Consider the following 144,179-nt stretch of genomic DNA (forward strand, 5'->3'; position numbering starts at 1 on the left):
TTAGCTGCATAGTGCAGGGGTTTGGGTGAGATGTAGTCACAGCAGAAAGGTGCAGAGTCAGTCGTGCAACTGGGAGCGGCAGCTACCACTCACTCCCTGTTATCTTTGTTAAGCACCTGGAGAACAAAAGAGATGATTATACAGTAATCAAGCCAGCAGTCTTTGCAGGTTAGTCATTTTCGGTGACAGCAGTAGGAATATCGCTGTTGTGCTACTGATTCCATGGCGAAGTCGCTGCCAATTGTGACAGGGCTACTCTCTGCTGCTCTCCTATAACTTTTGGCAGCTAAGGCCAGTCTCACATCAGGTGATGACAAATCTAGGCCCTGGGCAGCAGGAGCCTCGCAGAGTTGCAGCCATCTTGCTTGCTGGCTTCCTACCGCCTCTCTAACTCATGTCTTTGATCAAGTCAGGCAAGCTTTTCTGTTTCTACAACTCTTAAATGTCATTGCATTGCAGCAGTTAATGTATGTGTCAATGTAAACCTTGTACATTTTTAGCGAAGAAGGCGCTGTAACTCTCTTGTACTAGAGGGAGTTTGGTTTTGTTAGAGGTTTGGTCTGTTGTTAAATTGCCTTTACATTTAGATGCCAGAATGGAGAGTTTTCCCACAATGAGGCATCGGATAATCCAGGTTAAATCTGATAGGTGCTCTCTGTTCTAGGCAAAGACAGCTTCTCACAGTGGACATAGAAGGATCCAAGGGCGAGATTTCGAAGGGGCACACGCAATCCTCAGAGAAGCAGTGCTTAATTTGAACAGGGGATTTCCGGTGCTCTCCACCTGCACTTAATTGTCAATTCAGCACTCATGATAGTTTTGCACATGGTGGAGCTGCTCTTCTAATTTAGAGATGAGCAGAGCAATGGTTGTTTATGAATACAATATACATTAAAAATAAATTATACCTGGCTCCCCAGCCATTCCTTTAGCTTTGGGCACCTGGAAAAGTCTGTGCTGTCGCACTTGTAGGTGAGAGAGATGGTTAGTTTTGGTACCGCCATTGGCAGCGAATACAAGGGCAATGGGTGGTGCAAGCTGCAATAGTCTCCTGGTCAGAGCACTGACACTTATTATTTTACAAATTAAGCACTGTAGAGAAGTCAATCAATCAATCAATTCACTTTATTCGTTTTTTGTATAAAACCATAGAAGTCAAATAAACAGAATATACGGAAAAGTCTATCATAATGCCAAATATTCTGAAGAGAAGTCAATTCTCCTTGATGTCTTTTACAAAGAGGGATGCATGGTCTGAGTCCACTAGGCCGTCTCAAGCAGCGATCATCAGTCCTAAATGTTTCTCACAAGTAGAATTCCGAGGACTGGTTGATATACAGCAGTCAGAAAACTTAAAATCTGAAACTGCAGATTTATTTTGTGAAAGACAATGTTCCAATGTCCCTGTGTTCACAAGTAGGAAACAGACTACAATTCTGGGCTCTGAGATCACAATCGACTGCTCAAAAGAAAAAAACTCAAAAGGAAAGTTTTGTAATTTCAATGGTGCTTGTTTTCAGCAGTTGTCTCTCTCTGATTCTTGGTCAGTGCTGAGAGCTGCTAGTTATAGAGCTTCAAAAAGCTTTGCAGACTATCTTCTATCAATATCCCATGATCTGACATAATCTTCACACGATCTTCAGTAGAGGGGTTGGTATCTCAACACAATGCCAATCACTTCCTCTTAAGGGTGTTACAGGCAGAGCCGGACTGGGACCCGAAACTGGCCCTGGCAAACTGCTCGACCGGCTCCAGAGGGGGTGGGGGAGGCGGGTGGTGGGGTTCGGACGAACTGTTTGCTAGGTATGCTTTCGGCCTATTTTGTTACAGAGTGCCGATATTGCACCTATGCGCCCCAGAGGCTCAAAACCAGCCGCCACCCTGGCAGACCACTGGGGAAATGCCCGGTACCCACTATGGCCAGTCCGGCCCTGGTTACAGGACTTCAGGGTGCTGAGGCTTACCACACCCATTCAGGAGTAACTAGTCCAGGCAGCGTTGTTTGCTTTGCATTTTGTGACCTGTAGTCCCGTTTATCCCATTTAAATATTCTGAACCACAATTCACAGCATGCAAATCAAAAACCTGGACTTCATGAGCTATTGATGCATGGACCTTGGAAACATGAAGGTTCTGGTACTAAAATTCCAAGGGGCATATTCTCAAGAACGTGTGATAACCATCGCAAAAGTAATTTAATGCAACTACCAACATCGCAGTCTATTGCGGGAAAATTACGATGTGTTAACAAAGCATTCTCAACACCGCTGCCCCATGCAATAGTCTCCAGATAACGCATCAACTGACTGTGTTAAAATCAACGATACGCCGCAAAAATGCAAAACACAAATGCAAAAAAGCTGCGATTAGGCCAACCGCGATACAAAAATCAGTGAAAACCAGCTACAGGCCTGCAATTCACAATCGTCAGGCAGGAAAAATCACCATACCAGTAGTAAAAAAATGACAAACAAATACCAAACAACAGCGAAGCACACTGGATGTTGCCGGAGCAAGTACAGAGGAGAAACAGCACCCCACAAGCCCCCCGGAGGACCTGCCTGGAACCTTGGGGTCAGGGAAGGCCAAGGAGAAGAAGAGTAGGAAGAAGTGGTCAGTCCGCAGGAAAACAGGATCCTGATAACTGATGTGGTAGAACACCATCAATAACTGTTTTTCACCTCCACTGTGTCATTGGCAACCAAAAATTGACTATGGCAGTCCATCATGGACAAGGTGAATGTAGTGGGAGTGCTGATGAGGACAATGGAATAGGTCAAGGGGCGCTGGAATGACGTCAAGTGCAAAACCAAGCTGAAACTCGCTAACAACCGAAAGGAAGCAATGCAGACTAGAAGAGGTGGCGCCACAGGAGGAGCTGGACGAGAGGGAGGAAATGGTGTCCACAGTCATCAGTGGGGAGACGGTGGCTGGAGTCGGGGGACTAGACACTGCTCAACATGACCGGACACAACAGCAACAGGGTGAGTAATGACCAGGTACTAGGGGGGCGGGGGGATGGGCACAATGGCACACATGCACAATTGAGCTGAGCACATCTGAGGACAAACCATGCCCCAGCCCCCAACTCCCACCAAGAGAGCAATGTACCAAAGTATGCAACATCTCAGCACTGTATAAGCACAGAAGTCAAAGGCACACCGCATGAAAGGAATAAGGGGCAGCAAAATCAGAGCTGCAGAGGCAACTCTCCCAAAATGCAGCACACACACATACCATGCAGAGAACATCAACACTGACAACAATGTGGCACAAACCGCAACACGTCCACAACAGAACACAGGACACAACACAACTGGTGCCGACTGCGTGTAGACACTGGCCAATCACAATTGGCATTGCAGGGAAATGTGAGTTGACAATGTACAAGTACAAACACACACAGGTCTGTTGTCGAAATCTCCACTATCCCCCATCAAATAGGCAGCTCCTCACAAACAGCCCCGATGTACACAGTCATGCCGTCTGTATGTAATCACGGACAATGCAACAACACATTGTTAAACTGCATCTCCCCTTCACATTGCAGAGGGAGAATCAACACCTCCTGCAGAGCAGCCCAACCCTCTCTGATGACCAAGAGGACCACCACAGCTTCGACTCTGACGTACTCCAAGAGTTCTAGTAGCGGTCGGTGGTGGGAGTGTTGCCGGGTGGTGACGTGGGGTGGGGGAGGGGCAGAGTGGGGGTAGTAAACTACGGAATATGGCCAAATACAGGTAAGTAAACATATAAATAAATAAAATGAATTTTGTTGCGTGCACTGCATTGCCAAATGCGATGCAGTGCGCGCACCAAATTATTTAAATTTATTTATATGTTTACTTACCTGTATTTGGCCGGATTCCCTAGTTTACTACCCCCCACCCCACGTCACCGCCTGGCAGTACTCCCACCATCAACCGCTACTGAAGAGTTCATTGATAGCCTCCACAGCCCACCTCCAGGAGCAGGGCAGCACAGCTGCAACAAGGACACCCTACCCCTTGCACAGACCACACATCAGGCAGCACCCACTATCACAGCTTCCTCCCAGGACCCCCACGAAGTACACATGGCCTTCCAATGCCGTGTGTTGGGATGCCAGGAGCAGCTGGCTAAACAAGTGCGTGTTGGCTTTGACAGCATGGCCGACAAACTAGATGCCATACGTGGGTGTCTAAGTCCCGTTAGAGACCACCCACATTCCCTAAAGGACACCCACAGTCCACTCCATGCTCTCCATTGGACCATGGCTGACATCGCTGGAGCCCTGACTAAGAGAACAGAACAACTGTCCAGTCAGAGTGGCTCTAGCGATGTCATCCAGGAGTTGGGAAACATGCGAAGGTTAATGGAGACCATGGAGCGGGCCAATGGGGAAAGAGCGGCTGCCATGACTGCACACCAGCGAGTGGTAGCTGGGTTCCTCAATAACCTCAAAATGATCCTCATGGCATTACAGCCACAAGGCCTGGCTCAGATGCATGCTAATGCTCCCACTACATCCACATCTCCGCCCCCTGAAGTGTCAGTGCCACACAGTGCGGCAGAAATTCTACCTACGGCCCCTGAGGTGTCAAGGCCACACAGTGCTGGAGAAATGCAGCACCACCCACATGTGAGGCACATGGAACAGCAGAGGATGAAGATGCGGAAGAAACCGCCTTTGTGGTAAGAAGGAGGCAGTAGCATTCATCACCGCTAATGGCCGGCCTCTGCTTGGTTCTGCCCTCTGCATCATCACCTTCCACTGTCCCCGATGCACCCTGTGACAGTCACCTTGGACCTCGACATGGACTGCCATATACTGTGTGATCGCCAATGACACAACACTCAGACTGCGGACTGAACACTTCATCTTCCTTTGGACTTGTCATTCACTGAAGGACCCTGGCTGGCCCTCCATGGCCCAACATTTTAAAGTGGGGTTTGCATGGCCCTGTACTGCTCCAGATGCAACACACCACTGAATGTGAATTAAACATTGGGGATCACACATTTGTGTTGTGTCTATGGTCTTACAAGTGTGGTATCATAGATGAATGTAGGGTCAGTGAATCCCTCTTACGTCCATGTGGCTGATGTCATTGTACTTGGGTCACAGGGTGACACATTGCCGAATGTTGTTCGAGTGGTGCCGACGCAACAACAGCGACACACGCATTTGTTCCTTCTCCAGCCCCGTACGGAACAATGCCCAGAGCCCCGGGGTCATTGTTCAAACCCTTACTCTGGACTGGTATACGCCAGGCCAGCCCACAACGCTTACGCACACAGGGGGGATGACAACGCTACATGTGCCAGGACTTCCCTGTAGTGATCTGCTGACCAGATGTCTAGTTGTCAGCATGCCACAGGCACTCCTTCATGGCTGGTTTACAACCACACCACACCCATCCAGCACACATGTCACAGGACATGTGACCCTGCCAATAAAAAGGGTTGGGCGCACGTGCTCAATGCCATTTCCAACCTGTCTCGGGGTGTATCCATGCGGTGTGCATGTAGGTATGGGGGCCTGCTGCATCACATTTCGCCTCCCAGGAGGTGACATGATGGTGTCTGCACCATGATACCCAATCGTAGAGGGTCCATGACTTGCGGGGCACAGACTTGGTGGCACCGGATACACTGCGGCCGGCACAGGCACACCACCACGGGACGGTGACTTTCGGTGCACTGAGGTAGGGGCACCTTAAGTGCTGAGCGGGTGTGCAGCCTGCTATGATGCCAGGTCTCGGCGGCCTGGACGGCTCAGGTTTTGTGTGCCCTGTTGGACCGCAGTGTAGGCCTGTGCTAGCGGACAGCGGGAGCCTACACCCAGGTGGTGTCACCTACAGGATCACAAAGTTAGTGGCACCTTTTAGGCTGAGCGGGTGTGTGGCCAGCGATGATGCCAGGTGCACTGGTATGTCCTCTGCCATGGTGAAATGAAGACCCTGAATCAAAAGTGAGACCTGGTGGCCTGCGGAGCGGGGCTATATGATGTGGAGGGTGCCATGTCCGCGGGCCCCAGGCTTGTGACTTGCAGCGGTATGTGGTGGGCCCTCTTTTCTACACTCCGGTGGCGGAAGGGGAGCAGTAAGGCCTGGGTGCACAGGGCGACCTGCACCGCTGGGTGGTAGGAGGGGCCTGGGGTGCAGCTGCCTGGGTGCGCAAGGGCGGGCATGCACCGCTGGGTGTCGGGAGGGGCAAGGGTGCAGCTGCCTGGGTGCGCAGGGGCGGGCATGTACCGCTGGGTGTCGGGAGGGGCTGGGGTGCAGCTGCCTGGGTGGGCAGGGGTGGACAGGCGATGATGTCATGTGCAATTGTATGTACTGTGCCATTCATGTATCTGGACTCTGTTTCAGATGACGGGTCTGTCTCAGATGTGGGACCTGGTGAACTGCACTACATACCGGCACGTGGTTGGAGACACACCGGTGGTAGCAGGTGAGCAGTGTGGCACTCTCTCTCCCTGTCCCTCTCTTCTTTTCTCTGTGTCCCTCTATCCAACTATTTTTCTCTCCCCCACTCTGTCTGTCTATCTCTCTCTTCCCTATCTGTCCGTCTATCTCTCTCCCTACTCTCTGTCTATCTTTTTCTCCTGCTCTCTCTCTCTGTATCTCCCTCTCTCCTTCGCTCTCTCTCTCTGTCCCTTGATGTGCGCAGGACACACCTTCTCATCATGATTTTTGTCTTGCCGGCTGTGACCTACGGATTGTCCCAAGGGGAGCCGCAATGTGTCTTCATTTCTGTTGTGTGTTTAGTTGAATACATTTTCATTTGTTGATTCGAAGGTGAATGTGTGATGCTCATTATTGTGACGACACATGTATGTCACCAGATGTTATTGTGCGACATCAGGCGGATTATTTGGTACATGATTCCGTGTAGTTGATGTGGCATGTCTTTGGCTGAGGGGAGTACAGGGCGGGGTGTCCTGGGGTCGGTTGCGGTGGGTGTTGTGATCCTGTTGGGGCTCCAAGCTGCATGATATGTGGCTCTATGGCATCTGTTGCCCTTCAGGTGTGGCTCTGGGCTGGGCTCCCTTTTGTGGTACAGGCTGTGGTCCAACTTTACACCAGGTCAGAGCAGGTGTTAGTTTCCTGCTGCTAACGCACCTTATCACATGTTTTGTGGTTGTATCGCCGATCTGGCTGGTCGTTGAGAATGTTGCCGAGTGGTGTTGCGGGGGTCATCTGTGGCGATATTTTGTGTGGCTGCTATCACAGGTAAACTGATGCTATGGGCTGTTGGCACCAGCTTGTGAATGGGGTGATAAGTTTATCGCGACTTTGGCTGTGATAAAGTACCGTTAACTCAGCGATAACTCCTTGAGAATATGCCTCCTAGAGTATCAGCTCTGTGTTCGTGCTCCATCTATTACAATGGAATGTTGTGACGCACAGGTTTCAGAACAAATTTCAGCAGTGACCAGATGATTCCCTTCTTAAAGTCAACAAAGTACGTGCCTTTTCATTTCAGTGTAGCTTTCTGTTGGAAACCCCTTCCAGGCAGGTGAGCTGCACCATGCCTGTCGGCCAGGTACCATTCACAGTCCAACCCTACTTAAGGCTGACATACCTGCGATTATAATGCACCCCTACCTTTGTTTTCCGCTACATCACTAGCAAATAAGAAAACTTTGAGAAAGTTGTTTCTTGACAATCCACATAAAAGCTTGACACATTTAAATCAGCCATTCCTCTACCTCTCAAAGAAAAGGGAAAAGTAAGAAGGTGTGATTTCATCTGATGGAGGCACACAGTGGCAGCTGGTGATCTTTTAAACCAGTGTGAGCTAATACCTGGCCGGATTTCCATTGAGTAACTAACCTTTATTTCTTCTAGGAAGGTAGGTGGGGGATTTCCCCCAACAACATTTTTTTTAAAGTGATGAAACAGCGCACTCTACAGCAGAGTTTTCACAAAATGTTTCCAAACAACAAGCTTTAAGATGATACTCAGGCCCAGTGCCAAAAGCTGGAAACAATTTGCATTTTTAAACACAGTTTTGAAATCTATAAAAAACATGTGTGATTCAGGCAGTATAGAAAGTGCTGATTCACACGGTCTATCATTGACCATAACATTCATCTACACTTCTATAATTCACTTTTCATGTTTCCTTCATGCTCAATTCAAAATCACATGGTATGACTGAGTATGTCCTTTAAAGTTGGAGGGGAGGGCAGTACACAATACCCAAATCTTGCAATGTCAGGCAGTATGGTGCCACGCAGCAGTTCTGTCTCTCAGGCACGAATCAATGCCAGCACGTTATTCGGCCAATCGACAGCAAAGGCAACACCATGGATGCAGGGACGTAATACAAGCCCCTGCAATGTTCCTTCCTGCGCACAAACAATCCTACCTGCAATGCAATATGGTGCAAGGCTGCCACAGCATTGGTGCATAGCCACCACTGATGAGTCAGAGCAGACAGAGAGCAGGAATGCACCATATCTTAATTGATATGATATATTCCTGCCATCTGAGGCCCTGGCAGGTATGAATGGTGGGGCAGTGGGGCTGAGTAGGTTGGGGATTTCGACAGACAACTACGAGAGAAAATTAATTATTTATTGCATTTTCACTTATGGTCAACTGTTGAAATCCCCGCACCTGCCCCCACCACCCCACCACTCTTACCTGCACGGGCCGCGGCTGATTCCTGCCCTCTCCGTTTGATGCAGTGCACTGCAGCATGTTATCTTACTGTGTTATGCTGCATCATATATTAGTAAATCTGCACCCAGCTTTGCAGCTATCCACAAACAGAGTTTCAAATTCTGCTCCAAACTAACTCCAAGCAAAACTGAATGTAATCTCTTCACCACATCCAGGATGCACACCCAGGCTAAAGAATGGCTATGCATTATACATTGAAAAACCTCACCTCCTGTCTCACTAACAGCACTAGGTCACAGTGCATTTTCATAGTCAGCACGTGGCCATGCAACAGAGCGAAGGCATCCAAAAATGTTATTGACTAATCCCCATACTCGTAAACCTCCACTGGCTCCCAGTGCTTTTCCACATTCTCTTTTCAGGCCAGCTGTATCATCTACAAGGCTGTCAAAAAGAGCACTCTGCCCTGCCTGTCTGCAAAGGTAAATAAAATTCCACAAAACCCACAACGTCATTCTCAGCAGACAGGTGACCAGAATATTAAAGGAAAATAAGACAACGTACAGGATGCTTTTTTATTATGCTCCAAGAATCGGAATAGCCATCCCAATAGAATCTCAAAAGGTACCCTTCATCCTTAACATCAGAAAAAACATCTTAAACCAACATATAAAACATCAAATTGTAAATTGACTGTCCCCACATCTGCCCTTTTTAGGTCGAAGACTACCAGCCAGCACAGCTGTCTGGTCATGAAAAAACTTCTTGTGGGAATGCATTTCGCCCATTGCTTACCATTTGCTTTGTGGTTTCTGACTTACATTATATGGCTTTCTATTTGCTATGTATATTTGTTTTAGGCTCAGTCATGTCTTCGTCTCTCTTGTGGAGCAAAGCGTGTGCACCATCACTCCTTGTATTCTTACACAAGACCTCCTCTCTGTAAACAGGCCTTTACATTTTGTTCTTATCTTGTCGTTTTGCTGTTCATTCAAAGACTGTGGTCAAATGTCAGCCTCTGTCTTCGAGGGATCTTGGTGTTAAGTTTTCTTTCTCTGACTTCAAAGTGAGAGGATTCATGTGACATCTTGCCGGGTACTGGTTAAAAAAGTTTTTTCGAGCACACAACAACATTTAAATATCTTTAAATTAATTCTACAACTATTTCAGAATATATCACAATTAGGAAAGCACACATTAAGGAAATTATTTTGTAATTTGGAAGTGTGGTGGACACCAATTTTTTATTATTATCAAGATAAATCAGTTCACTAGGTGATGCCATTTCCACACATGATCACATGTGTGGGGTATGGTTTTATCTGTAAAACTGTGTTTACAAATGTAATGGTCATTTCAATTGAAAATGTTTTGTCTGTAATTTCTGTGTGCTTCTACACCATGCATACACCACACTGTGCCACTCCACTCTACACCACTGTACTCCATTCTATGCTCCTCTACTTTATGCCACTACCCACTATTCCCCTCCACTCTACGCCACTCTACTCTTTTCCCCATCACTCTATGACACTCTATGCTACTCTACGCCACTCTATGACAATCTATGGTACTCTGCGATACTCAACTCCACTCTATGAAACTCTACACCAGTCTACAACACTTCACTCCAGTCTGCAACACTGCACTCTACACCACTCCACTCTATGGTACTCCCCAGTTTGACACTCTACTCTTATTGTATGACACTCAATGCTACTTTATTCTACTTTATGTCACTCAACGCTACGCCACAACATTCCACTCTAATCCAATCTTTATGGAGCCAAATTCAAAGTAATTTTATTACATTTTCAGAGTCTTTATTCAAATCACATATAATACACAGTTTATCTTCTCCCTGATCTGTGATTTTTCTACCATCCTACATCACAAAGAACACCCTGCAAATATATGTTTTCAAACGCACTCTGTAGTCATTTCCAAGGGATGCGAGCTGATGTCATCGTGTTGTATATGAACTGAATGTGGTGAGTGAAGTGAAAGTATTTAATTAATGTTGAAGAGCCCCCTATAAAGCTAGTCTGACAACACCAAGCAGGAATGTTCCCTCCCACATCCTCATGCATCCTGGACAGGCTTCAGCACCCATCATTTGGACCAAACACAGAAAAAGGGAGGAAGCCTCACTGTCATCCAAAAATCCTGCTGGCCCTGCACCTTAGGCAAGCAAGTAACACTCCACTGCATGGAGCTGCTGGCATACGATGTCTCACTTTTAGCATCTCAGACAGCTGCATTCCATCTCATCTACAGGACTCCGGAGCAGAATAAGAATTTCATTAATGAATTCCAGATCTAATCGGCATCTGGTTGCATCTGATATCCACATATATATAGCCCTCTTGTGTTACTTCAACCGCAAAGACAACACAAAAAAAAACACAAGAGACACCCTTCTCAGCTTCATCGACACACTCTGCGTAGTACAGTACGTTACACAATCGGCACACTCCAAACAGAACATCCTCAGCTTTGTCTTCTCAAATTCACAATGATCAAATGCAGACCAAACATACCCCAAGAAAGGACTCTTCATAGACAATATAATGCTTGAATTTATCTCTGAACCTACCAACTCCACATTCAATGTCATCACCCTTCTACACAACTTTAACACTTTTATTGAAAACTATAGGAACTTTCATGCCCCATTTTAAATATGCAAATGCAAGCCAAAGTCTTTAGCACCTTGATACTCTAAATACCTTACTGATAATAAACCATTGATCCACAGATAGGAAAGAAAAAGGAAAGAAAACAGAACTCCCAATGACCCCTTATTACTGGTCTCTCTACACAACAGGCCGACAGCTCATCGCATCATGTGAAGGAAAGTATTATACCAACACCATCACAGAAGCCACCAACAGCGGCCGAACAATTTTCAAGATATTCAAGCACTGCATCAACCCCTTCACAAGCCACCTAGTCTTTACTCCACCGAAAAGTGCAATGCTGTCAATTTAATCAGCTGTAAAAAAAAATACAGAAGAATTGACAGCACTTCAGCAACAGCAAGTCTGCTTCATCTCTTACACCCACCCTTCCCCCATGAAATTCTGGAAGGCTGTACATCAAAACCCTATTTCTTACAGATCTCACTGACATATTCAACTCTCCCAAAGACACTTCTCATGACGATGATATCTTACAGTTGACTTTGATGCAGGAGAAACTTTTTTAATTTCCTCACACAACCTCAGCTAATACAGACTTCAATACCACAGAGTTTGGCCCATATAAAATCTACATAACTAATTATCAATCCAAATCACCTTACTCCTCTGATGGATCTTTTGATTGAGCTAATAGGGACTCAGAAAATCAGAGATGGATGGCCACTTCTTCATTAGGACCTGGAATAAAGAAGTGCCTTCCTAACAACATAGTACACACAAATATTCTAAACACTAAGAAATGACATACGCATGAACAGTTATAACAAGCAAAATTTAATCTAGGCTTCAAGTTGAATGGTGAAAGCACAAAAATACTTTATTTTCAGGTAAATGGGTTATCGTTTTGAATACAGGAAAAATCACAATACATCACAGTTCAGAGCAAAATACATCTCAAATAATATCTGATGAATGAGAGAGAGAACATAATGCAATAACAGATTGCAATCAAGAATCATACAAACCAAAGAATCGGTTGCAAATTATCAGGAACAGGGTACATAGGGTGAGCCCAGGAAGATGCTTGTGCACAGCGTGCAATTGTCGGAGTCATTCAACCCTTCAGTCTAAAGGTTTGTCCTGCTCAACTTTACCAGCTTGCAAAGCTCAGGGGAAAAAATAGGAGAGTTCAGTTCAAGGAAATCAGAGTTCAGACCGACAGCATGTCAGGCCTATAGGAAAGTTTGCAATACAGTCGGCCACAGTCCTTTTCCCACAGGGCAGTTATACTTCCAATCGTTATTAGTTCCTTCCCACAAAAGTAGGTTTTGCGCAGTTTGCATGATTTACATTGGTCAGAGTCTATGGTCTATCCATGGGGCCATCATTACCTTATCATAATGATCCGGAAATTATACATAATGCCATTGTCCAATGTTAATTTTTTCCTAAAAGTTCAATTTCATTCCTCCTCTGAACTAAGAAGTTTCCTTTGTATCTTATCATGTCCGTTCCTAAGCACTCTCTTCTGAGCTTGCAACAAGGTCACCACAATTTTGTGGTAGCAGAGAAGGTGTCCTTTATTCGAAAATCAGAGAAAAAACTTCAGCAAAAGTTCTCACAGTGGGCAGTAGTCATGCCTGCATATTCTAGTCTTACTTAAAGGAAATGATGAAAAATGCATTTTAAAGCCTACATGAAAGCCTGCTAAAACATTATTATTTACTGAAAGATATCAAACATTTAATTGAATGAAGATGATTCTATTTCTCTTGCGATTTTACTGTTCATTGAAACTAACATGCAAACACCATTCTATCTTCAATTAAGCATTAACTCATTTGCAATATCTTTAAAGATGGCATTTTCTCTCGATATTTGAAATTGCAGGTTTTCATGAGAGTGCTGCTACGTGAGCAGAAATCATTTTATTAGTCTTAAACTTAAGTTAATCCATTTTATCTACTAAAATGAGCACTTGTATTAGCATTTTCATAATCATATTGGTTAAAGGCTACATCATTACGCCATTTATAGGTTTTCTTAGCCCATTATTGATCTTGAATTGCATTAACATTATTAGTTTCTCTATCTCTCATGGATAATCTCGATCTGGTTTGCGACCGTACTGTAGTGCTTTTAAAATGTAGGATGAACTCTCATGTGGTTTACGAGTCACACTCTTAGCCATGTTTCTTAAGTAAGTATTAGTATCACAATATCAATGAGCTGGAATTAATTGAGGCAGATCATACTAAGATAATTACACTCTATCCACTTCACCAAGCCTCTCTCTCTGTGAATGCCTCTCCCCCCTACTCAACATTGTCAAAGCTTCTCACTCCAGGCAACTTCCCAGACGATCTCAAGACAGGCTAGATTCTCCCCTTTTAAAGAAACCTAAAGTAAACCTGATGACCACAATAACTATCGACCCATCACTCACCTACCATTCATCAGCAACACCATTGAAAAAGAAGTCTATGTTAAATTCCAATATCACATTATTGCTAACCTTCTCCTGCATAACTACTAATCTGGCCTCAGTTTACGCTGCAGCATGCTGATCATTACCTTACACAGTATAGGAGTAGCTCTCCTGACTATGGATAAAGATGACCTCTGCCTTCTGATATTGTTGGACTTCTCAGTTGTCTTTGACACAGTCGACCAACCCACCCTCATACATATCCTGGAGTCTTAAAGTGGATTCACTTGCATGTCCTTCACTGGTTCTCCTCCTATCTGTCCAACTAAAACTAGTCTGTTCAAATGGGAAACTCCAGATCCCAAAAGATCTTGACCACCAGTGGTGTTCCCAAGTGTTTCATACTGTCCTGTGTCATCTTCAACTTCCACATTTAACTGTTTGGTGTTTTACTCACGAATAGTGAAAAATTGCAAAAAACACAGTTGATGGACAGAATGTAGAACAATGTCATACATTCACCCCAGTACAAGGATCTGGGCCTAAATCCATCATTTGTTTGCACTCCACACCACCCTGGGTTAGACACTGGCTATATGCAAATCAGCTCTGACCCTGTGCCTCATGGGAACAGTCCAGTCCGAACTACCAAGCCATGTCTTTCCCAGACCGGAATCAAGCATCCAAGGACCGGTTCCTGGCTATCAGCCTTCATCAGCCTGGATAGCTTGACTCCAGTGGTGTGGAGAGCCTGGGACTCACGTCTGAGTATACCCAGCACACTCGGGGTGAAAATTGCAAAAAACACAGTTGATGGACAGAATGTAGAACAATGTCATACATTCACCCCAGTACAAGGATCTGGGCCTAAATCCTTCATTTGTTTGCACTCCACACCACCCTGGGTTAGACACTGGCTATATGCAAATCAGCTCTGACCCTGTGCCTCATGGGAACAGTCCAGTCCGAACTACCAAGCCATGTCTTTCCCAGACGGGATTCAAGCATCTAAGGACCGGTGGAGTGCAAAAAAAACGATGGATTTAGGCCCAGATCCTTGTACTGGGGTGAATGTATGACATTGTTCTACATTCTGTCCATCAACTGTGTTTTTTGCAATTTTCACTACGAGTGTGCTGGGTATGCTCAGACGTGAGTCCCAGGCTCTCCACACCACTGGAGTCAAGCTATCCAGGCTGATGAAGGCTGATAGCCAGAAACCGGTCCTTGGATGCTTGATTCCGGTCTGGGAAAGACATGGCTTGGTAGTTCGGACTGGACTGTTCCCATGTGGCACAGGGTCAGAGCTGATTTGCATATAGCCAGTGTCTAACCCAGGGTGGTGTGGAGTGCAAAAAAATGATGGATTTAGGCCCAGATCCTTGTACTGGGGTGAATGTATGACATTGTTCTACATTCTGTCCATCAACTGTGTTTTTTGCAATTTTCACCCCGAGTGTGCTGGGTATGCTCAGACGTGAGTCCCAGGCTCTCCACACCACTGGAGTCAAGCTATCCAGGCTGATGAAGGCTGATAGCCAGAAACCGGTCCTTGGATGCTTGATTCCGGTCTGGGAAAGACATGGCTTGGTAGTTCGGACTGGACTGTTCCCATGAGGCACAGGGTCAGAGCTGATTTGCATATAGCCAGTGTCTAACCCAGGGTGGTGTGGAGTGCAAAAAAACGATGGATTTAGGCCCAGATCCTTGTACTGGGGATTTATGTATGACATTGTTCTACATTCTGTCCATCAACTGTGTTTTTTGCAATTTTCACCCCGAGTGTGCTGGGTATGCTCAGATGTGAGTCCCAGGCTCTCCACACCACCGGAGTCAAGCTCTCCAGGCTGATGAAGGCTGATAGCCAGAAACCGGTCCTTGGATGCTTGATTCCGGTCTGGGAAAGACATGGCTTGGTAGTTCGGACTGGACTGTTCCCATGAGGCACAGGGTCAGAGCTGATTTGCATATAGCCAGTGTCTAACCCAGGGTGGTGTGCAGTGCAAAAAAACGATGGATTTAGGCCCAGATCCTTGTACTGGGGTGAATGTATGACATTGTTCTACATTCTGTCCATCAACTGTGTTTTTTGCAATTTTCACCCCGAGTGTGCTGGGTATGCTCAGACGTGAGTCCCAGGCTCTCCACACCACTGGAGTCAAGCTATCCAGGCTGATGAAGGCTGATAGCCAGAAAACGGTCCTTGGATGCTTGATTCCGGTCTGGGAAAGACATGGCTTGGTAGTTCGGACTGGACTGTTCCCATGAGGCACAGGGTCAGAGCTGATTTGCATATAGCCAGTGTCTAACCCAGGGTGGTGTGGAGTGCAAAAAAACGATGGATTTAGGCCCAGATCCTTGTACTGGGGTGAATGTATGACATTGTTCTACATTCTGTCCATCAACTGTGTTTTTTGCAATTACTCACAAATAGTGGCATCACAACTCACCAATATGCTTATAAAACACCACTCTCCTTGAAGATCTTCTTTGCTACAGGAATTCAACACCTCAAATACTGCCTGCACATCATCCAGACCTGGATGCCAGTGCAGACCTGAAGCTCCACTCATCTAAGACAGAATTATTGTTATTTGCTAAGATCAATAAAAAAGATACACTACAATTATGGATCAATTACATGAACTTTGGTGGTTTTGAACCTCAACTTTCACTAAATGCCAAGTCAATAGGATTCACCTGGGACATCAACATCGCCCTCTAGGAGTACACTGCCTAAAACGCAAAGACCACACGGTATCAGCTCTCTCTTCTAAAGTGAAACAATTAATTTCAGAAAGCAGCTTCAGAACTGCTGATCAATCCGTCATACTCTTTCATCTGGATGTTAATAATGCCCTACTCTATGGAACTCCAGACTGCATGGTGACATCCTTTAGGGACATCCTACATGCTGCAGCATGTCCCATCCAGGGCCTGAAGAAATATAATAGCATCATTCCCATCCTGACTCTACTTGCAGGCCCACATCATGTTCGAAACCAGCCGAATCATTTACAAAGCCATCAGAACATGCATTCGGCTATTCTTGCAGAGAAGCTCAGCATCTATGGTGTTTTTCAGCATACCCATAGGCAGGACACCATCAGACCAGATTAAGAAGTGTACAAAAAGACCAAGGCATTAGGAATTTTCCATAAATGCACCCATACTCTGTAACAGCATTTTAAATAAAGTCAATGTTCTTCTTTAAATGCAATATGTTTTCCTTATAAGAAACTGGGGTACATTTAAAAAGAAAAACGTTGTTATGTTTGAGAGTTGGAAGTGGTTCCATGGACCACTGCCTATCCTCCGTCAAACTTTTTATTAGCATACATAATGGAAATTTGTGAATGAATTGCCACCCCCTTTACGGTGTCGGTAACTTTTCAATGTGTTGTGACTGCATTTTGGTCGCAAAACATTGATGCATATCATAACAAATCACTATTGAGAAATTACACCCTAAACATACCTATTATTCCAAGCAGCAATTTGTTGTGGGTTTCTAATCACATTTTGCGATTTGGTAAGCTGCTAACGAATCCCAAAATTAGTTTAGGGGCACCTGCATCAAGCATTATTAGCTTTGTAAACAGGCCGATTCTGTTTGCAAATGCAAAAAATGCTTTTTAGATACAACAAACCCTAATTTGCAATTCAGTAACCTGTTACCAAATCGCAGAATGGGTTTGCGATTAGGTATTTGGAAGGGGTGTGTTTAGGGCATCCCTTCCAAATACCGAATCGTAACAGTACGCATGAATGCTTTGTGAGCGTGAATGCGGTCACAAAACATTTGCATATTACCACCTACCACAAGTAGGTGGTATCCCATTTGCAAAAGGGAAGGGGTCCCCAAGGGACCCCTCCCCTGGACCCCTTCCCTTTGTGAATAATTGTAAAAGCATGTTTAGGAGCAGGTAATGGTCCCACAGACTTTTTGTAAAGCATCTTGTTTTCCTTTAAGGGAAACAGTCTGCTTGTGGAGAAGTGTGGCTCACTGGTTGGAAGCGGCAGACCCTGAAGCAGAGGTCGGGTCGGGACCAGGGTTCAATTCCCGATGCGACAGGGTCTTGGGTCAATATCCGCGGACTCGATAATACTCGCCTAGGTACCTACTCTAACAATGGGTCCCACTCTGCAACTCTGGGCAATAGCTTGCTTAATCTCCACAAGGGCCCTATCAGTGCTGGGGATGCCTGGCTTCACCTTGGGGGTGCCCAGGAGGGACCATCTCACAGGGAAAGCCAGGACGGGTTCCCCAGTGGTATACAGCGCCAGGATGCCCCGAGTGATGGGGTAACAGTGCGCTTCACAAGTATACTTACATTTACATAAAAAAAGATTGCTTTATTTAAAATCAATCATGGACATGGTGGTCTGCTGACCGCAGCAGGCCACCATCCCCGTGATTTTTGCAATTCCTAGGGAGCCACAAATTGTGATCTATCTAATTAACATTAATGAAGTAGAGCAATTTGCGACCCCCTACGAATCGCTATCTGAAACTGAGTTTCATGCATTGTAAATTGCGATTATCTAATTGCGATTATCTGGAATTGGTTATTAGGAATTCGCAATTTACAATTTTGAGGTATGCAGTCCAAAGTTCATAAGAAAATTAAATAGCCTTTGCGACCGCAAAATGGTTTTAGACAAAATGTTGCTTTTTCTGTATTTTCTTAATCATAGGATCCGAAGTTAACTTTAAAGGAAGAATTCCCCCTTTTCTACTTCCAATTTGGAGATGAGCAACAATTAATTTGGTATGCTTTGTCTCAAATAGTGTGTTTATTTGGTTGTTTTTGTTTCGACTCAATGCACCGTGTCTAATTAAAATCAATTACTTATCGATGTTTATTAAATAGGTTGCCTGCCCCTACCCCGTCCTGATGAAGACCCCGAAGCAAGGGTACAACTAACTCCTGCGATAATTAGAGGGTTGAAACGTCGACAACTGTTTTTTATTTATCAGCTTCACCCCATCATTTATAACATTCAATGTGTTATGTGGAGTATGATCTTGATTAAGTAATGTATTGAACCTATGGTTGTTTGTTTGTTTATATTTAAATTGACATACAAGTGTAGTTGCGCCATTTGGTTTTTTTTATTGTCACTATCCCCTATCCACACCATCCTCACCTTATCACTTCCCTTACCCCCTGGGGCACTTTACAGCCTATGATTGTTCATCATAAGATATGACAACTAACATATACCTACATTGTGAATAAATACAGTGCAGGCTTATCAAGTGCTTCTTTATTTATATTAATTTGTTTGAATTTATTGTTGTTTGCTGGGACCCCTTTCTCTCAGTACTGTTATTACCCAGGTCCGAGTGACTATGGTTGGGTGAACCCTTTTGCTATACTCCGCTTTTTCTGTAATGACTGCGAATATTTAGGGGTTAGAGTCTGAAATCTACTTAAACACTGCATGATGTTTTGTTTTAGCACAAAAGAGCTATCCTGAGGAAAATATGGAATTACATTCTCACAACCAGTGGGGTAAAAATGAAGCCGGAGCACCAATGCAAGCAAAGAAAATGCCCCCTCCCTCCTATTCTCGTTCAGGTAGTGCGAACCAATGGTCCCCCTAAAACCCTTATGTCCCCTTGCGCATTTATGTTTGCTATGTCCCTGTCACCCAGCGCCCAATAAAGTTATTTTCAAAATGTCTCTTTCTTGGGAAATCACAAATGCCTTTGTGAGTCTATATCGAAGTGTATTACTGCTAGGGCTGACAAACCCACACCCGGGTCTACGGTACACTTCCATTTCTTGTTTGCTCAGTCTCCAGAAACGGTAGCTGTGAAGGACCTTGCTTTGCCCTGGTCTGCAATCACTCCTATGGGCCTGCCATGAATTTCATGATGTGTCCCAGTTTCTCCAAGGTTATGTCCTTTCAGAACAGCAGGGTATTTCCAATCCAATGAACTACTGAAACGGTGAGCGACTTCGCAGTGATTACACCGTCGAAACAAAGCATTTATGCATTGAGTAAGGCATTAGGTTTCTCGCAAGACTAACTATCTCTCCCAGGCCTACCATACTCTCTGACTGCATAGTTAAAATGAGCAAACACGATATGAGCACCGAAAATAAAAAATAAAAACTGCCTTGTTCGGCAACTATCTTTTCATGCAGACATCTGGTTGGTCCTGGCAGTGCTGGCTTCGCATCCCAAGGAAGGAAGAAAAGCACGCTGAGTAATTCAGTAATGCACGATTGACATATAGGACATACCTTTACCATGCTTATAGGGCATTCTGCTTTTTCAGCTGAAAGGCGAGTTTACTGGATGTTATCTAACCTAGGTGTGCCTCATATTATCCTGGATGATCATTTTGCCACATTGGTGTCCTACATAGACTGCTGATAGATTATGGCTCAGATTTACAAACACTTTGCGTTGACTTTGCATTATTTTATCAAACGCAAACCCGACTTAAAGTGTTGGGGCCTCATTTATGAGACCCTGCGTCACTTTTACGGCGCCAGTGCGTCCACCTTTTGCACCAAATTTACATAGTGACGCATCTAGGTAGATTCGTCACTTTGTAAACCCCTGCAATACATTATACCTACGCCAGGTATAATGTATGCAGGGGGTCATCCTGACGCAAGAAAGGGTCATAGAAGTGACGCAGTGAAATCTATAAGATTTTACTGCGCCACTTCTAGGACACAAATGCGTCAATTTCTTACACCTGCCTCACAGCAGGCGTAAGACTGACACAGGCCCTTTCACATGGGGCTTGCCCCATGTGAAAGGACACATTGCTGGAGTTTCGTCACTTTTGTGACACACTCCAGCAATGTGTCACTTTTGCGCCATACAGATGCGTCAGAAATACTGACCTATCTGTAACTCCTTGCGCCATGATGCATCATACTGTAAATATGACGCCTCATTGGTGTTGCAAGGAGGGCGCAGTGAAAAGTGACCCATCGCTGTTTTCACGCAGCGATGCATCACTTTTCATAAATGAGGCCCTTGGTATTTTACAATCCAATGCTGCAAAACGCAACTTGCGTTGGATTTTAGCCAAAAGTTGCGCAATTCGGTGTCTTGCGTTACTTTGCGCCAAAGGGGCGTTCCACAGGTGGTGAATGCATTTTCCCAAGGGTTTCGATGCGCATCCCTCTCTACTAGGCACTGTTGACAGACATCGCACCAAATCTTGCACCTCCTTGAGGCAGGTGTAACGAGGAGAAATATTTTAATTTCTCCTGTTATTCCCTCTTTGTATGCGTGCTGCATTCTTTAGCAAACACACAAAGTGGATATTGCCTTAAAGCATAGCTTTTGTACCTGAAGGGACCCCTTACTGTACAAAAATGATGCTTATCACAACACAGACACCCCTGCACTGTGGTGCAAGGGTGTCTGCATTGGAGCATGGTAACCAAAAGTGTGCATGTACAGGGATAGAGCAGAATGGCGCCACATCGTGGTGAATATAACTGCTCTATCCTGTTCACTCCACGCAGCACAGCAACTATGTTTGCCGCCTGTTTGGCATGATTTCTTTGGCATATCTTGGCCTATATGGATGAGCTCAGCAATATCATCTTCTTTTAAGAACTTGTTGATTGGTCAACAGCCCAGTACTGGTATCTCCATCCAGTGGCTAACATCACAGGGCAGCTTACATGCTGCAAACCTACCTTCCTTGTAGGGCCATTAAGACATAATGGGGTTACCCCAAAGCCCGTAGAACCTGCCCACAGTTAAGCACAAACAACAAAATGGTCCAAGGGTTGGAAAAGTTATATTATATAAGAGAAGCAAATACTCGCAAAACACACACTATTATTAATTATATGCTGAACCCTATGGGGAATAGAAAGGAGAGAACAGAAGAAATACAACATCAGAGCCAAGGAATATGCAATATAATGTCTATATTAAAGTTTTTGTAGGATACACGTAAAATTTAGAGCATATCTATGATCGCTCCATCAGGTGGAAAAGTGCAGAGAAAAGGGTATCCGCGCAAAGTTACAAGTCATGAATATTTAGGAATAAAAATATGGAATATGAATTGCAGTGCATGCAAGCAACTGCATACAGCCTGTCTTAGCTGAAGATCGGTATCCTACTCAATATCCTTCTGGGTAATCCTTTAATCAATCAAATTCCTCTTTGGGGACAGTGGTTCAGTCCAGGTATAGATAAAAATGTTGTCAATGTATGACCCAGAAAATACACAGTCACTCAAAACCTTTAATGTGGGTCTTCAGCAGGACAGATAAGTGGGACAATCTACATCGGGATACTATCAGTTAAAAATGTGTCTGGTGAGGTCACATAAAACGTACTGCTTTCCTAACATGCAAAAACTCATCTGGAGTAACATAGGTCCTTGTCTCTCAAATGGGCGAGCAAACATATATGGATAAAGGCATGTGGGCTCCTCATCTAGCACTCATGCTTCATATAAGTTCTGCAATGTGGAAAAAATCCTCTTGTAAAACCAATTGTGCAACAAAATCACTTATAAGGAAATGCTAAATATGCATTGGTACTCATCCAGTGAAAATAGATAGTTCCATGGGTCTGGCATACAAAAAATGAGACATTGCCTCATTAATGTAGATCGGGATGGAAAATAAAATAAATCTAATGTAGACTAAGTCAAGGAAACAAACAGCGTTATTGCATTAAAACGGTTCATATGCACAAACAAGGCACAATGTAGAGTACTCACCAAGTTTTGTTTAATAATTCAAGAGTAAAGGCTGGGAGAGCCCTTTGAATTGTATGCAGAATGGGCTGTGAACAATTATGAATAATAAGATGTTACAATCATGCCCATTTCGTAACACTGTAAAAGATTCTAGTGACAGAAAATCATTGGGGCTGCATCGCTCGCTTCTTACCACTTTTCGCTACAATGTATCTCGTTCTCGTTCTGAGTCGCACAGAACAGCGAGGTGGCCCATAATGGGAAGCTCCTCAGCGAACGTGCAAGCTTGCAGATGCCGTGGTCTTTCCAAAATAGAGGATCTCAGTGTGATAGTCTAGCTGAAAATGTGGCTGAGGCACTAGAGTCTGTGTGCTATAGACAAAAGGCATTTACTCATTCAGGAGTTAGTATGGAGTCAGACAGAATCAATGTAGCACAATAACCCAAAAACGGGGGATTTGAATGTGTGCTTAGAGTAAAAAAGCCCCTCATGCAAAAATAACAATGTTGGGCCGGTTTATAGAACTGCCACAGTCTTGACCTGTAGTGCCCATTTTTTCATTTCTGTACTCTTATTACATGTTAATAGGAGTCTGCAAGCATGCATGTTCACGCTGCCGAGCTTCCCATTATCTTCTCTAGACATAGCATTTGGTAGTGCATAGCGGGGGACCTGGCCTGGCCTTTGGGCTGGTCTGTTCCCATGATGAGCAGGGTCAACACAGATTTGTATATTGCTGGGTCCAAACTGGTGTGGCATAGTGAGCAAAAAAACAATGGATAAAGCCCAGGGGCCTTATTTATGAAGGCCTTGCGCCACATGTGCGTCACTTTTTCCCATGTTAAAAGTGACGCACCGGCAGCGCAAGGCCTTCATAAATAAGGCCCCAGATCTCTTGACTGGGGGTGAGTGGTTGAAAAGTTTCTGTACTCTGTCCATCATCTTGTTGTGTTTACTATGTTTGCCTTAGGTGGCAGAGGCTATGCCCAGCCATGGGTCCCTTGCTTGCTGTGCCACTGGATTCAAGTTAGCCTGGATAATATAGGATGATACCCTGAAACCGGTCTCAGGATCAGTGGCTGCTGAAATCTCCTGAGGGTGGAGGTTTGGGCAAACAAAAGAAAAAAGAAAAACACTTACTGATCGTGAGAGATGAAGTCCTTCTCACTCTGGCATCTTCTGCTGGGACTGCAATGCAGGCCCCAGCAAACTGTAAATGTAAATGTAAATTGATACTTGTATAGCGCACTACTCACCCGCAAGGGTCTCAAGGCGCTTGTACGAGTACCGCTGTGGAACCGGTCCTGGCTTTCCCTGTGAGGCGTCCACTCCTGGGCACCCCCAGGGTGAAGGCCAGGCATCCTTAGCGTTGTGGGGGCCGTTGTGGAGATTAAGCAAGCTATTGCCCAGAGTTGCAGAGTGGGACTCTATGATTAGAATAGGCACTGAGGCAAAAATTATCAGGTCAGTGGAATTTTAAGCCCAAGACCCGCCAAGGCGGGGAATTGAACCCTGGTCCCGGGCTAGACCTCTGCATCAGGGTCTGCCGCTCTAACCATTGAGCCACACTTCTCCACAAACTCCCTTGGTCAATTCAGGCCTACTCACGTGCTGTTAACCAGCATGTGAGCCATGACCTGATTGGTGGTAGCAGCCTCTCTTGCCCCTCCCGAGGGTACTGAATGCCTGCACTTGCTCTCAACCTAGCTGTTTTAAGACAGCTGGGTTGAGAGGTTTAGGGTGCACATGTGCTGCTGGCCATCTCAAGATGGTCAGCCAAAGAGACTTGCACACTTTAAACAAGAGCAAATGCAGCCCTCTGCTCACCACTCCTTCCTACTGTCACTCAACAGGTCCCACCCTGTCCTGATACTCAGTTCAGCACAGGACGATAAAAAATAAAATGGTAACCAATTTCCATTTTATTTTTTATCTCTTGGGCTTTGGGGGCACGTTAAGTGGGGCAACACTCCTCCGCTCCAATGGAGAAGCCACCGCTGCCCAGGATACTCTTGTTTCCATTCCAGGAAGGTCCTGGCAGTTCAGGCTGACATGGTCCTGCGACAAGCAGGGTCGAGACTGATTTACATATGGCTGGGTCCAAACTGGAATGGCATAGGGAATAAAAGAACAGTGGATTAAATCCACCTCGGGAATAATACATATTAAAAAACCCAAGTGCTTTATTCTGGTCAAGATCCCCTGGCAGGTGTGGTAGTTATGTCAGAGGCAATATATTTGGGAATTAAAATTACTCCTATGGTGGAGGAGATCCCAGCCCTGAATATTCTTCCAGTGATGGAGAAGGTTAACAATACTCTGGAACGTTTGGATCATCTTCATCTCTCCCTGTATGGTAGATGCAATGTTTTAAAAATGCTTGTTCTTCCAAAATTTTTGTATATATTCAGAACGATTCTTCTGGAATTCTCTAATTCAGTGTTTTTAAAATTGGAGAGACTCTGTTCAAGATTTGTGTGGGGTTATCGGAGAACACAAAGGGCTCATAAGAAAATGATCCTGCCAAGAAATCGTGGTGGCTGGGATGTTCCACACTTTATAATGTATTATTGGGCTGCCATGATGCAAATTATGGGGCCATTGATCTTGGGGAATAAAGCTCCTATTCTTTTATGCAATCTGCCGTTGATCTATGAGCTTATTATGGGTGAGGAAGCTAATGGTTGCCTAGTGACTATTGTAGAACCATCATATTACAAAAAAACAAGATTTAGGATTTTGAGGGCTGCCCATAGAGTGTGGGAGCAAATTAAACGGTTATGTCATATCTCAAAATTGAATTTCTATACTTTATTTAAGGCCTCTGGGCTGCTTCCGTTGATTTTTAGGGACCATGTTATTTTCAAATGGGATAGAAAAGGAATATCTTGTTTAGGGGATTTGTTGGATCAAGGGGATCTGATGGTATTTTCAGAACTTAGAGAAAAGTTCGCCCTAGACAAGCAAGAATTTTTCAAATATTTACAAATTCGGAGTTTTATGGCAAAACTTGGCACAAATATGGGAGTGCAATTCGGCAAAAGCGAGCTGATCGAGAAAATGAGGAAGAAGACCCCAATCAGGCAATATTATCAACAATTGGTTGCAGCCCTTCCAGATGATTTGGACAACTGTCAATTGAAATGGGAGCAAAAACTTGGTGTGGTGGGCCTTAATATAAATAGGTCGTTGGAACTCGCTAATAGTGTTCTAATGACAGGTAGGCTTCGCAGTCAGCATTACATGGCTCTATGGGACTTATAGTCCCCTAGGAAAGTGTCTCGGTGGGGAAAAACAGGTGGAGATAAGTGCAGTCGGTGTGGGTTGTTTGCGGCTGACTCAATCCATATGTTTTTCTCTTGTCCAAGATTGGGGGGCCTCTTTCAGGAGTTGGAGGGCTTTTTAAATATTATGTTTCAAAAACAGATAACTATTACGGGTGAACTTGTGATTATGGGGGAGGGTCTGGAGTCATCGCCCATTATAACAAATAATGCCGAAATCGCACTCTTGTTTATTATGCATGTATCACTTGAGAGTGGATTAGCTCTGAGCCTCCAACGTTCTTGAATTGGAGAGCTAGATTGCTAGCTATGTATAATTTTGAAGAGTCAATAAACAAAATTAAAGGGAGAAGGAAGAGAAGATTGGGTGCAAAAATGTGGGCGCCCATCCGAGTCTGGCTGCTGGGAGGGCCGGGCGGGCCAAGTGGGGTTGAGTAAGATAAATATAATTTAAAGGTTCAAAGGATGGATTTAGGGCTAATTGGGAGCGGATGTATTTTATTTTTCTACTTTAATTGCCTATCATTTGCTTGATACGTCTGTCTTTTCCCTTTGTTCGTTCTTATAATTCTCTCTTCCTTTCTTTTTTTTGTCAGGTTTAAAGTGTATCATAATCATGCTGAATTGTTTGTCCATTTTCTTATGTTCCTGGGGGACATACAAAAAATGGGGTTAAAACAATAAAAATATTATTTAAAAAAAAAGGATTAAATCCACCTCTCTTGACTGGGGGTGAGTGGTTGAAAAGTTTCAGCACTCTGTCCATCAACTTGTGTTTGCTATATCTGCCCTAAGGGGCCAAGGGTATGCCAGACATGGCTCCTTTGCTTGCTGTGCCACTGGATTCAAGCTAGCCTGGATGATATGGGGTGATATACCGAAATTCACCCCGGGATGCTTGTTTATGGTCCAGGAGGACCTGGCTTGGCAGTTCGGGCTGGACTTTTCCCAAGAGGAGCACGGTAAAGACTGATTTGCATATGGATGAGTCTAAAATGGGGTGGCATAATGAGCAAATGAAAGATGGATCAAACCCATATCTCTTGACTGGGGGCAAGTGGGTGACAAGTTTCAGCACTCTGTCCATCATCTTGTTGTGTTTGCATAGTGGGTGAACCTCCAACACTTGGCCATCAGCTAGACTTGATGCCTACACTCTTCATGGGAGGCCAGCTACCTCTGCACAGGTACTTCGACATTGCACAGTGTGGGATAACCAGAGGGGGTTAGACTCTATATCTAATCCGAGCAGCCATTCCCCTGCTTCTGAAGCCTTTCACTGTGCACAGCAGAGATTGGGCACAAGGACCATCCCCCTTGCTTCCAATGGCCTTTGCTGCTGGGCAGCTGGGAATGGTAACATGGACTTGACTGGATACAGACCCCATTCTCAACCTGCTGCTTGCAGCCACCCCCTAAGTGTGGCTATTGGCCAGGTGCAGCTGTACTACACTAAATACATTTTCATTTTTTTAGGATCCTTGACTTCCGTGCTGGATTCATGAAACCTGAAACCCCAGGAGAGTCTGCAAGGCCCAATGAGGGTCCAGGATTCACTAATCACAATACATTGTTTTTATATTGCAAGGATGGGTTCATTTAGGAACCCCCTCATATGGGTATTGGGCCCAGGATAGGGGTATCCTACCCTCTTATGGTTTTTTCTTTTACTTTTTCCCAACACGGTGCTCGATGCCCTGTGTTGTGTAATAGCAAAAGCAAAAAGACGTTTTTCAGTGAAGGCCAGTAAGTCAGAACATGGGAGATTTGGAAATCTACAGCTGGATTTGTGAACTTTCAACGAGCAACAGGAGAAAAAACTCCCTAGTCCAATGGTATGCCTTTTATTTTTTCTTTGGACTTGCCCACCCGTATTGGAACCGCAATTGGTCCATGAATCGACAGCCCAGATAGCTCTAAATATCTCAAAACGTTAAGCTTGTCATGCCCAGACCAAAACACTTTTTACATGCTAATTTCTCGGAAACTACCAAACGGATTTGCACTAAACAAAGGAAAGGAATTTTCTTTTAATTTTTTTATTTATTTTATTACCATTACTAAACATTACAATGTGTTTACTTACGATATGCAGTGTAGTTTCCTTCTTGTTTCATCAGTCGCCACACACAGTTGCTGGTCTAGCCACAACAACTACCTGAGCATTAGTTGTACATCCCACTTAGTGCATATCCAGATTCAAGTGACTATATTTGTTGTCTTTCATCTCCAGTGCACCTTGAATAGGTGAGTCAACACATCTGAAGTCTTGTGTCCCTCCATAGACCCTCCTCCAGCCCCACAAGCAAATTATGATGTCCTTATATCATGAGTTAACAGATATGATTGCAGAGGGTCCCAAATATTCATGGGACTATTAGTTTGTGGAATTGTGGAATAGAAAAGTTCTAATTGTTCATTCCATGAAATTGTGTACTTTAGTCGCTTATTTACAGTGAGAGCACGCTCCGCACCCCAGACACAGGCCACCCACCTCTTAGTGAGCAGCAGGGCCACATAAGTTAACCACCTTATGCTTTGAGGTATGTGTATCATACACCCCAAAAAGTCCAGCTTTGGGGATGGTGCCATGGCCCCCATTTCATGTCTGAAATTACTTGAAACACTTTAACCCAGTGGTCATAAATTATTAGACAGAACCAGGCCATGTTCATGAAATCTGCATCTGGTGTATTGCATCATGCACAGTGGTAATTAGCCTACAGTTTGTTTTTAAACAGCCTAATTGATGTGCGATAGGTTCACATGTGCAAATACTTAGGGCCCGATTCACAAAGGGCCTCCGCACTCATGGCAGAGGTCTTGCAGTCGAGGTGTAGGCCCAGAAATCATGGCTGGTCCTCTGCATTACAGCTTTTCATTACGGAGGTCCCACCACAAGTTAGGGCCCCCCACTACAACTGTGGGGCGTCTGCCACAAGTGCAAGCTCCTTTGTGAATCGGGCACCTAGGTGTGTAACTGACGTTTTGGGAAAGGTCCCCTATTTGGCTACAGTTGTATATCCACTCTGTCTGGTATTTCTCTTCTATCTATTTCCCACTGTGTCTTAGCATGGGGCTCTATAACTGGGTTCTTAGCTTGTATGTATTTTGAGTGTATTTGGTATTTAGTAGGTGCGTGTATCACCCGTAGGTCTTGCAGTGCCAGAGGAATACTCAGGGGCCTGTAAGAGATGATTCATTAAAGCCGGAAGAGACAGGTTTTCAGTAGTTTACGAAATCTTTTGTGGTTTTGTTCAGCGCGAAGATGAAGGGGAAGGGAGTTCCAGGTTTTGGAGAAAGCTCTGCCTCCATTTCTGACTGTTCGCTTGCTTCATGGAGTAGATTTAGTTATTAAGTGTTAGTTGGGATAGTTGTAAGCAATGTTAGTGACTTCAATGTGGCCTATTCTTTAGGGAACGTTGAGTACTTACCCCTAAATAGCATCATAAGGCAACAATACGTTGATGTGTCAAGGGCAAGAAAGCCCTAGCATTATGCTATGGTTGTGTACTTAAAAAAATTATTGTTCAGGATAATTTCACCTATCGTACTGATCCCCCAGTAACACAATGTCTGGAGCTCTGATTTCTAATTAGTCAGTAGTATTATAGGATAATGTGTCAGGGGTTGTTCTGGTGTGTATAGTCTGGGAAAACCTAGTCTTTTATGCAACCCATCTCATGTCAGTTGTGTGCTGGCTACTGAGTTGATTTCCATTCAACTTTGTTGGGGCACCTTTACAATCACTTTACCCAGTGGCCCTGGGTGTGCTATGTCATGTTCTACCACCAAATGTGTCCTTTGGGGAGGGGGTCACAGCCAGTAATGGGCTATAATAGTGAAGTTCAAAATCTGGTTCTGCTAGCCTCCCTTGATCATAAGGTAATGTCAGTGTTTCCCATTGGTCTCAGAGTTCTTTACCTGCCAAGGCTAAGGTTTCAAAGGTTTCCATTAAAACTGAACTACTAGTAAAGGAGGTGGATTAGGCATTCTTTAAAGGGATAATTGGAATTTTACTGCCTTCTCACTAGACTCAATAGACAAAATGTATTTACTAGGATTCCGGTTGAAGGGTCACATGGGGAACATGGCTGCAGGGATTTTAGGCTATAGACCACCTAATACTTCAAACTCCCCCCTTCTGAATATCATTGCTAATATGACAATTACACACACCAAACTTTTTCTCCTAGGATACTTTAACCTTTGGGCAGAAGGAGATATATCCCCGGCTTACAAGGAACTGGTCAATTCCTGTGAAACTATTGGTCTCCAGCAACAGGTACAAGGCCTGACACACATAGGAGGGCATACCCTTGACCTCATCTTTTCCCCGGAAGGTCTAATATCAGTTAGGGAAGTTACCCCTCTGTGTTGGACTGATCTTTCATTGATTACCTTTCATCTACATGTGGGAAAGGAGGGATTTTTAAAAGACCAATTAAGCACTCTGTAGAAACTAGAGCATGGCACAACATTTCTACAAATAAATCTAAATCCATTTTTAATTGTGCACATTATTTTCCTTTAGACTCTAGAAGAGAATTGCCATAGGTTTGAAAGTGTGATCTTAAAAACACTAGATGGAGTTTAACAACTCAAAAACCTCGCAAAAGTACTTCTGCCCCCTGGTACAATGCAACCCTGAAGGAGGCCAAACTAAACTGTAGGCAATGGAAAGGAAATGGCGGCACCACTACCTAAATGAAGATAAAATCAGCCTAAATATCATGCTGAATGGCTAAAAAAATAAATTCAAGAAAGTAAAAGCCAACTATTACTGTGAGCAAATTACTGCTGCCCCCAATCAAGCAAATTTTTTTGGGGAAATGCTAAAAGATCTCATAAACCCTCCTCATTTTAGGCAAGAAAATACATTGTCACAACAAATATGTGACGACTTGTCAGAGTTCTTTGAAAATAAAATGAAGATGATTCTAGAAGACATTGATAAATCTAATAAATTAAATATCTTTCATCCTAACACTAACAGTTCACACTGATTTGCCATGTCACATCTATCAGACCCCCCATAGCGGCCATGGATCCTATCTCTACAGAAGCTTTAAATCATTGTACAGATCTATTAAGTCAGGATCACCTCTCGACCTCCTTCCCCCAAAACAATAAATAAGATGGGAAGATGAATTGTCAGGACCCCTCTTACAACTTTGTATCCAATCCCTTGAAACTGAGGTGGTGCCAAAATGCTGGAAAAGGGCTATAGTTAAGAGGCTGTTGAAGAAGGCTTCAGCTGACCATACAGCCTTGGGCAACTACAGTCCAATCTCCCTTCTCTCTTTCCCATTCAAAATAATATAATGACATGTTAGTAAAAATTTGTCTCAATATCTGGAAGACCACTCATGGCTTGAAGAAGAGCAATTTGGCTTCCCACTTGGTCATAGAACATAGACCACGTTGATGTCTGCCACTGATTAAATAAGCAGGTTGATAGACTGTGGACAACCAGTAGAACTGGTCCTCCTTGACTTATCAGCTGCGTTTGACATGGTCAACCAATACACTCCACTGACTAGATTATCGTCAGTGGGTATATGAGGCCCGATGTTAAACTGACTAAAGTCTAACCTTGATGACCGTTGTCAGGCTGTATCCATGCCCCGGTTTCTCTCTAAACCTTGAACCATTCAAAGGGGTGTTCCTCCGGGCTCTTCCCTAAGCCCAATTCTGTTTAATGTCTTCATTAAACCACTAATCTCCTTTATTAAGTCCCACAAGATTAAGCTTACTAATTATGTAGACAACACCCAATTGATTATATCATTAAATAAAAATGAGGCTAACTGATATTGCAATTTCCAGGTCTGCATTTTAGACATATTTAGCTGGAGGAATGCAAACTCCCTTAAGATGAACAGAAGCAAAACAGAGTTCCTCTGCTGCCCCTCTAGTAAAATCCCAATATCCATACCCCCCAATCTTTGGCCTCTATCAACAGAAACCCCACGTGGTAACTCAACTGTGGTCTGGAACCTAGGAGTAATGCTAGATGAGGACCTTTCTATGGAAAAGCGTGCAAATGGAGTTGCGGGGACCTGCTTCACTATGATTCAAGCTCTAAGGAAACTGTACCCAATGTTAAACATCAAAGCTAGAAACTTGATTTCCAGAGGCATCATACTAAGTAGGCTGGACTACTGTAACACCCTCCTTTTATGAGCTCCTAGCTATTTTTAAGGAAACTGGAATGCATTCTGATAGTCACAGCGAAACAAACGCTAAACAGACCTCGGAACTCCTCAGCCTCATTAAACAGAGGATTACTTTTAAATCACTCTGAATTGTCTTTAAGGCTTTACATAATAAAGAACCAAAACCTTTATAAGCCAGACTAATATAATATATTCCTGGCAGGTTTCTTCGATCGGCTAGGCTCAACTATGTCCAAGAACAGAGTTTCAATAAAGTCCGACAGGGAGGATGCTCTTTTATGGTGAAAGCGGCTCAGTTATGGAATAAACTGCTAGTCTCAGTAAGATCTCAAACTAACTTGTTTAAGTTCAGGAAATCCCTTAAAACCTGGTTCCTCTGTGGAAGCAGATTTTTTAAGACCCACTGGTGCAGGGTCACCCTTCGTCCACTGGTTTCAAACAAGTAAGGAGGAATCAACACTGGAGTGTAGCACCACTAAATATCATTTATTAGCAACCATGAATGGGGCCTCATCCGGTAAGCACCATAGAGATACTCAAGGACGAAGCACCCTGAATGATGGTTAAGAGGGTTTTTATAGCAAAAGATCACAAACAAGGGAAGCCCAGAGGTAAATAGGGCTTTAGGAAAAACACACACATTAGGTAACAGTAAGAATCGACAGCCTTGGTGCTTTGTGCAATCATCGCATCCTAAGGCTGAACAACAAGATTTTCTGTTTGGGTAAACTTTACTTGAGGCTTTACCATTGTCTGAAAAACCCAGAGCAGACGCCAACTGCTCTTTTGTGCTGACTCCAGATGTATACATAGCCTACAATACCCTAATCTAGATTCTTTACCAATGTGTATGCAGGTGCAGTGTCAAGGATAGAGCCAGGGCTGAAAGTAGGGCAGGGGTTAAAATGGATGATGCATAACTCAATCAAAAAACGAGAGAATCAGATTTTAAATTTCAACAGTCCTTCCTTTTCAGCCTGTGTTGAATCCATTTCAAAGGCACATATATTAACCTTGTTTATCAATATTCATAAGTTCATTAATTTCAAGTTGCATCATCATTTCTCGATTCAATTCATGAACATTATTCGGGGAGGTTTAAAAGTGGCTATACAAGCTGTACATATTGTATGGGCACATTGAATGCAGCAACAGCAAGTGAGGAAGATAACTCCTAGGGTTACTATTCCCATTAATAATTAACAGCCCCAAGTAGAAATAATTTCCCATAACCACTCAGACCAAGTCCATGTTCCTTTGTCTTGAGGTATTTCCACAGCTATTTTATGCAATTTGGAAATGGTGGGGCGTAGTCAGGGAGGAACATATAGCAGCTACTCCCGATAATGCGACATGCTCCACCACGATCAGCTAAGACTACATCCAACACCATCCTGTTTTGTAAAGTTACAATTCTCATAATTTGTTATTTCCTAGAGCTATGTTTGATTAGTTACTGCTTCTACTACTCGAGTTAGGCGTTGGATTTTCCTACTATTTAGGGCTGCACCAACAAAGAAAAAGAATCCCAAATTAAGGTGAACATATTGCTGTAATGCAGTATCAGTTTGATCTACTTCATCACTAGTCATAGTTCTTCTGAATCGGTTCAAGAAAACGTCATTAAACAATTTTTGGTCTTTGTGATCAGATGCAGGTGCTAAGAACATGGGAGAAAGCATTAAGGACACATCACATATTTCAGACCATCCAATTGGAAGATGGTATTAACCTTTGTTTCCACAAATTAAGTAAGTGTGATGAGAAGATAGAAAACTGCTTATGTTCATTCCAGTAATATTCAATACTGTAGTACAGTCATTTTTTCCCACAGGAATACTGCCAACACTGCTTACACAGAGATTTGCTCGGGCTCTTTTAACAGCGAAGACAGGAGGTCCTTTACCTTTGACTGTTCGAGTGTTAGGAAAAACATATCTTGTGGAGGAATTTCTTCTGTGATACTCCTCCATTTCCCATACAGTTCCTTTGGCGTGTCGGAGGCCTTCATCATCGGGGTAATAGACCTGATTTAGCTGTGTATTAAGTCTTCCTACATCCGGTGGAGCAATATTATCAACAGCAGAGGCCCACAAAAGTGCGAACCAGGCTCCACAAGAGCCATTATGTGAAAATGGTAGGGAATGAGAGGCATTCCTCCCTTCTTCTGATGGGCTGGCAACATTCTACATACCCAGCAGTTAGTAGTATTTGTAGCATTATGAGTATGATGTAACATGTGTATGAAAGTGTTATTGAGGTATGATATTCAATGTTTCTTTCATGGTACGCAAGGGTGACGTAATAATGATCTGTGGGGACAGGGGTAGTAGTGGGCAACAAGTTTTGAGACGGGATTACTTTCTCCATTATCCAAAAAGCTGCTGCCAATATTATCAATAATATGATCAGAGTCACCATACACAGAGTCTTGTCATTGCTTTGCAACTTACCCCCAGATGCATCAAGCACCCACTCTGCGAATTCTAAATAGCGAAAAATACTGATTCGCTAACTAGAATTCACAGAATGGGTTGCATCATCAAAATCGCTAATAAAGTGCGAATCGCAATCGCCGTATGGGAATTCCCCAAAATCGCAATTAAATTTCAGAATCGGCTGTTTCCCAACCCCAAATTGCAATTTTGCAAATACCGAAATCGCAAATAGCGATCTCGCAGATTGCGAGATCGCAAAAATGGGAAGTCGCATTTTGAGCACAATGATGATATCACAACCAGGAAGTAGGCAGCTCCATGACTCATTTGGAACACAGAGCTGGATAGAGGAGGAGGCACAGCACTGAGCTCCAGGAGACACACCCTGCAGTCCGAAGACAGGACACACATTGAAACCACAATGTCCCAGGATGCAGCAGGATCTAGTGAAACTGGCAGGAAGAGGAAAATCAAGTTCTCCGAACAAGAGCTGGAGTACTTGATTGAGGGAGTCAGCAGGGACCATGACAAGCTTTTTGGAAAGCTTTCCAGGAAGGTGCCCCAGGCTGACAAAAGGCGCATCTGGCTGCGCATCAGGGCAAAAGTCAACGCCATAGGATTGACACAGCGGTCAATCGATGACCTAAAGAAGATGTGGTACGATCTCAGAGGCCATGCCAAGGAGCGCATCGCGGAGAGGCTGGGGGAGAGAATGGCCGCGGGAGGAGGAGAATCCACAGTTCCCGCAAACACACCACTGGAGGACTTGGTTGAGGAAACCATCAACCCTGCAGCCTGCGTGGGGGTCACTCAGCTGGACACCATGCAACTGCGACCCCGTCCCCTAACGATGCCCATGCCCCCAGAGCTAGCCATTTGGTGACCCCAGTAATGCAGTCCCTGCTCATCTGAAACACCCAATTGCATTGTGGGAACTGTAGTGTGACAATGTGCTCTGATAGCCACACACAGCCAGAACAGACAAGTGAAACATACCCCGAAAGCCAGTCAGGGAATGCAAGCCTGCATGCATGTTTCTACATCCCAGGTGCCAGAATCATATCATTAATCATGCACTCATTCACATCACAGGTGCTGCAGATGCTGAGACCTCAGATAGCGAGGCACTCCATATCGCTGAGACTCCAGATGAGAAGGAGGGAGAGAGCCATCCTGCCCCAGCACCAGGACCGTCACATGCACCTGCACCAGTACCTTCCAAAATGCACAGGGCCACCCCTGCAGCCACAGCAGGAGTTAAACCACCCCAGGCGTCACGCATGGCAGTGGATCAGACCCCACCACCACCCAGGAGGCAGACACGCTGCACAGTCATTGTGCGGTCCCATGCAAGCAGCCGGTTGAGGCAGCAGAGAAACTTGGCCACTCGACCAGACAGGGAGCAGCAGGCCCAAAATCTAGGCCTAGGAATGGAAGCCCGGATGCTAGCTGTGCATCGCAAGCAGGCACAGCACATGGCAGCCATGCAGCTGCAGCTGTACAAAACTGCATGCAATATCAATCAGCTGACAGAAAGTGTGCAGGAGCTAACGGCTGCAGTAAAAGAAAACAACCAACTTATGGTGGCGCAGCAGGACATCACCCGCCGACGACTGACCCGGCTATCTGCATATACCCGGTCGAACCACCTGATTGAGAACGCAACATCACAACTGTCGTGCAGGTCATTGGCCATGCAGCTACAAATGGTACAATGCTGCCAAGATGTAGCAAGGGCCTTGAAGCAGGTTACCACTGCAATTGAAAGTCAACAAGTGTGCGGCCATGGCCATGCAAGGGGGGGTGATGATGCCAGTGAGGGCACATCAAGCCTGAGCAGAATGTCTGTGCAGGTGCTACCAGAAAGGTGCCAAGTGCCAGGCCTAGTGCTGCATCATGGCCGGACAATGTGGAATTGGCGAAGCGACAAGGTGCGTCCGGCAGGAGGCGCCTGAGACTGACTGAACATTACCAGCAGTGCCATGGTGATGTAACCACACACGCCTGCTCTGGATACAAGAGCCTGTATGACGCAATACATTTTTAATATTTTTTGTTAATTTAAAGCACATCTAGAGCTTGTTGAACATAAAAATAAGAATTTATTTTGAACACAAATCTTCCTCATGTCATTAATTCATGTGGAATGCATGAGTGCAGTGTTGTGTGAGGGGTATGGGTGCACTAGAAAAAGTTCAATGTGATGTTGTTATGGCGCCTGTGTCCTTCAGCAGGATTCTCCCCGCGTGCATGATGCACATGTGCAGGTGGCAGGTTGTCCCCCTCCCACTCACTACCAGACACCTCCATGGGTGTCCTCCGCTTGATGGCAATATTGTGGAGTATGGCACACACGGCCATGATGCGGCAGCAGACCTCAGGCTGGTATTTGAGGGCCCGCCAGTCTTGTGGAGGATGTGGAATCGACTCTTTAACATGCAAATGTCCCCTCAAAGACATTTCTCGTGTGTATGTGTGCAGCTTTGTAACGCCGTTCTTGTGGTGTAGCAGGGTTGAGGTATGGGGTGAGGAGGTATTCACGGAGGCCTAAGGCGCTGTCACCTGAAGGATAGGAGCATAGGGTCAGTGCCTGTTATGCGCAGCTACATGATCCTGATATACTGTATGTGGGCATGTGTACTTACCTACGAGATGTCCTTCCCCAAAGTCACCCCTGGCCAAGCGGGTGTGTATGCCGCTATGCCGGAAGATAAACGAATCATGCGTGCTCCCTGGGTATTATGCCACAATGTCTGTAATGATGGTCTTCGCATTGCAGACCATCTGGATGTTGAGGGAGTGGTATAACTTGCGGTTCCGGTACATGTATTCGGTCTCAGCAGGTGGACAGATGTGAATGTGGTGCAGTCAATGCAGCCAATTACATGGGGGAAATGGGCGGTGTCATAGAAGTCCAGTTTAGTTTGCGTTAAGTCCTGTTGGGTTGTTTGGGAAGGTGATGTAGTGATGGATCCGGCTCAGCATGGTGTCGAGGAAACTTTGTAGGCAGCGTGACAGGGTACTCTGTGATATGCCCCCTGCAACTGCGACTATCCCCTGGAACCTGCCGGAGGCCAGGAGGTGCAGGCAGCACAGGACCTCGATATGGGTGGGCACGGCATTGGTCCTCCGTGTTGGGTGCTGCATCAGGGGGTCAAGGTTTCTGATGAGCTTCTTTATCATAGCCCCATTGAGCCTGTATTTGAAGTAGATCTCTTCAGTCTGGCCCAGGAGTGTAATCCTGGATCCTGCGTCGGTTCTGGGCTGCAGCCTGGAGCCTCAGCCGCCTTGCCACGAGGTAGAGACCTGGCATTGTGACTTTCCTCATGCTCCTACTGAGTCTCCTTAAGTGTGTTTGGTTTACCCTACACCTGTGTCTTGTTTGCAAATTTATTTTTGCAATTGGACTTCATGGTTACCACCTGGTTTTGCTTCTCCTTAAATTGCGACTCCTTTTTTGAAAATTTGGGTATTTTCGCACATTGCGATTTATGCTAAATTTGAATTGCGATTTGATTTGCGAATTCACAATATATTTGCAAGTTCGCAATATATTTGTGATTTTTCAATAATTTTCGCAGAACATGTGGGTAATCGCTGTTAAGGAATCGCTATTTGGGTTGACAAATGGATTTGCGATTGTTTGTTTTGCGAATTCGCTCTTTACTGAATTTGTAGTTGATGAATTGTGGGAGCGGAAATCGCAATCGCAAACGCTGATTCGCAGCTATTGCGATCGCTATTTCGCTTGATAAATCTATGCCTTAGATCCCAATTTCTGCATTTCTCCTTCTCGGTATCAATACAACCACAGGTCGGAGAGAGACCCAGGCACAACTGAACATGTATCACAACTCAAATTGAACCTAGTTCAGTCGATCCTGTGATCCTACTGTGTCACAGCCGAACCTTCCCATTAATTGAAACTGGTCCTCCGGTATCTCTATCTACGCCTTCTCTCCCTTGGTCGTAAATTGTACCTGGTTGCCGAAGGCTTAGTATTATCAGGAAACAAAGTGTCTTTATTCAGAGGAGCAACACTCTTCTGAGTTTGTAGGATGTCTTTCAGATCGTTTCTGCCTTCTAGTTGGAGAATGGTCGCCGGGATTCATTTGCAATGAGCAGCATTGATCCAATTGCATCTGTTGGTGACACGGAAGGCAGTTCAGGTTGCCAACAGAACTTGCTCTGCGTTCTTCCATCGAGGTTCCCGATTCTTAGAACATTGCAAAATTCTTGATTAGAACAAATTCTCCTGGTTGGAGACCATGAGCCGGATCCTCTGATTTGTTTGGTATAGCTTCATGCACCTGCTGGTAAATCAGAGGCAATTTTTCAGTCACATTTTTCACATTTGGCCTTGGGGGTCCACATACATTCATAGGCCTGCCAAAAACTATTTCATAGGGAGAAAGTCCAATTCTACTATGTGGGATGGAATGAACAGATAATGCTAGAGGCAGCATGTCCGGCCAATTAAGGCCCGTTGTTGGTTGTATCTTTGCCAGTTTTAACTTTAATGTGGCATTGCACCTCTCTACTAGACCTGCTGCCTGGGGATAATTAGCAGCATGAAACTTTTGTCTTACCCTTAAACCCTTCAGTAGGTATTTGGCCAGTAAAATGGGGGCCATTGTCAATCCATAGGACTCTACAAAACGGGGAAGAACTCCTTTAGCAGAATTTTAGCTGTTGTCAAGGCTGTGTTGTCTTTGGTTGGATAAGCCTTCACCCACTTACTAAAGGAACAAACCACTACTAATATATACTTTAAATTTTTAACAGTGCTCTAACTGAATATAATCCATTTGAAGTGCTTCGAAGGGTACCTGGGGTGGAGAAAATCCACCAGTATGGGTTAATACTCCCTTCCCGGGATTGTGCTGTAGACATATCATGCAATGTTTAACCAAATACTCTGCTGTTTTCCGAATTTGCTGATTATCTCAAACCTGTTCTAGTTGGGAGATGGTGTTTTTGGTACTAATGTGAGCAGTCCTCTGCTAAATCGCTTCTTATGCGCTGTCAAATCCTCCTCCCTTTTGGGGCCTCACCTCTGCCTTGGGAAAGGCTGAGTCTCCTGTAACCGGATGCTCCCCCTGGCTGCCAGAAGACATGCTGCAGCTGCTGACCAGGAGTGACCGGAGCCTGGGGGTTAGGCTCCTCCTCCACTGTCTGAAAATCTCCAGCTCTGTCTCCGCAGACCTTCCCTGGTGGCGTCTCTAACACGGCGGTCTGCAACCCGTCTCTCTCCCGTCTCACGACTCTCTTCTTCACACACCTGGTGTCACCTGGCATCACACACCACACACTTCTTCTTGTCAGTGGCTGTGACTGCAGCACCACACCTCGGTTGATCCATGCAACTCTACGGTTCCTCTCTCCACCGACTGCTGCTACTGCCACTTTCCGCTTCTACGTCAAACAGTAGGAACCTTTCATTGAATCCAAGTTTGCCGAGTTTTAAGTCAAATAAAGTTCCATGGCAGAGATTTACTAATTTTCCTCACAAAGCAGTACAACTTCCATATTTGCTGTGCTGGGCTGCATGAGGGGAGAAACATGGCACAGACCATGTCTACTGATATTTGGGGCAGCTATTGATTGATCTATATTCAATTGAGGCTTTTATCTGACTTGCCTCCTGCTAACTTTAATATGCGCACGTGTGGGCACCCTGAAGGCATAGAAAACCTATACATGTATGGCAGGTACTCTCACACTAAAATGGGGAGGACGAACCTTGATAGGTATAAGTTTCGCCATCAGGGAGACTGAAGAGAATTATAATTGGGAAACAACTACTAAAAGTCTGACAAAGGATATGCTCAGTGTGTTCTTCAGCCAGTCAGGGCAAAGGAGGTCTAACTTGCAGCAATACATTGCTTAGATTTTACAAAATTAGAAAAAGATATAGTTTTTCTACTTTTCACATAGTCCTTTGTTTCGATACCTTCCATCAAATGAACAGTGCATCCTAAAAAATTATTCTGTTGCAACTTAATGATATGCACTAGTATTACATAATTGATTCTGCAGATTACGTTACCTAGAAAAACACACACATATTTGATATCGCTTGACCCAAAAGATGTAGAGCAACCTTCCTTTGGTTAATGTTTAGGGGTTTATGTCCATTTGAGAAATGCAACAAAATACTGAACAATTTAACAACAACAAAATGTTAATGTTTTAAGTCTTTTCATTATATCCTCTGGCTGCAATGAGTTATTGATTAAGCGTGGGCAGATAACTCCGCTCCATCAGCGAAGTTTGTGGGTTTGTAAAACTCTGCACTCCGCTTGGAGTGCAAAGTTTTCCAAAACTCTGCATCGCAGCAGAGAGGATTAAGAGACTTACCATTTTCCTCCAGACGGTGTCCTGACTCCTGCCTGCTCTGCTCCTGCAGCTCTCTCCACTTGCCAACCGCAGCTTGGCTGCGCCGGTGTTCAATTCCAGGATGAATGAATGAAAACTTTATTGTATAGTTAATTAAAACCATTACAAAAAATACAAATATGATAATATGCTAAAATACAGAAAATTTACACTAATGTGAGAGTAATAAAATTTAAAAATGGAGGTAGAAGCAGATGTCTTTCAGGGGTAAAGAATAGCAGTTCCAAGTTCAAGATGTTGCCAATGTTCTTTGCTTTTTCTCAAAATATTCAATAAATTTGATTGACCTACAAATGAATTGCGGGTCTGTTGTGCATAATGTTTGTATAATCGCGGACCTGCAGGTACGTATTCCATACTGCTTGAACTTGGCTTTCCTGTATAAGAGCCGGGCAGATGCAAATCAGGTGGATAAAGTCTTGGTTTGCTGCACCGCATAGCCCGCAACATTCACTTTCTTGGAACTTCCACTTAGGACGCTCGGCATTAGTTGGCAGACTCCCCAACCTTATATTAAGGTATTTGCGTTTGATATAGGGCAAAAAGGCCAGGTGCAGGAAGTGCGCCGGCACTAGTTTTTTGTATGATTGGATAGTCATCCAGGCTTGTGACCGCAGACTGAAAGCTATATAGTAGTCCAACAATGAGTGTTTAATGGCTGCCTTCCTGACCACCTGTTTGAATGAAGGTACTTGGAGCTTGGATTCCCAAAGTCCAGCCAGATTTGTTGATTCTATTGACATTTTAAGGTACTTGGCATAGTTTGAGTTTGGACATTTGATGATGGTTTCCCACATAGCACGATAGGTCATGATCTCTTGGTGCATTCAGACATTGTACCAGAATTTTATAGTCTCATACTTCCTCAGCAGCACTTGAGATTTCAGGCCAAATTCCAGTCTTACCTGGACCGGGGATGCTTTACTTGGTAGCGCGAAGACACGCTTATAAATTTTCATTTGCACTTTATCCAAAAGTTGTGCGCTCTTGCCATGGTGCAATACACTCCCCTAAACTATAGTTGGAATTAGTTTAGCTTTCATTATTGTTAACAGTAGTGAGACCAGAGGACCTTTGAGTTCGGTTGCTAAGCTCATAAAGGCGTGCGTTAGGGCCGTGCCCTTCTTTTCCATGCTGTTGAATTGTTCCTGGAAATTAAGATGCTAATCCAGCAGTATCCCGAGATACTTGTAACTTCCAACCGCTTCCAATTTGACATTGTCTATTGTAAAGGTTGGCAGTGGTTTATGGCATCGGGTTATGACCATGGTTTTTGTTTTTGCGCTATTTATTTCTATCATGTTCTGTTTTGTGTAGCGGGTCAGCTCCTGTAGTAGCCGATGCAGGCCTATTCGAGTCTGACTTAACAGGACCACATCATCGGCATAGGATAGGTGTGTTACACGAAGCGTGCCCAGCCGAGGAGGATGGGCGTTGATCAGATCAAGGCTTGCTGTTAAGTCGGCCATGAATAAATTGAAGAGGTGGGGAGCCAACAGACAACCTTGCTTCAACCCATCAAAGGTGTGTATATTCCTGGTTAGCCTTTGCCCATTATTGATTTTTACCTGCATCCAGGTGTTACTATACAGGTCGATGATCGGCATTAGGATTGACTCCGGCAAACCCTGCTTTTTCGATTTGGCCCGTAGCAAATTCCTATTAACATGGTCGAAGGCCGCTTTAAAGTCGACAAAACAGGTATATAGTTCCCGGTGGTTAAGTAGACTGCTTTCGCCAATCAGGCACAGCCCCATTGCATTAGCCATTGTACCAGTTCCACGACAAAACCCTGTCTGATTTAGCAGGATCTTGCTGTTCTTGTCCGACCACTGTAATAGATCAGCTAGCACCAAGGATGCATAGTATTTTGCCTCTGCATCAATCAGGGCAATTAAGCGGTAATTTGTTGGATTTTTGCGATCTCCGCCTTTATAGATGGGGTTGCTGATGGCACCCCTCCAACTTTCCGGGACCTGACCAGAGTTGTTAAATGTCCGGAATTGGAGGTTAAATTTGCATGCCCAGAATTCGGGGTCCTCTTTATAGATCGCCTGCGGGATGCCATTTGGCCCTGGAGCACTCTCTTGCTTTCCTTTCTTAATTATAGAACATATTCGGTGATCGTCAGCTGACCACATTGATTGGTCCAAGCCCTCCACGCAATTGGGCGTGACACTGGGACTGGAAAAAGGTTTACTTTCCTTGACCTTATGTCTTGTGGTTTCGGGTACCGTTGTAGTCATCATGGCCTGGGCTCCACTGGCTTTACCGCGAATGTGTCGACTATATGTTGGACCCAGACGTTTTCCGGGACACATGTCATGCTTATGGGTTGTGCTGCTCTGTTGATTGAGTTGAGTTGCATCCAGAACGCCCTGGAGTCTGCTTTTTTAGTATTAAGCATCAATTTGGCCCAGAAGTCATTGTATTTGTTCCTTTTTTCCATCCATACTAACTTTTAGTATTATTTCCTAATCAACCGAACTTCTTGCCAGGTGCTTTGCTTTGTCCTTGAGCCTTGTATCCATCTTGTGAGCTTTTGAAGATGCTTCTTCATAGCTAGAGAAGTTATTGAAAATTTGGTTTTGGTCGTGGGACTGCTCTGCCTCCTGGCCTTGCTGCTTGATTTTGGCAATCTTTCCAGGAAGTTAGCCCAGGTTTCTGAACAAAGATCATTCTCTGCCATAACCATTTGTAATAAGTTCTTGGCGCCCAACGCTATTTGGGGTAGTGTTTTGCTTGTCCACTTAAGCCACTTCAGGTTGATGGTTGATAATTCCAGGATGAACTGCAGTGCATATGGCGTACTGCATGAATGCATGTCTGGGGTCAGGCATGCCTTCACGCAGTATGCCATGCGCACTGCAGTTCTTCCTTGAATTGAACACCAGAGCAGATGAGGAGCGGTAGGCGAGTGGAGTGAGCCACAGCAGCAGGAGCAAAGCAGGCAGGAGTCAGAACACCATCTGAAGGAGAACGGGAAGTCTATTACTCTGTGTCTACTATGCAGGATGGAGGGGGTGAGCGTTTTAGTGGGAGGGTGGTTTGCGACAGTGAGGGAGGAAGGGCAGGGAGGTGGGGGTCAGTAGGTTAGCTGGGGGGATGCAGGTCTGAGAGGGGAACGGAGGGGTGAGTTACAATGCCAGCCATGGCACTCTGTGAAATGTCATCAAATTTTGTAGTAACTCTGTGAAATTCCACAGAGTGCTACTATGCCAGCTCCGCCCACCCTTAATATTGATACAGGGTTTGCACCAATATATCTCCCTGAATTTGTCCAACATAACAAATAGTTTGTGTGGATACACAAAGAGACTAAAGTGGTACATGTATTTAAACAATGGATGCAGAGCCAGTTTTCAGTCAGAGAGTGAAAGGTAATGGTTCACGAGGTCTTTGGAGGCAATAAGCTGGGTTGCTCCCTCTCCACCCCTAGGAAAAACAATCACTTATGCTAATAAATATTGACATAATAACACTTTATTGCCACTCCAATGTGCCACATTACTGCCAGATCGGTTCCATGTACATTTATTAACAATTACGTAGCCCTATTCTATCTTTTTTTGTATTTGTTGAAGTAGAAATCATTTTTTTACCTTAAAGCTGTAAATAACAAAACATTGGCAAAAATAAACTGGCAAATGGTTGCTTATATAAAGATGCAAATGATGGTTTACAAACAATGCAGATATAGATAAATACAGACTAATACATAGGAACAATATTTAAATGAGTTTGAACTTACAATATATGGAACATTAGCTGCTTTTGGGCATCACTGCAGTGCAGAAGTTAGGGCCTAATTTGAATGCTGGCAGAGAGGAAACTCCATCAAAACAGTGACAGTGTTCCCTTGCCACCAACATAGTGGTCCACATGCTTCATTTAAATAGAGGCAGACCATAAGTTTAATCGAAGTAAACCTCTCCAATGACCTTGTGGACTAAGGGCTGTCAGAGGCAGTCCTCTAATGTAGATAGGCAAAATTAATGGTTAGTTTTCACTGACCGTCACCACCAGTAAAACTCTGAAGGGAAGGGGCAGTAAAAACTGCTAAATGCTCCTCTCAAGGACTACTTACATGATGAGGGGAGCATTTTCTTATTTTTTTTTCAAAAAGAGAATCCTGCTATGAAGTACCAACCATATTTGAGGTGTAATGTCATCACAAAAGCAAATAAAGTATTCTTGAGGTTTAGACAATGGTACCTTCTTTTCATAAAATTTGATGGTACCTGGAATCAACCAGGTCACAGATAGCAGGTCTAGTCCTCTTCTGATCTCCGTCCACAGGTCCAGAAAGTGCTCTAAGGAAGGCACTGTACAGTTCACCAACCTGTGGCTGCGTGCACCCTAAGACACTCCTAGTCCCGCTCTTACCAATGGAGTAGAGATTCTCAGGCCCTAGTATACCTACTTTTTCACTAGTTGCTGTTTGTTTTACTGCAAACCTGTCCAGAATGTCATATGGCAGTGCTAAGCCAAGATTGCTGATGTTTTCAGCCACACTGAACTTGGGTTCTGAGAGCTGTAAGTGTGTATGCAGGGAAACTATGAAATTCATAAATGCCCTCCCACATCTAATACTAAAAATCAGGTTGAAGCAAGCCTACAACAAAATAGGATACTGAAGTCTAAAGCCATCAACCAGACAAGGGATGCACAAGAATTGTGTTCTGGTCCTGTTTGATACTTTTCAAGGGTGTAAAGGTTTTACGTATACTTCAAACAGACTTTTCAGGCAGGATTTGACACTGCTGTGCCAACAGGATGCCCGCAGCCCTCACCCTAAATGTTATGCTGAACTGAGAGGAGTCACCCCTGCCCATTCATGTCAACCTGTCAATCAAACTGACCTATTGTGTAGCTAATGAGTGGACGTCCACACCTTAGTCACACCTTGTTCGGGTCAAGTACATGCGGACCAGCTGTCAGTGCTAAAGCTAGTTGCCTTCCTAAATGCTCAGACACGGAAAACACAACTTTCCAAAAGTTACATTCCTTTAATATCTATTATAAATCTAACTTTATCATTGAGTTGAATTTTAAATAACTTTTTAAAAATAGTGGTTTAATTATTTTTCTAGCGCATCCCATCCCTGAAATGGCAGAGTTATAATATTTTAATCTGAATTTTGGTCCTCTACATAGGGTAGCTTGGCCTGCCACCATGAAAATAGCTTTTGGGGCCTTTTCACTGTACAGACATGGGAACCTTACGTTTCTACATGTCTCACTTTTAAATGCCATGCACCCTGCCTTGTGAGATACAATGCCCACATCGGGGTGAGTTACCGATATGTAAAATGGAGATCTTTATCTGTCAAAAAAAGTTAGTTTGATATGTTGTACCGTAGGTTTTACCCTGCAGCAATCATGCTATACAGAGTAGGCCCAGAGCCATGTTTTTAGTGCCATTATATGGGATGGCACAACAGGTGCTACAGTCCTCAAGTGGCATTTTACTTTCCGTGCCAGGGGTGTATTGCTGCACCTTATGCTATGCCCTTAAAGGAAATTTAAATGTGTCAATCAGGTTTTAAATCAATTTCAACATGTTTTAAAGGCCAGATCACATAGACTGAACCCTGGATATTAGTGTTTGAGTTCAATATTAACTGGCTAAGCTGCCACCTATGGAAACCTAGGACATCTGTATATTTTTAAAACTAGACACCCAGGGAAATCCAGGATGAGATGACTTGTGTATCTCTCAACAGGTTCTGCTACCCAAAATCCCTTGCAAACCTCAAAATGTGTTTAACAAAACACATTTTTGTCACAGTTCTAGAATCTGTGATGACCAACAAACTTCCATTCACCCAGCATTCCCCCAGGTTTCCTGATACAAATGGTACCTCACTTGTGTAGTTAGGGACCGGGCAGGTGACAGGAAACGGCCCAAAACGCAACATGAACACGTCACAATTTTCCACTGAAACCTGCCGCTTTTTTTATGTGCCTAGCTGTGAATTGTGGGCCCTAGTTCGGCCAGCATTTAGGGAAAAATAGCTAACCTATACATTTTTCAATCCTAGACATCTAGGGATATCCAGGGTTGGCTGACTTGTGTGGCTCTCACCCTGTCTTTTTCTGGAGAACCCTTGCAAACCTCAAGTTTTGGCGAAAAAGCAAATTTTCCTCACATTTCTGGGATAGGAAGTTTTGGAATCTCTGAGAAGCCACAAACTTCTGTGCACCCAGCATTCCCCCAAGTCACTCGATAAAAATGGTACCTCACTTGTGTGGGTAGGCCTAGTGTCAACAACAGGAAACAGCCCAGAAATATTGTAGAGATATCAAAATTATCTCTCACAAAATGACTTGGTTTTACAAGTGAGTAACCTGTGTGTTTGGTCCCAAGCTTGGCGGCCATCTAGGGAAACCTACCAAACCCAGAAATTCCTGAAAACTAGACACCTGGGGGAGTCAATGGAGGTATAGCTTGTGTGGATCCCCTAATGCTTTCTGACTCAGAATCCCCTGCAAGCTTCAAATTTACCTAAAACAAATCACATTTTCCTCATATTTCTGTGTGGGAAAGTTGTGGGATCACCAAGCTGGTACACATTTTTTACCATCCAGCATTATCATAGGTCTCCTGATAAAAATGATACCTCACATGTGTGGGTGGGCCAAGTGCCCATGACAGGGAAGGCCCAAAATGTAGTTTGGAGAAATCAAAATTATCACAAAACGTCTTGATTTTTCAAGTGGGCAACCAGAGTTTTTGGTCCCGGGTTCAGCGGCCATCTAGGGAAACCTACCAAACACAGACACCTCTGAAAACTAGATACCCGGGGGAGTCTAGGGAGGTGTGATTTGTATGGATCCCCGATAATTTTTGACCCAGAATCAACTGCAAACCTCAAATCTAGCTGAAAAATAAATGTTTTCACATTTATGTGTGGGGCATGGCACTGGCACACATTTCTTACCCCACCAGTTTACCTCTCGGTCTTCTGAGAAAAATTATACCTCATTGGCCAATCGTCAGTTGAAGCACACTGACTGCACACCGCCAGTCAAGCTCCTGTCCATACACCACCAGCCAAGTGCCAGTTCACACACTGCTAGCCAAGTGCCAGTCCAGGCACACCACAGCCAAGCACAAGCCTACACACACGAAGTACATGTTGACCGCGAGCTGAACTCTAATTCACACACACACTAAGACGTTACCTGGTGTCTAGTGGTTTTCTGCCAGGCCCCAAAAAAGCGGTGCGGCTGTTGCCAAAGGGGCCGCTCACCGACATTTAAATAAATAAAATCCTTGGTGACTAGGGGCTTTCTGCACCTCCAGATGGCAGATCGGCATAAAAACAATTTCAGGCTTCTAGTGGGGTTTGATCCACAGGGGGGGACAAAACGCTGGTCAGATATTCCCCCAGGGGAGCGACCCTTGCCTAAGGTGCAATGGTTTGGACATGATCCATTAATAGAACCTAATTTAACCCGTTCGGTGCATCGGACTGCCGCCGGCAGTACGCTGTCACAGTGGGCATGTGAGGAGGATGGCCGGGAGCCGTCGGAAACACGCCCACTCATTAATTTACCCGCACTGCAGAAGAATGCGCGCCGCGGTCAACAGGTTAAAATTATTTGTTATCATTTTAAACATTATTATTATTATAATTATTACATTTCTTATGTAGCGCCAGAATCGACCCCCGAAGGGGTATCTCCGCGCTTGCTTTGGGAACCCGTCCTGGTTTTTTCCCTGTGAGATAGCCCCTACAGGGAATCCCCAAAGTGAAAGCCAGGCATCCCGCCACGGGGGCCGTTGTGGAGATTAAGCAAGCTTAATGCCCAGAGTTGCAGAGTGTGAACCCATGATTAGGTCAGGCACCGAGGCGAGAATTATCGAGAATTATCGAGTCTGTGGACATTTGAGCTCAACACCCTGCCGCGTCGGGATTCGAACCCTGGTCCCGGGTCTGACCTCTGCTTCAGGGTGTGCCTGCTCTAACCAGTGAGCCACACTTCTCCACATTACCTTTCTGACTTTGTTTACTTTAAATTATCGATCAGTTCATATTTGGAAATGTAAACACATTTTAAATTGCATTCTTCTTATATTTACTATTTTAAGTATGAAAGAGAAAAAATCCCAACCTGTTACAAATTTTTGTACTAGCCTGGACATTACATTTCCACTGAGGCTTGCATTAAACAGGCTATGCAGCAAATCTATGGGGCTGATTACGATCCCGTTTGAAAAGCATTCCTACCGAATCGGTTCCGGAATGCTTTCCGGACGACTCGGATCGGGAAAGTCCGACCAAGCGATTTGGATGCGTATGAATGCTTCCGGATATGATTCGGTTGGACTCCCATTGACTTACATGGGAGCCTGTGTTCAGAACAAGAACACAGCTCTCATTGAAGAAAGGGGTGGTTGGGGAAAACCTTGCACTCTGTAGCAGGCACATTGTGCATAGTTGGAAAGAGGGATCCTTTGGGTTCCCCCACAGGCCCGATTCAGAGGACCCAGGGTGAAGGGTGGCCAAAGACCGATTCCGGCAGCCGATTAGTTCTGGAGAAACAGATTCGGAATGGCTGTCCGAATCGGTCATCGTACTCATTAGCTTGGAAAACGAATCCACAGAGCTGTACAAATCGGCTCCACAAGGCTGGACCTGTACAAATGCCTTTTGAGAATGATTCAGACAGCCCAAATGGGTTTCCAGGCATCGTAATCGGTCATTGGGAACTGACTATGGTTCACTCGGAAACAAGGGTTCTGAATTGGATTTGGCAATTCCAAGTCGGATTCAAAGCCCTTCCTAACAACATCAACATTGGGCCCTATGTGTTGATTGTAACACCCCCATATGTTTGAATATTACGCTACAGGATATATATAACAAGTTAGTGATCTATTTTAGAGAGATTTGATACTTTGGGCGGAAACTAGCAGGACCGGACTGGCCGTTGTGGGCACAGGGCCTTTCCCCAGTGGGCCGACAGGGGGTGGCCGGTTTTGGGCCCCTGGGGGGCCATTTTTTTTTACTGGGCCGGCAATATCGGCCCCCTGTAACAAAATCGGCTGAAACCGGCGCTAGAAAACAGTTCGGCCACACCCCCCGCCCCACAGGGCTGCCGGCTGAGTAGTTTGCCAGGGTCCGTTTCTGGTCCCAGTCCAGCCCTGGAAGCTAGGGATGTTGGAGTGAGGATAATATGGTAAAAGTACCTTCAAGTGATTTTACTAATAGTATTTTATGCTTATTTTGGAAAAATCAATTCGTAACCCAAATGAATGATGGTCTATATTCAAACATGTAAAACATTGTTATTCATTTAATTTAGCAAGTGCTGACAGTCACTGTAAATGATCAAGAAATAATCAAGAAAAAAGAGCAGAAAAACGTGTGTATACCGAAAAATACTCTTTATGTATTATTTAATAAATAAATTGATGGGGTCAATCTGCAAAAATATGGGGATGGGCTCCTGAGCCTCGCATATCTCACAGATATTCATTCACCTTGGGATGAATGGGACCCTCTGAAGAGTTGGAGGGCCTCTGAGAGGGTTGCGCGCCCCCACGCCACAGGTGCTGCAGATGCCTGATTACACCCCTAAGCATTCTATTAGAAGTTATAACCAACATAGAAATATGCAGAAATAAGGTGCTTCGGGACACAGCTCCTAAATGTAAATTTCAGAACAAAAATTGGAGTTTATCAATGAAAAGTTTGACACACTGTCATAAGTATAACAGACACATTCTAATCAGCTTTTTTGGACTCTGATTGGTGGGAATGCACAGATCATTTAACAAACTATCAGTGATCACCATCTGTACTTAATTGTATAGTAGGGAGGTTGTGTGAATCTGAGAGAAGGAGCATAGCTCCTGCTTAGGGGCTTAGGGTGTGATCTACTGTGGTAGGGCATCCAACTCTTGGGAAAGAGGCAGACACCCTAAAGCTGATATAGGCTGACCTGCGAGCCAGTTCAATGCCTGGAGCTTGAGGTGAGGAGTTGCCTTTTGCTCTACACCACAGCCAGCACCCCTGCAATGTTTTGTGTAGTTGCACTAATAGAGTAAAGGAGATATTAACCCAGAGTGAGCTATCATGAACAGGATGGCTGTGTGCTATTCTGCCCAGAGCCAGATTCCACTCTGTCTGGGATGAAAGGTGGCATCTGCCTCAACTGATAATTATGATTAAATGACATCCTGAATCCTATGGGATTGGAGCTCTGTAGAGGTAGACCGTCGGTATTCTGAGTTCACCCACTTCTTTTGAACCCTTAACATTTGATCTTGAGTATTTTCTTTTGTACATTTTCACTCTTTGTGTCTCTGCTTAGCTACCATTTCTTGCAGATTTCTGTTATATTAACCAATCCTTGCTTACCTTCCTTACTCTTTTTACTCAATTGATTGAGATGGTAGAAATACAGGGGCATATTACCAATCAATAGCGAAAATTATCGCTATTGCTTGGTTAGAGACAAAAATTTACCGCTAAGCTGCGGCGATTTTTATCGCAGATAAACCCTGGTATTACCAAGGTTTATCGCAAATGCGATAAAAATCGGCCGCAATGCATGAATATCGCTGAAAAGTCCGGAATATTCATGCATTACCGAGCTAATGCTCTTAGCCATGTTATCCACCTCCCATTGGATAACATGGCTAAGAACTGCTATGGGCAGTTGTTCGCTTTTGGAGATGTTTGCGCTTAGCGCGAATATCTCCAAAAGTTGGTAATAGGAGATAGCGATGTTAACAACTGTTTCCAGTCGCTGACATCTTGTCACGCCCACTTTGCATGTCATTAGTGATAAATATCACTGACATGCACAGTGGGTCCCAAGATGGTCGCTATCTCCTACTAGCTGTCGCTAACTGGTGTTAGCGACAGCTAGGTAATAGGGAGATAATTTTATCTCCGCTTTCTTGGCTTTTAAAGTCAAAAAAGCAGAGATAAACCCCCTTGATAATATGCCCCACAGTTTTAACAAGGCCACATAATATGGAGTTTCCTCCTGTACTCCTGTGCAGAAAACAGGAGTATTGCAGCCTGGAGAGTTGGTGATTTCAGTCCCTATTCCAGCAGTTCTGTTTAGGCCCCATTTCATTTAGGAAGCTTTTTCTACGCAAATCTGGAGGTACCAGAAGCAGTCACCTATGTGTAGGTTGACAACTTCCCTCCATGTAATTACGGTCATTGTTTCCACTTTAAACTCACAAATCAATTGTGTTTGTCTAATTAATTTGAAGTACACCAAGACTACAATACACAAAATGCTTACATCCCATTACCACCACCCATCCTCAAACCCTAAAATTAAAGTTTGCTTAATTTACCACCACCCTACCTTCTACAGGCTCTGTATACTGCAGGCTTCTCTAACGAGTAGCTTGTGAGCAGTGGCGTCACTAGGGGGGTGCGGGGGGTGCGGACCGCACCGGGTGACACCCCTGACATGGGGTGACACCATCAATCAATCAGTTACGCTGTGTATGTAACACAGCTCACTCAGTCTGCGGCCGGCAGGAGCTTAATGATGTTAATGAAAGCCATTCACTTTCCAACCATCACGTGAAAAACACCACAAGCAAGCACAAAAAAATATCATCGCAGTGCAGAGATCGAAGTGCTAAACTGAATGGGCATATATAAGTCAAAGGGAAACACTTCTCGGGTATAAAAACAGTTTTCTGGGAAGGGAAGAGGTTACTTGAAATGAGAGGGTTCGGTATTGCTAGTCACTGAATTCAGGCAGGCAATGGACTAAAATTGCCCAGAAAGCTCCCAAGATTGAAATTCCCACAGACAAAAACAGATGACAAATTCCAAGTAATACTGTAGTTAAAAGAAATCGCTTTCTGTAATATCGGCTGTGTTTCGCAGTGCCCCGGGGTGCAGGCGGAGGGGGAGGGATGGTGCAGGCATAGAGGGAGATGGTGCAGGCAGAGGGTGAGATGTTGCAGGCGGAGGGGAGATGGTGCAGGCGGAGGGGAGATGGTGCAGGCGGAGGGGGAGGGATGGCGCAGGCAGAGGGTGAGATGTTGCAGGCAGAGGGTGAGATGTTGCAGGCGGAGGGGAGATGGTGCAGGCGGAGGGGGAGGGATGGTACAGGCGGAGGGGGAGGGATAGTGCAGGCAGAGAGGGAGATGGTGCAGGCAGAGAGGGAGATGGTGCAGACAGAGAGGGAGATGGTGCAGGCAGAGGGGAGATGGTGCAGGCAGAGAGTGAGATGTTGCAGGTGGAGGGGAGATGGTGCAGGCAGAGGGAGAGATTGTGCAGGCAGAGGGGGAGATGGTGCAGGCGGAGGGGAGATGGTGCAGGCAGAGGCGAGATGGTGCAGGCAGAGGGTGAGATATTGCAGGCGGAGGGGAGATGGTGCAGGCAGAGGGAGAGATGGTACTGGCAGAGGGAGAGATGGTGCCGGCAGAGGGAGAGATGGTGCCGGCGGAGGGGAGATGGTGCAGGCAGAGGGAGAGATGGTGCAGGCGGAGGGGGAGTGATGGTGCATGCAGAGAGGGAGATGGTGCAGGCAGAGGGTGACATGGTGCAGGTGGAGGGGAGATGGTGCAGGCAGAGGGAGAGATGGTGCAGGCAAAGGGGAGATGGTGCAGGCAGAGGGAGAGATGGTGCAGGCGGAGGCGAGATGGTGCAGGCAGAGGGGAGATGGTGCAGGCAGAGGGAGAGATGGTGCAGGCGGAGGGAGAGATGGTGCAGGCAGAGGGAGAGATGGTGCAGGCGGAGGGAGAGATGGTGCAGGCGGAGGGGAGATGGTGCAGGCGGAGGGGAGATGGTGCAGGCAGAGGGAGAGATGGTGCAGGCAGAGGGAGAGATGGTGCAGGCGGAGGGGGAGGGATGGTGCAGGCAGAGGGTGAGATGGTGCAGGCGGAGGGGAGATGGTGCAGGCAGAGGGAGAGATGGTGCAGGCAGAGGGAGAGTTGGTGCAGACAGAGGGGACATGGTGCAGGCAGAGGGTGAGTTGGTCCATCCGGTAAGTTGTGAGGGGGTGACACCATGAGTTACCCGCACCGGGTGACACCACCCCTAGTGACGCCACTGCTTGTGAGCTACTTGCAGCGCTCCAGGTCCATTGAATAGCTCTCCTTTGCGCAGCCCACTCTATTAAAGTAGAAGCTCAGCTGATTTAATATATTTATACCAAATCGAAAAGTATTTATTCAAGATATTTTCAGAGCTCATAAGATGACGTTAGGGGAAAAAAAGGTTGAATTTCCAAAATGTGTGTAAAGCCAAGTGATAAATCATGTGGTGCTGGAGAGACTTATCACTAATACTATTACCAGCTGCGGCCCGTGGAGGAAGTTCCGTGGGGAAAAAAGGCGGGGTGAGGTAGGGGCAGGGTGGGGGGTACTAAACACCGGAATATGGATAATTGGAGGAAAGTAAACAATTAAATAAGTAAAACGAATTTCGTAGCGGGCTCTGCTGCGCATTTTGCGATGCAGGGCGCACAACAAAATTTGTTTTACTTATTTAATTGTTTACTTACCTCCAAATATCCATATTCTGGTGTTTCGTACCCCCCGCCCCGCCTTTTCGCCCCACGGAACTTCGGGCCGTGGCTGACTATTACCTTGGTGCTATGAGCATTTCAGCTACAGCTGTTAAGTCCCACCAATATAAAACGATTCCAAACTATCATGGACTTTTTTAAGTTACTGCTGGAAACCCTGCATGATGCACTGAGGTGATCACTGTCGGTAATGTTGAATAGCGTGGTCACTAATATAATCTTGTGATTGCTATTAAAATGCCAACAGTATTAGTAGCTCAGGAACATTTTCAGTGAACATAAGCAGCTCTGGTTATAAAAAATGTTGGAGACCACTGGTTTAATGTCTGCGTCATGGTATGTGTTTGAAAGTAAATATGAGGTAATAAAGGGATTGAAGGTTACCTCCAGAAGCGACACAAATTCGTTCCGCCATTGCCCACCCAACTACACCGTTGGCCCATCCAGATAAAAATTCCTGGAGCCGGGCCTGAGTGGGTTCCACCTGCAACCACCAGCTCAAATTAAGCACCAGGACTTAAAAGCCATGAAAGCAAAAACATCCTTTTATACAAGCGTCTGATAGCTTTATTTCTGACCCATGATCTGACATGCTAAAATATCCGATTTATTCTTACTAAAATGAAAAGAATTGTACTATTTTTAAAAATGTAAAGTTGACTAAGACTCCTGAGTATGATTGGGAACTTTCATTTTTTGTAATTTTGCCAAAGCAACGACGTTTTACGGATCAGCGCGCGTTGGGTCAAACCAAATGGGGAACCTCACAACTACGCAGAACGCCTACATATCCTTCCGCGCGCTAGGCTGCGAGTCCAGGACATTAGCAGCGTGTCTCTCTGATGGCGTGACTGCCAGCACGTCCTACCGACGCTCATTGGGGAAATCTAGTTTTTCGAAATGAGTGTATGAATCAAACACGTGCCAAAAACATGAAGGTCACTATTTATACTGATTTGTAAATAATCATAAATGATGCTGTATGACATATTTAGATAATAAAACACTTGAAACAAAAAGCGAATATATATGCAGTTATCTCGTCAGTCAGGAAAGAGTGCTGCGAGAGCATGGTTGCAAAATAGTCATTTCTTCTCGTGCGCCAGTGGCGAATACATCTCGTGAATATGGTTCGATGTGAAACAAACATGTTTTTTTCATAACTGTTTTTACCCTTGAAAGCGAAACCTGTACAAAAGGCTAAGGTCTGCTGGCTAGCGAAACATAGGAGCGCAATGTTCTACTCGTGAGTAGGAGAGAGAAATGCTCATTAAAATTGCTCAGAAAAATACAGGTGCCAACATCAGACTCAAACGTTGCCACTGGTAGTGCCGTAGGAGGTTTAAAAAAACAGAAAAGCTGATTCATATCTAAAAACAAGCGCTTTCTGTGTGGAATCTGGAAACAACACGTAGAAGTCGAGGGCGCTGCTTGCTGCGTCAGCACTTTTGGGACACAAACAGAACAAAACAGTCATCAAGTGCGCGCACGGCAGGCCTGAAAGGAAGCAGCTATAGAAAATATAGAGATGAAACTATATGTGTGTCATCTCCCGGCTACACTTTTAGGGAGCAAAGTGGGAAAATCAATATCTTATAAATATAAGATACTGATTTTCCCACTTTGCTTCCTACAAATTTAGCCGGGAGACGATATACGTCATAATATAGCTCGCAAAAGTATCCTGTCAGCTCCATTGACTGTTCACGGTGTAACTGGTAGAAGTAGGCAGTAGGCCGAAAAACCACTCATTATATGAGTGGTAGGTTTAGCATCCTTACCCAGAATTCCCTCTGCTGTAATTGGCAGGATTGGCCCTCATATGTATGGATACTCACGGTGTATCCTCAAATTTATGGATACTCACAGTGTAACCTCATATTTATGGATACTCACGGTGTATCATCATTTATGGATACCCACAGTGTAGCCTCATATGTATGGATACTCACGGTGTAGCCTCATATGTATGGATACTCCTGGTGTAGCCTAATACTTATGGATACTCACTGTGTATCCTCATATTTATGGATACTCACAGTGTAGCCTCATATGTATAGATACTCATAGTGTAGCCTCATATTTATGGATACTCACAGTGTATCCTCATATTTATGGATACTCAAAGTGTATCCTCATATTTATGGATATTCACTGTGTAGCCTCATATGTATGGATACTCAAAGTGTATCCTCATATTTATGGATATTCACTGTGTAGCCTCATATGTATGGATACTCAAAGTGTATCCTCATATGTATGTATACTTACGGTGTTGCCTCATATGTATGGATACTCACAGTGTAGCCTCATATGTATGGATACTCACGGTGTATCCTCATATATATGGATACTCACAGTGTAGCCTCATATGTATGGATACTTACAATGTAGCCTTATATTTATGGATACTCACGGTGTATCCTCATATATATGGATACTCACAGTGTAGCCTCATATGTATGGATACTCACAGTGTAGCCTCATATGTATGGATACTCACGGTGTATCCTCATATATATGGATACTCACAGTGTAGCCTCATATGTATGGATACTTACAATGTAGCCTTATATTTATGGATACTCACGGTGTATCCTCATATATATGGATACTCACAGTGTAGCCTCATATGTATGGATACTTACAATGTAGCCTTATATTTATGGATACTCACGGTGTATCCTCATATATATGGATACTCACGGTGTATCCTCATATATATGGATACTCACAGTGTAGCCTCATATGTATGGATACTTACAATGTAGCCTTATATTTATGGATACTCACGGTGTATCCTCATATATATGGATACTCACAGTGTAGCCTCATATGTATGGATACTTACAGTGTAGCCTTATATTTATGGATGCGCACAGTGTGCCCTCATATTTATGGATGCTCACAGTGCAGCCTCATATTTATGGATACTCACAGTGTAGCCTCATATTAAGGGATTCTCACAGTGTAGCCTCAAATTTAAGGATACTCACAGTGTAGACTCATCTTTAGGGATACTCACAGTGTAGCCTCATATTTATGACACTCACAGTGTGTCCTCATATTTATGGATATTCACAGTGTAGCCTCATATTTTAGGGATACAGTGTAGCCTCATATTTAGGGATACTCACAGTGTAGCCTCATATTTATGGATACTCACAGTGTAGCCTCATGTTTATGGATACTCACGGTGTATCCTCATATTTAGGGATACTCACAGTGTAGCCTCATATGTATGGATACTCACGGTGGAGCCTCATATGTATGGATACTCACGGTGTAGCCTCATATTTATGGATACTCACGATGTATCCTTGTATTTATGGATACTCACAGTGTAGCCTCATATGTATGGATACTCACGGTGTATCCTCATATTTAGGAATACTCACTTTGTATCCTCATATTTATGGATACTCACAGTATAGCCTCATATGTATGGATACTCATAGTGTAGCCTCATATTTGTGGATACTCACAGTGTAGCCTCATATTTATGGATACTCACAGTGTAGCCTCATATTTATGGATAACTCACCGTGTAGCTGGTAGAATTAGCCGCAGATCCAAGGACTCCTCATAATGTATCTGGTAGAAAAAGCCGTCACACCCACGTTCTGCTCTTAATGTAACTGGTGATAGGAATAGCTTTGCACACACAGGTACCTCATAGTGTATGTGGTAGGGTTGGTCCTCATACGTAGCATCACACTGTCATGTAACTTGTAGGATTAGCCTTCCTATTCATGGATACCGCCTGGTTTAACTGGTAGCATCAACCCGCTTACCCACAACCCTCCTTGTGAATGTGGTATTATTAATCCTTGCACAGATGGATATCACACTGTGTAACCGGTAATATTAGGCCTCATATTTATGCATGCCTCACAGTGTAGCTGGTAGAATTAGGCCTCAGGCCAATGGACTCCTTAACTGGTAAGTTTAGTCTTTATATCCAAGGATACCTTATGCTGCAACTGGGAAGAACATGGCACATATTAGGGGATGCCGCGTGGTGTAACTTTTAGAAATAGCTTTCCGATCCCTGTACTTGTCATAGTGTACCTCATACAATTAGCCATCAAATACATGTACTGATCATGATGTAACTGCTAGGATTAGCCACATACCCATGGGTACCTCATAGTATAAGTGGTTGGAAAAACCCTCAGCAATGTGAACATCTTATCATGTAACTAGTGGGATTAGCACTCATGTACATGTATACCTTATGGTGTAAGTGGTAGGATTAGTTCATCTTCTCATGGATACCTCATGGTGTCTGGGAAAGGATTATCTGACCTTTCCATTGTTACCTCATGGTATAAGTGATAGGATCAGCTCACCTTCCAAAAGTTAACTCATTGTGTAAGTTGTATTATTATCCTTCACAAATATGGGTACCTCATTGTGCAAGTTATAAGATCAATCCTCAGATTCCTGGATTCCTGATAGCTGTTAAATATTCAAACATGTACCACAAAAGATATGGCAGTTTACATTTTATTACTTGAGCTTTGATGTGAAATTTTTGAGCTGGACAGAACATGCTTTGAGATTCAGATGTTCCTTTTTAGGTTTGTTCACTAAAATTAATGCTATTCCTACTGGAGAAGGGAAGCTTTCCCGAAACGTGAGTTTTGACTGGAATCATTACTTGAAATTAAACTTGTATTAAAATAAAATAAACTATCTGAATAAATTATGTCACTTTACAGAAATGTTAATTCCACTACAAGGGTACTACACAAATCAGGGAAGATCATCCTTAGAAGTGTTCACATTGTTTAGTTGATCCGACATGAGATGTGGATAACGAGATGACCATTGAAATAGACGTTTTGAATCCATGAGCGTGGGTTGAGAATAAAGGTCAGCCCTCATACCCATGCTTACATCTCTAGTCAGAGTAGTCCTCATGCACATGAACACCTCATTGTGTAACGGATAGCTTTAGATTTCAAACCCATGGATCTCGCGTGCTGTAACTGGTATGACTAACCCTCATACATATTGATACCTGCTTATGCAACTGGTAGGCCTAGCCTTCGTAACCACGGGTTTATCCTGGGATAGCCCTTAGGCAGATGGCGACTCATAGAGTGGCTGGCCGATTTACCCTTATTCCCAAGGCAAGGTGGCCTATCGATGTAATGCTCCTTTCTTACTGTCATTCATAAAGACATTGGAATGTATATCTGGCCCTTAGACATGCATGTCGTTTAGCATCTACCCAAACTGGGTGGAAGCAGGTACATAATCAATAGATGAACTGATCATTTCAGTGATGCATTGGCTGCACCTGTACAGGACACTAAGGGCTCCATTAGGATGTCGGGCGGATTTCCTCCGCCAAGGTAGCGGTGGCCACCGCCACCCTGGCGGAGGCAATCCGCCCGACATCCTTCCCTGCATTCCCCCCCATCATATTACGATGGCGGAGGGGACTGCAGCAGTGGGAAACACCGCCCGCCTGTTTTCCGCCCCGGTCGCCTTGCGGCCGGGGCGGAAAAGGGATAACATGGTGGCGGTGTCTATCAGACACCGCCAGCCATATTAGAATAGGCATTTTTCAATGCCTGTCCGTGGCGGCAATGCTGCCACGGAAAGGCATGCGGTGTTCACTCTGGGGGGCCCATGTGGGCCCCCAGAGTGACGGCCAAAGGGGGGTGGCACACGGGGGGGTACCTATGGTACCCCCCTGCATTTGCATTATCGCAGCGGCAGACACCGCACGGTGCCTGCCGCTTCGATTATGCAAATGCGTGCATTTGTTTCTAACATTGCGGCGGGCGGTGCAGTGAGCACCGCCTGCCACAATGTAAATTTGAGGAATGCCCCCGCCACTAGGGCGGGCGCATCCTAATGCCAATGTTGGGACCCCCGCCCTTTAGGCGGGCGGTCCCGATTTACGATGGAATGACGGGCGGGCAAAGTCCACCCGTCATCCTAATGGAGCCCTAAGTCATTGTTGATTCCAGGCACTGGTGTTGAGCTGCAAGAATTTCAACAAATGCACGTTTCACATCCAGAACACAAGTGTGCTTTGTGGATGTTTACTAAGTTGTATATCACAACCGTGGTGGGCCTACCACTACTGATCTTGATGTCACGAGCTAAAGTACCTATGCCCTCTTACTGCCTTGACACATTCCAAATGTTTGCACATCAGGGCATTCATTTCCCTACTTCTTTCATCTGAAATAACATCATCATGACAAGTCGACTAACTGTTCTGCAACCCCGCACTCAATGCTTTGACCTCTGCCTCTTAGACTGGTTGCATGTATTGCCTGATTTAATTTGATATTTTGTACTCTACTATCTTTTCTCTATTTATTGCTTTGTGGAACGCTCATTAAGCTGCAACAGAGTTTCTCCAATTCTTCCTCTGCTGGCTAAATATCAATTTCTATTCTGTGCTAAAATGGTGCTAACTCACTTCCTCAGTATTCCTCGGGGGCAACCAGGCGGGCAACATTTATTATTGGCCAAGTTCCAGTGAAGCACTGTGGTTATGTGGCGTCTACGCTACAACACAGTTATTTCTTTCTGCTGTGCTGGATCTGTCAGTTTAGAACAGCACAAACGAGCCAGTTGCATGGATTGGCAGAAATTCTATTCATCAATATTTGTTTTGTACTATTCCTTCTGCAAATCATGGCGAATGTCTATAACTAAAAATAAGGAGGCCTGGAAGGGACAGTGGTCCACCATCTTTGGATTCACTTTCATATTGTACTGAAAAATGTCACATCATGAAAGGAAAGTGGGAGAGGGGGAGTATGCAGTTGTCTAAAGATTTTGCAACCCTCAAACCCAAATTTGTAGCTCACATAATCATAGATATCCTTAACACACAGTTTCCAATACAGTACTGTCAAATACATCCATTACACGTTCAATGGCTTACTCCCACACTAGAGCTATTTATATATATTTATATATTTATTTGTGAGTTGCAAGAAAAGGGGAAACGTCTCTTTGCTGTACCCTATGCTTTGTGATACACAAAGAAGTGTGTGCTGTGCGCACTGCAATGACAGTCGCGACATGAAAAGCATTTTAGTGGGCCGCATTTTCATATTTTGTCTCCACAAACATTGCCACTTAGTATACCGAAGGCTTTGTAAGGAAAACACAATTGATATGTAAGCAGTACTTAGCTGAATGGAAGGGGAGTGTCAAGTTATTCTGCAGTCCTTTGTCTCCAGCACATTGATGTCTAGCACCTCCAATGGACTGGCTGCCTCCTTTTCCCATTGTGATTTGAACTAACAACTTCTTACACATCAAGAGTGGTCCGGGGCCCTGTGTAAAAACCTCTACCCACTCAGTGATGAAGTGAGTGTACCGAACCCTACCAAGCATCCAGTACTTAGGCCTGAAGTCTGAAGTGGGCAGCGATTGCAAACTCTCATTTGCTCTTCTCATCTTGTCTGCTCATTCAAGGTTCACAATAAGCTTCTTTTTGCTATCATTTCAAATCCCCCAGTTTTATGCCTACAGCCTCAGCGTCTATGTGGTTTTGTGGCCCATCAACGTGACGGAAATGCCCCTACTAATGCATGTTATCTTCCTTTTGTCCCTATCTCATTGAATCTCTAGAACATGTTAACAATGAATATTGTATGTAAGACTGTAAATCGCTCTACCAGCTCTTCCTTCTAGCTATTTTCTGGTCATTTCAGAGGAACATCACTTCTCGCTGTTTCTAATTCCCTTAGTTTCATTTATCTTTCTAAAATATCCGTGTTACTAACTTTTTTTGAAGCATTGACCGTATTTGATATTCTTTAATTCTTTCCATTCTAGAATTTCTGTCTTCTCACTTCGGTGGTTTCTTTCCTAACTTCTTACTCTGATATATTAAGAAACCTAAGAGCACCATCGTAGTCCATTTAATGGGTCCTAACACCCCTAAACCAATCGGGAAAACCCTCTTGCCCCTAAGTCACTGACTTAGAGGCACTTTCTGGCCCTTTAGACCTTATCACACATTCTGGGTCCTGACTACAGCCTCAAACACAGGCACTCTCTGTCACTCACACTTTTTTTTAACAGTAACATTTTTTGTTTGTGTGGCTATTCAGATACAATAACACACCAAGAGGGGTAGAGAGGAAAAAGACCTAGACAAAGCATACGGGGGCACACACAGTGTTAGTAAAACTGCCCTCACTCACACACACGCCAGGGTGTTTTGTAAGCAGACCCGATGATGAAGCATGTCACACACATGCTTGTTTGTGAGTGAGGGCAGTTTTACTAACACTGTGTGTGCCCCCGCATGCTTTGTCTAGGTCTTTTTCTTCTTTACCCCTCTTGGTGTGTTAAGGTTACAATTAGAGGGTTGGGGTTGTGGAGTAGTTGACCCTCTCCCCCTTTTCGTCTGTGTGAGAGATTCAGATACAATACCATATGTAAAACAAATAGTCACTTGCAAAGGCCTTAAAAAGACAGAAGCTAAAAGAATAAGGTTAGTCACAAAAACGTGAACCCATCAATCAATCAGATTGACCATTGAATATGATACAGACTTTTATTAACAAATAAACACTGTTAAAACACACAAACCTCTGAAAGCACCCATTCAATTCTGGATAGTTTCCTATCATACATGTGGGATGTATGTCGTTACAACGCATACTTTTACAACGCATACCTTTACAACGCATTTTTTACACCGCAACATCCATTACAAGGCATTCCATTACAACGCATGCCATTACAACGAATTCTTTGAAACTACCTTTACAACGCATTCCACTACAACGCATACTACATTTACAACGCATACCATTACAATGCATACTATTACATTGCATGTATGGTAAGTATTGGATAGTGTAGGGGTAAAAATTACTATTCTAACTCCAGGGGGGTGCAACAGTAGGGTAAGTGTTGGATAGTGTAGGGGTAAAAATGACTATTCTAACTCCAGGGGGTGCAACAGTAGGGTAAGTATTGGATAGTGTAGGTATGCGTTGTAATGGTATGCATTGTAATGACTGCGTTGTAATGACATGCGTTGTAGTGGTATGCGTTGTAGTGACATGCGTTGTAATGGTTGCATTGTAATGGCATGCGTTGTAATGGATGTTGCGGTGTAAAAGTTTCGTTGTAAAGGTAGTGCGTTGTAAAAGTTGCCTTTTAAGTGTTGTTTCCCTACATGGGACAACTGCTTCATTGCCCTATTTCATTTCTTTAGAAATAAAGAAAGGTTTCAGATTACACTGTCGCCTAGTTCGCCAGTGCAGGACAAAGAGACAGATGAGTTGGTCAAGAGATCCTAGCTGATAGCCACACAATCTGCCGCATTGTGCATCGTCGTTGGCATTCCATCTTGCACCAAACTCTTGAAGGGGAAACAAGCAGAGCCTCAGACTTATGAAGCTACATTTTGAGCGATAAGGTAAAGCTAACAACACATATGATTAATGCATGAACTGCTACCTACATTGCTGTCATCTCCGGGGTCAATGCTGTAGATGAGGACTTATTGTCTTTATCATAAAACATGCAACTTGTCCAGTAGCCCAGGATTTCAAGTTTGGATGCCCAGTCCACATTAAGGGTGGCACCTTCTTTGCCAGTGTTATCAAAGTATTAAGCTACGACCAATCGAACAACAATCTGAGAGATAGCAACTTGTTCTGGGATAGAACAGTTAATAGAACATTGGAATGTTGGGAGCTTGAAAACAATGGAGTGCTGCGGGATTCTAATGTCCATCTTATTTTGCGGATGTAACATCAGATGAAGCAAATGTATTTTTCAGTGTATTACTGTCTTCAGTAATATTTGTCAATGGCATGGTTAAAGTGTCTAAATTATTAGTGTAGCTAAAGCAATCATCTGTCATAGGAATGTGTGAAGGAGACAACTTAGCTGAATGAGTAAAATAAGATCTAACATGAGATGTGTGTTCTGAGTTAATGCAGAACTGACCTCTAGCATTTCCAGTGTAGTTCAATCTAAGGAGAAGTGAAGCTACTTGTTCCATCTCCTCAAGACTGAGACTCACCGCAGTTGTCGGTGGGTCAAGCCGATTTTATTATTGATGCTACTGGAGTAGCTTAATAGTGGAATTTGTCCAATCAGTTTTGGTCAATATGGGCAGACTGTTGTGAGCCTTGTCCTTTGCCTGATGTCCTGAAACCCAACTTTAGCACTTTAGCCAGGGTGAAAATAGTACTAAATGTTGGCGCTGGTCAGTGCCATGTCAACATTTAGCCCTATTTTCATGTCAATGACTGTTTTGTTTTGTTGTCCTGAAAATCTGGTCACCTCACATTAGCACAAGTTGTAATTGGGCCGCACAGCATTGCTTTGTTTTTATTCCCTGCTGGCATAAGTGACAACCAGGTATGGATTGGGTAACCTTCAACTTCATTGGGTCTCACCAAAACAGGTCCTGAAGTCAGCCCCAGAAGGGGGCAGAGTGACCGTGCAAAGATTTAGAGTAAGGATGCCTCTGGCACCTGAGCGCCAGACAATAGCATGCTTGCTTCTCAAGTGAGATGGTAAATCCCTAAAATAAAAGCCACACAACCAAATGCATATATTCCCAAGATGAATATAAGAACGTTTTATTGTGTATATAGTTACAGAGTTGTCAAGTCATACTATTCAAATTTAAATGGAAATTTGTATTTTATAAAATCCATGTTTAAGCTGCAATTTTTATACGTGGGCTGCAATTTTTATTATAATAAACCACAGGGCTTTATGATGCATGTTTTGCAACTTTTCGTGCAGTCAATAATAGGCGTTACTCTTTGGTACCCTATTGCACTCGAATTATGGAAGAATGAAATGTTAAATTATCCTTCAAACCCATGACCTGCAGCTAACACCATCTGCCAGCAGAATATGTAACTCGCCTGAACAACCTGCCAGCGTGTATTTGCTGTAATGTTACCATTAGTATAAATAAATGTATGTTTCTAAAGGTGAATACATATGCTTTTGTTATATTTTTACTGCTCCATAGCTGATTGACATGATTTTATCAATAGGTTTCAAAGAGATGTTCATGTGAAGCCCATGTCACTCCCATTCTCATTGGGTGCTCCCATCATTCTCCCCGTCTAAGGAGTTGCTTCTAGGAAAGCCGCCGAGTTGCAGAGAATGGTGTCTGACGGCACCCGAGGCAGAGAACTGGTAGAACCTCTAAGGTCAGGGGCAAAGGCTTGGCTGTCTGAGACTAAAGAACGTCGAAAATTGATACTGAGAGGTGAGTGGTCAGTGTTCAAGCAGGGGCAGTTGGCAAGGGGCAGTGGGTGTTCCCTCGCGGGTGGCTATTGTAATGGTGCAGGGATCTAGGCTCTCATGCACGCATAATGAATACACACAGACACAGTACTTGGATGGTAGAACTGGCCCGAGCACATGCACCCGGCCCCTTTTATTGGCAGGGTCACATGTCCAGTGACGCCTGTGCTGGATGGGTGTGGGGTGTAAGCCAGCCCTCGGGGAGTGGCTGGTAACAAAGCAACTAAAACAGTCACTAGAGCAGGTCACTACTGCTATCTCAGGGAATTTCAATAGGCAGCCCCCTGCATAAAACAGCTGGGTGAGGATGCACTCCTACGAAAACTAAATTGGACAAAATGTCGAAAGCCCGCCAGAAACCTCTTGATGAATGGCAATTGAAAGACTGTTGATTTGATAAATGATATAAAGGCACCTCTGCATCAGTCAAGCACAAAGAAGGTGAGCTACCGTAATAATGGCTCAAGTTGAGCCGGACTCTTTGTTGAAATACAGGATTCACAGGGCACTCTAGAAACTCATGAGGATAAATGGTCTGCTGGTTTCTATGATGTACTATCACCAGAAGGGATGGTTCCCTCGGACAGAGCGGCCTCTGCTGTGCTAAAAGACTCTCTCAATTGCATGACTCCTAGTTCAGCCCAAGATATGACAAGCAGCCTTAGTCCCAGGGCGGCTCAGGACCTGTAGAACATTCCTGAAAAACCTCCATACCCTCTGTTTGGCTCAAATACATTTTGTCCACCATCCACGGGGAGGGGGGCAAGGCAAACTCTTTTCTAAAGGAACCAGAGGGAAGTAGAAAAGAGTTGATGATCTCAGGCCTTCATATCGATAAATATAATGATCAATCTTGCAAGAAGATTAAGGCACACAATGCGATGGGTGGCTAGGATGTGTCGCTTCTTTAGCGGGTGTTGTCAGTGCTGCGCTCTCGAACAGCGTTGTCAAATAGTGCTCCAGGAGTATCAGTAGAGGACACCCAGCTAGGGGCCTTGTTTCAACAGATTCTGGAAGAGTGAAGGCAGATGAGAAGTGCCCACGAAATTGGGCTCCTTGATAACTAGACTGAGCGAAGCAATATTAATCAGAGCTTACTCCAAATCAATTCCAGATTATCGCAAGCAGAACAACGTACATCCTGCTTAGAGGATTTTCGAAATTATTCGGAATCCCATATAGCTCAATCAAAACGAGAAGAGTGTGAGTTGCAGATGAAGCTGGAGGAACTACAAAATAGATCTAGGCACTCAAATCTGAACTTCATAAGGATTCCAGAAGGATGCGAAGTTGGTCAGGACCTAATCTACTTCATTTTGAATTTGATCCATCAATATGTTCTTCCAGACAGCTCTGCTAAGCTGGAAGATCTTTCCATTGTGCGGGCTCATCGAGTCCCCTTTGTTCAGTCCCCGAATGCAGGATTTCCATGCATTTCTAGTTAACCTTGGGGATTTTCGGGTAAAAGAGAAGAATAAGATCAAAGGGATTTCAGATGATGGATAAGGGGCACTTCAACATCTTTTCGGACATGTCTGGTATTGCAGTCCGCCATTGGCAAGAATTTAATCTGACGATTGAACCCCTTAAGAAGCAAGAGATTCAAGTCAGCCTGGTGCAACCATCTAAGCTAAAGGTTCTGGTAGAGAGCCAATTTCATGTTGTGGGATCAATTGAGCAAGCCACTGAACTTCCACAACAGAGGAAATGATGTTCTCACTCAATCGGTGGTGAGGACACAGTGCTAGACATGGGCATATAGAGAGAATGCTAGATACTATGCTATGGATATAGGGGGTTGAGCAATTCTCTGCCTACGCTTTGTGTGTTTTCAGAATGGGGGCTACCCCGGAGGATGGCTTCCGGATGCCACTCCAAGGCACTTGCCAAAGGGTAGGTTGGGAGGGTGAGGAGGCAGGAAGGCTCCATTTGGGAACATGGGACGGGGAGGGCTCACTGGGATGCACTGCTTGGTGGGAGGAGTGGGAGGGGATGGGGAGTTGAGTTGGGGGGCATGAGGGAAGGGGGATGTGGGAAGGGAAACAACTTTAAAAAGGCAGCAGCACAGCTAGGTTAGTGGGCTTATCTTCATGCAAAAGTGTGGTTTAACTTTTTTCTGTTTTATCTATGGCCCCTGACAGTTGAAAATTATTTCATGTAACGTCAATGGCTTCCATAATAGAATAAAGCAAGCCGCAACGCTTCAGTGGTTTAAATTGCTTCAAGAGATTATAATTTTTTACAAGAAACACATTATAAAAAAGGTGGCTCCTCCGGAGAAAGTTTCTGGTTATATTCAATATGATATTTATGCTTCATCGAATTCTGCCATCAGGGGAGTTGTCATTCTGGTGGTAAAAGATGTTCAATGTGAAATAGTAAAAGTCCATAGGGATTTAAGTAAGAGATGGATTTGGGTTCAAATGAGGATTTTTTTCCAGCTGATAAACCTTGTGAGTTTTTATGATCCTATAGAAGATTCCCATGAGGCTCTGCAGTCTCTTTATAATTTTGCAAGGAATGAGGCTGATCTCATTGCAATGGGAGGTGATTTTAATATCCTCACTGATCCGACTGTCGATTCCTCTTGGGGTACATATTCTGATGCAGGATTTCGCATTGATAGATTACCGGCGGAGTGACCATTTGATGGATGAGATGTATACCGGCTATTCATAAAGATTTTATTCATCCTCTCGCAATTGAATTTTTTCTTTTAAGAGTTAAATCGGAAATAATAGCAAACCCTTTCTCAGATCGCACCGTCATTACAATAAGTCTACTCTTTCTGATCAGCAACATGATCGGACAAGATGGACTTTCGATAAATCTTTAATTTCTAATTAACAACAGATATGTCAAATGCACCTAAAGTTAGAAGAATTTTTAGAACGTAATATAGGTATGGCCTCTGTGTTTATGGTATGGGGCACTCTGAAAAGCCTTTGTTAGGGAAGAGGTGATAGCCTTTCAGTCTAATGTGAGGTGGTGGGAAAAAAATGAAATGTAGCAACTACAATCAGCACTTAATCAGGGAACAGCAAGTTAGCTAATGTCTCCTACGAGAGAGGCCAAGCTTGATCTGGCCAAACCTAAATACATTCTGCAGGATCACTTTACTTTCAGAGAGATAATAAATCATAATTGAGGGGCATATTACCAACAACTAGCGATATTTATCGCTAAATGGGCTTAGCGAGGTTTTTTTTAATCGCCAAGCATCACCGGATATTATCGCAGAGATAACGTGCTATTCGCAATGTTTATCTCTAAAGAGATAAAATATCCGGGGATAGCGGCGAAAGGCGTGAATATCGCTGAGAATACAGCGATATTCACGCATTAACGCCAATAGGGTCTTAGCCATAATATCCACCTCCCATTGGATATAAAGGCTAAGAACTGGTATGAGCAGGCGTTAGATTTTGGAGAAATTCGCGCTTATCGCGAATATGTCCATCGCTACGCCTGCGTTGATAATAGGCGATAGCGATGTTAGCTACTGTTTTTAGTCGCTAACGGTTGGGTACGCCCACTTTGAATGTCATTAGCGATAAATATCGCTGACATGCAAAGCGGGCCCCAAACCGCTCGCTATCACCTAAAAGCTGTCGCTAACTGATGTTAGCGACAGCTTGCTAAGAGGGTGATGAAATTATTGCCGCTTAGCTTCCGAAAACGGCCGATAAAGCTGCGATAATTTCATTTCGCCCGCCTTGATAATATGCCCCTGAGTCCTTCAGAAAAGATACGAGGAGAATGAAGATATAGGCAACGAGGCAGAAATCTAATGCAAATTCTGTTAAGCTGATTTTTTACTCCATCTCGGCCAAAATGGTATGTCATCCACAAGAAATAGCGGATTTATTTCTCAACCATTATGCAAGACTTTATTCGATCTTACAAAATTCACCGAGTGAGATGGTTGAAAGATGGTTAGGAGGGCTAAACATTCGTACAATAACAGCAGAGTGGGTGACACATTGATCCATCCAATTACTTTAACAGAAGTCGCTCAGGCGGTGAAGGGATCTCCCACGGGAAAAGCTTGTGGGACTGATGGGATTCCTGCTGTAATGCATAAGCTGTTCGCGCCCCAACTGAGTATGTTTGTAGTTGACCTATATAATATATTCTGGAAGGGTGTGAAACGCCTGACTCATGTATTGAATCTGCGGTGGTGAGTTTCTTAAACAAGCATTTGCAATGCAATCAGTCACGGATTTGTGAGCTATTGGCGTTGTAAATGACAATGTCATTTACCCATGTGCAGCATTTAAAAAATAATATTACCACACCTCAAACATAAGTTAATCTCTAAAGTAAGATATTGACGTACGTCTGTCGATGTAAAAGCAGAGATACAAGTTGACTTGTATTTTAGAGACACAACCAATAATTTCACATGAAGGCCCATAATAACGAAAATAAGAAAACGGCAAAACGAATAAAACAGTAATATAATCTGGTAAAACCTACTCTGGCTTTATGAACCCAAAGTAGGAAATTCAATCAACTGAGTTAAAGGCTCACAAATGCATTAAACGCTCTTTGCGATTTTAGACCATTTATAACAATACTAAAAGCAATACTAGAAATCACAGAATGCAACCTATTGTTGTTAAAAAGCCAGCACTGTCTGAAGGTGTTGCATATAGCATGAACTCGCTTGTCAATTAAAGATGAGTGCCCCTGGCTTGAGGAGAAGCAATGTGTTGAATATACACGTAAAGTCCTGACTGCTATGGGGCATTTAAAAGTGTGTGAAGCATCTAAGCCGCACATCATGGCTTAAGATCAGGTTAGAGATGCAACGGAGGGTTGGAGGTGAAGGGGGCTCAGGTTGGTGAGCTGGCTTAAAATCCTAAGTGCTATGGGGCATATAAAAGTGTGTGAAGCAGCTCTGACGCATGTCATGGCTTAAATTCAGGTTAGAGATGCATAACTTTTTAAACAAGACATTATTTTACCTGCTATTTACAATACCTTTTCATATGATAAAGATGGAGATGCCTGTGCCACTGGACCCCCCTGCCTTGATTGACAGAATTCGTCATTCAGTCCTTCTTTTCGAATTGGCAATAATAACACTCATGAGCTATGTGGCAACTGCCCGAGTTTATCGCTTAGTATCTATTTGAAAACCAGTAGCCCAGGTGCCTAGGTTGTTGTCACACTCCTCATTTTGCCTTTCCTCTGATCCATGTTTAAAATATTGCCATTAAATACAGGTTCCTGGGCGGTGCGAATGTAGAGAAGCATCCTTCCTGATGAAGAGATCAGATCCGAATATTTTTAAAATAAAAATGGTCCTAAACATCAACAAAATAGGATAGGACATTGCAATAGACTAAAGATAACTGGCAGCATTGGGACTCGAACCCATGCCTCCGGAGAGACAGGAGCCTTAATTCTGTGGCTTAGACCGCTAGGCCACTGTCCTTTCCAGTGGACCATTCTTTAATTCTAAAATACAGTCTGCAAAAGGGAGCCACTTATGAGCCACATTGGATAACGTTAAAATAAGGTGTGCAAATATGCGTTTTGCTGGCGTCTGCCGCTTTCCTTCTGCAGGAGCACTTCTAAAAGGGTCCTATTTCCAACGGCCTTTGACATTGAATGTGTCCCTTTTGGGCCCTGTGTTCATGTTCTTAACCCCCCCTGTAAAACTTTGATCGATTTCTGAACAGACAGCAACACAACGTTTATGTAATCATGTTGTTCCTGCTTATTTTTCACATGCTTTACTTAATCTTGCATCACTCAAGTGTTTGCTTTTTCTAGGAGGTTATGTTACTTTTTTTTTCAGGTTGTTTTACTTTTTTAGGCAGCATATAACTGTTCCCTAGTGCATAATTTGATCTGAGTTTCATCCAGGTGTTTCTATGGGGCCACAATTAATTTGTGGCTGAAGGCAGTGCAAGTTTCTCTCAATGCCTATCAGTAGGAAAAAATGGTGGCAGATTACGTGGTAATCCAACCCTTGGCCTCTCTGCAAAGGCACGGAGCAATGGTCACGTATGCCAGCTGCAGTTGTTGTTCAATGCAACTGTGTGGGCAGGGTGGCGATCTAAGCAAACGTTAGTGTTCAAGTTTAAGTCATATCCTTAATTATATATGCCCCGTTTCCTTTCATGGTTCCCATTTTTTTCATCCCACTTATAGCAATGCAATCGGTCTCGCCTTTGGGACCTTAGATTAATTTATCTATGCAGCACATTAGCCTGGGGGCAGCGGCGTCACTAGGGGGGTGCTGACCGCACCGGGTGTCACCCCATCATGGGGTGACACCAATCTGTTTACGCTGCTGAGAATGGCACCTGAGTGGCCTCGGGCGCTGCCGAGTCACCGCCGCCCCGAATTGCAAATGCCAGGGAAGGAGACTGTCCAACAAATATTCCAAGACAAGACTCCAGTCGAATAACTGTGCTTAGGGGGCTGAAGGGTAGTCGCGCTGTGCTGATTGCACGGTATTACCCCGGCCGGCACTGCCGGAGTTCCGAGAGGCGGGTACCTGTGCGGGTCAGTGGTTTCTGCTTTAGTTTACTTTGGCTGCCTGCAGGCCTTGCTAGGTCTTGTGCACAGGACGGTGTTTTCGCCGATATTACACCAAAGTGGAGGCTGTTTGGGGCACGTTGAATGGTTGTGCAGCATTTTGTTTTATTTGCTGCGCTACAAGTTTAAATGCACAATCGCCATCACCTGTACCTTGCAAAATATAATTAGAGCGTATGCTATAGCAGGCGGAAGCTTTCACACACCAGCGGTCGGAGGGTGCAGGCAGCGGGGCAACTGACCTATCTGTACTTAAAGTGGGGCAGGGCACCGTGGCCAAGACTGCAGAAAAGGGGCAATACAATTAATGAATGAAGCCAGGAAAGTGCTTCCTTGACTGGACGCTCCAGAGACGTTTTTTTTTTACAGTACATTGCTCGAGCAGGTTTAGCTGCACCTTCCTGATCACCTTGTCTGGCAGTAACTAGACCAATTATACATTAATAGCTGCACGTGGACAGCTGTGCTTGTGTCCCGAACGGGGTGCTAAAGTCAGCCCGGGTCGATGGCAGCTTACGGCGCCCTTTCGCCCTCCAGGGACGCCTGCACAGGGGCTCTGGATCAATAAGGCCTTTTGGTGCTATTAGCATACATAGGAAGTTTTATAAAGTGTCAGTCCAAACATCTGGGGTAGTGGAAGTAACATCATGCACGCTTTGATCCCAAATGATGCCACATGGCTAACCCGTTTGACCACTGTTACCTTTTGAGTGAGGAAAGAGGAAGAAAAAGTTTACTAGAGAGGAAAATGGGAAATGAGACAATAGGAAGGAGGTAAAAAGCAAGAAATAGGATAAAAGGGGAGAAGGAAGGAAAGAAAGAACATGAATCACACGTTCACAAAACTGTATTTTATGAGCCTTATCTGTGAGCTATTGCTTTTTACTAGGTTAGTGGCCTTCCATTTCTACCACTTTACAGCAGTTTTAAGATCTGAGTTTTTCGTTGCCGAAATGTGTGTAATGTCTGTTATTTATATGTTTAGCACTTCTTCATTGCTTGATTTTGCTTGCGAGAAAGTGTCACTCATTGTCGTTGAATGTCACTCATTATTAAACTGCAATTATGAAAATGTCACACATTAGCAATCGGAAACCTTGGCAGCTATGGTACTGTGCATTCACGAGTTAGACCCAGTACAGGCTTGCACAGATATGAGCAGGGGGGCGGGTGGTGGAAGCCAACAGACTATGGGTTAAGTAATATTACATGTTATTTTTTTATTTTACAAAGTTTTATATAGCGCAAACTTGACCCGAATCGGATATCATGCAGAGTCGTATATAGCATGAACTTGACCCGAATCGTGTATCAGAGTGCTTTACATAGCACCAGTTGCATTACATGGGGACACATTCATTTTTTGTTAGGCACGGGGAAATTACGTTATTTGCGTATAATCACAGGATGTTCAGCGTCATTGCCGAGACTCGAGCCCATGCGGTAAGTCGTGAGGGGGTGACACCATGAGTTACCCGCACCGGGTGACATCAACCCTAGTGACGCCACATCTACTGTTGGGTCCGAATCCCGCTCTCTTCATAGATCAAAACTTGAATACTTCTACGGAAACAATGATCAATACGTCTTCAAACTGGAAATAAGGATTGCTAAAAGGCCTAATGCATCGAAAATAAAGTTGTTGTAAATCACTCTGGTGTGTACAACTCCTCTTTTGTAAGAGCTGTTCCTTGCGCAACTTAAACATTCTCTGTAAGGACCTAAGCTGCTCCTTGAAGACAGGTTTGCGCTGTATTAAAAAGTAAATAAAGACATTTTTAAAAAGGTACGTTGGTCACAAGGAAAACTGTGTACTGAGCGCCGTGGAGTTCTAGAGTGATGTACAAACTGAATCCTAGCCTCACCCCAGCATACAGACTTCCTCTCACCTCACTGGCAGCACGGTAGCCTCTATACTCACCCCTTCCTCTGCTGAGCAATTCACCCTCACCCCTCCCTGATGCGGCCTTTAATCCTCATCCTTTCCGGTCCCAGGCTTGCAGGCACTGTTTACACGTGCAGTGTAGGTCGCACTCTTCCCCTGTGCACATAAACAGATCTGTCGCACTCTTCCCCTGTGAACATAAACAGATCTGTTAACAAGTGACAGTACCAGGCTCCCAGCAACCACCTGAGCCAGGGAGGTCTGTAAAGGAAGCCCTCTGAGCATATAAAACATATTTTGTAAAAACTAAGACATGAGCACCTAATGTGAGCAGTGTTCTACCAGCACAGTAATAAAAGCCCCGCTCAATCTCAGTTTAGCTCATGGGACAGTGTTTCTTCCACCTCACACAGAATCATTTGGGATGGATGTATGCAGTTTTTATAGATAAAGTAAAATGGTTCGGGTTTCTCCACGCACTCACATCTGCCCGAAAGATAAGTAAACTCAAGAGATAATATGTGTGTCTTCCACGGTAACCACATTGAAATGGAACCGATAATGTGGTTCCCCAAAAAAGTATATGTAGCCTTAACTAGTCCACAAACGGTACCGGATCACAGAACATCCCCAGCAGACGTGTGGGCCCTTTCAATGACACCGATGAGACATGTAGAACCAAAATAACCCCCACTAGAAATGCCAGCATCATGTTAAACCTTATAAATGGGGCAGGCAAGAGGGTAGAGCCAGAGACCGAGACAAGGACAGTTCTCAAGTAGTGCTGACGAAAAACTGTGACAGTTGCAAGGGACCGTGAGACAAAGTTTAGGAGCATTTTGTCCCACTCGAGTTACCTGGACGACGGTAAGACGTATGAGAGGCACAACCACTACAATAACATTCGGATAGTCATAGTTGATGTTCGTACCTTGAAACCTGTTTGTTATGATGAGATCTTTAAAATACGTCTGCACCCTGAAACACTGTGCCCGCGCCCTCAATCCCATCGAAAAGCCTGATGAGCAAAACAATAAGGTAGAATTGGGGTTAAGTTAAGCCTCTCCTGTCTGACCAGACGCGTCGTGCTACTAATAAGGACGCTAGACACGGTTGGTATTTACGAGCTCTTTATTCTTATTCTTCACTGTTCCCCGTCCCTACTCTATCTAACCCTTTACTGCCGCTGCCCCTCCTCTTCCTCTGTCCCTCTAGCTCCACCCACCAACTAGACTGCATACAGTATTACATCACCCAGACCCTCTAATTTAGACCCTGTGGAAGAAGGTGCACAGCAAGCACGAGGATGTACACACACCTGCTATATGTTAAAGAGGCTTTGCATTTTACTACCCTGCTGCACACCTGCGTCTGCTCCTTGCCGTGAGACTGCTCCTCTGGCCCTGGGAGCAACCTGCCTTTCCACTCTCTCTCTCAGTGGGTGATGGCCGTATTTATGTCTCCCTGTTGGCAGCATTCCCCCGTTGGTTTCCGCATCCACTGGTTAGTCTGCCGTTTTTTTCACTCACACTGCGACTTCCTCCCTTAGCAGCGAGGGCACTGCTCGCAAGCGGGGAAAGCAGCCCCTCCCGCTTTCTCCCTCTGTGTCAGAGGGTGCAGCTTTCCTGGAACCGCAGTTACCGGTCACATTTAGCTTCAGAACTGTAACAGTGGTGCCTGCAGTTACCTTTTTGTGCACCTCTCAGGACACACATGCATGTAAGATACCCGGGTGCCTCTCAGACCCCAGACCTTGCCCTGCTCGGTGTGTGTTTGTTTAAACTTGAGCACAAACTCCCAGTACGGTTGTGGGCCCCGCACCCTGCGAGGTTTAGGTGGCTGGGAGCGTGCCCAAATGCAGCCGCCCTTGAGGTCCTGGTAATGGAGAGCGCTGCAAGCTCCTGCCTGCTGTCGTTAAAGCAGGATGGCATTTGTATTACAGCCTCTATGTTTCCGCTTCCGGTAACGGAGCAGCAGTGTGAATGAGGGACTGGACAGGTCAGGCAAAAAAGAGTGCAAATCCAGTCAGCCAACGAGAGGAGAAGACAAACATTTACAAATGCAATAGGACTCGTATTTATGCAGCCCTATTGCATTGTAAACAAAACTACAGTTGTACAAGAAGACAGGAACGGTAGTGGATGGTCGGGGTTGTGGGCAGAGAAGAGACGAACTGCGGTAGGGAAGGGGTCAGGAGAACAGAAGTGTTTTGAAAGTAAAGGGTCTGCTAGCCAGGGAGGGATAAAATGATGTCATGGCATGAGGAGGCGGGACTAACTTGCCGAACACCAATGAGAATGCAGTATTTACAATTTCGGCCAATTAAAAAGATAGCCGGAAAGTGGGCGTAGCTTTCCCCACTGTACTGTATGCAGCATCTCTCCGACGAGGCAGCGCATGCGCTGCCTAGTTCGAGACCTAAAAAGGTAAACTAGAGGATGATGTGAATTCATATCATCTTATAAGCTTACTCAATTTCCACTATAACATTTTAATTAAGATTATTGCACATAGACTCGCACAAGTGTACCTATTGGTATACACAAGGATCAGAATGGACTTTTTGTTTTAAACAAACTTTATTGGGTTTTCTTTTTGTTGTTTAATATACAATAAAACAAATATATTGCATATATCTTCATATACATCACATGCATTCTGTGATGGTCGTCGAATGGGAGCTCTACAAAGAAGATCCGGGGCTCGGGATCACTATACTGTGAAAATCCCTACCTTAGCCTACCCATCCAGTTCCCAGATCGACTTGACTCAAACTGGATTCACCTCCTTTACACTGTGAAACCAACGGATTTCAGCTAAGCCCCATCACAACCACGAAGGAAAAAAGAAAGATTAATCCACTGCTATTTGCCTGATGCCTGCTGGTCACCTTGACGTTGCTGCTCTGCTGTCTCGTGGCTTGCGTGGCTGCGGTCCTCTGCTGGCGTGTGGAGGGGTGCTAGGAGTCTTGCTTGCTCCGTTGGTTGCTGCTATGCCACCCGCTGTCGATTTCCGAGGGCCCGGGGACCGTCCTTGTCACATGTCCCAGGTCTGGGAGGTGCTGGGAGTCCGGCTTGCTCTGATGGTCGCTGCTGAGTGCCAAGCTGTCAATTTTCAGAGGCCCGGAGGACTGTCCTTGTCCCGGGTCTGAGGCTCAGCGCTGCTGCCCTTGGTGGGGCCCAGTCCTTTGTCTCGGTTGCCGTTAGAGGTGCGCGGCATTGCTGGGGGCATTTACTCTGGCGCTTTGGTTGCGTTGCGGATTGTGAGGCTGCTCTCCCCTCCGCCTGTCCCATGCCTGCTCTCTGACGATTGAGAAGCAGGCGATCCTGGTGGCTTCCCTAGCGGCGGAGGAGCTGGAGACAAGCGCCCTGCTACGCGACTCGTCGGACCCGGGTAACCTCCCCTGCCTCCGTCTTCCCGCGGAGCATTGAGCTGTGAGTCGGTGGGCCTGGGCACCTGGGTGATTTGACCCCCCTTCCTTTGTTAGGCCCGGGATGGCTGGGCTGTTGGGCCCAGGAGGGCCAGGTTGTCACGAGGAGATTGCATCCTGGGTTGCCTCGTGACGCTGGTTTCTGGTGTCCTCGCGGTGGGGAATCCTAGCCGAGTCGGAGCGGGCTGACTGATCCTCACACTGCCCCTACCACCGACCGTGTCCACGGTCCTACTCTGACTGGCTGCTGATCTGCTGCTTTTCGAAGGTGATGATCCGAAGGGGAGCCCCCTTTGCATCGTGGCGCACGGGGCTCTTGCGTCCTCCCCTAGCTCCGTCTTTCCTGGGGGCCTTCGAGACAGGGAGTCTTGGTGCTGAACTGGCGAGACCCCCCTCCTCCTCCTTGGCGACGAGGGGCCGCTTCATGAGTGACAAGCTTTCGGTTCTCTAGCGCCCCCGCGGTGGGGGATCTGAGGCCAGACACCCACTTGTTTCCTGTTTCCCTGATAAATCTGCAGGATTAATCCTCTCTCTATTTGTTACCGGCAGCGCTGGGACATTGAAGCAGTTTTGAGACGGTTAACTCCTTGAACACTGAATGTCTGTTTATCTTGAGGTAGCTGAGGAACTTGATGCCTGTCTGTTTCTCAGGTGCACCTCTGCTACTAATATATGTGTGCTCTGCCTGTCATGGTGAAGGGGTCACTGAGGGGGAGACCCATAAGCCCGAATTTTGTATGACATTAATTGAAACTTGCTTGTCTCTGACAAAATTGTACTATATACTATCCCCACCAGTAGGAATACTTATTTTTTATGATGTTGTCTGAACCTTGGCCGAGCCATGGGAGGGAGATAGAACTTTTCCCGGACGTCCATTTTGTTATATTATGCTCACTATGGGTTATATCGAGTCTCCATTTTGTCCCCCTGAAGGCCCCCTGATGTTGTTGTTGTTGTAGCTCCACGTGGCATGAAAATAAAAATAGAACTCTCCACTCTACTCTACACTGGTGGCCATCTTACAAGGACATTCTCCCCTCCCTACTCTTAACTATCTCTCTGAGTCTACTAACTAGCCCGTTCCTTTATTGTCACTAGTTACTTTCTTAATCCTACGCCTTATGCTCCTAAATTTACCATCCCCACCACTAATATTACTCATTATAGTTAATACACTTTCTCCAACTTTACTTCAAATTAATTTTTAACAACCCATGATTTTATTCATTGTATAATCTATCTCATGCCATCCTGCACCTGAAATTGCCCCTATTTCTTTTGCTTATATATGTATGCTTACACTGTGTGACCCATATTATTGTGTTATTTATGCTACTCACCCACCATTTCTTTGGCGTTTATTCTCTCTATGTAACTCATATCATTTTTATTTTACGTTTATTGTGTGATTTTTTTCTTCTTGACTACTCTTCTTGATTACGTTGCTCTCCTGTATGATGCTCTGTTGATTGTTCCACCTCAAATATTACTATGTAACGGCTTTGGCTAACCTCAACTCTACTCCCCCTTTTTCTAGCCCGCACTTTACATTCTGGTTTTTACTGTGTATGTGGTTTATTCTATTTGTTTCTACTCTTGTTTACTATTTTTCTCATCATGCCTCCCTTCACACTTACTCCCACGATTTTAGAATCACCTATCTCTAAACTTGGCCCTAACTCATGGTCCATCCTTTACCCCCCCCCCCCATCTCTCCAAACATGGTAAGAAAAACTTTAAACACAAACTTCCTATTCTCCATCAAGAAACTCCATTTGCCGACAGTTACAATAGCCTTACCTCCTCTACAATTACCAATTACATCTTCTTCACTAAACGCCCATCTAAATGGAAAAGCTTATTTCTTCGACACCTCCCTATCACTAATTCCCGCAAAATTCCTTACGGTCTGAAACTCTCCACCACTCCCTCCTCCTCTTTTCCTGGTGAAATAGACATTTCTATATTAAAATCTGGAAACATACTCATTCAAGCATCGGAAAAACACTTCAACATTTTTTAACACCACTTCAGCGCACTATCCCAAAATCCCATTCATACCCTGAACCCTTACCTCCCACCCCCTTAACACCTAGATACCTTACTACCCCCACACTCCCAAGCCCCCTATCTCCTCTTACTGATTTACCCTACCTCTTCCCCTAACCCTGATGTATATATTCAACCACAATTGACTCTGCTAGCTCTCAATACGTTTACCAGTAATGGCAACCCTACCTCCCAATATCAAACAACAACATCCTCTCCACCTTCTGCCCCCTCTACTGATTCGCCCACTTCCCCCTATGCCTCCCAAACCCTCCTCCATCTTCTACTGTTGTTCTGCAATCTTCCCCACTCCCTTCTTCTCCCATGCCCCCTCACCCCGGGACCCCACTGCACCTTCCCCCTGACTTTTCTAGCCTATGTAAAATTCCTGTTCCTCATACCCATACTCTCGCGTCCTCACTAACCCCTAATTCTATAGGCACTATTGTATGCCCCACTTCCTGTGATCGCCCCTGAATACTTCTCCTTCATTTCCTACCTTTTATGATCATCCTCAACACCTCCAGGCTCCCAAACCTACTCTCTATTCTCTCCTTCCAGTGATTGACGATCTACTCAATTCCTCTACCCTCCTTGTTTCCGTACTAAATTGCCCCCCAGTTGGACATAATCCACTCTCTCCTCTTGTAACTCCCCCACATACTCCCTTAACGGCTCACGCTACCTCACCTTTGCCTCGCCAACTAACACCTTCCCATTTTCCCCGAACATCCCGTAATCCCCATTATACCTTCCTATATTATCCCTCCTCCCCATGTCCCAACCAACACTCCCAAACCCAATGCCTCAACCATCCTGACTTCCTCTGTTCCCATCCTCCTCAATAAGAACCAGAGGATCCCAACTTCTCTCCCCCTTCTCTGAATCCTCCCCCCTCTGTAACTCCCTTCTCCTCCACCCCCCAGGCTCCCCCCTCCCTTATGCCAGTCACCCTCTCCTAGTCAATATTGACTCTTCTCACCTCCTGAATCCAATTGACCACCTACATTCCTCACTTCTTACCCAATCACTCCTTAATATTGAACTACACCTCTCAACCCTTGTTTTAGAACTCTCCTCCCTCAGAAAGGACGTCTCTCTCCTCTCCAGGAACTACTCTTCGGATCACACCTACCCCACAGTCCCTTCGCAAAATTTCAAAGCGCCTCATCTCAAAGCGCCTCTTATTTCCCCCTCAATCAACTCTCCTACTAGAGTTACTAACACTAATACTCCGCTTAGCCCTGCCCATCCATCAGAGCAACCTGCCCTCACCAGACCCCCTTGAACTTATCATAGTCTTCCTCCCCTGCACCTCAACGTCGATCTCCCCTCCTCACCATGCTTCCTGTCCAGTGTCCTTGGGTATTAATATGACCACGACCTCCCCTGTCTCTCCCCCTATGACTGATGTTTCAGCCCACTAGGCCCTCCCCCTTCCCTAGCCATCCTTCCCCCATGACCTCACGGATCTCTACAAAACCCTCCCACCCCCATCTCTCCTGCGAACCCCCCCTCCCTTCACTCTGCCATCCCAGTTCTCATGGGAATGAGCAGGTACCCCCTTTACCCTTCGTCACCCAGGCCCCCGCAACACCTAACGTCTATCCTCCCATGTCCCTCCACTCAATACATCAACACTTTATCCCTCATCTGCATGCTGATTAACTGCCGATCTGCCTCTTGCCACGCTACGGAAATCGCTGAAACCATTCTCAGCGAAAGCATCGACATTGCATTCTTAACTGAAACATGACTCAACCCCCATTCCGCTTCTATCCTCGATATGCTCACTCCTCCAGAATACTCCATCCTTAGGAAAGATAGAATTGATAAAATAGGAGGAAGCCTTGCCCTAATCTTTAAAGACGAATTCAAACTTGCGCAGGTCCTTCAACAGGACTAATCCACCTTCGAATACCTCAGCGCCGACTTACAACTCCTGGTTCCCCTACTATCTGCCTACATACCATCTACCAACCCCCCGGTAACTCTCTCACCTTTGCTGAGGAGCTGTCTGACCTCATTATTTAAGTATCGCTCTCCAATTCCAGGAATCTCTTCCTAGGGGACTATAATATCAATTGGAATAAAACTGAGGACCCTGCAGTTAACCTCTTTAAAGATACTCTGGACATTAGTGACTTGACTCAACTCTGCCAATCTCCAACCCACACTAAGGGTGCCACCCTGATGCTATTATCAATAGCAAGGATCTGGCTTCCCTCTCCAAGACCATTCCCGTTGACTGGTCAGACCACCACCTTATCCTTTTCACCATGAACAGCTCTATTACTCGTCCTACCCCACGCTGCAGCATACAAATGAAACAAACCCGAAATCTTCACCTCATTCCCCATGGCGAGTTGGAATCTACAATTAAAACTCGATTACTACTCCCCCCTCTCTCCCATAGCACCACCAACCTAACTGATCATTACAATCATTCTATCCTTGAAGGCTTTAACCAAATTGCCCCAACGAAACTCAAACCACTAAAAACATCCCACCCGAACCCTGGTTCAATTCTGACCTAAATAACAAAAGACATGCCCTCAGGCAGTCTGAACGTGCTTGGAGGAAGCAACCTTCCTCTTCTAACTTGGTACTCCTCAGAAATGCCAGGGCCAAGTACAAAAAGCACATCTTCAACGAAAAAGCCTCCTTCCTTCGTTCTCAACTTGACCAGGCTAGAAATCATCCCAGAGAACTTTTTAACATTGTGAAAAAACAAACCACCTCTGGCCCTCCAAAATTATTAGCCACTGTTGAGAGGTGTGAAGAAATTGCTAGCTTCTTTTCTAATAAAGTCAATAAGATAGAGCTATCTTTCTCCCCATCCCCCTCCACTCAGCCAACACCTCCCCCATACCCCCCTCCCCTCACCCAAAACCTCCTCCCTAGCATTCCAACGGTACTTTTGACAACTTCCCTCCCTTTTCCTGATCCCTCTCAACCCCTCCTCTCTCTCCCCCAGTATGACATCAACTCCACTGACCCCCAGCCAAAAAACAATGCTTCTTGGAGTGAATTTTGTTCAATATCTGAAATGACTGTTCTCAACATCATCACCAAACTCAAACCATCCTCGCATACTAAAGATCCTCTTCCAGCTCATTTGGTTCAGGAACGTAAGCACATCATTGCCGCTATGTGGACCAACATTATCAACTCCTCCTTTGCTAAAGGTAGTGTTCCTGCTTCCCTCCAACTAGGTCAAATCACCCCCATCCTCAAAAACACTGCAGCAGACCGTAATGACTTAAACAATCTGCGCCCTATCTCAAACCTTCCCTTCCTTTCCAAAGCCCTTTAAAAATGTGTCCTGTCACAATTGGATAATCACATCGACACATGCAATCTCCTTGACGTTTTCCAATCAGGTTTCAGAAAGGGATGCAGCACGGAAACTGCAATGCTCAACATTACTGATGACATCCATCGCTCTTTGGATAAAGGCAAATCCTCCCTCCTTATCCTTCTTGACCTCTCCGCGGCCTTTGATACTGTTAATCATATCACCCTACTGAAAACTCTCAAAGACCGCTTCGGTTTTAACAGCAATGTCCCCAAGTGGTTCACCTCGTATCTCAATAATAGAACCCAACAAATTAAACTCAGCAGTTGCCTCTCCAAACCTCAACCTGTCTCACTGGGTGTCCCACAAGGCTCTATCCTCTCTCCAACTCTTTTCAACCTCTTCATGGAACCCCTCACCCTTATTCTCAAACAAGCTAGAATCAGTGTACACCTCTATGCCGATGACACTTAACTATATTATAAGATCAAATCCCACAACAACATCTTACATCTCAATGATGCCTTGACTAAAATCCAAGCCTGGTTTCATCTTAACCACCTCCAACTAAATCCCCCCAAAAAACTGAGATCATCCTATTAGCTCCCAAAAACAACTCTCTGCCCATCTAACACTGGATTACTGATATCAAAGCACTCAACTGCTCTCTCACCACTTCCAACTCTGTCAAATCCCTCGGCATCAGCATCGACTAAAATGTCAATCTCATCCCTCATATTAAAAACGTGGCTAAAGGTGCCCTCTTCACTCTACATCACCTTAAAAAAATCAAACCCTTTATTCCAGCTGACGACTTTAAAACTGTTGTACAATCACTTGTCCTTTCCAGAATTGACCATGGCAACGCCACCCTTGCTGGTACCCCCAAAGTCCAACTTGCCCCGATTAAATCTGTTCTCAACCTGGCGGCAAGGCTAATCTCTGACTGTAAGCAAAATGATCACATCTCCCCTGTCCTCAAAAACCTCAAATGGCTTCCAATTGAAGGTAGATCCACCTACAAGATTGCCTGTATCACTCACAAAGTCCTTCACCAAAACATCCCTTTGTACCTTTCTGACAAACTCCAAAAAGCAGGGTGTACTAGATCTCTGAGGAGCACTAACGCCCTTGTCCTAAACCCCCTCAGCTCAAAAATAAAAAGACCCAATCACGTTCATTCTCAGGGAATGCCCCCTCTATTTGGAATTCTCTTCCCAAAGATCTTTATTGCAACCCTTCCTACCCCCTCTTCAAAAAAAGCCTCAAGCTGCTTCTTCTCAACAAATATTGTGGTCCTTAATTATATTGACATCTCTGTCCACTTACTCTATGCATTTCCTCTACTCACTCCTACCTCTCCAATTTTCTCTCTCCTTCTTTCATCCTCAATCTAACAACTCTACCCCTCTCTATCTACTTATTCAACAGTCCTCTTTTCCTTCACTTGATCGCTGAATTACTCTTTTTCCTTTTACTCTCGTAAGTCTCCAATGCTTTATCCTATGTTAACAAATTGCCCTATGTTGATCTGTTATTTATCCTGTAAAGCGCTCTGATACTCTTGGGTCCAGTAGCGCTATATAAAACCTTGTAAATAAATAATTAATAAAATAAATATCTGCATGTAGTATGATACATAACCATCATCATTATCATCCTAAGGAATTCCAGCCAACATTTATGTCTGTGCATTAAATTCTCCTTCCAGGATGTACAGCACATTCATCCCAACAAATCAGTACTCAAGAACCCTGCCCTTCTCCTTTCTAACACCCACCCCCCTCCCGGCTTCGGCTCTATCTATGTAGCGTGTATATCTATAAAACTTCTCCAGGTTGTTGGATTTTTTGTGTCTAATGTCTGATCCCACTACTTCATCTATTACCTGCGGGGGTTAATAGGCACATTATTGTGTGATTGCAGTTACTATTGAGTGTTTGGAACGTCTGAAGCAGCATCCAGGTTGATGTTTCTAAATGCTTCCACCATTGTATCCCAGTCCAAGGAGATTAGATGTTTCCGTAGACCACGGACCTCTTCCCTACGCAGCGCCGCGCTTTCAGCTCCTGCCCATCAAAGCATTTCAGTATGCCACACACCTAAGGTGGGGGTCCTGGCTGACTTCCAGCGCATGGTTATGGACCTTTCTGCAACTATGAATGCCAGGTCCAGAAAGCGAAGTTGAACCTTTTGTTATCTTTGTCCGTTTGCAAACCCCCAATATGCATTCTACAGCCGTGTTTCCCATGGGCAGCTGTGTGATGTCTCCTAACATACGTGTAACCTCCCTCCATGACTCACCAAGGCAAACACAGGACCACACCACATGGAGGAGATCCGCTTCGGGGAATTTGCATCGGGGCAGCAGTGTGCTGTTTCCGAGCATTCTGCGTAGCTTTTGCGGCTTCAAGTAAGCTCTAAGTATAAACATACATTGAATAAACTTGAATTTGGCATTGCGTGGTACTTTCCGTGGGTATTCCAATATGTCCCCCCATTCTCTGTCCATGCAGCCACTGTACTTGACAGGCATAATAATAAGCCCTGAAGTCTGGCGCCCCCAGACTGCCTTCCCGAGTATTGAGTTGTAGTTTCTTAAGACTTATTCGGCATCACCTCGTCCCCCATATTAAATCTATCAGGATGGTGTCTAGTGTATTAAAAATCGCTGCAGGTATTAACAATGGCAGGTTCGTGAAATAATACAAAAGACAGGGAAGGACCACATCTTAGATAAAGCCACGCGACCCATCGCCGATGTTGATGTTGGCAACGTAGTCCAGAAAGCTACTTGCGTGCGTATGCCCCAAATAGCCTTACCCAGGTTGTCCTCCAACATGTCTGCCTGCGATCGATACACATTCAGGCCCAGGTACTTGAAGGTCTGTGGGGCCAATGGCAGCTGGAGTTCTCCGAAAGCAATATAGACCGGGTATGTTTGGTTTGAAAGAAAAAGGCATTGGATTTTGATTCATTGATGGATAAGCCTGATATCAGTTCGAACTCAGCCAAGATACAGGGAAGCAAGCCCAGTCCCTCCAACAGGTACATCACATATAAGATAAGATCATCTGCATATGCTGATACCAGATGTGGTAGGGTGCCTGTAGGGATACCGCACCATTGCGGTCTTTCGACGTATTTGGAGTCCAAATGGCTCCAGTGCTAAAACAAATAATATTGGGGATAGGGGGCAACCTTGTCACGTACCCCTGTGGATACCATATTCCCTGGAGATAAGCTCCCCGGTTCGGACTCTTGCAGTGGGCGCCGCATACAGTAGCTTCACCCATTTTACATGTTTGGGATTTGACCAAAGCGTGCAATGGGCCTAAACATGTATTCCCAAACAACATATCAAATGCTTGTCTCATATCCAGGGATATGCAGCCAATGTTTGGATATTGTGTGAGATCAGCCAACATGATTTGGTGCAGTCTATCTAGGTTTAATGAAGTGCTCCTAGCTGGTATAAACCCACACTGATCCAAATGGATCAAATGGTGGAGGTATGGCTGAATTCTGTTAGCCAATACTTTGCTCAAAGTTTTGTATTCTGTACATAGCAGGGACAAGGGGCGATAGCCAGACATGCCTTCTCGATCCCTACCTGGCTTCGGCAATGACATAACCAGCGCCTGGGCGGTGGTGCAAGGCAGGTGTACCATCTTCAGTGATTTCTTATATAACTCCTCCAGGAATAAATATCTCAGAGTATGTGTCAACGAATCCCACCGGCAGACCATCCAGGCCCGGTGTTTTTTGTGTGTGAGTCTGCCTATGGCTGGTTTTATTTCTGCCCTGGTAATAGGTCCCCCCAGGTCCACCTGCATGCCTGTTGGAGGTTGTGGATACAGTAGGTCCGCAAGAAAGTTGTCAATGGAAGACTCTCCCAAAAAGGGTGGTGCCATGTACAGCCCTTCATAGTAGTCACTGAAGGCCCCACTAATTTCACGTTGTGTGGTTGCAGTCCCTCCCCCAGGTAGTGTAATGCGGCTAATAACAGTAGTGGGAGGGTCATTTCTAATCAGTTTAACTAAGAGGGTACCTGACCTATCAGCATTCAAATGGTGTATTTGTGTGCAAGACCTATAATCTATCAGTCTCCGTGTTTCAAGCAGTTCTGCATGTTGGATGCGTGTCTCTTGTAGCGGTGCCTGTTTCGCAGGGTCTTGTCTTGTCTCCTTTTCTAGTAGGGACATATCCGTCTCCGTGTCTTGCAGTTTTCTATGTACCTCTTGTCTAGCTCCCACCGTGGCGCTAATTGCTGCACCCCTAACGTCTGCCTTCACAGCATCCCATTCAACCAGTATGGTGGAAGCAGTGCTGTGATTTTCTGTAAAGTAGTTTTGTAGTGCCGTGGGTAGCATGCCGTGAAACGCCAAATCCTCCAATGTTTGAGGCCATACCCACCATGTGAGGACTGGGGAGGGTAGTTTGCCCCATCTAAAAACTGTCTCCAGTGGGTTATGATCTGAAAATGTATTTGCTAAGTGTGTGGTGTCTGTAATTTGGTACGCTATGGACGCGGAACACATTATCCTGTCTATCCTGGTGTGCAACTGGTGAATCGGGGAGAAGAAGGAGTATTCCTTGTGCAACGGTTTCCTTAGGCTCCACGTGTCACATAGGGACAAGCCCTGTACCCACTCGCAAAGGGCTTCCGCCTACTTGACAGCTTACGCAATCCGCAGGGGAGGGTGTGATCGATCCAGGGTGATGTCCATCACTGCATTACAGTCACCCCCTATGAGCCATGGACACAATTCCCACCCCGCCAGTATTTAATTTAGACTCATGAAATACTTGTGTAGGTCATAATTTGGAGTGTAAATGTTTCCTAGTTCAACCGGTATTCCGTGTAGTATACCGCACAGGAATATGTACCGGCCCTGCATGTCTATTCGTTTTTCCAACACAACAAATGGCAATCCCCTCCTTATCCAGATCGTCATCCACAGGGCAAAGGCAGAGTAATTGGTGGATATGACTTGACCTCTCCATTTCTTTCTCATTTTGGAAGCCTCCGATTCCATTAAGTGCGATTCTTGGAGGAAGACCACCTGTGACCCTCGGCGTAACAAAAATGCGTGTACTCTATGCTACTCTATGCCGCTTATGTATGGAGCCTAACCCCCTGACGTTCCATGTAACAAATTTATATTTGTCTAGCCTATGCTGTGCCATACAGCACCTGATTCTTCTACTATGCAGTGGATCATACAATCGTGGGAGCCCTAACGCTATTATTGTGCCAGAGTCATATACCCCCCAACCTAAACTTAATACCAGGTCACGCCTACAACCTAAAACAGGCCAGACCAAACTAGGTGAACAATAAACCAATACACAATACACTGTAGCAGTTACAAAGTGCGGACTGGCAGCCACATCCATTATGTAACGTAGCACATAACCTGGGGCTCCCTAGAGACCGAGTGTATCATGTAGAACAGTACATTTGTCATAGTACCTGATATAGAAACAGTGAAAAAAGATATACAAGGTGCCGGCGAGCAGCAGCGAAACCACCGCAATCAAGCTGCTATCCCAGTAGTCCATATGCTGTTTCACAGTAGGAAAGAGTGTTAAGCTGCCCTCGGAGTCCGAGCGGACCATGCTGTGCTCTGATGATTCCAACAGCCTGCAGGAGGAGCTGTCCCTGAAGGTGTTCACTGCTGCCAGGGCCGTTTCCTAACTTGTCTGGGCTTGCTTCTGTGTGCATCCAGGAAAGGGATTCATGCGCTTGGACTCAATCCCATGTTGTGACTGCAGGTCTCTCCGTTTCTAGGTCCACGTGGTCTAGGAGGGGACCGGCCCAAAAGTGGTGTAGGTTCCATAACTTCCAGCCATTCTTTGATGCATTCCAGGCTTTCGAAAGAGTATGTCTTCTGGTCCTAGATTATCTTCAAATGGGTGGGGAACAGTAGGGCATATTTGAGGTTCAGGGTGCATAGTTTCCTCTTTACATCTTGAAAGGTAGAGCGCCGCCGTTGTACCAGAAGCGTGTAATCAGGGTAGAGTGATTCTTGGCAGTTCTCAAACTGGATCTGTGGTGTCTCACATGCTTTTTGCAGCAGCATATCATTGTCCCTATAGTTGAGGATTTTCACAATTAAGGGACTTGGCGGAGCTCCCACTTTTTTGCCTTTCCAGTGGGGATCCGATGAGCCCTTTTAACACAGAGGAAGTCGGAGAGGCCCTCTGGGCTCACATGCATGAAGGACCAATGTTCCATATAGGACTGTGCTTCAGTCCCTTTGCTTCATTCCGGCAGCCCTATGACGCAAATGTTATTGCGCCGTGCCCTGCCCTCTGCCTCCTCGACCCTCTCCATCAGCCCCGTGACCTGCTTCAGAAGGGATTGGAGCTGATTCGCCTGGTCCTTGTGTTGGGGCACCAGGTCTTCCAGTATGGAGCCTTGATCTTTTAACTTGTGAGCCAATTTATTATGGTCTGCTTTTAGGAGGGTGAAACCCGTGGTGAGGGTGCCTATTTGCTGCTCGATAGCTCTCCTTGATTCTCTGACTCCATTCAGTATCAAGTCCAGTTTATGCTGCGCTTCCAAGTCCTCTATGGGGGGGATTGTGTTGAGTAATTGCATGCTCGTAGGCAAATCCATTGTCTACTTCCTGGGAGTTAGTGGCCGCTACCTCTTGAGTTTTAATCCGCTGGCAGCCCATCTCTCCACTTCAGGTTATCAGACTTCACACCATCTGAACAGCAGATCTGGGTATACGATAGGTCAGTACAGGTGCAGTGGCCAAGCCAGGGTCCCCCTATCCTCTATAATTAGTATCTAGCAGTGCTCCCACGCTATGTAGAAGATAGGAGTACAAAAAGCGTAACAGGCTCAGCTAGACATCTACACATAGGCCGCGTTTCCATAACCAATGCCATTGTACAGGTTCCCCGCTCCCACTGCCAGTTCCTGGCAGGGCAGATTTCATAGAGTAGAAGGCTCCCAAAATCTCGGAAGGTCTCCCGCAGAGACCAGGGAGGCAGAACCCATCACAGATCTCCATGCTGCCTACAGCCACCAACACAATGGGCCCCGTTGATAGCACCACTCAGCGTAACCACTTCCGCCTGTAACCATGGTCACAGAGTCACTGTTGTGCAAATTATGCCAGAGTCAACGATGGGAGAGCAGGGGAGGAAAGGAGACGCCACATGTTCATCCTTTTGTTCACAGTTCCTTTCCCTCACTTGTGATGCCTGCTTGCCTGGTAGAAAAAAGTCCCTACAGCTACGCACCATCCACAAGGCAGTCGAGATAGGCCTCTCACACACAGTACATATTGGTACCAGCCTTCCAAATCAGACCATAGGCGCAGAAGCTGGGCCGATGCTCCACGCACCGTCAGAGGCAGCTCAGCCCCGGGGCAGAGGGCAGTCTCAGCATCCCTCCTGTTGCAGCGTTGCTGTGTTTCGGGGGATTCTACCCTTCCGTACTTCAGACCCCCCAGGAAGGGGCCTGCCTCACAATGGCCTGCAGCCCGTTTCACCTCCCCGTCCCGGCAGGCTTTTAATCTAGTCTGCTCACAGGAGGTAGAGGGAGGGGGTGGCAGCGTGCCAACCAATCCCCGGATCCCAAGCAGGAGCCGCTGGCAGCAGCAGAGGGCCCTCAGCCAAGTCCTACCCAGCAGATCCCGCCCGGTCTCAGGCCAGCGCCGCGCTCCAGCCACCAATGCCGGGCAGGGCCGAGATCTCTCACGGGCCGCCTCGCCCTAGGACCAGGGCCCAGGTCCTCTGCTGTCCGCTCAGTGGGCCATAGGTCAGTCCACACACCAAAGGGCATCCTCGCAGCTACTACCAGGCAAATCCCGGACTCTGCACAGCCTGATGAGGTATGTGGTTTGCGCCGTCTCCATCTGCGTAGTGCTTCGGCCCTCCCCCCGCAGTGGCTGTCTCGCTGATTCCATTCCCACAGCCTCCGATAGCTAAGGCTGACGCTGTTTCAGGCACTGGTGCTCCGTTCACCTGCTGCACTGCACTAGTGGCATTTCCATACCACAATCATAGATCAGGATGCTTGATATGCCAGGATGTTTGAGCTTGGGCTCTGGAGCTCTCTTAATACGTGTTCGCCATGTTCAGTAGCTGGCCACACCCCCCTTCAAATTCTATTGTTAAAGTATTATGTCCCTGTAATGTTTAGTTTTGTGAGTTAATTTCTATGGTTTATTTTTAGTACTAAGTATATTACAATTTATTTAGCTTTTTAATTAAGTAATTTTTTTCAAAACTGTACTCTGTTTTTTCAGAAAAAAAGATAGTTTGTATTCATTTTAAAGGTAAAAATCAGATATGTACTAAGGGGCTCATTATGATGTTGGGCAGAAAGCCTCTGCTAGACAGTCAGAATCTTCCGTACTGCATTGGATCCCTTCCGACAGATTCGGTCCGTTTACAGTCCCACCACCCAATTATGATGTTCGTGGTCGGAACGTGAACTGGCCAGTCATTCAAACTCAGTTCCGACTGACTCATTAAGTTCTTGTGATCTGAACTGCACAGTAAACCCTATGGATGGTGTTTCTGCCATCGGGATTATGAAGTTGGTTTCCAACAGTTTTTCAGCGTCTGCCTTTCCGACATGGAAAGGCATCTGGAAAATGACTAGGGGGGCCCCTGGCAGGGGCTCCTCAGACCGCGCCCTACAGCTGGTGGCTGAGGGGGTCCCTAAGGTCCCCCCGTAAAACCCTGCACTGTGTGGCAGGCACCATGGGGTGCCTGCGACAGGGTGCAGGGTTTTATACATACATGACATTTCCCCGTAGGAGCATGTGTTATGGCCAGTTCTCAGGCGTAACATGAGCTCCCATAGGAAACAATGGGAATCTGGGAACAGTGTTCGGTCGCATCGCCATCCGGTGATCGGAAACACCGACTGCAAATTGGTCTCGAATCCAAGACGGTGTTGGGCAGAGGCTTTCCGCCCGACATCATAATGAGCCTTTCAATGTAAAATATATAATGTTTTTGGTAAATGTAAGGTGCCTCCGCGGGTCAAAAATATAGACTGGACCATAAGTACTCTATAGTTCTCAATTCCAATCATGTTTTTAGCAATGAATCCGCAAAGTTGGGCCCACAGATTCACTAAAGATTTTAAAGATTTTTTCACATATACACCTTCCTCAATTAATGACATCAGTATGACCATGTATACAAGTAAACATATGGTTCCCTATATCTGCTTTTCAAGAAAGTTACTCAAGTTACACGTTTCTTGAACCTGCGAATCAATGGAAAGGATTCTCGAATTCACTTGATGACACACCCAATCCTTGACTTTTGATTGATACATAAGAATACCACCCATGCACATGTAAAACCACACCCAAAACCAGTTAATTCTCCAGAGAACTCTGTACATAGAAGATTGAGGACCAGTAGTGCTTTACTTTCATAAAATGGCTGAAGCTTCATCTTCTGTCCAGGATGAACATCCAGAACCTGTTGAGGATGACGAGGAAGATACACCACCTCCAAGAAAACAAAGTGAAGTCTGGAAGTATTTTATAATAACGTAAGGGGAAAAGAAGGTTACAGCGAAATATGTGCAAAGAAATATTTGCGGCATACAATTGCCGAGAGGCACCACTAAGCATGGGCGGAAAATCCGTTTCGCTGGCGGATTTTCCGGATTTTCGGTAAATTCGCAATCCGCGAGATTCGCGAATCTCCCGCAAAATCCGCAAATCCGCGAGCAGCGGATTTTATGGCTTGCTCGCACTGTTCGCGTGAGTTCGCGGCTTCCCAGTACAACTTCGCGCCCCGCGAATAAGCGCTAAATTGCAGAAATACGATCTTAGCAAAACTGAAACTACTTACCAGGTTCAAAAGTTCAGGCTCGTCATTAGTAGCCATTTCCTGTAGTGCTTCCTGAGGGGCCCCTCCAGAGTTCAGTTGCCAGTTGCAACTATTATGTGACCCTGCTCTGAACCTCAGAATAGTTACACATATGCCACAAAGGTCCTGAATTACAGCTAAGGGAGACAAGAAGGAGCCAGGCTGGAAGTTCAAATCCATTAATCAGCCCCTAATTCATTATTGTCAGTTGGGGCAGGGCAGGTGTTGTAACTAATTTTGCAACAATGAAAGCACTTAGCAAGTGCAAAAGATCACTAATCAGGAAGCACTAAGGAAGCAGGTGCCAGCTAAAAAAATATTCTGTGACACATTAATCAGCCCCAAATTAATTCAGGTCACTTGAGGCAGGGAAGGTGTGCTTTGCTTTGCCACAATAATGTACACTGACTGGACAACCAGAGGGTGCTGTGATGAAACAGAGGGTGGCATGGGTGGGCCAGAGGGTGGCATGAGTAGTCAGAGAGTGGCAGTGGTGACAGAGAGTGGCAGTGATGAAGAAGAGTGTCCCAAACAGGCTGGACACGTAGAAACAACAAGTTCGCAAAACTTGCGACCCGACAGGTAAGTTCGCGTTTGCGAAATTGTACAAAACCCTCGCGAACTGGCAGAAACCCGCGCGAACACAAAAAAAAACAAAAATCCGCAAATTCGCGACAATTCGCGGATTTTGCGGATTGCGAGTTCGCAAATCCGCAAAATTCGCGAACGCGAGATTCGCAAAATTCGCCCATGCTTAGGCACCACCAAGAAGTATTTACATAGGGCAAGTTCCATGTGGAAGCACTTAAAAATAATGAATGAATGGGCGTATAGCTGGATGTTGCGGGATAAACTAGGTGCAGCAGGACATTTCACCTCTACATTACTCTGGGGAGAACCATCAGCTGCAATCATTACAATAACAGCTGCCTGCAAAGTTTTGAGTGAGATCGTTATTTACTGTGCAAAATGCTTGTCACTGTAAAATGTCCTCTGTGGATGCATTTTCCCTTTTTTTTACTATTCCCAGGTTCTATACTCATACACCATATATGATGAACGGTTGAAAGAATCATCATTGAATAGTGGGTAAAAAAGCAATGGTAAAGATTGTAGAAAAAAACCTGCACACTACGGGCTCGATTGTGACTTTTGGTGGTGCCCCCACACTGCAAAGATTTGCCAACTCCCGCTCGCCAGATTACATTTATTTGTCATCTGGCCAGTGGAGTGGCGTACCCAGGGTGGTGCCTCTTTCAAAGGCAGCGGTGCACCACAAAGGGAAAACCTAACAAGGTTCCTGCACAGAATGGACTTAAAAGTCCATGCCTTGCAGGAACTCTTGTGCACGCACAAAGGGGGGGGCACATGCTATGCCCCCCATGTGTGCATGCACAAGCAGAAGAGGCATAGGGGGCCCTCTAGGGCCCCTTTTATTTCCTCGCTGCCAGGGTTGACATGGAGGAGGAACATTCATGTCACCACCAGAAGAGAGGACATTTGTAATATGCTTGGTGGGACTGGTGCAGTCCCGTGAAGCATATTACGCCCTCTGAATACCACATCACCTCCAGGGAACAGCAGTTCCCAGGCAGCAGTGGTCCCAGGGCTGTCTGACCACCCAACTCTTAATGGGGCAGACGGACCGACGTTGCGGTGGTGGCTTGACCATCACAGCTACCCCACCACTAATCTGGCGTTCCTTAGACTGCCGACGCATAATCAGGCCCTACGTGTATGTAAGTAAGTGTTTGCATGTGTAAACGGGTGTGAGCCTCACTGTATGGGGTTTTGAGTGAGTGTGTGAGAGTACGCGTTGGTGTGTCAGTACCTGGTGAATGACTTTACAGGTGTGTGAGTTCATGTTCGAGTACCTGGATGAGAGTGTTTGTGACCTATACATAAATTAGTAATAGTCAGTCAGTCAGTCAGGCATAGTAGCTTTATTTCGCCATTACAATTGGCATAAGAAGTAGTCTACAACAATCAATTAATGGTATTAAGAGCATTATACATACAGATAAATACAAGGAAAATACAATTATTGAAAAGATCAAATTAATCATATCACAGAACAGACAGTTCATATATTTATATTAATGTCACTCCTCTTGCTATAAGTTTGGGCCCCCTCTATTGAGTTAATCTTCTCTTTCTTATAGCAGTGGGAAGGAAAAAGGCTACACAATAGCAGACAAAGGGATGAGGTAATAGTTGGGGATAATACAAAGCTGGACTACATTGTCGAAAATTAAGTTTAGGCAAAAGCGGTAAGATATATTTTTTCCTTTCCTCAGCATATAAGTTACAGAAGAAAAAGAGATGAAGGTCAGTCTGAGGGGATTGTCCATCACATGGGCAAGATAGCAGGGCATAAATAGAATACGTCTTGGCGGGGTACCCTAGCATTAGAGAGATGTATTTCAAGCAGAATTACAATAGTACATATCTATGTTGAAGATTAAAGACAAATGTCAGGTATGAAGGCGAAGTATAGTGTTTGCCAGGGTTTAAAGAATAATATTTGACCGTGAACTTGTTACAATTGCTCTCTTATCAGTTTCAGTCCAGTTTATCCATTAATCTGGCTTTAAGATCACTCCTTGAAAATGCCAAGCATAAGTTGGGCTCTTTAAACAATATTCCAAGCTCAATTACTTCCAATTTGGACTCAATATATTTTAGCAATCTTATTTTAGATACCCCATCTAATTTCAGGCAATCTTTTAAAATCTCTCTTGTTAAGAATAGTGTTTCTCTCTTCCAGAATGAATGCCACAGTAAAATGGGTGCAATACGGACCTGGTCATGTAAGGGAAGTTGGCAATTGTAAGAAGTACAGGTTTGCAGGAGGCAGCCTAGTCTCTTCAAGAAACCATCCTCCATGCCTTGAAGTTTGTATACACCAGTTAGGCCCCATAAACCTGCCCCATAGGTTGCAACAGACACTATCTTTGACTGATAGATCTTTTTTATAGTGTCTATTGTTTTGGATCCAAATAGTTTTTATAAAACTAAAAATCCCACCAATGTTTTGCTCCATTTGCAACCCCCTATTAGTCACCATACTTTGTGGAGCATTGCCAATGCTCGCCAGCAACATTGCATCATCTGCATAGAGGAGTATCAGGACGGGAGATGAATTAATCAGAGAACCATCTTTAGTAGATCCCTTGAAGGCCTGCTCAATAGCGCTGGTGTCTAACGCAAATAAAAAGGGGGCAAGGACACACCCCTGCCTCACTCCAATGGTGATAGTGTCTTGTGCACTCTCCCTCTCTACTATAACGAAGACAAGCTGTGGCATCAGTATACATCCCGCAACTAAAGTTAATAATCGAGGTCAACTCTCATTTCTTCCATAATTCCCACAGCTTAGAATGAACTGCATAGTCAAACGCGGCCGACAAATCCATGAAGGCCATAAAAAGGTGACCATTCTTAATCATTGTGTAATACGCAATGATCAGGTTTAGGTTTAAGCACTGATCTGTTGTCCATTTTCCTTTCCTATAGCCGGCACTCTACTGAGTGCCGGCTATAGGGTGCGGTTCCCGGTACTACCCTGCACTGTTTTTACTGTGTGATGGTTTAAATAATGTGAAACTGCATATATTTATATTGTGAACTTGTAAAGTCTTAATCCCTAATGCATTAATTGGATGTAATTACGCTGTTGCCACTCACCTGTTTCTATATTGTGTCGTTGTGTAGTCAGTGTTTTGACTTTCTTTTATCCTCCCTCTACTTGTTGCCAGCTGCCATTGGTCTGCCACAGCTTGTGCCATTTGAGCAGAGGGGCGTGTATATTCTGGCATACTTCCTGTGCCTGACGGAAACTGAGGTAAGCGCTCTAGCTTGTAAAACATGCCAGACATCCCGACCTACTTAAGGCGGGGAAGCGCGGGAACGTGCAGTGGCGTGCCGAAGACGGTCCAAAAGCAAGCCCGTCTGTGCCCGTCTGCGCCAGACCGTCGCCAGCGCCAGGACCCCAGTCCTTCTTTTGGTCTTTTCCCCATGTGTTTTTCCGGTGAGCGGCTAAATATGGCTATATTGCGCTACTCTAGTGAAGAGCTTACTTGCCTAAATAATTGCCATGGGGAAAAACCTATTATATAGCCACTACCAGTGCATCTGGAACTTTTAGTCCTGAAAACTTAGCTCCTCCATGTAACCTTATTATAAAATGCAAATCAGCCAATATCAAAATCCCCAAACCATTAAAAGGGATTTATTTTTATTGCCCCTTCAGCTCCAAAGCACGCTATAGAGTTTCCTGGACAGGGAGTTACCTGATATCTGTTTTATAACAGAAACCTGGCTACATGAACATGCCTCCTCTGATGTGGTAACTGCTTTTCCCCCTCAAGATAATATAACTAGAGTGGACATAATCAAGAGAAGAGGAGGCGGGTCTATGTATAGCCACAATCCCCTCTCTGGAATCTATGAGTTCAGATCAACAAGAACTTTGTATCTTTAGAATAGATGGGCTGTGCAAAGGCATGTGGAGAGGAGCTTTAGTTTATAGACCACCCAGCCCAAGAAAGGATTTTACACACAATCTGCTTGAGGCCATTGATCCTCATGGATTTGCTACAGAGAACACCCTTTCAATTGGAGATTTCAATTACCATGCAGAAATGCAATCGACCCAGATACTAATCAATTGGTCACTAACATGATTACCCTGGGGCTAGCCCAAATAGTCACTGGTTTACACACACTGCTGGCCACACTTTAGACCTTTTGTTTACAAACTCCATCAGTATCTTAGTAGACCCCCCATCCCCGTTACTATGGTCAGATCATGACCTGTTGAAATTTACCATCCCAGTCTATATGACCAAAAATGAGACTAGAAAGCAACTTATATGGAGAAGGATATGGCGTAAAGTCACCCTTAATTCTTTTTCAACTCATTTTAGTTTCCCTCCCATATGTCACAAGGCTAGTATAGATCAAGTAGGGACTTCTTTTGAGGAAGCAATCACTGCAACCTTAAACAAGGTTGCCCCCTTCTCTAGGGTTAAATTTAAACCCAGAACTGCCCCTTAGTTTACTGAGAAATTAAAAATGGATACATTCTCATGTAGGACTGTGGAACGGAAACAGCGGAAAAGTAAAAGCCCGTAAGATCATGAAAAATATAAATGCATGCACCTCAACTACATGATGAATATCAGACAAACATGTGCCTCCGCTTCACAGGACTGGACTGACTCTCTTTCTCATTTCTTTGAGAGTAAGATTTTGGCAATTCATAGCTCCTTTCTGCCTCCTGAATCTATAAACTTTCAGGGAAAATACCCCATTGATTCAACTGGTCCTTTTCCTTCTCTAGAAGAATTTTCTCTGTATAATTCTGAGGAAGTGGCAATTGCTATATCAAAAATTAAATCTGGTTCACCAATTGACCCTATGCCACCTTGATTTCTTGCCACCATCATCCCTCTTCTCCTTGACATTCTCACTGACCTATTTAATAAGTCAGTGTCACAATCAGCATTTCCAGTGGTATGGAAGGCTGCCAGAGTTAGGCCAATTTTTAAAAAGCCTACAGCGGACCCAAAACTCTTGACGAACTATCGTACGATCTCGTTGCTCCCCTACTTCAGAAAAGTACTTGAGTCTTTAATCAACCGTCTACTTGTGACTTGCCTTGAAAGTCAGGGATTATTGGATCCATCGTAATCTGGTTTTAGAGCTGCCCACAGCACCGAAACAGCGCTAGTGGAGGTAATGGATAATATTAGATTGGCACTGGACAAAGGACAAACCACCATTCTTGTTTTGTTATATCTCTTGGCCGCTTTCAACACCATCTCCCATGGCATTCTAGAACAACGGCTCTCGGAGATTGGTGTCAGAGGGAAGGCTTTAAAGTGGCTCAAGAGTTATTAAGCCGATAGAGCCACTACAGTACAGATCAGTGACATGGTTTCATGCAGTCGGCCAGTAAAGATGGGAGTGCCTCGTGGATCTATTTTAGCCCTACACTCTTTAATCTTTATGTTACTCCACTGGCCAGGGTGATCAGATCTTATGGATCCCCATGGTGCCAAGTCCAAATGGGGAGGGAAAAGGGTCTTACCTCCCCAATATCTACCCCAAATGGCCTGCGTCAAGGGTGTCTCTTAGCCCCCCTTTTGCTTTCTTTATACTTGAGTGACCTACCAGAAAATCTTAACCAGGTCAACAACTTTCCGCCGAAGATTGCTTCTACTAAAATCCATTGTTTGATGTATGCTGCCGATGTAGTAATCCTCGACTTGACCCCATTTGGCCTCCAAAGAAATCTGTTGGCACTTACTAGCTACACCGAAGAAAATTATTTAATTCCAAATGTCACCAAAACAAATTTTTTACCATTTACAAGAAAGAAGACCTATTACAAATACAACTGATTATCAGGGGGAAAACCATTGGAAATTGTCAAAGACTACATATATCTTGGGAGAACTTTCACTTAGTCTTTGTACAATCAGCCTCAACTCCAAAAGATGAGTCGAAACACGGATATCCATTCAGGGGATCTTCAAAGACTTTATTCTTCCACTGGTCAAAGGCACTTCTCCTTGCTCCAGGTATATAGCTAAAAAATCCCAGCAGTTTTGTCATATGCTATACAACATATACAAATAACAGAATGGAAGCAAATTGACATCAAAGAAGGGAAAATCCTGCGAAAACTAACCAGGATGTCGCAAGCAGTCCCGGTTCAAGCTCTCAGGTTAGAACTATTGCTAGTTAGTTCCTACGCCAGAGGGATCTCACACATAATTAGATGGGCATACAACCTGGTTCATGCAGATCAAGGATCTCTAAGAGCACTGTTAAAAATAGTGTCACTCGAGCCAGACTCTCCGAAGTACGTTTTTGACAAAAACCTAAGCATTGCTTTTAAATTGACATCAGTTTCCATAGAAATGTTAAAATCTTGGTCACCAGCCCACTGAAACTTTGCTTGAAGCACCTAACCCCAAGGATAAGCATGGAATTGTACATTCAACACTGCTCCAGGCTCTCAACGTACAAGCAGTACGTGGATACAATAGTTTTAAAAAAAATTCAACCATATATCTTTTTTAATTTAAATCATGGAGTTAGGAGAAGTATTATACAAGTACGGCTCGGAATATTACCCCTGCAATCACACACATTCAACTGGTCATCAAAAGAAGGAGGGACTAATCTCTGTGACCTATGTAAAGGTGGCGTGCAAGACCTAGAACACGTGCTGTTTATTTGTCCAAATGAGACTGTGGTGGCAGCCAGGAACAGATACATAATTCCGATCAAAATGAAATGTAAAATAAATTCGGTCCGGAATTTGATTTCACTCTACCAAGCTCCACCAAATGAATTTGTGTGTATTAACATGTATAACATTTTAAAAACATTTTAAAAATGTTATTAGTGTAATAATTTTATCAGTAAAAAAATGTAATTGTTATTGCCTAAAAAAAATTGTTGTTCTCGTAAGAGAACTGAATCAAATAAAAATGATTTCAAATATTTATGGATTTGACGTACTGTCATATGCAGGTGACACTCAGATTCTGATCACCCTAGGTCCAAATCCTTAACCCCTTCCACGCTGATGACGAGCTGGGCTCGTCATGGCGTAGCCTCCTCGCACGCTGATGACGAGCCCAGCTCGTCACGTAAAGTGCGTTTTTCAAAATCTCAGCGCATCAGTGGAATTCCGCTAGCGCGCATGGTGTTAAAACACAAAAATTAGTTTGATAAACTGCATGTCTCCTGTTGACAGGTGGATGAGTACTAACCACCTTCAACTCAACAGTGGCAAGTCTGAAGTAATACTCTTTGGTAAGGCATGTGCGCACTGGTCAAGGAACTGGTGGCCTCCTAACCTCAGTTCTTGCCCAGTTTCTAGACAGGTGGTGCGGAACCTCGGAATTCTAATTGATGACCAACCATCAATGAAAAACCAGGTAAAACATACAATCGGTACCTGTTTTGGTATTATGTGCAGTCTGCGCAAAGTCTTCAAATGGATTCCGATAGAAGCCAGGAAATCACTTGTCAAGGACTAATAATCAGACGTATGGATTACGGAAATGCCCTGTTGACATCAATAAATGAAGAACTTCTTTCCAGGCTTCAGGTTCTGCAAAACACAGCAGCTAGGCTTGTACTGAATCTTCCGTCTAGATATCCCTCAGCACCAAGCCGAAAATATCTTCATTGGCTTCCTGTGAGGAAGCGAACCTGCTTCAAAACCCTTTGCCTAGCACACAAGAGTATGTATGGCAGCGGCCCCGGCTACCTAGCAAGAAAACTTACCTGCTACCAGCCCTGTAGAACATTGAGGTCCAGTCATAAATTTCTCCTCACCCCTCTTAGAGTTCGCACTGTCAAGAACGGAGGAAGATCGTTTTCCTTCTTGGCGCCTACCCTCTGCAATGAGTTGCCTTTTCATCTACAAATTGTCAGTGATCAAAATAGCTTCCGTAGAGAGCTGAAAATGTGGCTGTTTGAAAACAAATCGGGTTCTCCATCCTTTAGCTGGTCAGGTCAGAGCTGTTTGTTAAGCGCCATGAGAACTTCAGGTGATATGTGCGCTCAATAAGTACTCCCTGATTTGATTTGATAAAACCGTATTGTGAGCGGATTATTATATTCCTTTCAGTGGCCCATTCCTCCAATCTATTTAAAAGTAGCCTGCCCATTAATTTGGTCGTGCTATCCAGTAAAGAGATCGGTCTATCAATTTTTGGGTTGGCCTTGTCCCCGTTTTTTATAAATAGGGATTATAACAGACTGTTTGTTTCCAAAATAATTAAGGCCTGTATGTGCTAAAGCATTAAAACATTAGTAAGAAGTGGGTCCCATCTGGACCTGGTGCTTTTAATCTACTACACTGATTCAGTGCGTACTTCATTTCTTCCAAGGTAAACAGTATAAGATCTCCTATGTTTGACACAGGCTAGATTCCTCTACTGATTTCCCAAACACTTGTTCGAAGTGAGTCACCTTTTCCTCCTCCATGACATGTATCTAAAGTAATCTCTGTGTCTTCTTTTAAGAAGGGGGCATTGACTATACTCCAGAAACCTTTACTATCTCTCAGTGCTGCTGCACTTTGCAATTTTACCCACGCCTCCTCTTTCAGCACCCTCAATCTTGCTAGTCTTGCTAGTTTACATGTGTGAAAGAATGACCTCACCAAGGTAATATCTCAAAGGTATATCTTAAGGCTGCGTGAAGTGTTCTTAGGGCTTTCGAGCAGGTGTCTTCGAACCACCACACTTCCCTAGGTTTTTTATGTGAATTTGGGCGGAGTAAATTCTCTTTGATTTCTGGGAAAATTGGATCAAAAGCTAGTTGGATAGAGGTATTAGTTGAGTTTGGGTTTATGCATTTCTCAATTTACTGGCTCATTTTACTCACAACCCCGATCAGTTTTTGGGTGTTAACCTTTTCCCATTTCATAGTAACGCCATTATTCTTTCCAATGTAAGGCCTAAGTAAAGGATTCTTCTGAGGATTGTGTGCTTGGTCACACTGCATGTGACAAGTGATTGCCGTATGATAACTAAAAGCACAAAAAGTTGTTTTTACATTAGAAAAATGGGCTTTAATAGATTCTGAGACCAATATATAGTCCAGCACTGAGTAATATGACCTGGTGGAAAAGGTTGGATCAATCTGGTCTGTACTACTGTTACAAGAGTTGAATATCTCGAGGCTGAAGGTCACTAGTAATCTATTCAGAATATTCCCATAATCACTATGCTGGAAGTGAGGGAGACAGTCCTGATTGCCATCATTCATGTTACAGACAGAAGCAGCCATCCTCCACCAGTTATGGGAATTAAAGTCACCCACCCAGACTGCGTCAAGGTTTGTATGGTAAAAATTCATGAACTGCATAATGTCCCTTTCGAGAGGATCTAGTATTGTCCAGTGGCGGCTCCCCCATTGGGGTGTGGGGGCGTTGCCCCACTGCCTTCTTGCGGTGGGAGAAGGCAGAATCATAAATGGTAAAAACTACCATTTATGTTTCTGCCTTCTCACATTGCGAGAAAGCAGAAGTGCCTCTGTGCCTGGTTGGGGGCGGGTGGGTAGGCGGTCCTGCCCGAGGGCAGTGGCGGAGTGGCATGCCCACTGTTGTGGGTACTGGCTGTTTGGACAGCCCTGGAGCCGACTAAACAGTCAGTACCCACAACAGTGGGTAAGCCACTCTCCCCCGCCCTCGAGTGGGACCGCCCACTTTCTCTTGTTCTCTATGCGGAGAAAACGTCCTGGCTGGGGCGCTCTCCTGCTGCGCCTACCAGCGCTGTGATTGGCTTGCGCAATGGGAGGGAAGCTGCCTGCTGGCTGCTTCCTGCAGCAGGAACATGCGGACCCACCAGTAGAGCTTGACCGACCTGGAGTGGAGGCGGTGTGCGGTATCCCGGCACTCAGGTAAGTTTTATTTTAATTGTTTATTATTCCCCACCCGCAATCCCCCCCCAGCATGCCGGTCGCCGTTGCTGTAGAGCAGGTCAGCAAGACCCCTAGCGCTCTCATGTTCACCACACCATATCCAAGCATTTTGGGAACGGCAGAGGTACCCGAAACCCGTTCATACATTCCCTCATTTCCGTTTATTTAAATCAATAAAAAAATAAGTGCAAATTTCACCAGAGTAAGTGTGACTAGTGTTCAGGTGCTGTACAGGAGACCACTCTCAGACTCACAATATCAATTGGTTGCAACATTCTTTTTTTATTGTTTTAATACCACTACTGTTACGGACCAAATGGCCATGTGACTGGGCTTATGGTCAAGTACTGGTGTTCATTTAGCACATTCTGCGGTAACCTGTCACTATACTTAACCTGGACGATAGTACCAAATTACAACAATTGGGGAACGGAGAGACTAGCGATCCGATGTACAAAGAAAGTCGATTGATTTGTACAGAACCGAAATGCGAGGTACTCCTTTTTACGCTGTGACTTATGCACTAATCAGAGACTAAAACATCTATGTATATTAACGAGCCAGGAATCCCTCTGCTAAACCCTCAGAATATTTGCCACTACAGTGCTGAAGGCCTGCCTGGGACAGCAGACCTCATTTGCAATATTTTCCTATTTGATTGCAGTTTTATGGTTGTGTTGCTCGCTTTGGCACTTTTGTTTTTTGAACGGCAGGCATTTGTGATGTGTTTTACACTGTGTCTTTTCATGGTATGTCTTCCCTTCCTGCGGGCTGGCATTCATTTCCCCATCTTAGGACCTCGCAGAGCGGTGACATCTTCTCCAGGAGGTCGACGAACATTTGCTGGCCTCTTTCTTCGTATTTCTGTCAATTTCACCACAGGAGTGTGTCTTTCTGAACCAAACACGAAACATGCCGGAAGCGAATGCAGTTGTGTCTCTGTGCACGCACACCAAAGGGTGATCCCAGTTCGGTGGGCTCTCCTTGCATTTTCCAAAGAGACTTTACAATGAAAACAGTGTGCAGCCAAACAAGAATATAATACTGGGATTGATGATGATTTCTCATTATTGAAATATTCATTGACAACCTGTGTATTGTATGCCGATGCCCTCTTTAATACCTGTTGGAATAGGCCCTTCTTGCAGGGTCATCCCCAAACGTTTTGCTTCTTCCTCCCTTATTTCTCCTGACCTGTGGCTGTTGGCAATAGGACTCTGCGCACTTTACCACTGCTGATCAGTGCTAAAGTGCATATGCTCTCTGTGTAAATTGTTATCATGATTGGATATACATGATTGGCATATTTGTATCACCACGAAGTCCCTAGTAAAGTGCACTGGGTGTGCCAGGACTGGTGATAACAAATGCTACTAGTGGGCCTGCAGCACTGATTGTGCCACCCACATGAGTAGCTCTAAAATGGTGCCTTGGGCCTGCCACGGCAGTGCCTGTGTGCAGTCTAGGAACTGCTGGGTCCTCCTGGTCAGTGTCCCCACTGATCAGGCCTAACCCTTCCCTTTTGGTGCACATTAGTCACCCCTATGGAAGGCCCAAGGTACCCCCCTGGGCAGGGTGCAGTATATGTGAAAATTAGAGATGCAGAGGTCTAGCCCGGGACCAGGGTGCAATTCCCCGCCTCGGCGGGTCTTGGGCTAAAAAATTCCACGGACCTGATAATTCTCGCCTCGGTGCCTATTCCAATCATGGAGTCCCACTCTGCAACTCTGGGCAATAGCTTGCTTAATCTCCACAACGGCCCCCACAACGCTAAGGATGCCTGGCCTCCACCTTGGGGGTGCCCAGGAGTGGACGCTTCACAGGGAAAGCCAGGATGGGTTCCACAGCGGTATTCGTACAAGCGCCTTGAGACCCTTGCGGGTGAGTAGTGCGCTATACAAATATCAATTTACATTTACATTTACATTTTACTGGTGCAGGTGACATGCTCTGGTAGTGAAAGGCAGCCATTTTCATTTTTCACTATTGTAAGACTATCTTGCTCAATAGATTAACATGGGGGATGCTGGCTACAGTGGCTACCAGCATTTCTTCCCATAGGAACAAGATAGGACATAAGAGTCTAGTATCCCTGAACTCAGAATTTAATAACACATCTTTTAGGAAAGGTTGTTTTTAAATCCTGTGTTTGAGAACAGCACTTTTAGAAAGTTGCTGTTCTCTTGTCTGTTGGAGTGGTGTGGCTCACTGGTTAGAGGCGGCAGACCCAGAAGCAGAGAATGGCCTGGGACCAGGGTTCAATTCCCGACGCGGCAGGGTCGTGGACCTGGGTCAGCGGACTCGATAATTCTCGCTTCGGTGCCTACTCTAACCAGGGATCACACTCGGCAACTCTGGGCATTAGCTTGCCTCATCTCTACAACGGCCCCCCACATTTGCCGGGGATGCCTGGTTTCACCTTGGAGATACCCAGTAGGGACCATCTCACAGAGATAGCCAGGACGGGTTCCCCAGCGGTCTACAGCGCCATGACGCCTCAGGGCAGCAGTGCGCTTTACAAGACACATTACATTACATTACATTGTCTGACCCTTCTGTGCGCCTTGGCCTGTTTGTGTATTGACTGTCTGGTTTGAGAGTGACAGGAGCTGGGGATTCCCCAGGAGGTTTTCTGAGTCCGCCCTAGGCTGAATGACTGCATTTGCAACCTGAGTGGTGGAAGGAGTTAGCACCTGGGCCTGAATAGGGCTGTGCCTGCCTGCCACAATGCTGGCTCCACCTCCTGCTGGGCGGCTGACGACCCTGCCCCTCACTCTGAAAGGAAAGGAGAAGCCAGGAAAACAAAGTACTCAAGAAACACCCGGAACTGGTTCAGACCGGGCTCAGGGCCCACATGCACAAAGAGAACAAAGACTTTAAGGGGTATAAGTACAGGACCCCTGACAACAGAAAATGTGATCATCTTGGAATCAAGAAGGAACCTCTGCCAAGGAGAAAGCTGAATATGAAGAAAGAAGACTGTCCGGCTGTTGCTCTGCTGGACTGACCTGTTGCTTTGCTGCCAAGGAGAGGGGAAGGACTTTGCTGTTGTGCTGTGTCCCCTGTCTTGAAGGAATCTCCAAGGGCCTGAGAAGAACTGGCTCCCTGTTCTGAAGTCCAAGGAACAAAAGGACTTCACCCCCAACTTCCCTGAACTCTGCTGAGAGCGTTCTGTCCTTCCTAGACTGCTTGATCCAGTTGTGGGGCCTCTGGAAGTTGTACCTGTGCTGGGAAGATTGAAACTAAGCTTGAGAGACTTTTTGCAATTGAAAAGTTATCGCATCGCTCGCTGCGGAGCACATCCCCGACAGTGCGAGAAGTTTCCCGCCACTGCGAAGGTCGAGATCGTCGCAGCGCCTGTTGCCGCTGTCAGAGCCGTCGCAGCCTTCGTTCCCGGGACGCACCCGATCGGTGCGGAAAGCCTAACATCGCTGCGAGTCTAGTCGCAGAGCCTGTCGTCGCTGGGTGAGATCGCCGCACTGCTTGCTTGCGGACCGCATCACGTCGCTGTGAGTGTTGTCGCAGAAGCCATCGCATCGAGGAGCTGCGAGAGAGAAGATCACCGCTGGTTCGCGCATCGTCGCCCCGGAGATCGTCGTAACTCCAGAGATCGCCGCATCGTGCCTTTGCGAGAACAAACTTCCTACGGAACCTACGCACCGGAATCCATACAAGTGGCCTTCCTTCCCATACAGACCGGATTCGTCGTAACACGCCCACTGCTGCAGCGGGGCTGTCGCATCGCCTCCCCAGGGTCTCAGGAGCAACACATTGCTTGTTTTCCACCACACCAGCTTCTGCTTTTGGAACTTTGTCTGAACTAAAGGTACTGTGTTTGAAACGTGACGCAACTGTGAACTTTTCACGCAACTGTGGATTATTTTATCGCAACCTAAAGAACTTTTATTACAACCTTAAGAACTCTTTTGAAACCATATTCTTGAACTGTGTTTGTTGGATTTTTGTCGTTTTGGTCTTGTGTAGTTTAGATTAAATATCTTTTTTTTTCTAAACTGTTGTGGAGTCAGTTTGTGGTGTTTTCACTGTGTCTTTGTGAGGGTTGGTACAAATACTTTAAACATTGCCTCCTGAATAGCCTTGACTGCTCGTGCCAAGCTACCTAGAGGGTAAGCAAGGGTTATCTCAGAGGGTTTCCTTCTACCCTGACTAGAATCAAGGGTCCCTATTTGGACAGTGGTACCTACCTCTGCCAACTAGAGACCCCCAGTTCTGACATTGTTGGTCAGTGGTGTGGATTTGAACTTGTATTTGTAATAGACCCACAGTGACTGGTGTACATCACTACTGAGTGCAGACCACTACGCTACTGCATACCACTATTTTTTTCTTTGGCTGGTTCCATTTTTTAGTAACTCTTCAAGCATCATGTCTGTGAACGGAAAGGCACAAAGGGATGGTTTCAGGCCACAGGATATGCCTGTGTCCAGAGCAGCCTCAAGAGCTGGCAGCAACCATTCAGCTGAAAGTTTATCCCCAGAGGATTGGGAGGAAAACCAAAAGGGCTACAGATCATGCGTTGGAAATGTAGAGGCTTGAAATGGAGCTGAAGCAAATGGAAAAAGAAAGAGAAAGGGCGGCGGAGGAGAGCAAAAATGCCCTTGCCCTGGAAGAATTGAAATTGACCTTGGCCCATGAATTAAGAATGAGGAAACTTGAGTTGGAGCGCAAGAGGTGTGAGGCCATGAGGGTTTCAGCTGAAGAAGAAACATGGGTAGCTCAAGAGGTGAGCTTTGCTGGGTTGGAGGTGGAGTCCAGCTCAGATGGTGGCAGCATGGTTTTGATAGAAAGGTACAAACACCAAGAGATGTGGCGCCTGACTTGAGGGAGGAGGTCAACATACACCAGGAGGTTCAGGTTTATGATGTAGTTCCAGTGGAGTGCAGTGTCCCTGAAGTAGATTGGGGGACTGGCACATGGGACCATATTACTAGTGATGGAAGGGACACTCTACTGACTCTAAATGAGAGGTACAGGGAGAGGGGTTCCCCCATGGTAGAAACCTTGGTGTGTGTGTGTGAAGACCAGCCAGAAGAGTGTGGGTTGTGTGACAGAGGCAGTCAGATACTGTCTTGCCATTCTCAGGAGAGTGGTGTGGGGTACTTGTATGAGGCACTGGAGTGTGAGGCAAAGGGTAGCTTGGTTAACAACTGTGGGGGGCTGTGTGATTCATTTGTTGGAGAGCATATTTTAAGTCCCTGTTTTCCAGAGCTATGCCAACACCCGGTGGAGTGTGAGTTCTCTGACCTCAGAAAGCTTGCGTTGGAGACAGACCTATTGGTGAATTCCAGAGAGTCGGAGGAGGTATTGGGGAGTGATCCCAAAAGGAGTGGCTTAGATATCTTCCAGACCTGTGAGATGGATGAGGTTCAGTGTAGCCCGGTTAGGTCCCTGTGTAGTGGGAGGGGTGTAGGGGCTCATGTTCGGTCTCAGTGGAGAAGGAATGAGTGTGGGACGGTGTGTCTCACGGTGCCTGAAACCCAGTCTCAGGGCCTGGCGGGTTCCTTAAGGGAACACCAGGTTGGGGACCTAGACTGTACTTGTAGGCCAATTGAGGAGGATCTCCTAGTGTCTGTTGAACAGGGAGTGCCTGTAACCAGGCCTCCATCAGTTCCGGTGTCTGGCAGTGCCACTCCAGTTGGGAGGGTGCAGAAGTCCAGACTGAGGGGTAAGAGGGGGAAGGAGTCCCCAGAAGTCTTGGTGTGCCAGGCAAGTGCACAACCGCAGGTTTTGATCCCTGGGTTGGGAGACAAGGTTCAGGATCTGCCTGACCTGGAAGGAAGGGCATCTGTAACCAGTGCCCTGACCAATATGGTTCCCAGGGATACCCCTCCAGTAGGGAGGGTGCAGCTCTCTGGAAGGGGGTGCAGAGGGAGGGAGACCACGGTACAACCCGAGGGGTTAAACCCTAGGTTGGGAGACCAGTTGCTGGAGGGAGGTCCTGAACTGGTAGGAAAATTGTGTTCTTGGTTGTCTTGGTGGACAGGGTTGCCCATGGAAGGAGGGCAGGAGTCTCACCCTGGGGGTGGACTAGGCCACACCCTGGTGTTGGCCAGGTGGGTACTGTCTACTAGTGTGGGCACACCAGTGAGTGAAGTCCTGGTGCGCCAGGCAAGTGTTCCACCGCAGGGGTTGGTCCCTGGGTGGGGAAGCCAGGTTCAGGTGTTGTCTGACCTGGAGGCATTGGAGCCTAGGTTTGAGGGCCAGGTCCGGGGTGTCCCCCCTGTCCTGGAATACCAGTTGCAGGATAGAACCCCTGAACTGGTGGTTGAATGGTGCAGGGTACCTGCCACAGGTGCCTTGACTATTCTAGAAGGGGGTAGCGCTCCAGGTGGGAGGGTACAGAGCCCCAAGGAAGAGGAGGACCAGGTGTGGAGAAGCCCACCTTAGCCTCCTGTCCAGCCACCGAATACAGGTCCGGGACTGGTGGGTCAGTGCCAGAGTGTCAGACCTTACCTGACAAGAGAGAGAGTGGACAAAGGGTGCCAAGCACCTGGGGCTACTGCCCCCCACCCTCTGATGCCACAGGGGTTTGAGAGCCATGAGAGGCATAAGGCCTGGGTCTCATCCCTGATCACTGTTGGTGGTCACTGTGGCTTGCTGTTGGACTGTTGGGACACACCTGTGAGGAAATTAAGGTTAGGTGCTGCACAGGTGGTATCCACAGGTGAGGTGAAGGGTTCCACATGGATTGGCATGGTGGACCATGAGAGTATGGATGGAGTGATCCAACTAGGTTCAGGAAGGCGTAGAACAGGAATAGTGCCCTGCTGTTTGGGCCAGGTTCCGTGTTCTATCGCCTTAAGCAGGGAATCCCATTGAGGTGTTGTTTGGTCTATCCTGGCTTTAGGCTGGAAGGGGGTTGTGTTGGAACTGGCCCTTCTTGCAGGGTCATCCCCAAATGTTTTGCTTCTTCCTCCCTTATTTCTCCTGACCTGTGGCTGTTGGCAATAGGATTCTGTGCACTTTACCACTGCTGATCAGTGCTAAAGGGCATATGCTCTCTGTGTAAATTGTTATCATGATCGGATATACATGATTGGCATATTTGTATCACCGCGAAGTCCCTAGTAAAGTGCACTGGTTGTGCCAGGGCTGGTGATGACAAATGCTACTAGTGGGCCTGCAGCACTGATTGTGCCACCCACATGGGTAGCTCTAAAATGGTGCCTCGGGCCTGCCACTGCAGTGCCTGTGTGCAGTCTAGGAACTGCTGTGTCCTCCTGGTCAGTGTCCCCACTGATCAGTCCTAACCCTTCCCTTTTGGTGCACATTAGTCACCCCTATGGAAGGGCCAAGGTACCCCCCTGGGCAGGGTACATTGTATGTGAAAGGTAGAGCATGTACTGGTGCAGGTGACATGCTCTGGTAGTGACAGGCAGCCATTTTCATTTTTCACTATTGTAAGGCTATCTTGCTCAATAGATTAACATGGGGGATGCTGGCTACAGTGGCTACCAGCATTTCTTCCCATAGGAACAAGATAGGACATAAGAGTCTAGTATCCCTGAACTCAGAATTTAATAACACATCTTTTAGGAAAGGTTGTTTTTAAATCCTGTGTTTGAGAACAGAACTTTTAGAAAGTTGCTGTTCTCTTGTCTGACCCTTCTGTGTGCCTTGGCCTGTTTGTGTATTGACTGTCTGGTTTGAGAGTGACAGGAGCTGGGGATTCCCCAGGAGGTTTGCCGAATGACTGCATTTGCAACCTGAGTGGTGTGAGGAGTTAGCACCTGGGCCTGAATAGGGCTGTGCCTGCCTGCCACAATGCTGGCTCCACCTCCTGCTGGGCGGCTGACGACCCTGCCCCTCACTCTGAAAGGAAAGGAGAAGCCAGGAAAACAAAGTACTCAAGAAACACCCAGAACTGGTTCAGACCGGGCTCAGGGCCCACATGCACAAAGAGAACAAAGACTTTAAGGGGTATAAGTACAGGACCCCTGACAACAGAAAATTAGATCATCCTGGAATCAAGAAGGAACCTCTGCCAAGGAGAAAGCTGAATCTGAAGAAGGAAGACAGTTCTGCTGTTGCTCTGCTGGACTGACCTGTTGCTTTGCTGCCAAGGAGAGGGGAAGGAATTTGCTGTTGTGCTGTGTCCCCTGTCTTGAAGGAATCTCCAAGGGCCTGAGAAGAGCTGGCTCCCTGTTCTGAAGTCTCAGGAACAAAAGGACTTTACCCCCAACTTCCCTGAACTCTGCTGAGAGAGTTCCGTCCTTCCTAGACTGCTTGATCCAGTTGTGGGGCCTCTGGAAGTTGTACCTGTGCTGGGAAGCTTGAAACTAAGCTTGAGAGACTTTTTGCAATTGAAAAGTTATCGCATCGCTCGCTGCGGAGCGCATCCCCGACAGTGCGAGAAGTTTCCCGCCACTACGAAGGTCGAGATCGTTGCAGCGCCTGTTGCCACTGTCAGAGCCGTTGCAGCCTTCGTTCGCGGGACGCACCCGATCGGTGCGGAAAGCCTAACATCTTTGCGAGTGTCGTCGCAGAGCCTGTCGTCGCTGGGTGAGATCGCCGCACTGCTTGCTTGCGGACCGCATCACGTCGCTGTGAGTGTTGTCGCAGAAGCCAGCGCATCGAGGAGCTGCGAGAGAGAAGATCACCGCTGGTTCGCGCATCATCGCCCCGGAGATCGTCGCAACTCCAGAGATCGCCGCATGGTGCCTATGAGAGAACAAACTTCCTACGGAACCTACGCACCGGAATCCATACAAGTGGCCTTCCTCCCCATACAGACCGGATTCATCGCAACACGCCCGCTGCTGCAGCGGGGCTGTCGCATCGCCTCCCCAGGGTCTCAGGAGCAACACATCGCTTGTTTTCCATCGCACCAGCTTTTGCTTTTGGAACTTTGTCGCAACTAAAGGTACTGTGTCTGAAACGTGACGCAACTGTGAACTTTTCACGCAACTGTGGATTATTTTATCGCAACCAAAAGAACTTTTATTACAACCTTAAGAACTCTTTTGAAACCATATTCTTGAACTGTGTATGTTGGATTTTTGTCGTTTTGGTCTTGTGTAGTTTAGATTAAATACCTTTTTTTTTCTAAACTGTTGTGGAGTCAGTTTGTGGTGTTTTCACTGTGTTACTGTGAGGGTTGGTACAAATACTTTAAACATTGCCTCCTGAATAGCCTTGACTGCTCGTGCCAAGCTACCTAGAGGGTGAGCAAGTGTTATCTCAGAGGGTTTCCTTCTACCCTGACTAGAATCAAGGGTCCCTATTTGGACAGTGGTACCTACCTCTGCCAACTAGAGACCCCCAGTTCTAACAATACCAATTCACATTGCCAACATTCTTCACTATTTCGTGACCCTCAGATCTTCCACTTATACCTACTCAATTACCTAATCACGGTTCAGTTTGCTAGTCTCTCATTATATTTGTGTTGCTTCGACACCACCCAATATTTTCACCTCCTCTGCCAGGCCAAGTCTCTAGTCCCAACATCAAGATGCTGTAGGAAAAAAGACACGGCAGCCAGGTTGGTATCCTAGGCACCTGTTCTGGTTGTTTATGGTAAACTAGGAACAATCACATGCAGTCACTGCGGCGGTGTCGTATGTCTGTCTCTCATGGGCTTGTCGTTTACTGTCACTGCAGCTGCGTCTGTATGTCTCTGTCTCGCATGGGCTTGTCATTTGCTGTCACTGCAGCTGTGTTTGTATGTCTGTTTCTCATAGGCTTGTCGTTTGCTGTCACTTAGGCTGTGTCTGTATGTCTCATTCCTTTGGATTTGTTCTTTGCTGTCGCTGAGGCTGCGTCTGTATGTCTCAGTCTCTCATGGGCTTGTCATTTGCAGTCACTGCGGCGGTGTCGGTATGTCTGTCTCTCATGGACTTGTCGTTTGCTGTCACTGCAGCTGTGCCTGTATATTTGTCTCCTATGGACTTGTTGTTTGCTGTCTCTGCAGCTGCGTCTGCATGTCTCTGTCTCTCACGAGCTGTCTCAGAGGCTTCCACTGTCTGCCTTTGTCACTCTACGAACATCATTGCCTGTCACCAAAGTGGTCACCTCATTGGTGGGAGGGGGCGAGGGGGTGGGAATACAGCACCTGTTCATTTTAAGGTGGCCTGTGTAGTTAGGTGACCCAGTGTACGCTGAAACGAGCCTGGAGCGGCAAGTTGTCAGGGCCTTTAATTTCTCCTGACCCCTGACCCCAGTCACATTCTCCGCGCCACAACCTCCTTAATTCTCCCACATTATGCCTCCTGCTACCAAATCTACCCTTCTCTTACTAAGGTGCGGCTCTTCGTGGCTGGCAAGCGCCTAGAGCCTCCACTGGCCTTCAGTGAGCTTACCTTGCCTGTGACAGTGCGCACACTGTGACTCTATTAATTGCTTTAGCCTGGCATCCAGAATGGCCCAGCTGGAAGGGCCTCCTCTGGTGCTGGTGCGATTGCAGCGTGTAGGTCATGAGAGCTGCTGGAAGAGGTAAGAGGGCCAGCTCAGTGGGCACTGGGCAGACTCCTGATGGAGGCTGGCAGGAGGGTGGGTCACTTCTTGGGCTGGGCGTCAGCTCCGGATAGGCTCTTACGCACAGCAGTTACAGCGTGGCCATGCACCATTTACAAATCTTTTTTTACATTTCTTTCTCAGGAGAGGGACTCTCCCTAGACCCCAGGTCTGTCCATTGAATTTGTTCACATTGCTAATTAGTTTTTTCTATTTGAAAGGGTAGAGCCAAAGCAGTCTTGTTTAGTCCCCTAGCCCCCTTCAGAAGTCAGACTTGGTTGGCATCCCAGAAATGCTCCGAAATAATGTATGAGTTTTCCTTCATGAATGCCTAGAACAACTGAATTTTTAGTCTATTTATCACAGAAATAGTACTGAAAATCTCATTAAAAAGATGCCAATTTTTAAAGAACCCCCCCGAATCCCCTTATTGCCGTCAGGATCACTCTCTGCGCTCGCATACGTTGATTCATTCTGCTTATGCCCTACCAGTTTCAAATTCCACCAGCCGCCATATTACCCCCAAAATTAATATTATAAAAATGAATAAGGATTCAGTCTTGCCCTTTGTACCCTTTATGACCCTTACATAGCAGGATGTGATAATAAATTGAGGTAGCTACAAACTCTTTGATCTTAATCCTGACTTTGTTGGATACTAAAGTTATTAACCCCCCGCTATGATATCCAGCGGTAGAGCGCATTGCATATGTCAGATAAGAAGAGTACCCGTCTATATAGATGTTATTTATTTCCCCTGTTTCTGTCATAATGTGTCACCAGGGCCAACCAGTCTGAATTAGTTATTTCTTGCTTGTAACCCGCTATGTTCCAAGACATGATATTTAGGAGATCAAAATCCCCTTCGATTAGGATGGGGGTCTCTATTAAAGAAGCCTGCCTACTTGTTATATGCGGATGTGTAGGAATTTTACAGAATCAGTCACAAGACTCAAGGTCTCGCAATGGCGCAAATCTATTAGTGAGGGGTATCGCAGAGTTCATTTGGACATAGACTTGATTTGAGAGAGTATTGGAATTAGGAGGGAGACAAAAGAAATTAAAAGCTTTTGCTTTAGGATATGCAGGTGTGATAATGCTATGGGGTTTGTAAAAGAAGCCAGGCGGAAGTGCGAAAATCTCAGAGTCAAACAGCATTTTGGGCAATATCCTTAATAACTCCCCACCCACCAAATACCACTCATTAAAATTTATGACAATACATTCCCCTCTTATTGTTTTTATTGAGACCCTCTATCCATGCCATAATAAGATGTTGGCATATGTTAACCCTGTCAGTGTAAAATCTAGTCACCCAATGTAAGACCTTATGCATCAGTTGCTCTGTCGATTCTTGTTGGATAAGTTTCAAGGTCGGTATATTGGCTAAAATAATTACAAAGGGGCATGCAGCAGGGGGGACCTCCGGAGTCTCTCCATGTTTTAGTGGCTTTATTTGATGGTTGGTCATATGCCCATGGTTATTTGTAGTGCCTCCATCACTGCGCTCATTATACCCAGCAGGGGCTATACCTCTGTCCACCCTTCCCGGCCCTCACTCTCGACACCCTTCTCCCACTGCAGGTGTATGGGGTATAATGGTTTGGGATGTAGGGGACCCGTAGGTCTCTTCCCTCAGTCACATAGTTTACTGATTGGGAACTAGAGTGATCTTCCAGAATTTCAGCTGTTGATACTGGTAGAATGCCCTGTGGCACCAAAGCAGAGACAACAGATGAAGGAGAATGGGGAACTGGCACTTGGGATTGCGTGAAACTACCCTGATTTCCGCCCAAAACCAGGGCTGGTGTCCCTCGTGGAAAGCAACATTAGAGTTTCTTAGATTTTACTCAATCTAGCTATGATTGGTTGAAAGAGGTTTGAGACAATTAGATAGATTCAGTTTTTGGGAGAGTTTGTTAATTGGGGGTGGTGAGAAAGTTCTAAATATGGTAGTTGGAATTGTGACCACAGGTGTGACCAGATTACTAGATCCAATGATAGTTACAGTCTTTGCAGTTTTTTAGTTGGTGATTCTGCATCTGGGCTTAGAAAAGAAAAGCCAGATGAACCAATAACAGGGGGAGCAATGGTTAAGTTACCATTTTACGGGGCTGAGGACACAAGTACGTCATTCGGAACCATTACAGTTCTTAGCTCTTCTAGTGAGAGGCTCTCTTCTGTCAACTCTATCTCCTTTGAGAGCACATATGCTGCTCTCATCAGGAAGCAGTCTGGTGTGCTGGTTATTTCTTCTCCCACATCTGTTGTTTTAGGCTTCCTCCTGGGGGTGAAGGGAAACGTAGTCCCCCCTGTAGCGTTCAACAATGGTATCTCTTCCCTCCTGGGACAGCGAAAAAGCAGGAACATAGGCAGCTACAAAGGCCTCGGGCCGGCGTCATGCTCAAAAGCACTCAGGATACACAGGGGGTGATGGGGAACATAGTCACCCCTGCGGCGTCCAACAAAGGTATCTCTCCCCTCCTGGGGCAGCAAAAAAGCAGGAACATTGGCGAAATGTCCATTTTTATAACTTTACAAAATCATTTTATTAACACATTACAATACAATTCAAACCAAACTATTGACAAATAACATAACGTATGTAACTATTTACAAATGCTGAAACACAACCAAACATGAACCTCTAACTAACTAAACTAAGACTCCACTCACGTACTTGCAGTGCCGCTGTCTATTTATTTTACCTCTCCAAAATGTTTAAAATTGATTGGGATGCCAACTTGGGACCAATGAGTACTGGGATCATTGTCATGGTGAGCTCAAGTACATGTTCTGAAATTTGCAACACCAACTTGATTTCTAACCCTCAGTTGTGCAGAATATCCATGGGATAACTTACATGACTTTTTGAGAGAAACAAACTCTAACGTTAAAGGCATCAAATTCAGGACACCAGGAGAATTTAAAGATAGAGTTGAGTGTTTGCCAAGTTTGTGCAGTCTAGCAGCGGATGCCAGTAGAGGGCGCCAGAGTGCCACCCACAAAGATTTGCAAGTTATCTGGATGTTACTGCCAAGCAATTACCATCCACTTAATTTCAGTCACTGATTACTTCATTTGAATGCATCATTAATTTAAGGTGTTTGTGCTGTTTCATAAGCCGTTAACTTTGCACACCAAAAAATATATATATTTTTCAAACACTTGCTTTATACTAAACAAAACATCTCTTTACAGTTTTTGTATCAACCAGTCCTCTACTGTGTGCATAACAATTTAAAAAATAATGGCTTGTATATTAACAGTACCTTCTCAATTGCAGGCTGAGACCTTGTAGCATTATAAATAAACGAGTGACAATTTCGCAATGCACCAACCATGATTTAATTCTGTTTTCTCTTGCTTCACATATTTTCTTAAATTTGCTTTAAAATGCACCATTTACCACTCATTGTTTTTCAAAATGTTCTCTAGTGGACCTTCTTACACAACCCTTATGTCAGTTAGGGCGCAACACTCATCAACTTTTACGCCCCATCACTTTAATATGTCACCAGCCGCCACTGATTGGCAGTAAGAAATTATCAAGAGAGACTGATAAAAAATATTCTTATAGGACAAATTCCATGTGAAAGCATGTTAAAACCATCCACAAAAGGACATACAATCAAGGAAACTAAAGGAGAAGCACGCTCACCATCTGTAGTAGTCCTGGGGGAACCTTAAAATGTTCAACAAATAACAGTACAAGCTTCCTGCAATAAGCTAAGTTATCTAAGATGGTAACATTATACAATTTAAACCAGCCAATAAACAAATAAACATAACAAAACTTATGTAACCATTTACAAATACGCTTTTGTGCACAAGTACGTTAAATAGATGCAGGAGTGTCTTTTGAACAGCAATGACAAACTGACCCTGTACTACATGAGCAGGAAGAGTTGCCACCTCTGAAAAAGGTAATGTTTGGAAACATTTCAGTGTTGCTTCGGGAGAGAAAAGGTTAGTACCAAGTTTGTCCACTGCAATGTCTGCAGCAAGCAAATGTTGAGACATGCTGGGAAGAAGTACTCCCATGAGACAAGATGTATGTGGAAGTACATCAAAAACTAACCATCAATGCGTGTAGCATCGCATAATGCAGGTCAAGTCAGGTGGAGCAGAAGAACAATCATTATCTGCTTAAGCCTTAGGGGAATCATTATCACTGGCTTCATAACTGCTCCAGCTGTCTTGGATATGTTTTCTGAGATAGCAACTCACTGTAGCAAATGCCAGATGCCTGTGGCTCTAAAGATGTTGTCCATGACTGCATACCTGGATATAGTTAAGAATGTTATTTGTTTACTCCCTGTTGACCCTTCATGCTTTTCACAGACTGAATACAGTTGCTTTTTCCAAGTTGCCTTACACTACCCCTTTTAATACCTTGTTTATTTTCATCCTAAGAAAAAATGAGAAAGAAATAGAAACCTGTTAGTGCTGCAGAACCACACATTATTTAATGTACAGGCCCTGGGCACAGGTAGTGCACTCTACTAGAGACTCGCAGATACATAAAATATTCTAAATGTGGTTAAGTCAATCAAACCATGTTTAGGGAAGTAGCTCATATACTTTACCACTATCTAGCAGTGGTAAACTGCTCACGTTCCTGAGGCGAACTAGGTGTCTGAGTAAGTCACTAAGTGTCTTAGTGACTGTTTGGGTGTTCAAAAGGATATGTAAGTAACTGTATGGATGATAACTGGCTGTGTTAGTGGGTGTTTGAATATGTAACTCTGTGTGCAAGTGGTTCTATTAGCAGTAGATACATAAGTACTGTGTGGGTAAAATTTTAAGTGTCCAATATCATCTACATAGCTTGCACCAAATTTGGAGAAAACAAAAATGATACAGGTAGGTTTCTTTACATTTCTTAAATGACAACATTACACACATCTACATTTCATATGAGAAAAAATTTCTTGTAAAAGAAATTTGAAAATACACGAGTCCATAGCAAATGTAAACAGAAAATTCAAAAGAAAACATTAAAAAAAGCTTACTTTCGATTCCGGCTACAACTTGATTGACTTGCTTCATGGTCAAGTAGGAGCAGCAAAGGTTCTACCTTATATACTTTTAAAACCACCAACTCCGGTGTGGAGGTTTACCCTCCACAGTTATGTCAAAGGGAACGCACATTGTGATGGTCTCAGTGTAAACATTGCCTGTACTCCCTCCGACAGCCACGTTTGCCTATCGGGTTGCCGAAGTGGGAGGAAAATTCTGCCGAAGATGGCAGCACTCAGACGGACTATCCGTCCCTAGACCCGCCAGCATCTAAATTGAGCAGGTGAACTGCCTTGTAGGCGGACAGAATAACGACAGCAGGACCAGATCCCCCATGATCTAAATCAAGGCCTAAAATGTAAAGTACATGTCTTACCTTTTAACTGCAGAGCACCCTCCACATTGGGCTACGTAGGACATACCTTAGTGGTGACTTATGCATTAAAAAAGAGAGTTTAAACATTGGCAAAGGGTATTAAATGCCAAGTCGAGATGGCAGTAAAGTGCACACACAGGCTCAGTAGCAGCAGGCCTCAGTCAGGTTTAAAGGGATACTTGCATGGATGACTCAATTAGTGCTGCAGGCAAACTACTAGCATTTAATTTACATGCCCCGGGCATAGGTACTGTCCTCTAAATATACCAATTGTGGGTACGTCAATAAAACCATGTTTAGGTGAGAGGTACAAACACTCTACCACTGTCTGTCAGTGCCAAATTGTTCAGATTCCTTGTGTGAACTGTGTGTCTCAGTATGTGACTGGGTGTGTTAGTGATTCTATAGGTGTCTAAATGGGCTGGGTGTGTTAGCGACCGCAATGACTGTTTAAATGGGCATTTTTGTGGCTGTATAGATTAATAACTGGCTATATTAGTCAATGTTTGGCTTTGTAACTGTGTGTGCAAGTGCCTTTATTGGTAGTGGATACATCAGTACTGTATGAGTGTATAAGTGGATGTGTAAGTGATTCTGTCATTGCCTGACTGGACGTGACAGTGGCCATATGATTTTCAAAAGAGTTATGTTTGTGGCTGTTGAATAGGTGGGTGACTGGCTGTATAACTGGGTGAATGGGTCTGGGAGTGTAAGTGTGTGTGTAAGTGTCTGAAACGTAAGCGTACATGTCTTACCCTTTAACTACAGATCACCCTGCCCATTGGGCTACCTAGGGCATATGTTAGGGGTGACTTATGTATACAAAAATTAGAGTTTAAACCACGGTAAGTGGTAATAAATGCTAAGTCAGAATGGCAGTAAAGTTCACACACAAGCTCGCTAGTGGCAGGCCTCAGTCAGGTTTAAAGGGCTTCTTGTATGGGTGACTCAATTAGTACTGCAAGCCAACTACTAGACTTTAATTTACAGGTCCTGGGCATAGGCAGTGTCAACTACTAGCATTTAATTTATAGGTCTTGGGCACAGGCAGTGCACACCACTAGGGTCCTACAGAGCTATTAAATATAGCAATTGTAGATTAGTAACTGAAACCATGTTTAGGTGAGAATCACATACACTCTATCACTATCTAGCAGTGGTAAACTGCTCCTGTTCCTTAGGCACACTGGGTGTCTCTGTAATGAATGTGCTAGTGACTGTATAGGTGTCTAAATAAATAGGTGCTTTAGTGACTGTACCACTGTCTAAATGGGCATATAAGTGGCTGTATGGATTTGTAACTGGCTGTGTTAGTCAGTGTTTGGCTGTGTAACTGTGTGTGCAAGTGGGACTATTATTAGTGCATACATTAGTACTCTGTGAGTGTGTGAGTGGATGTGTATGTGATTCTGTTTGTGAGTGTACAGGTGGGTGAACTGCTGTATAACTGGGTGTTTAGGTCTATAATTGTATGTGTACGTTAACTGAAATGTAAAAGTAAATGTCTTACTTTTTAACTACAGAGCACTCTACCCATTGGCCTACAGTGGCATTCCTTAAGGGTGACTTGTGTGAAAAAAGGAGAGTTTAAACATTGGCCAGGGGTATTAAATGGCAAGTGGCTGTATGGACTAGTAACTGACTATGTTAGTCAGTGTTTAGCTGTGTAACTCTGTGTGCAAGCCCCTCTCATAGGAGTGGATACATAAGTACTGTAGGAATGGATGTGTAAGTGATTCTGTCATTGTCTGACTGGATGTGACAGTGGCTGTAAGTTTTTGTAAACAGGTATGTTTGCTACTGAATAGCAGGATGACTGGCTGTATAACTGGCTGTATGGGTCTGAAAGGGTGTATGTAAGTGGCTGAAACATAAAAGTACGGCTTACCTTTTAACCACAGAGCACCCTGCCCATTCAGCTATCTACGGCTTACGTTTTGCGAAATGTATAAAAAAAGGAGAGTTTAAATATTGGTAAGTGGAATTATTTGCTAAGTCAGAGTAGCAGTAAAGTGCATACACTGGCTCAGCAGTGCCAGTCAGGTTTAAAGGGCTACTTGTATGGGTGACTCATTTAATACTGCAGGCCCACTAAGAGCATTTAATTTACAGGACCTGGAAATAGGCAGTTCACTCTACTAGGGTCTTATAGGTAAATTAAATATAGCAATGGTGGGTAAGTAAATCAGTGTTCCTTGGGGAATTAGTCAGGTCAGAGGCGGAGGACCCGAAGGTGGGGGGACTGTGCCTTTAGGAATTTGGGTCCACACACACCTAGATGGGTGTCATGCTTTAGCATAGGGCTTTGCTCTTCATCAGGCCACACTGCAATGCCTGACGGTCAACCTTAAGGAGGCTCTTTACTATGATATTGTGTCCCAATGCCGTATGTGAAGTGCAAGTATAAGGCCCAGGGTGTAGATTTGTGAATTATAGTGTATGTGTATGAAAAAATGTGATTTAAAATGGACTACGCAATTCTCTAGATAGGATTCTAATTAGCGAGTATGCTTGTCCAATTAAAAAGGTGGTGGCTCCCAGCAGAGACAATGATCTCTAGATGCCAAAAATCTTTTAAAAAGTTGACATGTTTCTAGGCTCAAAAAGTCAATAATGACTAAGGAGCAATTCATCAGGACCAGAGGATTCTAATCTATACATTCTCAACTCCTCCAACATGGTATTGACGCACTCTGCCTGCGCTGAGGAGCCTTCTCTGTTACCACCTGCATTCTATTAAGGGCAACAAAGTTCTTAAGCCTCTGAGCTCCGTGGTTCCTTCACTCACAAGATACTGGAAACACATTAGGTCGTTTGATGCACTTTCACCAACTTTGTCCTGTGCTTTTGAATACAATTCTCCCTGTGAGGCCTCTTATTGTTCTTATTAATGTTCTTTCAGCAAGCTAAATTAGCGTGGTCTCAGTGGTATCTTGAAGAGGGTACGGCAGCTGGCCAACTTGGATAAGTGACCCTCCTTCTAATAATGTGTCACGTGTTTCATCTTATTGTGAGACACTTTGACAGTTGCCAGCTTGTATAAGTTATACTTGCTACACTATTGGTTTATAATGTTTGAGCTGACAAAGAGGACACAGTTCTGTTGTACTCATGTTCCACTGTTTTGATCTGATTTTAAGTTCAGCCCTTCAGGCAACTTTCAGAAGATATGTGTCAGGATTTCTGCCACAGCTCACCTATCTTGACTATCACACTATATTGGCATGACACATATCATTCCCCCCAACACTTATGAATGACCATGTACCCTGGTGTTTGACCATATTAAATGCTGTTGATAATAGCTAGTTGTAGCTGGTGTTCCTTTGTTTGTTTGAAAAGGCTTAATGGCTTTTAGAAATGTTTTACCATGCATATGCAAGGTCAGGTTTTATGCGCCACAGAAATATCCGGAAAATCCACCAGAATAAGCATCAAGCAACAGGCATAGATGACCTCAGTGTGAACCTTCCAGAACACAGCCATAATCAAATTAATCATCTGCACCTGTTCCTTGCTATAAGCAATTCAATTGGAACACAAGCTTGGTTAACATTCTAAAACACCTTCAAGAAGACAGCCTCATCAAATTAATCATCTGCACCTGTTATAAGCAATTAGAATTCAACCTTTGCGAACTCTCTAAAGCCCCTTCAAGAAGGCAGCCTCATCAAGTTAATTATCTGTACCTGTTCTTTGTTACAAACAATTAGAATGTGACCTTTATAAACAATTGACAGCAGTCTTATTTCAAGACTGTCCACACTCCTCTCCTTCACTTAGCCTCACCACAGTTTCAAGAAGAACTTTGATGAATGGGCCTCTAGGACAATCTAAATGAAAACAAAACAACAACAAAACTAAAGGTTGGTTGAGATTTGTAAAGCTTTAATGAGGTGATACCTAAAGAGATGGAGTTAATACAACAATAAAACCTTATTATTTGTTTGTTCATAGGTACCATATCTGCTGGTATCATTCATCAGACTGGTGTAAATGCCAGCTGAAGTGTTACTGTTGAGTAGACAAGCAACAGAATTCTTCACTCTACATGCTCTCGCTATCCCAGCCCCCCTCCCCCAGGGATTTGTCACTGGAGCAGTGGCTCCTCCTGTAAACCAAGGGCAAGTCTCAAGAGGATTCGGGAATGAGCTTCGTCACTCCATTGTGATCATCTGGGATCCAGGAAGGTGGCTTATGTCAGTACACCTGCATAGGGTATATAGTGTTTGTATTGCCTTAGATTCCTTCACAGGTTTCAAACACTGTGTAGATTAGAATCCTCCAGTCCTGATGAATTGCCCTTTGATCATTATTGACTTTTTTTGAGGCAAGAAACATGTTGACCTTTTAAAATGTTTTTGGCATCCAGAGATCATTGTCTCTACTGGGTGCCACCACCAATTGGACAAGCATACTTACTAATAAAAATACCATCAAGAGAATTGCTTCGTCAATTTTAAATCACAGTTTTTTATGCATGCATACTATAATTCATCAATCTAAATACTGGGGCTTATGCTTTAACTTACATATAGCTTTGGGAAAAAGGATCTATGATAAAGAGCCCCCTTGAGAGTCAATGTCAGGCATTGCAGCGAGGACCAAAGCCCTATGCTGAGCATGATAACCATCTGGGTGAGTTAGGGCCTTATTTCCTAAAGGTTACTGTTTCCCCACCTTCGGCTCCTCCTCCTCCAACCTCACTATTTCCCCCTTTTCTTCCCCAGGAACTGAAACCCTTTTTTGTTAGAATTTATCTTGGGGCACGTATGCCTTACCTGCAAGTACTCCTGGTCACCCCCATTTTTGTGGTAGCTAAGTAAATGAAACCATGCTTAGCTGAAAAGAATGTACACTCTACCGCAATCAAGCAGTGGAAAACTGCTCAGGTTCCTTAGGCGAACTAGGTGCCTCAGTATGTGACTGGGTATGTTAGTGACCGTATGGGTGTAAATGGGTTTGGTGTGTTAGTGACTGTATCGATGACTAAATGGGCATAATAGTGGCTGTATGGATCTGTAACTACCTGTGTTAGTCAGTGTTTCGTTGTGTAACTGTGTGTGCAAGTGGCTCTATTCGTAGTGGATACATAAGTACTGTATAAGTGTATGAGAGGATGTGTAAGTGATTCTTTCATTGTGTGACTGAATGTGACAGTGGCTATATGGTTTTTTAAATCGGTATGCTTGTACCTATATAGGTGGGTGACTGGCTGTATAACTGGTCATATGGGTCTGTAAGTGCGTGTGTTAGTCACTGAAACGTAAAGGTACATGTCTTACCTTTTAATTACAGTGCACCCTGCCCATTGGGCTACCTAGGGCATACCTTAGGGGTGACGTATGCGTGGAAAAAGGTTGATTTAAACATTGGTAAATGGTAATAAATACCAAGTCGGAGTGGCAGTAAATTGCACACACAGGCTCAGCAGTGGCTCCCCTCAATCAGGTTTAAAGGGCTGCTTATCTAGATGGATGACTAGGAGTGTCAATTCTTGAGCACATATCTGAATGAGTGTATCAGTCATTGGATATGTAAGTATGTAAGTAACTAGGTGAGCATATGACTGCCTCTTAGTAACTCTATTGGACTGTAATTGTGTTCTAATCTATAACTGCGTATCTCGTCGGCTGACTAGATGTTTTAGGGGCTCAATGCGCTTATACATAGGTATATGAATCACAGTATGGGTGGGACACTAGATGTATAACAGGGCATATGGTTTCTAAGTTCACATGTAACTCACTGAAACTTCAAAGTACATGTCTCACCTTTTAAGAACATAGCACTCTGCTCTATGGCATACCTACAGTCTACCTTAGGGGTGACTTAAATGGACTAGAAAGGGAGTTTAAGGCTTGGTAAGGGGTTTTCAAGGCCAAGTCAACATAACATGGCAATAAGAACTGCACACAGAGACTCTGCAGTAGCATGCCTGACGCATGCTTGATGGGCTACTTGTCTTGTCAGGTGACCTGGAGAGTCAGTACTTGAGTATATATCTGAGTGACTTTATCAGTCAGTCAGTCAGTCAAATATCTTTATTTTGGTTAATAAAAACCATAAAAGCAATGCAGAATTCATTATTATACATGTTAAAATTATACAGATATACACATGATTACAGTTCATTATAGACAATCTAAAACAATTAAGATCTTTGATACAAAGAGGAAATGGAATAAAATCAATATCATGAATCAATGAACCCACCCCAATTCAGACAATCCTCAATACATTACATGCTAAGAATTTTTTTGTTGTTGAGAATATCATCCTGGTAATGAATTAGTCTGGGTGAGTCTTATTTTATTTATGCGCGCTGCCGCTACCAAAAACTGGCTACACTGTATGTAACCTGAACAGAATCAAGCATTTGTAAATATAGGAGGGTAGGCCTCACCTGGACAAATTTTAGTTCCTTCAGGATTGGGTATAAAAAATGTTTGCGGACCACCAGGTAGTGCTCACAAAACATCACTAAGTGGAGCGTGTCCTGTGTGGAAAAGCTATCACAGGTGCAGGGTGGGGTATCTTCTGGGGTCCCCCACTTCGGATAGGTACCAAGCGTAAGGTGAATGAGGTTGAACCTAAATCTGACTAAAAGGAAACAATGGTAGGGTTTAGTCACGTACTTCAAATAGGGTTCCATGACTGGGGAGATTGCCAGTTGATAAATTGATCTCAAAGACAAGAAGTATCAGAGGGTCTGGAGTAACAAGAACAAGAACGCCGGATGAGCGCCTACAGAGGACTCCAATACCATGCTGTGTGTAAACTATAAAGAGCTCTTAGAGTTCATAGGAACTGTTCCAGTGTTGGGGCCTTTAAAAACTACTCCATGGCTCTTAAAGAACAATTGATCTCCAGGAAATACCCAAGGAGATTGGTACAGCGATCGCTCAAAAGAGCTAGGAACAATAACCGTTCGGCACTGTTGGAACCACCAATCCAAAAGCCCCCCCCTGAGAGGTTAACTTTTGTCACCACATTTGGGACTCTATCCAATAGGATACAGAAAGCAGTCAAACGCCATTGGTCCATTTTGAACTCAGATCAGACTATGATACAAACGCCTCTTTTCTCTTTTAAAAGAGGTCCTAACCTTAGGGATCGTCTGGTCCATACTAGACCATGCATGAAAGAACCCAGGGCTCTGGATGCACTATGGGACCTTTCCCCAGTGAAAGGTCACCATTCATGCGGGTCGTGTCATTCCTGCCCACAAACTAAGAAGTCCACAGAAATAGACATAGGCACCACACGACCATTGATCCAAAACAAATTCACGAACTGTAACAGTGATAATCTGGTATACCTTATTACATGTCCATGTGGCCTCAAGTATGTGGGGATGACCACTCGTAAGATTCGAGTGAGAATATCTGAACACAAGAGCACCATTAGGTGCAAGAGGCAAGCTACCAAACTAACAAATCACTTCCTGGAGGCACGCCATCTATCCACTGCATTCCAGTGGACAGTGATCGAACAACCTAACATCCCGGCACATATCACTGACATTGGCAGATTCCTTTTGTTAAAAGAACAGAAGTGGGTGTTCAAATTGGGTACCAATCGGGTTGGGCTCAATGATGACATACCATGGGGTAGCTTATGATTTGCATCATACTATGTCTCATGTCAGCTAGTAGTAATGCACCTTTAAAAATATCCTGGTCGAGACCGATCATCACTCTGGTCTGATTCTGTATGTATACTCTATACTCTACATGCATAATTTCCATTTATGCCATTAATAACTCTAGGCACACTGATGTTGCAACATCCTTCCAGATGTACATGGTGTAGGACACAGTAATTCCCTTGATACCACACAAGGCATTGTCTTATCACCGATTAATTAACTCTCTCACCCCTGCCTGGCAATTACCCGCCCCTACCACTCGCCATCCCCAATGCTGTTTACAAGTGTGGCAATATACTTAACATCATGCGTTGCGCCTTTATATACCTATAATCCAGGTGCGTAATGTCTAGTTACATGTATGACTGTTCGAATAAACAAATAATAAACATCCTGGTTTGTTTACATTTTCGGAGAACGTTGTTCCCTGGTGTTGATTGGCTGAACATCTAACCAATTGCGCGTAGCGTATTAACGCGCGATAGAACCCACGTGACCAACAATTGACGAATGATGCTTCGCGTCATATACAGCGGCTCTGGTGGGCTCCCGTACCTCCCCGATCGGCTCAGACGCCGACAAGAAGTACCGACGGAGAGGTAGGGCGCTCCCCCAAGAACGACTGGCGTTTTGAGGTCGCGTGCACATGGAGGCTTTTCCTCGCGTCTATTCTTATTATTTTATTTAGGAATCGGTGTAGTATTGGGTCTTATACTAAAACTTGCCCAGTGAGGGTGTTGCATATTGACTAATAGATCTGTCACTATGTCACACAATGTTGGGGCGCGTCTTATAACTGTGCAGCGCCTAAAGGGAGTGTGTGAATTTGTGTTGATCAACTCCAACACAATAGTTGGATTTAAGTAAATTAGACAAACTGTTTGAATGTAACAACAGAAGGCGCTACCTGGCGCTCAGAATTGACTGTCTGAACACACGAGATACAGTGGCATTTTCAGCTTTGCTGTTCTTTGCCCCCTTTTTCAGAGCGGTGCTTCCCCTTTACCCTGAGCCGTGGCCAGGCGGGGCGAGGTCCATACATCTTCCAAGTGGGGTACGATGTTAATCTCCTTTGGTTATTTTGACAATTCGATCCAATGTTGAGATCCTAGCACTATATAAGATGTTTCTATGATTGTGCCTGAACACATGTCATTTACTACTAGGATTGTATAGTTGAAACCTAGTATATTTATACAAATACAAGAATGCGGTGTTTTGCTAACAAGACTTCTATTTAACATCTACATGTTTTCACTATTCCCAGCAATCTCCAACTTGGAAAGGTAAAGCTACCGATACAGACATCTAGTGGATACAGGTGATCTGAGTATCGGGTTTGAAATTTATTTATGGTTTTGAGCACCCCTTTTTTTTACTTTAAGAGCACTAGTTCGTAGTAGCAAATAGATTACTGTGGTCCTGATGAAAGCAATGATAATCTGTGTCAAGAATTGCTGAAACATGTCGACCCTAGAACACATCTAGACGATCCAAGATTAATTGGGTTGTCCCTGTCTACTTTTTAATATTGGTAGAGTGGGTAGCAACAGAATAAAGTCACGTTCAGCACCCCCTCATCCAATTTTATCTCACACACTTTTTCTCTTGTTTTTTCACTAATTTTTGCACTACGACATCAGTCCTAAGCATGGGCGAATTTTGCGAATCTCGCGTTCGCGAATTTTGCGGATTTGCGAACTCGCAATGCGCAAAATCAGCGAATTCTCGCGAATTTGCGGATTTCTTTTTTTTTTGTGTTCGCGCGGGTTTCTGCCAGTTCGCGAGGGTTTTGTACAATTTCGCAAACGCGAACTTACCTGTCGGGTCGCAAGTTTTGCGAACTTGTTGTTTCTACGTGTCCAGCCTGTTTGGGACACTCTTCTTCATCACTGCCACTCTCTGTCACCAATGCCACTCTCTGACTACTCATGCCACCCTCTGGCCTACCCATGCCACCCTCTGTTTCATCACAGCACCCTCTGGTTGTCCAGTGTACATTATTGTGGCAAAGCAAAGCACACCTTCCCTGCCTCAAGTGACCTGAATTAATTTGGGGCTGATTAATGTGTCACAGAATATTTTTTTAGCTGGCACCTGCTTCCTTAGTGCTTCCTGATTAGTGATCTTTTGCAATTGCTAAGTGCTTTCATTGTTGCAAAATTAGTTACAACACCTGCCCTGCCCCAACTGACAATAATGAATTAGGGGCTGATTAATGTGTCACTGGATTTGAACTTCCAGCCTGGCTCCTGCTTGTCTGCCTTAGCTGTAATTCAGGACCTTTGTGTAACTATTCTGAGGGTCAGAGCAGGGTCACATAATAGTTGCAAGTAGGCAACTGAACTCTGGAGGGGCCCCTCAGGAAGCACTACAGGAAATGGCTACTAATGATGAGCTTGAACTTTTGAACCTGGTAAGTAGTTTCAGTTTTGCTAAGATCGTATTTCTGCAATTTAGCGCTTATTCGCGGGGCGCGAAGTTGAACTGGGAAGCCGCGAACTCACGCGAACATTGCGAGCAAGCCATAAAATCCGCTGCTCGCGGATTTGCGGATTTTGCGGGAAATTCGCAAATCTCGCGGATTGCGAATTTACCGAAAATCCGCAAAATCCGCGAGCGGAACGGATTTTCCGCCCATGCTTAATCAGTCCCCTTCTTTACCATCCTCTGAGTTGAGAAGCAAGACCACGTTAATCTATCTGACCATGAGAGGGTTTTTACAATCTCAGCCCTCCATGAGAATGACAGCAGATAACACCATCAGTGGTCTTGAAAGGAACCCAAATGATGAAGGGCGGTTCCGTGTGGTGACTGATGGGCATCCTTATCTGACCACTAGTTAGGTTTAGTGTAAGGGTGACCCGTGTCTTTATAGTTTACACACAGCATGGTATTGGAGTCCTCTGTAGGCGCTCATCCGGCGTTCTTGTTCTTGTTACTCCAGACCCTCTGATACTTCTTGTCTTTTAGTATTGTTGGGGCCGTATCAGAGTGTGGTCTTAAAAATCCCCTTTGACCCTCTTTAAATGTTTGTTGTTGTTGATAAATTGATCTCACCATAGGTTTCCTAAGTTCAACCTCCTCACTTTCTAACTCCAGCAAATTGAGGAAATTGCGCTTAATCCACCCTACATCCTCGTTCCTGAGGCCCTGTGGTGATAGATACATTTCCGGGAGCCCCAGCCTCACGCATACCGCTCTAACATACGCAAGCCAGGGTATTCTATCCGCTCTGTCCAGGGCCATGCAGTCCTTGAGTATCAGGTGGTTCAGCGTGATCTCCTCATTTAGCCAGGTTTTGACCCATTGTAACAAAGGGGCCATTTTTAGGTGGTCGGAAATATGCCCCAAACCCACTTCACAGTGAATTGAATATGTGGGGGATGATTGTGGGAGTGACAAAAGGGATCGTATAAACGTATTTTCTATAATTTGGATCCCTGGTATTTGGACGTAGCCCCAAATATCGGCCCCATATGAGGCAATTGCCATGCACTTTGATTTATAAATGCGGATCATAGCCTCCATGGGTCTCGCTCCCAGTCTTTTTGAGAAATTCAAAAGGGCCTATGGGCCTTTAGGCCCATAGGAATGAATGGGAAAGCCATTCCTTATTAGCAATTAGCTATTACCGAATCGCAAATAAGGAATCTGTAGGAATCGCTAATAACATAGCGATTCCTACATGCATTCTGTTTTGCGAGTCTTTAATAGCCATTCCTTAAAATTCGCTATTAAGGACTCGCAAAACATATCTTTGATGCATCTGCCAGTTTGTGTTTTATTTGGAGGAACTACAAGCAGCCCACATGGGTAATACCAAAGCGCACTACAATGCCCAGAAATCTGTGTTATTAACCACGCCCATTCCGGCAGGTGATTTAAATTGACATTGAGCGCTGAGAACTGTGCTTGTTTCTCTTGAACTCAGCCACTGAAGAAGGGAGATGGATACTCCTGAAACGCGTATGGCAAATGAATTTTAGTTTGATGCCTGTTACCTGTTGTCGCCTGCTTGCAAGCTGTCCTTATTTATTTATTTATTTAAAGTTTTATATAGCGCTGGCTAGACCCGGAGGTATCAGAGCGCTTTACATGAGCATCAGATCATAGTTACAGGTTATATCGTTACAAAGGTTACACAGTTTTTAGAGCATGGCAACATAGTTACTTGTAGGGTCGAGATAAACAATAAGCACAAATACGTAAGGGGAACAGCAGGCAAGGTGAGAGATTCAGGGGAGGGGGGGTTTGAGCAGGGGAAATAGACAGATAATGAAGGCGGTAAAGAGAAGGGGAGGGTGAGAGACACAGCATGGGAAGAGGAGGGGAAGGGTGACGGGGACACAAATCGGTAGACGAGTCAAGGCAAGGTCCAAAGTTCAGTAAGCTGTGATCCCAGGGGAAGTCGTTTACTTCCTTATCTCTGTTGCGAGAGGCTCCCTTTACGCAGTGGACTCTCTCAGAGGGATCTCTGAGATTCCAAGGCCTACACACTGGATCCTTCCCCAAAAAGGGGAGAGGGAGTGCTTTGGCAAGGGGTCCCATACCATAACTCAAGTGTGAGTGGCTCCCTTGGCGCAGTGGACTCACTCAGCGGGTTCGCTGAGACTCCAGAGTATAAATATTGGATCTTTCCCCAACAAGGAGAGAAGGAGTGCTTAGTCAAAGGGCACAAAGTACAGGGGGGTAGGCTGAGTAGCAGGCAAGGGGAGAGATTATGGGGAGAGGGGATAGTAGCTAGGGAAGAGACAAATAGGAGAGACGAAAAGCAGTCTGCCTAAAGACCGACTGGGAAGGTGATGACCAAGGAGGGAATTCACGGCCCATCTCCCCTATAGCTAAACCAAGTAGCTCCATCGGGCATCAGACAAAATAGTTCAGTCTCAATACATTGAGAGAGGAGGGAAGGAGAGACATAAATAGAGGGAGGATGCGGTACGAGACGAAAGGAAGTGCAACAATGTGGTTCAACAATATACCAAAAAAGATCAACAGGTAAACAATATATCAAACATTCAGCAATACATTAGGGCAGGAGCGAAAGGAGAGAGCGAGTAGTGGGGGGTAGGGGAGGAGGGAAAATGAGGATAAGGGAAGAGAAAAACAGTAGAGACGAAAGGAAGTCTGTCTAAAGACCGACTGGGTAGGTGACGACCAAGGATGGAATCCACAGTTCATCTCCCCTATAGCTAAACCAGGTAGCTCCATCGGGCATCAGACAAAATAGTTCAGTCTCAATACATTGAGAGAGGAGGGAAGGAGAGACATAAATAGAGGGAGGATACAGGAGGAAACGACAGGGGAGACAAAAGGAAGCGCAACAATGTGGTTCAGCAATATACCAGAAAAAGAACAAGTAAACATTAAATCAAACAGTAGGCAATACATTAGGGTAGGAGAGAAAGGAAAGAGAAAGTAGTGGGGGGTAGGGGAGGAGAGAGCGTGAGGATAAGGGAAGATACAACCGTAGAGACGAAAGGAAGTCTGTCTAAAGACTGGGTAGGTGACGACCAATTAGGGAATCCACTGCCCATCTCCCCTATAGCTAAACCAGGTAGCTCCATCGGGCATCAGACAAAATAGTTAAGTCTCAAGTGGTGAGGGAAGAGGTTCACAAAAAACAGGGTGGGGACAAAGGGCATGTGAGGGCAAAGGACAGAAGATGGAAAGAGTAGGAGCGGAGAAGGGGAGGGTTGGGGGAAGGGAGAGGGGGAAGCAAGGTAAGGTCAGGAGAGACGCGGGAGCATTAGCCCGAAGTCCGGCTGGGTAGGTGATAGTCAAAGGAGGGAGCCCAGAGTCAATCTCCCCCATAGCTAGCAGGTTAGCTCCACCGGGCATCATACAAAAGTATGCAGGCGTACCCTCAAGTCGTATGCCCCAAGTCCAGCAGTAGAGCTCCAGTCTGCACTCATGCACCACTCGCGGTCAGCACAATACCAGGGCATCAATATTGCATAGGGGGAAGGGCGCAAGTCACGCAGTACAGTGCGCCTTGCAGCCTGCACATCACCCCACATCCGTGCTCTTACAATGATGCCAGTGTCCCATCAAGAACTCCTCTTCCAGTCGGCAGCTTCCAGGTGCAATCCTCAAAGTCTCACAGCACCTCAGCCTCCCGATTTTTTGCACCCGACTGCGTGTCTCTGTGAGCCTTCCAATGCACACGCCATCCGCTAGTTGCTCGTGCGTCCGAACAGTCGGCCTCTCAGTTTGTGCGCCCTAGCACCAGCGCATATCCCAGACTGCACGCCTTCACTGTTCACGGTCTCCACACTTCCAGGGCCCCAGCATTGCATGGGGGAGGGGCGCAAAGCATTCAGCAAGGCGCCTATTTAAGTCTATGCACCACCCTACTCTTGCACCCCTATCAGGATGCCAATGTCCCTGGTAGTATCTCGTTTGCACAACAAAGCTGCCAGTCTCAGGACCCGCAGCCTCGCAGTACCTCAGCCGCTCGTCTCCAGCACTTTCACAATCCTCCATCTTGCAGCCCCTCCAGTCAAGATGGCGACTCATTGGGAGAGAACTTATTGACCAATTACGTATTCCATTGTCTGTTTCCATTGAATGTGAGAGCATCGATGTAGTCCTATTTCACTGTTCATTAGGACTGTGGGGGGATCTATAGGACATCCAGAGTAGTCCTGTTTCTTTGTTCGTGGGACTGTGGAGAGAAGGTAGTCCTATTCCAGTTGTGGTGAGTTGCAGTTAGGGAAGATGAATTTAAACTGCAATTGAAGTGACTGGTGTTAGGGGTAGGCCCATTGGCAGTGTTATTTATGACCTCAGCCATTTTAGGCCAGAAGAGCCCCTGGTCGAAGCCATCTTAAAGTATATAACAAATAACATGAGAGTGCATAAAGCGAGGTAGAAGTAGGGTTAAATGTCACAAAGGTGTCTTTACCTGACAGGTCTGAGTTGAGGTCGTTATTATTAGGCATACTCGGACTGCTCAGTTAATCTCGTCAAACCCCTTGTGTTTGGAGAGGGCTATAGATCCATGTAGTCGTGGCCACAAAAGAGAGATTTCCTATCTTATAAAGTCAAGTAGAACCTTCTGTCAGCCGGCAGGAAAACATAACCCTTGAACGGGCTATCGGTGTTGTTTTGAATTGAGTGTTGAATCTGGGGGGGTGGGGCCGAGCATCTATTTCGCCACAAAACCCAGGAGTTTGCGGGACTCCTCGTACTGGGGAATCCCGGGGAGTGCCTCCGCTTGGCTCTCTGTGCCTCCGGTGCAGCGCATCACAGCAGCCCAGCCGACTCTGCCTCGGGGCTCAGGTGCCGGCAACCTAATCCCACCTTCTCCATCCGTGGCCCTCGGGTGCTCATTTATTTAAAGTTTTATATAGCGCTGGCTAGACCCGGAGGTATCAGAGCGCTTTACATGAGCATCAGATCATAGTTACAGGTTATATCGTTACAAAGGTTACACAGTTTTTAGAGCATGGCAACATAGTTACTTGTAGGGTCGAGATAAACAATAAGCACAAATACGTAAGGGGAACAGCAGGCAAGGTGAGAGATTCAGGGGAGGGGGGGTTGGAGCAGGGGAAATAGACAGATAATGAAGGCGGTAAAGAGAAGGGGAGGGTGAGAGACACAGCATGGGAAGAGGAGGGGAAGGGTGACGGGGACACAAATCGGTAGACGGGTCAAGGCAAGGTCCAAAGTCCAGTAAGCTGTGATCCCAGGGGAAGTCGTTTACTTCCTTATCTCTGTTGCGAGAGGCTCCCTTTACGCAGTGGACTCTCTCAGAGGGATCTCTGAGATTCCAAGGCCTACACACTGGATCCTTCCCCAAAAAGGGGAGAGGGAGTGCTTTGGCAAGGGGTCCCATACCATAACTCAAGTGTGAGTGGCTCCCTTGGCGCAGTGGACTCACTCAGCGGGTTCGCTGAGACTCCAGAGTATAAATATTGGATCTTTCCCCAACAAGGAGAGAAGGAGTGCTTAGTCAAAGGGCACAAAGTACAGGGGGGTAGGCTGAGTAGCAGGCAAGGGGAAAGATTATGGGGAGAGGGGATAGTAGCTAGGGAAGAGACAATAAGGAGAGACGAAAAGCAGCCTGCCTAAAGACCGACTGGGAAGGTGATGACCAAGGAGGGAATCCACGGCCCATCTTCCCTATAGCTAAACCAAGTAGCTCCATCGGGCATCAGACAAAATAGTTCAGTCTCAATACATTGAGAGAGGAGGGAAGGAGAGACATAAATAGAGGGAGGATGCGGTACGAGACGAAAGGAAGTGCAACAATGTGGTTCAACAATATACCAAAAAAGATCAACAGGTAAACAATATATCAAACATTCAGCAATACATTAGGGCAGGAGCGAAAGGAGAGAGCGAGTAGTGGGGGGTAGGGGAGGAGGGAAAATGAGGATAAGGGAAGAGAAAAACAGTAGAGACGAAAGGAAGTCTGTCTAAAGACCGACTGGGTAGGTGACGACCAAGGATGGAATCCACAGTTCATCTCCCCTATAGCTAAACCAGGTAGCTCCATCGGGCATCAGACAAAATAGTTCAGTCTCAATACATTGAGAGAGGAGGGAAGGAGAGACATAAATAGAGGGAGGATACGGGAGGAAACGACAGGGGAGACAAAAGGAAGCGCAACAATGTGGTTCAGCAATATACCAGAAAAAGAACAAGTAAACATTAAATCAAACAGTAGGCAATACATTAGGGTAGGAGAGAAAGGAAAGAGAAAGTAGTGGGGGGTAGTGGAGGAGAGAGCGTGAGGATAAGGGAAGATACAACCGTAGAGACGAAAGGAAGTCTGTCTAAAGACTGGGTAGGTGACGACCAATTAGGGAATCCACTGCCCATCTCCCCTATAGCTAAACCAGGTAGCTCCATCGGGCATCAGACAAAATAGTTAAGTCTCAAGTGGTGAGGGAAGAGGTTCACAAAAAACAGGGTGAGGACAAAGGGCATGTGAGGGCAAAGGACAGAAGATGGAAAGAGTAGGAGCAGAGAGGGGGAGGGTTGGGGGAAGGGAGAGGGGGAAGGAAGGTAAGGTCAGGAGAGACCCGGGAGCATTAGCCCGAAGTCCGGCTGGGTAGGTGATAGTCAAAGGAGGGAGCCCAGAGTCAATCTCCCCCATAGCTAGCAGGTTAGCTCCACCGGGCATCATACAAAAGTATGCAGGTGTACCCTCAAGTCGTATGCCCCAAGTCCAGCAGTAGAGCTCCAGTCTGCACTCATGCACCACTCGCGGTCAGCACAATACCAGGGCATCAATATTGCATAGGGGGAAGGGCGCAAGTCACGCAGTACAGTGCGCCTTGCAGCCTGCACATCACCCCACATCCGTGCTCTTACAATGATGCCAGTGTCCCATCAAGAACTCCTCTTCCAGTCTGCAGCTTCCAGGTGCAATCCTCAAAGTCTCACAGCACCTCAGCCTCCCGATTTTTTGCACCCGACTGCGTGTCTCTGTGAGCCTTCCAATGCACACGCCATCCGCTAGTTGCTCGTGGGTCCGAACAGTCGGCCTCTCAGTTTGTGCGCCCTAGCACCAGCGCATATCCCAGACTGCACGCCTTCACTGTTCACGGTCTCCACACTTCCAGGGCCCCAGCATTGCATGGGGGAGGGGCGCAAAGCATTCAGCAAGGCACCTATTTAAGTCTATGCACAACCCTACTCTTGCACCCCTATCAGGATGCCAATGTCCCTGTTAGTATCTCGTTTGCACAACAAAGCTGCCAGTCTCAGGACCCGCAGCCTCGCAGTACCTCAGCCGCTCGTCTCCAGCACTTTCACAATCCTCCATCTTGCAGCCCCTCCAGTCAAGATGGCGACTCATTGGGAGAGAACTTATTGACCAATTACGTATTCCATTGTCTGTTTCCATTGAATGTGAGAGCATCGATGTAGTCCTATTTCACTGTTCATTAGGACTGTGGGGGGATCTATAGGACATCCAGAGTAGTCCTGTTTCTTTGTTCGTGGGACTGTGGAGAGAAGGTAGTCCTATTTCCGTTGTGGTGAGTTGCAGTTAGGGAAGATGAATTTAAACTGCAATTGAAGTGACTGGTGTTAGGGGTAGGCCCATTGGCAGTGTTATTTATGACCTCAGCCATTTTAGGCCAGAAGAGCCCCTGGTCGAAGCCATCTTAAAGTATATAACAAATAACATGAGAGTGCATAAAGCGAGGTAGAAGTAGGGTTAAATGTCACAAAGGGGTCTTTACCTGACAGGTCTGAGTTGAGGTCGTTATTATTAGGCATACTCGGACTGCTCAGTTAATCTCGTCAAGCCCCTTGTGTTTGGAGAGGGCTATAGATCCATGTAGTCGTAGCCACAAAAGAGAGATTTCCTATCTTATAAAGTCAAGTAGAACCTTCTGTCAGCCGGCAGGAAAACATAACCCTTGAACGGGCTATCGGTGTTGTTTTGAATTGAGTGTTGAATCTGGGGGGGTGGGGCCGAGCATCTATTTCGCCACAAAACCCAGGAGTTTGCGGGACTCCTCGTACTGGGGAATCCCGGGGAGTGCCTCCGCTTGGCTCTCTGTGCCTCCGGTGCAGCGCATCACAGCAGCCCAGCCGACTCTGCCTCGGGGCTCAGGTGCCGGCAACCTAATCCCACCTTCTCCATCCGTGGCCCTCGGGTGCTCACCGCCGAGGCCAGGGGCGAGCTCCCGCTGCCACTATCCGTGCCTTCTAGAGACTTGTCTCTCCCCCACAGGAGGCCGGAAATCCCATCCGGCGGTCCTCGGCGGGGAAAGAAACGATCCGCCAATCCGCTCCTCAGGAGCCCCAGGAGCCTCCTCACCTCCTAACCCCTCATGACTCGTACAGGCTCCCCGGGTCGTCCACCTCTTCTGCGGGGCCCTCTGTTCCGCAAAGTTCTTCAGTAGGGGGCCCGCAGGGGGACATGTGCTTGTTTTTTAGCTGAAATGTATTTTAGTCTTATAACACTACTCCGCAGACATTGACTAACTCATTAGTTTATTAGCCGCATTATAGAGAATAAATTTATTTTATATTCAGTCTGCTTCGTTCCAATTGGAGCTTACCTGTGTGGATGTATATATATATATATATATATATATATATATATATATATATATATATATATATATATATATTCACAGAAAAAACCATAGGTTATAGACCATATATAGTTAGGAATTTGCATTTACAAAACCTTGAAAATTCACTGAAAAAACCATAGGTTATAGACCATATATAGTTAGGGATTTGCATTTACAAAACCTTATTTTACTCGCATAAAACCATTGAAATTCCATATATAGTTAGTTGCGCTAACTATATATCGCGCACCCGCAATCCACTGCTGATGATGTCACATATTACATCATTCATGACATGGTCAGTGACATCACTGATGACATCACTGATGACATCTCAAATGACATCACTGATGACATCTCAAATGACATCACTGATGACATCACTGATGACATCTCATTTGACATTACTGATCACATCACTGATGATATCATTCATGTGATAATACGATGAACCTCTTCAGACTCTAATATAACCTTAGATACAATCAGTGTAAACAGACACTCACAGACTGTCACTCATCCATGCAGTTACTCACACACCTAGTCAGTCATGCAAAGAATCAATCACACCTCCATTTCCTCAACTATACAGTTATACAAACTTTACTTATTCAAACATATACTAACACATATTTACTCTCTTATACAATCCCTGATACAAGTTCACAATGATCCATACAGCCACTCACACATTCACTGGCTCTTATGCACAGTTATTTATATATGTCAACTCTCACATGTACTGTGTTTTACATATGTACTTACTTTGACATGTTGCTCTGAGATATCCATTCACTCACCAATACACTCATGCACACAGTCAACCGCCCATACAGCTGTTTCCACATGCACTTTTGAAACCATACATCTAGTGAATCAACTGCTCACACATCTATGCATAGAGTCATACACCTCCCGGCCACCCACACACACACTCAGTCTCCCATACAACCAATCAATAACCCATATAGTTATTCATATAGCTACTGATCAACACATGCAGCAGTTTACAGAACAACAAACATAATGATGCACAAATTAAGACAGTTTAGTCACTAACCCATGCACTCACTCATACAGTCAGTCATGCACCTACTAAATCCTTCATCCAGACACTTATACATCCACTCATTCTTCAATATGTAAGACATATTTTAACTTTACAGAAACATACAGTCACTGGATGTTGTCATCAGTGATGTCATCAGTGATGTCACTGACCATGTCATGAATGATGTAATATGTGACATCATCAGCAGTGGATTGCGGGTGCGCGATATATAGTTAGCGCAACTAACTATATATGGAATTTCAATGGTTTTATGCGAGTAAAATAAGGTTTTGTAAATGCAAATCCCTAACTATATATGGTCTATAACCTATGGTTTTTTCAGTGAATTTTCAAGGTTTTGTAAATGCAAATTCCTAACTATATATGGTCTATAACCTATGGTTTTTTCTGTGAATTTCATTGGTTTTTTAAAAGCTAACATCTGTAGCTGTAAAATGTATTCTTCTTTAAATCTTAAAATATATTTTAGATGTTTATTAATAATTTTTTTTTAAATATTTTTTTTCTTCGCTTCTAGTTCGCGAACCGGGAAGCTTTCCGTTAGCTCATCTTGATGCCGCGACCTAGTCCGCGAACCGGTCAACGTTACGTTAGCGGAACTGTGACGCGTCGCGGAAGCGCGACGTATCACGTTGTCGCGTAATGCGTCTAATGACGCGCTGCGTTAGCGCTCCCGGAAGTGCTCCGGACCGCGAACCGGAAACGATCCGGGACGCGGCGCGCACCGCGTAACGTAAGCGGAACAGGTCATGTGACTTGTTTATCAAACTTTTCATTGGTTCATTTCACTTTTGGTTTCCAAATGATGTATGACTAGGTCATGTGACCTAAAAATAACACTTTTCATTGGTTCAGAACTTTTGCTTTTCCCAAATCATGTAAACCCCTCCTTCTTTCCTCACTCTGACTTTCATCTTGGTGAGAGAAAGACCATTTTCCTGGAGTTCAGCAATGGCTTCCATACTTGCTGCAGCTGGTGCACCCCCACCACCACCTCCACCTCCTCATAAGAAGAGAGGACCACCAAGTCAATTTACCTCCAACAGAGAGGAGGAAGAGGAGGAAGAAGAAGAAGAGGATAGAGATCAACCAGAATTTATCCCGGAGTTGCCCCGTGTTTCTAAGAGAAAAACAAGTTTCATCTGGCAGTTTTTTTCCATCCCTCCAGGGGAGAAGAAGGTGAATGCTAAATATGCCACCTGCCTCATCTGTGATTACAGATTGTCTAGAGGCACAGAGAAAAAATATAGTATGGGTAACTATACTATGCATCGACATATGACCAGGTGGCATCCCTTAAACTACAGCCGGGCTGAGTTAAGGGACCTACAAGACAATCCCCCGACAACTCCTGTGGCCAGATCTACCTCAACAATGTCTTTGACAGGAAGAGAGGCACAGGAAACTGTGCCAAACATTCAGCCAAATTTTAAACATATGAGGTTTACCTGTATATATTGTGGTGCTATGCTGTCGTATGGGAACATGAGCGTCAACTTGATTAATATGGTGTTCGAAAACCATAAGTGCCCTAATGCACCCAAGCAGTAATTTTTTTTTTGCTCCTGTTGAGCCCTTTTCAATGCCTGTTTTTTTGTTGTTTCCCCTCCATAAAAAACACAAAAAAAACATAAAACTGTTCTAAAAATACAAAAAAATCAAAAAATGTTCAGAAAAAAAATAAAATAAAATAAAACAACAAAAACAAAAAAAAAAAGTTCTTTTCAGAACTACCTCCCCTTTCAAATAAAATTGCTAGAATGTTTATCACTCTGGCAAGCTCTATTTCTTTTGGTTCGCTTCAAGTTCGCTGACCGGTTCGCGAACTGGAAGCGAACCAAAAAAATATTTTTTTAAAAAAAAGAAGAGTTAGTATAAGGGAAGTAAACAGAGAATAATGTAAAAAGAAAGACAGCTATAGAGAGTAAATGAGAGATAGTGTCAGTGACATCATCAGCAGTGCATTGCGGGTAAAAAGAGTAGAAAACATTTACCTTATAATTCTTGTTACCTTTTTAAAATATTTTTTCATACTTTCAATCTGTAAAACAGAGAACAAACATTTCCAAAAATATTAAAACATGTATTTAAAAATTAGAAAAGACAAGGGAAAAGGTTCAAGAACAAACAGTTTTTCAACAACTTTGACATTTACAGAAGTCTCTGCTTCTCTACGTCCCCTACACAATCCTAAAGATATATATTTTAAAGAAACTGTATCTTGATGTTGATGAACTGAGGCCTATTTTGGAACATGGTGCTTTTTTTGCACTGCTAATGTCTCACAATAGTGATGCAATTGCAGCGCAAAAAAGATGTAAAGCCATCATAAAATTGTGTCTAACATTTTAAATGATTGTTTCAGGATGCAAATAAGATGTGTGCTTTCAAGAGCTTTCTTTGAGGTCAGGCCTATTCATTTTTTTTTTAAAAAAAACAGTACCCAGAAGTACAGCACTGTAAGCATTAAAATTGACACTTACAGAAGACTCAGTTTCTCCATATCTACTTCACATTTCTAAATGTATATCATAAGTACAAAAAGCAAAACATTAATTATACATGTTAAATGGTTTATTTTTGCTGTTCTCAGAATGTATCAAATTTCACTTAAATCAGTGACTTGAAGGTATTCATCATGTAACAGCGGGGAAAAAAAAACACAATCAAAATGATTGTGTTTAAAAAACCCATTCAACATAAGAAATCTGAATTCAAAACTCCTTAAAATTAACTTACTTTCAATGACGTCGAAGGATGTCCTATGAACAGCGTCCACTGTGTTGTGCTATAAATATTGTCAGCCCGCCACTTTCTGAAAGAAAACCTCCAACGATTCGAAAAATATGCTACATACAAGAAAAGACTTCTCACATTCTACCACATGTTTCCACTTGGCCAAATCATGTTGCAGCTATTCACAAGTCTTGTAATTCTTCCAATCAAATCCCGTCATTTTCTATATTCGCAACTTTCAAAAAGAAAACATGTAAGATAATTTTCACAATCCTGGACTACTAATATCTTACCCTTCTTTGTCACTCATGTTCTCCTTTTCCTATGACACTGATACTGCTTACTATGAAGCAGACTTACTTGCATCAGGTTTATATAGTCGGATTTGACAAAATAACATTATAATTAAAAGTTTTGGACCAATAATCTAGACAGCATTGCAGACTTACATTCCCTCAACTTGATGAACCTTTTCCAATTCTTCACAGGAAATCTCGAGATTCTTTCTTTAAAATGTTGGTTTTAAAAACACCAGGTAAGAATTTTTAAGGTCAAACGGCAATTTTTTTTTGAAACTTACAACGGAATCATTGCAGAATGACCAGCCGTTTCGAGACTTTAAATAAGCTGTATAATGTCCTGAAGTTGTTGAAGGACCATCGTGATAGATAATTGCTACAGTTACAAAAGTCCTTCCTGATATTGAAAGCTGAGAAGCCACAACATTTTTTATTAAAGTTGACAATTTTGATCCATCAGGCCTACATCGTTGCATCATTAAAATGACATACTGTCCATATCTACGTATAAGTAATGTTGACATCATTTCAGATTTACATTGGCTACACTCCATGTTGTGATCCGCTGCATTTACTAGCTTATTAAAGGAGACTGATTTACTGTCTGGCAAAGTTAAATATATAAATCTTTCTGAGTCTACACTAGTAGTACTTGATACCCTACAATTCTCGCAGTCATGCTGCCCTTGTTAAGAAACCCCAAACAGTTGATCTACATCTACACCCTCATCTTGCAATATATCAAGCATATACATTAAAAACTCCTGACAATCTTGCTGATTATTTTCAGAGAAGTCTGTTTGACCTGAACATTCATCTAACAGATAACGAACTTCAGACACACTTTCTACTTTTGTTCGATCAGTGCTACATTTCTCGAAAACAGAATTCAACAAACAGCATAAAATTTGTTCTGAATTCAACTGAATCTGTTCTTTTAAACTCTCTAGTGAAAAGAGAACATTAACCACTACATTTGCATAGCAGTTGACACCAGAACTGTTTTCAAATTGAAAACCGACAACATCTTCAACAGAATCCACTTTCTTTCTGCTAACAATTTTCGGTTCATTGACTTTTAGTCTTTTTGCAACAACCTCCCTACTATTACTGCTATTTCTACGTTTGCGGCCTACCACACGTTTCTCAAACAAAGGATATTGAGGCAAATGTGGCGCATACTCTCTTCTTAACCTATTGTATTCCTTAACACAATCTAGATCCGCACAAATGTTTGTGACATCACAGTCAATTAAGTACAATCCCGATAAAGTTCTAACTCGTGACAATGCCACATATGCCATACCCTCCTTGAACACAGAACTGCCAATATTCACCAATGCACAGTCTACACTTAAACCTTGCGATTTATGGATTGTCACCGCATATGCCAAGCAAACAGGAAACTGTTTACGGCGAACATATAAGTCTTTAACAAGCAAAAACCTAGCAGAACAACGACCAATTTGCTGTACTTCCTCAATGCCATCAAATTTAATTCTTAAAAATTCTATTCCATCTCTATTTCTGTATTTCTCAAAATCAACAACATTACCCATTGATCCATTTACCAGACCTCTTTCTACATGTAAATTCCTTCTCAAAATGATTCGGCAATTTAAACACACATTCAAAGTCTTTTCAAAACCCGCTGTTTTAGATATAGTCTTCTCTAATGAATCCAATTTTGATTTCAAATTGTCTGACAAAATAATTGTTGATCCCATATGCTCTAATTTGTCGATAGCTTCAAGTTTCACAATCTCTTGCTTTTCTAAATTCAACATTTTGTTGTTGAAGATGGCACATTCTGCAAGAGTTGGCATGAGACATATCCCGGATTTCTTCTCAGTAATTTTCTGAAAAATATTCTCAGGCACAATCTCTTGTTTGGGATATAAATTTGACAGTAATCGTGCATTTAAAGCTTCTTTCCCATGCTCAGTCACTTTTCCAATTCTAATATCTTGTAGAATATTCTTGTAATCTTCATCCTTTGCCTGACGCATATTTTGATGCAGTTCTGCATAATTGAAGTTTAACCATATATTGACGTTGCCAATGCTCCCTAGGCACTTCCTGGTATCTTCATGCGTGAGTATTTTGAACACAGGTTGACCTTTTACTGGTGTCAGCTGCAGAAGATCTCCGAAAACAATGATGTGTTTCCCACCAAATAACACATCATATTCAGTTTTAAGTACTTCTTGCATTCTCAAATGCACAAAGGCAAGCATGACATTGGAAACCATGCTTACTTCGTCAATGATAAGTAGTTTCATTTTCCTCAAGACTCTTGAAACTTCACAGCAAGCATCTCCAGATAACTTGTTGTATTGTAATTTGTTGTCATGCTCCACCGGCAGCATCAGTAGACGATGCAAAGTAATACCTTTAATGTTATGTGCTGCCAGTCCAGTAGGAGCGGTGACAACACAAGACAGCGATGACTCACTCCTTTCC

General features: G+C 44.8%; 1 long non-coding RNA gene across 1 annotated transcript; it reads right to left on the reverse strand.

The window, feature by feature from the left end:
* Nucleotides 1–12,069: 12,069 nt before the first annotated feature.
* LOC147665851 (uncharacterized) lies at nucleotides 12,070–75,448 on the reverse strand. The gene is made up of 3 exons (XR_015304969.1): nucleotides 75,254–75,448; nucleotides 73,974–74,198; nucleotides 12,070–12,835 (listed from the first exon to the last, which is right to left on the reverse strand). It is a non-coding gene; the product is annotated as an uncharacterized LOC147665851 (long non-coding RNA).
* Nucleotides 75,449–144,179: the final 68,731 nt, after the last annotated feature.

The sequence above is a fragment of the Lissotriton vulgaris genome, unplaced genomic scaffold (assembly GCF_964263255.1).
Source record: "Lissotriton vulgaris unplaced genomic scaffold, aLisVul1.2 SCAFFOLD_1063, whole genome shotgun sequence".
Classification (NCBI taxonomy): Eukaryota; Metazoa; Chordata; class Amphibia; order Caudata; family Salamandridae; genus Lissotriton; species Lissotriton vulgaris.